Genomic DNA, 139,232 nt, shown 5'->3' with positions numbered 1-139,232 from the left:
TGGATGATCAGCCACAGGCTGGATTAAGGTGGAGTTGAGGTGGATGATCAGCCACAGGCTGGATTAAGGTGGAGTTGAGGTGGATGATCAGCCACAGGCTAGATTAAGGTGGAGTTGAGTTGGATGATCAGCCACAGGCTGGATTAAGGTGGAGTTGAGGGAGAAGATCAGCCACAGGCTGGATTAAGGTGGAGTTGAGGCGGATGATCAGCCACAGGCTGGATTAAGGTGGAGTTGAGGTGGAAGATCAGCCACAGGCTGGATTAAGGTGGAGTTGAGGTGGATGATCAGCCACAGGCTGGATTAAGGTGGAGTTGAGGTGGATGATCAGCCACAGGCTGGATTAAGGTGGAGTTGAGGGAGAAGATCAGCCACAGGCTGGATTAAGGTGGAGTTGAGGGAGAAGATCAGCCACAGGCTGGATTAAGGTGGAGTTGAGGTGGATGATCAGCCACAGGCTGGATTAAGGTGGAGTTGAGGGAGAAGATCAGCCACAGGCTGGATTAAGGTGGAGTTGAGGGAGAAGATCAGCCACAGGCTGGATTAAGGTGGAGTTGAGGTGGATGATCAGCCACAGGCTGGATTAAGGTGGAGTTGAGGTGGATGATCAGCCACAGGCTGGATTAAGGTGGAGTTGAGGTGGATGATCAGCCACAGGCTGGATTAAGGTGGGGTTGAGGTGGATGATCAGCCACAGGCTGGATTAAGGTGGAGTTGAGGGAGAAGATCAGCCACAGGCTGGATTAAGGTGGAGTTGAGGGAGAAGATCAGCCACAGGCTGGATTAAGGTGGAGTTGAGGTGGATGATCAGCCACAGGCTGGATTAAGGTGGAGTTGAGGGAGAAGATCAGCCACAGGCTGGATTAAGGTGGAGTTGAGGGAGAAGATCAGCCACAGGCTGGATTAAGGTGGAGTTGAGGTGGATGATCAGCCACAGGCTGGATTAAGGTGGAGTTGAGGTGGATGATCAGCCACAGGCTGGATTAAGGTGGAGTTGAGGTGGATGATCAGCCACAGGCTGGATTAAGGTGGGGTTGAGGTGGATGATCAGCCACAGGCTGGATTAAGGTGGAGTTGAGGGAGAAGATCAGCCACAGGCTGGATTAAGGTGGAGTTGAGGGAGAAGATCAGCCACAGGCTAGATTAAGGTGGATGATCAGCCACAGGCTGGATTAAGGTGGAGTTGAGAGAGAAGATCGGCCACAGGCTGGATTAAGGTGGAGTTGAGGTGGATGATAGCCACAGGCTGGATTAAGGTGCAGTTGAGGTGGATGATCAGCCACAGGCTGGATTAAGGTGGAGTTGAGGTGGATGATCAGCCACAGGCTGGATTAAGGTGGAGTTGAGGTGGATGATCAGCCACAGGCTGGATTAAGGTGGAGTTGAGGGAGAAGATCAGCCACAGGCTGGATTTAAGGTAGAGCAGGCAGGAGGGGCCAAATGGCCTCCCCCTTGCTCTGTTGGAGAGATGACACACTCACCCTACCACCCTTCCTCCTCAACACTGTCCCACCGACACAGCCGCCAACTCCCCCGCCCCTCAATCACCGCTCTCCCTGACACCCAAGACCCTCGACTCCTGCCTTCCCTCGGTATCCACCTGACTCACTGTGTCTAACTTTTCTCTTTCTTTCTCTCTCTCTCTCCCTCTCTCTCCTTCCCTAGAACGGGACGAGCGACTGTGGGACACGGTGGCAGCGACTCACCTCCTGGTCGATCAGCTGTACCCCCGGCTGCTGTCCGAGGCCCGGGCGGCCGGCTGGCTGACAGAGCGGAATCACCTAGGGGCGGACGAGTGGAGAGCCCAGTGGCCCCTGGAGGGCAAGAAGGGGCAGTGACGGAATGTAGGGTGGGTGGGGGAGGGGGTGGGGTGTGGGTGGGGTGGGGGTTGGGGAGGGGCAGGGTCTCGATCGCCATCGTCCGAGCACCCGGACGAGGGGTGGGAATGGCCCACTGGGACCCTGCTCCTCTGCATCCCGCCCACCCCCCCCCCAATCTCACCTCACTGACCACCTCTACCTTAAAAATATTCAAAGACTCTGCTTCCCCCCCCTCTGCCCCCCCCACCACCCCCTTCTCACGACCCCACCTCCCCAAGTGAAATTGTTTTGCCTCGCTCGCCTCCATTTTAAATGGGCGACCACCCACCTCCCCCCCCTTATTTTTAAACTGCAACCCTGGGGGTGGTGGAAGGGGGCTCGAGACCCGTCCTCCGGTGGTCGGGGGGGGTGGGGGCGGTGGGGGGCTTGAGTGCCGGGGCGTGTTCCTGGGGCAAGCGCTGTCGACCGCAATACCCCACTCCCGCCACCCCGGGGCAGCATTGCAGTCTTAAAGGGACGAGTGTTTAAAAAAAGGAGGAGAGTAGCTAAAGTCCACGTCGATTCGCCGAGAGAGGCCGGAGGCGGGGGAAGTTACAGTGGGGATCGAGGTAATGGCAGACATGCCACCCCGGGGCAGCGTTGCAGTCTTAAAGGGACCTGCGCACGGGGCTCCAGAACCCTCGACCAGTGTTTAAAAAAGGAGGAGAGTAGCTAAAGTCCACGTCAAGCCGCCGAGAGAGGCCGGAGGTGGGGGAGGTTACAGTGGGGATTGAGGTAATGGCGGGCAGGTTGGAGGGGAGGCGGTGCGGCGTTGGCGGGTGTTGTCGCCGGACTCGTAATCCAGAGACCCAGGGTGATGCTCTGGGGACCCGGGATCGAATCCCACCCGGGTGGTCGGTAAAATTTGAATTCAATAAAGATCCGGAACTAGAAGTCCGATGATGACCGCAAAATCCATTGCCGTTTGTTGTTAAAAAAAAACCCTATCTGGTTCGCTTCTGTCCCTTCTTTAGGGAAGGGAAATCTACCATCCTTACCCGTTCTGGCTGGCCTATGTGTGACTCCTGACCCACAGCAAGGTGGGTGACTCTTAAATGCCCCTCTGCACGAGGGCAGTTAGGGATGGGCAACGGATGCTGGCCTGGCCAGTGACGGCACACGTCACACGAGCGAATAGATCAAATGTTCAGGGAGAGGGAGATGGAAGGGCGAACGAGAAGGGAGGGAGAGTGAGTAGGAGAGAGAGATACACACACACACACACACAACAGATCGATACCGAAACCCCTCCCCCCCGCCCCGGCAAAGGAAGGATGGCGTATTTCCACAGCGACTTGGTCACATGATTGTAAGGAACTTGATGCTTGCTGAAAAGAGAGACACAATGATGTTACATTTCAGACAATCACAACAATTTGCACTACAGCAGGAAAAGGGTGCCGATGGGTTGGCAGATCAACTCCTGATAGGCTGAGGCGTTGCCGATGGAGAAATAGAGACTCGATGTGTTGGGGGGGGGTGGTTGGGGGAACTACAGGCTCACCAAGCTCCAGGGTAACCCCAAAATTAAAAGGCACAAGGCTCGAACATACCCCTTGGAATTCTCTACCCCAGAGAGCAGTGGATGCTCTGTTGTTGAGTACGTTCAAAACTGCCAGATCGAGAGATTTTTGCACATCGAGAGAATCGAGGGACATGGGGAGAGGGTGGGAAGGTGGAGTTGAGGGAGAAGATCAGCCACAGGCTGGATTAAGGTGGAGTTGAGGTGGATGATCAGCCACAGGCTGGATTAAGGTGGAGTTGAGGTGGATGATCAGCCACAGGCTGGATTAAGGTGGGGTTGAGGTGGATGATCAGCCACAGGCTGGATTAAGGTGGAGTTGAGTTGGATGATCAGCCACAGGCTGGATTAAGGTGGAGTTGAGGTGGATGATCAGCCACAGGCTGGATTAAGGTGGAGTTGAGGGAGAAGATCAGCCACAGGCTGGATTAAGGTGGAGTTGAGGTGGATGATCAGCCACAGGCTGGATTAAGGTGGAGTTGAGGGAGAAGATCAGCCACAGGCTGGATTAAGGTGGAGTTGAGGGAGAAGATCAGCCACAGGCTGGATTAAGGTGGAGTTGAGGTGGATGATCAGCCACAGGCTGGATTAAGGTGGAGTTGAGGGGGATGATCAACCACAGGCTGGATTAAGGTGACGTTGACTTGGATGATCAGCCACAGGCTGGATTAAGGTGGAGTTGAGGGAGAAGATCAGCCACAGGCTGGATTAAGGTGGAGTTGAGGTGGATGATCAGCCACAGGCTGGATTAAGGTGGAGTTGAGGGAGAAGATCAGCCACAGGCTGGATTAAGGTGGAGTTGAGGGAGAAGATCAGCCACAGGCTGGATTAAGGTGGAGTTGAGGTGGATGATCAGCCACAGGCTGGATTAAGGTTGAGTTGAAGTGGATGATCAGCCACAGGCTGGATTAAGGTGGAGTTGAGGTGGATGATCAGCCACAGGCTGGATTAAGGTGGAGTTGAGGTGGATGATCAGCCACAGGCTGGACTAAGGTGGAGTTGAGGTGGATGATCAGCCACAGGCTGGATTAAGGTGGAGTTGAGGTGGATGATCAGCCACAGGCTGGATTAAGGTGGAGTTGAGGGAGAAGATCAGCCACAGGCTGGATTAAGGTGGAGTTGAGGTGGATGATCAGCCACAGGCTGGATTAAGGTGGAGTTGAGGTGGAAGATCAGCCACAGGCTGGATTAAGGTGGAGTTTAGGTGGATGATCAGCCACAGGCTGGATTAAGGTTGAGTTGAAGTGGATGATCAGCCACAGGCTGGATTAAGGTGGAGTTGAAGTGGATGATCAGCCACAGGCTGGATTAAGGTGGGGTTGAGGTGGATGATCAGCCACAGGCTGGATTAAGGTGGAGTTGAGGGAGAAGATCAGCCACAGGCTGGATTAAGGTGGTGTTGAGGTGGATGATCAGCCACAGGCTGGATTAAGGTGGAGTTGAGGTGGATGATCAGCCACAGGCTGGATTAAGGTGGAGTTGAGGTGGATGATCAGCCACAGGCTGGATTAAGGTGGAGTTGAGGTGGATGATCAGCCACAGGCTGGATTAAGGTGGAGTTGAGGGAGAAGATCAGCCACAGGCTGGATTAAAGTGGAGTTGAGGTGGATGATCAGCCACAGGCTGGATTAAGGGCAGAACAGGCACAAGGTGAAGAAATTACTCTTCATCTCAGGCCTGCCCCCCCCCACCGCTCCCCATCTCACCCGCGAGGCTCTCAGGTTTAACATCCCACCCTCCGAAAGACAGCCCCCTCCGACAGGGGGGGAGTGTTGACAAGGCAGGGTCGACAAGCGGGGGTGGGGGTGGGGTCGGTGTGTATGAGGGAGGGGCAGTGGGAGGGGGTGGGGTCTGTGTCTGGAGGAGGGGCAGTGGGAGGGGGTGGGGTCCGTGTGTGGGGGAGGGGCAGTGGGAGAGGGTGGGGTCTGTGTGCGGTGGAGGGGCAGTGGGAGGGGGTGGTGTCGGTGTGTGGGGGGAGGGGCAGTGGGAGGGGGTGTGGTCTGTATCTGGGGGAGGGGCAGTGGGAGGGGGTGGGGTCTGTGTCTGGAGGAGGGGCAGTGGGAGGGGGTGGGGTCTGTGTGTGGGGGAGGGGCTGTGGGAGGGGGTGGGGTCTGTGTGTGGGTGAGGGGCAGTGGGAGGGGGTGGGGCCTGTGTGTGGGTGAGGGGCAGTGGGAGGGGGTGGGGTCTGTGTGTGGGTGAGGGGCAGTGGGAGGGGGTGGGGTCTGTGTGTGGGTGAGGGGCAGTGGGAGGGGGTGGGGTCTGTGTGTGGGTGAGGGGCAGTGGGATGGGGTGGGTCTGTGTGGGGGAGGGGCAGTGGGAGGGTTTGGGGTCTGTGTGGGGGGAGGGTCAGTGGGAGGTGGTGGTGTCTGTGTGTGGGGGTGGGGCAGTGGGATGGGGTGGGTCTGTGTGGGGGAGGGGCGGTGGGAGGTGGTGTGGTCTGTGTGTGGGGGAGGGGCAGTGGGAGGGGGTGGAGTCTGTGTGTGGGGGGGTGGGACAGTGGGAGTGGGTGGGGTCTGTGTGTGGGGGAGAGGCAGTGGGAGGGGGTGGGGTCTGTGTGCGGGGGAGGGGCAGTGGGAGGGGGTGGGGTCTGTGTTGGGGAGGGGCAGTGGGAGGGGTTGGGGTCTGTGTGTGGGGGAGGGGCAGTGGGAGGGGGTGGGGTCTGTGTGGGGGAGGGGCAGTGGGAGGGGGTGGGCTCTGTCTGGGCGAGGGGCAGTGGGAGGGGGTGGGGTCTGTGTGTGGGGGGGTGGGACAGTGGGAGGGGGTGGGGTCTGTGTGGGGGAGGGGCAGTGGGAGGGGGTGGGCTCTGTCTGGGCGAGGGGCAGTGGGAGGGGGTGGGGTCTGTGTGTGGGGGAGGGGGAGAGGGTGGCGGCTGTGTGGAGGAGGCGCAGTGGGAAGGGGTGGGGTCGGTATGGGGGAGGGGCAGTGGGAAGGGGTGGGGTCGGGGTGGGGGAGGGGCAGTGGGAAGGGGTGGTGGGAGTGGGTGGGGTCTGTGTGCGGGGGAGGGGCAGTGGGAGTGGGTGGGGTCTGTGTGTGGGGGAGGGGCAGTGGGAGGGGGTGGGTCTGTGTGCGGGGGAGGGGCAGTGGGAGGGGGTGGGGTCTGTGTGTTGGGGTTGGGGCAGTGGGAGGGGGTGGGGTCTGTGTGTGGGGGCGTGGCAGTGGGAGGGGGTGGGGTCTGTGTGTGGGGGAGCAGCAGTGGGAGGGGGTGGGGTCTGTGTCTGGGGGAAGGGCAGTGGGAGCAGTTGGGGTCTGTGTGTGGGGGAGGGGCAGTGGGAGGGGGTGGGGTCTGTGTGGGGGAGGGGCAGTGGGAGGGGGTGGGGTCTGTGTGTGGGGGAGGGGCAGTGGGAGGGGTTGGGGTCTGTGTGGGGGTGGGGCAGTGGGAGGGGGTGGGGTCTGTGTGTCAGAGAGCGGCAGTGGGAGTGGGTGGGGTCTGTGTGTGGGGGAGGGGCAGTGGGAGGGGGTGGGGTCCGTGTGTGGGGGAGGGGCAGTGGGAGTGGGTGGGGTCTGTGTGCGGGGGAGGGGCAGTGGGAGGGGGTGGGGCCTGTGTGTGTGGGGGAGGGGCAGCAGGAGGGGGTGTGGCCTGTGTGGGTTGGGGTGGGATGGGGAGGGGGAAGATTTTGGATGGGCGGTAGTTAAGAGGAACCCTCCACCTGGGGAACCCGTTGCAGTCAGGAAGCTTGGCAGGGGACGCACCGGAAGTGTCTTGTAGCCGGAAATGATCTTTTGCCGGCGGCCTAATGGGGACGGACCGGAAGTGCCCTTTCGCCGGAAGGATAACGCGGACGGACCGGAAGCAGCCTGGAGAAGGACCGGAAGTGCCCAGGCGGCTGCCTTCCATGAGGGAGGGAGGCGGTTTTCCTTTTTAATTAATTGAACGATATGATGGAGGAGAGAGAATTGGCGGCGGATCCGTGTCCCCCTGGTGGAGCTGCCCAGTGTCCCCCTGGTGGAGCCGCCCAGTGTCCCCCTGGTGGAGCCGCCCAGTGTCCCCCTGGTGGAGCTGCCCAGTGTCCCCCTGGTGGAGCCGCCCAGTGTCCCCCTGGTGGAGGAGGAGGAGCCCAGTGTCCCCCTGGTGGAGGAGGAGGAGCCCAGTGTCCCCCTGGTGGAGGAGGAGGAGCCCAGTGTCCCCCTGGTGGAGGAGGAGGAGCCCAGTGTCCCCCTGGTGGAGGAGGAGGAGCCCAGTGTCCCCCTGGTGGAGCCGCCCAGTGTCCCCCTGGTGGAGCCACCCAGTGTCCCCCTGGTGGAGGAGGAGGAGCCCAGTGTCCCCCTGGTGGAGGAGGAGGAGCCCAGTGTCCCCCTGGTGGAGCCGCCCAGTGTCCCCCTGGTGGAGCCACCCAGTGTCCCCCTGGTGGAGGAGGAGGAGCCCAGTGTCCCCCTGGTGGAGCCGCCCAGTGTCCCCCTGGTGGAGCCGCCCAGTGTCCCCCTGGTGGAGGAGGAGGAGCCCAGTGTCCCCCTGGTGGAGCCGCCCAGTGTCCCCCTGGTGGAGGAGGAGGATCCCAGTGTCCCCCTGGTGGAGCCGCCCAGTGTCCCCCTGGTGGAGGAGGAGGAGCCCAGTGTCTCCCTGGTGGAGCTGCCCCGTGTCCCCCTGGCGGAGGTGGAGCTGCCCAGTGTCCCCCTGGCGGAGGAGGACCCACGCCGTGTCCCCCCGGTGCAGGGGGTGAGCCCGCAGGCCCCCCGGACCCCGCTCCCGGCCCCGCTGCCCGCCGGCGGGGGCGGCGGCGGCAGCAGGAGCAGCGTCCCTTCGACTTCAGCCTCCACGGCTGCCGCCGGGTGGCGCTGAGGCTCGCCTACCTGGGCTGGGGCTACCAGGGCTTTGCCAGCCAGGAGAACACGGGCAACACCGTGGAGGAGAAGCTCTTCGAGGCCCTGGTCAAGACCCGGCTGGTGGAGAGCCGGCAGACGGCCAATTACCACCGCAGCGGCCGCACCGACAAGGGGGTCAGCGCTTTCGGACAGGTGAGGTGGGGTTGGGGGGAGGGGCGTGTGCGCGCGGAGCCCGGGATCTTCCTGTGCTCTGTGTGCTAGGGGGGAGAGCCGCTCAGCAAAGCCTCGGGGGGGGGGGGGGGGGGGGGGGGGGGGGGGGGGGGGGGGGGGGGGGGGGGGGGGGGGGCGGGGGGGGGAGGCTTCAGCCAGATGGCGACCGGACTGGATAAGGATAGAGGAAGGAAAGCTGTTCCCGTCGGCTGACAGTAAAAGGACCTGGGTTGGGGTTGGGGGGTGGGGGGTGGGTGGGGAGCCACACAGATTTAAGATTTCGGGCAGGGGGAAGAAATGTGAGGAGGAGGTTTTGTGCGCAGCGGGCGGGTAACCATCTGGAACTCGCTCAACGCAACATGGTGGCAGCGGTGAGGTTGACCGATTTCAATTGGAACTTGCAGGTGTACAGGGGGAGGGTGGGGTTTGGTGGGTGGGCGAATGAAACGGGGACTGACCGGATTGTTCGAGCGAGAGCTAGCATGGAGTGTGGGTGGGCCGAATGGACTCTTCTGGCGCTGGAACGGCAACCCCCCCCCCCCCCCCCCCCCCCCCCCCCCCCCCCCCCCCCCCCCCCCCCTTGCCGATCTGATTTGCTGCTCCCTCCCTCTAGGTGATCTCCCTGGACCTACGATCGAAGCGGAAGGGGGAGGAAGGGGACGAGGAGCTGCGCTACACCCACATCCTGAACCGGGTGCTGCCCCCGGACATCCGGGCGCTGGCCTGGGCACCGGCGGGACCGGACTTCAGTGCCCGCTTCAGCTGCCGGCACCGGACCTACCGCTACTACTTCCCGGGCCGGGGGCTGGACCTGGCGCTCATGGACGCGGCGGCCCGCCGGTTCGAGGGCACACACGACTTCCGCAACCTCTGCAAGATGGACGTGGCCAACGGGGTGGTCAACTTCCGCCGGACGGTGCTGCTGGCCAGGGTGGGCCGGGTCCCCGGGGAGAGCGAGGAGGAGCAGGGGGTCTCCTCGCCCTACGGCATGTGCCAGTTCGAGGTCCGTGGCCTGGCCTTCCTCTACCACCAGGTGCGCTGCATGGCCGCGGTCCTGTTCCTGGTCGGGCAGCGCCTGGAGGAGCCGAGCGTTGTCGACGAGCTGCTGGACGTGAGGGAGAATCCCCGCAAGCCGCAGTACAGGTCAGCGTGCCTCCTCCTCCTCCTCCTCCGCACCGAACCCCCCCTGACCCCCCAAACCTGCGGTCTGCCTGGTACTGGGACTCGGCCCCTTTCGAGAAGACCATGTCTGATCCAATTGTGTCCTCAACCTCCCCCCGACGCCGCCCGCCCCCCCCCCCCCCCCCCCCCCCCCCCCCCCCCCCCCCCCCCCCCCCCCCCCCCCCCCCCCCCCCCCCCCCCCCCCCAACCTTTCAATCCCCTCGTCGATCAGAAACCCGCCTCGCTCGGCCTTGAGTATAACCGACACCCCGGCCTCCACTGCTCTCTGGGGTGGGGGGGAGAGAGAATCCCACAGACGGACCACCCTCAGAGAGAAGTAATTCCTCCTCCTCTCCGTCTTCAACCCCTCATTCTGAAACTGTGCCCCCCACTCCCTCCTCGTTCTAGATACCACCCCCCCCCCACCAACGTGGGGGAAACATCCTCCCAGTATCCACCCTGTTGAGCCCCCCACCCCCCCCCCACCTCAGAATCTAATCTGTCTCGATAAGATCGCCTCTCATTCTTCTAAACTCCAACGGGTAACAGGGCCCAACCTGCTCAGCCTCTCCTCACGAGCCAAACCCCCCCCCCTTCGTCCCAGGAATCGGCCGAGTGAAGCTTCTCTGAACGGCCTCCAGTGCGAGTCTGTCCCCTCCTTAAGTAAGGAGACTGAAACTGTCCGCAGGGCCCCAGGAGCGGCCTCACCCAACGCCCCGGACAGTCGGAGCGAGACTCCCCCCAGCTTTTCCTAACTCCGTCCCCCTCACGACGAAGGACAACATTCCTCTCGCCTTCCCCCCCCCGCCACCGATCACTCGCTGCATCTGCACACCAACTCCTTTTTGTGATTCGTTCACCAGGACGCCCAGATCCCTCCGCACCCTCAGAATCCCTCAATCTCTCTCCGTTTAAGTATTAACCTGCTTCCTGATTCTGGCTGCCAAGCAGGGACAGGGGTGGGTAAGACTGAGGCGCAAGGAGGGAGAAAAACCAGGAGGAGAAAGAAACTCCGGAGGGATTGTCAGCACAGAAGAGCAAGGAACGCGAGCGAGATTGTAACCATTTCCGCTCTTCCCCGGAGCTGTGGGGAATTCCTGAATGTCCCCACCCGGATAACGATGGGAATTCTGCTTTGTGTTTGTGACCTGAGGAACTCCCGAAGCGTTCGACCACCAACGAAGTGTAGTCGAACGAATCTTCTCTGAACGACCTCACCGACGAGCCAGTTTTACTCTTGCGCAGCTTGTTAAATGGAACTGCACCTCCCGGACACCTTTCACCACCTCAAGGACGCCCCCAAAGCGCTTCACAGGCGATGGCCGACTTCTGGTTTGAAGTGTGGGCCGCTGTTGAGCAGCCATTTTGAGCGGAGCGGTTTCTGAACCCACCCCCCCCCCCCCCCCCCCCCCCCCCCCCCACCCATGGCCTCGCGAGAGTCAGCCAGCCGACCCTCCCTTTCCCGCTGTTGGCTGAAGAATGAATAACAGGCGCCAGCGCTCCCCGAGAGTGTTGAGGGACTTTACTTAGACAGGGCAGGAGGCATTCGGGACCTTCGGCTTAATGTCCCTCGGCATTGACCCTCCCACAGTGCGGTGCTCCCTCAGCACTGACCCTCCGACAGTGCGGCTCTCCCTCAGCACTGACCCTCCCACAGTGCGGTGCTCCCTCAGCACTGACCCTCTGACAGTGCGGCTCTCCCTCAGTACTGACCCTCCGACAGTGCAGCTCTCCCTCAGCACTGACCCTCCGACAGTGCAGTGCTCCCTCAGCACTGACCCTCCGACAGTGCGGTGCTCCCTCAGCACTGACCCTCCGACAGTGTGGTGCTCCCTCAGCACTGACCCTCCGACAGTGCGGCTCTCCCTCAGCACTGACCCTCCGACAGTGCGGCTCTCCCTCAGCACTGACCCTCCCACAGTGCTGTGCTCCCTCAGCACTGACCCTCTGACAGTGTGGCTCTCCCTCTCTCAGCACTGACCCTCCGACAGTGCGGCTCTCCCTCAGCACTGACCCTCCGACAGTGCGGCTCTCCCTCAGCACTGACCCTCCGACAGTGCGGCTCTCCCTCAGCACTGACCCTCCGACAGTGCGGCGCTCCCTCAGCACTGACCCTCCGACAATGTGGCGCTCACTCAGTACTGACCCTCCGACAGTGCGGCTCTCCCTCAGCACTGACCCTCTGACAGTGCGGCTCTCCCTCAGCACTGACCCTCTGACAGTGCGGCTCTCCCTCAGCACTGACCCTCCGACAGTGCGGCACTCCCTCAGCACTGACCTTCCAACAGTGCGGCGCTCCCTCAGTACTGACCCTCCGACAGTGCGGCTCTCCCTCCTTCCCGTGACATGTTGCTCAGATCTTGTGTCTCTCTCTTCCCCTTCCTCTAACCCTGTAGTATGGCCGTGGATTACCCCCTGGTGCTCTACGACTGCGCCTATGAGAACCTGGAGTGGATCTTTGACCCAGACGTCCAGGCCTTCAACGTGACTCACCTGCAGGGTTTGTGGACTCAAGAAGCCATCAAGAGCCGCATCCTGTACAGCATGCTGCAGGGTCTTGGCCAGGCACCCAGTGAGCGGAGACCAGGTACTGTCACCCCAGGCAGAACGTTCCCAGGGATGAGGGGTGAGGGGGGGGGTCGGGGGGGGTGGTGGGGAAACTTCAGTCCGCGTGGAGAGAGAGAGCGGGAGAAGCTGGGACTGTTCTCTCCGGAGCGGGGAAGGTTAAGGGTGGGGAGATTGAACCGAGGGGCCTTCCCAATCGGGAAGGGGGGGGGTCAGTGGATCGAGTCAGTGGGGGGGGAAACTGTTAGGGGGAAGCAGGTTCAATGGGAACACTGGGAATGGGGAAATCGTGGGAAGCAGGTTCAATGGGAACACTGGGAATGGGGTATCGGGGGGAAGCACGTTCAGCAGGAACACTAGGAATGGGGAATCGGGGGAAGCAGGTTCAATAGGAACACTGGGAATGGGGAATCGGGGGAAGCAGGCTCAGCAGGAACACTGGGAATGGGGAATTGGGGGAAGCAGGTTCAATAGGAACACTGGGAATGGGGAATCGGGGGAAGTGGGTTCAATGGGAACACTGGGAATGGGGAATCGGGGGAAGCAGGTTCAATGGGAACACTGGGAATGGGGAATCGGGGGAAGCAGGTTCAATGGGAACACTGGGAATGGGGAATCGGGGGAAGCAGGTTCAATGGGAACACTGGGAATGGGGAATCGGGGGAAGCAGGTTCAATGGGAACACTGGGAATGGGGAATCGGGGGAAGCGGGTTCAATGGGAACACTGGGAATGGGGAATCGGGGGAAGCGGGTTCAATGGGAACACTGGGAATGGGGAATCGGGGGAAGCAGGTTCAATGGGAACACTGGGAATGGGGAATCGGTGAAACAGTGGAAGGAGATAAATTTGCAGGGATATGGTGGTGGGGGTCGAGGGAGGGAGAGAGAAAGAGAGAGAGAGAGAGTGGGGTGGGGGAGGGGCAGTGGGATTAATAGGATCGTTCTTCCAAAGAGCCAGCAGGTGCAGGAGGGGCTGAATGGCCTCCACCTGCCCCTGTGTAACTGAGTGGGAGGGTCAAAGCGAGTCCGAAATTTCTTGGGGGGGGTGGGTTTGCGGGGAACCTGTGCACAGCAAGATCCCACGGCCGGTCCCAGTGATGGGGGAGGGGAGGGAGGGGGGGGGGGTGTTGTTTGGTCGTTGGTAGCTGGGTGGGTTGGGGGGGGGGGTGGGGCGGGTTGGGGAGGGGAGAGCTGTTGGTTAACAGTGTTTTCTTCCCTCTCCCCCCCCCCCCCCCCCCCCCACCACCCTCTTCCCCCTTGCAGAGGACGAGACAGACCCCCTGACCGTCTGGGCGCGCGCCCAGCCCCCACCGGACCCCCGCCCGGACCCCCTGCTGGAGGGGGTGAGGCCTCGGAGGTACAAGCGGCTGATGGACCGGGAGCGGTGCGAGGGGCTGGAGTCCCGCATCCGCCACTACGCCAAGAGGGGGCGTATCGAGCTGCCCGAGGAGCTGCGGGAGGCGGGGGAGGGGGAGGGGTGGGGGGGTGGGGTGGGGGAGGTGGGGAGGAGGGGGGCCGAGGAGGACCCCAGTGGCCGGGGAGGCCCCTCCGCTCGATCGGACGATGGGCAGGGCAACAGTCTCCGGATGGGGTCCGACATCTCAATAAAGGACATGTCTTTCTAAAACAAAAAAAAACCCGCCGGGGTTTTGTTTCTTTTTACCCCCCTCTCCCCCACCCCGAAACCCCTTGCCCCTCGAGGGGGGGGTCCAAACTCAGCGGCTCCCTCATCCCCCGCGGCGAGGGGGCGGCCTCCCGATGGGGGTTATCGTCGTCTGGAACCTGCGCACACGTCAGCGAAGATCGGGGTTTTTGGCCGGGGGTGGGGTGGGGTGGCGGGGGGGTGGGTTGGGCGCGAGCACAGTGGAATCCGGGACGAGGGGAGAGAGGGAGGGACGAGCGGTTTGCGTCCGGCGCTCTTGAGGACGAACGCGAGAATACCGAATTTCCGAGGGAGGAGTTTGCCCCGCTCGAGGGGAGGGGGAGGGGGGAGTCAGCGCTCGTTGGTTGAGGTGTTGCCACGGAGAAAGGAGGAGGTACTGAGGGGGAGGGTGTGGGTTTGGGGGTGGGAGGATTGGGTTGAGGGGGCGGGTTTTGGTGAGGGGGTAGTGAGGGGACAGGGTTCAGAGTGAGGGGGTAGTGAGGGGATGGCGTTTTGTGAGGAGATGGGGTTTGGAGTGAGCGGATTGTGAGGGGACGGGGTTTGGAGTGAGGAGGTAGTGAGGGGACGGGGTTTGGAGTGAGGAGGTAGTGAGGCGACGGGGTTTGGAGTGAGGAGGTAGTGAGGGGATGGGTTTAGAGTGAGGGGACAGGGTTTAGAGTGAGGGGATAGTGAGGGGACGGGGTTTGGAGTGAGGAGGTAGTGATGGGACGGGGTTTGGAGTGAGGAGGTAGTGAGGGGATGGGGTTTGGAGTGAGGGGATAGTGAGGGGACGGGGGTTTAGAGTGAGGGGGTAGTGAGGGGACGGGGTTTAGAGTGAGGGGATAGTGAGGGGACGGGGTTTAGAGTGAGGGGGTAGTGAGGGGACGGGGTTTAGAGTGAGGGGATAGAGCGGGGACGGGGTCTAGAGTGGGGGGTAGTGAGGGGATTGGGTCTAGAGTGAGGGGGTAGTGAGGGGACGGGGTTTAGAGTGAGGGGGTGTTGAGGGGACGGAGTTTAGAGTGAGGTGGTAGTGAGGGTATGTTTAGTGTGGGGAAGGGGTTTAGAGAGGGGTTAGTGAGGGGAGGGGTTTAGAGTGAGGGAATACTGAGGGGAGGGGTTTAGAGTGAGGGGACGATGTTTTTAGTGAGGGGACGGGGATTAGAATGATGGGGTAGTGAGGGGACGGGGTTTAGAGTGAGGGGGTAGTGAGGGGAGGGGTTTAGAATGAGGGGTTAGTGAGGGGAGGTGTTTAGAGTGAGGGGGCGATGTTTAATGAGGGGAAGGGGTTGAGTAAAGGGCTAGTGAGGGGACGGGGTTTAGAGTGAGGGGGTAGTGAGGGGAGGGGTTTAGAATGAGGGGTTAGTGAGGGGAGGTGTTTAGAGTGAGGGGGCGATGTTTAATGAGGGGAAGGGGTTGAGTAAAGGGCTAGTGAGGGGACGGGGTTTAGAGTGAGGGGGTAGTGAGGGGACGGGGTTTAGAGTGAGGGGGTAGTGAGGGGACGGGGTTTAGAGTGAGGGAGTAGTGAGGGGACGGGGTTTAGAGTGAGGGGGTAGTGAGGGGACGGGGTTTAGAGTGAGGGGGTAGTGAGGGGAGGTGTTTAGAGTGAGGGGGTAGTGAGGGGAGGTGTTTAGAGTGAGGGGGTAGTGAGGGGGCGATGTTTAATGAGGGGAAGGGGTTGAGTAAAGGGCTAGTGAGGGGACGGGGTTTAGAGTGAGGGGGTAGTGAGGGGAGGTGTTTAGAGTGAGGGGGTAGTGAGGGGGCGATGTTTAATGAGGGGAAGGGGTTGAGTAAAGGGCTAGTGAGGGGACGGGGTTTAGAGTGAGGGGGTAGTGAGGGGACGGGGTTTAGAGTGAGGGGGTAGTGAGGGGAGGTGTTTAGAGTGAGGGGGTAGTGAGGGGGCGATGTTTAATGAGGGGAAGGGGTTGAGTAAAGGGCTAGTGAGGGGACGGGGTTTAGAGTGAGGGAGTAGTGAGGGGACGGGATTTAGAGTGAGGGGATAGTGAGGGGACGGGGTTTAGAGTGAGGGAGTAGTGAGGGGACGGGATTTAGAGTGAGGGGGTAGTGAGGGGACGGGGTTTAGAGTGAGGGGGTAGTGAGGGGACGGGGTTTAGAGTGAGGGGGTAGTGAGGGGACGGGGTTTAGAGTGAGGGAGTAGTGAGGGGACGGGATTTAGAGTGAGGGGGTAGTGAGGGGATGGGGTTTAGAGTGAGGGGGTAGTGAGGGGACGGGGTTTAGAGTGAGGGGGGTAGTGAGTGGACAGTGTTTATAGTGAGGGGACGGGATTTAGAGTGAGGGGGTAGTGAAGGGACGGGGTTTAGAGTGAGGGGGTAGTGAGGGGACAGTGTTTAGAGTGAGGGGACGGGATTTAGAGTGAGGGGGTAGTGAAGGGACGGGGTTTAGAGTGAGGGGGTAGTGAGGGGACAGTGTTTAGAGTGAGGGGACGGGATTTAGAGTGAGGGGGTAGTGAGGGGACGGGATTTAGAGTGAGGGGGTAGTGAGGGGACGGGATTTAGAGTGAGGGGGTAGTGAAGGGACGGGGTTTAGAGTGAGGGGGTAGTGAGGGGACAGTGTTTAGAGTGAGGGGACGGGATTAGAGTGAGGGGGTGGTGAGGGGATGGGGTTTAGAGTGAGGGGGAAGTGAGTGGGCGGGGTTTAGAGTGAGTGGGCGGGATTTGCAGTGGGGGTAGTGAGGGGGCGGGGTTTAGAGTGAGGGGGTAGTGAGGGGACAGTGTTTAGAGTGAGGGGACGGGATTTAGAGTGAGGGGGTAGTGAGGGGACGGGGTTTAGAGTGAGGGGGTAGTGAAGGGACGGGGTTTAGAGTGAGGGGGTAGTGAGGGGACGGGGTTTAGAGTGAGGGGGTAGTGAGGGGACAGTGTTTAGAGTGAGGGGACGGGATTTAGAGTGAGGGGGTAGTGAGGGGACGGGATTTAGAGTGAGGGGGTAGTGAGGGGACAGTGTTTAGAGTGAGGGGACGGGGTTTAGAGTGAGGGGGTAGTGAGGGGACGGGGTTTAGAGTGAGGGGGTAGTGAGGGGACAGTGTTTAGAGTGAGGGGACGGGATTTAGAGTGAGGGGGTAGTGAAGGGACGGGGTTTAGAGTGAGGGGGTAGTGAGGGGACAGTGTTTAGAGTGAGGGGACGGGATTTAGAGTGAGGGAGTAGTGAGGGGACGGGATTTAGAGTGAGGGGGTAGTGAAGGGACGGGGTTTAGAGTGAGGGGGTAGTGAAGGGACGGGGTTTAGAGTGAGGGGGTAGTGAGGGGACAGTGTTTAGAGTGAGGGGACGGGATTTAGAGTGAGGGAGTAGTGAGGGGACGGGATTTAGAGTGAGGGGGTAGTGAAGGGACGGGGTTTAGAGTGAGGGGGTAGTGAAGGGACGGGGTTTAGAGTGAGGGGGTAGTGAGGGGACAGTGTTTAGAGTGAGGGGACGGGATTTAGAGTGAGGGGGTAGTGAAGGGACGGGGTTTAGAGTGAGGGGGTAGTGAGGGGACAGTGTTTAGAGTGAGGGGACGGGATTTAGAGTGAGGGAGTAGTGAGGGGACGGGATTTAGAGTGAGGGAGTAGTGAGGGGACGGGATTTAGAGTGAGGGGGTAGTGAAGGGACGGGTTTTAGAGTGAGGGGGTAGTGAGGGGACGGGGTTTAGAGTGAGGGGGTAGTGAGGGGACAGTGTTTAGAGTGAGGGGACGGGATTTAGAGTGAGGGGGTAGTGAAGGGACGGGGTTTAGAGTGAGGGGGTAGTGAGGGGACAGTGTTTAGAGTGAGGGGACGGGATTTAGAGTGAGGGGGTAGTGAAGGGACGGGGTTTAGAGTGAGGGGGTAGTGAGGGGACAGTGTTTAGAGTGAGGGGACGGGATTTAGAGTGAGGGGGTAGTGAGGGGACGGGATTTAGAGTGAGGGGGTAGTGAGGGGACGGGATTTAGAGTGAGGGGGTAGTGAAGGGACGGGGTTTAGAGTGAGGGGGTAGTGAGGGGACAGTGTTTAGAGTGAGGGGACGGGATTTAGAGTGAGGGGGTGGTGAGGGGATGGGGTTTAGAGTGAGGGGGAAGTGAGTGGGCGGGGTTTAGAGTGAGTGGGCGGGATTTGCAGTGGGGGTAGTGAGGGGGCGGGGTTTAGAGTGAGGGGGTAGTGAGGGGACAGTGTTTAGAGTGAGGGGACGGGATTTAGAGTGAGGGGGTAGTGAGGGGACGGGATTTAGAGTGAGGGGGTAGTGAAGCGACGGGGTTTAGAGTGAGGGGGTAGTGAGGGGACGGGGTTTAGAGTGAGGGGGTAGTGAGGGGACAGTGTTTAGAGTGAGGGGACGGGATTTAGAGTGAGGGGGTAGTGAGGGGACGGGATTTAGAGTGAGGGGGTAGTGAGGGGACAGTGTTTAGAGTGAGGGGACGGGGTTTAGAGTGAGGGGGTAGTGAGGGGACGGGGTTTAGAGTGAGGGGGTAGTGAGGGGACAGTGTTTAGAGTGAGGGGACGGGATTTAGAGTGAGGGGGTAGTGAGGGGACGGGGTTTAGAGTGAGGGGGGTAGTGAGCGGACAGTGTTTAGAGTGAGGGGACGGGATTTAGAGTGAGGGGGTAGTGAAGGGTCGGGGTTTAGAGTGAGGGGGTAGTGAAGGGACGGGGTTTAGAGTGAGGGGGTAGTGAGGGGACAGTGTTTAGAGTGAGGGGACGGGATTTAGAGTGAGGGAGTAGTGAGGGGACGGGGTTTAGAGTGAGGGGGTAGTGAGGGGACAGTGTTTAGAGTGAGGGGGTAGTGAGGGGACAGTGTTTAGAGTGAGGGGACGGGATTTAGAGTGAGGGGGTAGTGAAGGGACGGGGTTTAGAGTGAGGGGGTAGTGAGGGGACAGTGTTTAGAGTGAGGGGACGGGATTTAGAGTGAGGGAGTAGTGAGGGGACGGGATTTAGAGTGAGGGGGTAGTGAAGGGACGGGGTTTAGAGTGAGGGGGAAGTGAGTGGGCGGGGTTTAGAGTGAGGGGGTAGTGAGGGGACAGTGTTTAGAGTGAGGGGACGGGATTTAGAGTGAGGGAGTAGTGAGGGGACGGGATTTAGAGTGAGGGGGTAGTGAAGGGACGGGGTTTAGAGTGAGGGGGTAGTGAGGGGACGGGGTTTAGAGTGAGGGGGTAGTGAAGGGACGGGGTTTAGACTGGGGGAAGTGAGGGGGCGGGGTTTAGAGTGAGGGGGAAGTGAGTGGGCGGGGTTTAGAGTGAGGGGGTAGTGAGGGGACAGTGTTTAGAGTGAGGGGACGGGATTTAGAGTGAGGGAGTAGTGAAGGGACGGGGTTTAGAGTGAGGGGGTAGTGAGGGGACGGGGTTTAGAGTGAGGGGGTAGTGAAGGGACGGGGTTTAGAGTGAGGGGGTAGTGAGGGGACAGGGTTTAGAGTGAGGGGGTAGTGAAGGGACAGTGTTTAGAGTGAGGGGGCGGGGTTTAGACTGGGGGAAGTGAGGGGGCGGGGTTTAGAGTGAGGGGGAAGTGAGTGGGCGGGGTTTAGAGTGAGGGGGAAGTGAGTGGGCGGGGTTTAGAGTGAGGGGGAAGTGAGGGGGCGGGGTTTAGAGTGAGGGGGAAGTGAGTGGGCGGGGTTTAGAGTGAGGGGGAAGTGAGTGGGTGGGGTTTAGAGTGAGGGGACGGGATTTGCAGTGGGGGTAGTGAGGGGGCGGGGATTGGAGTGAGAAGGTAGTGAGTGGGCGGGGTTTAGAGTGAGGGGGAAGTGAGGGGGCGGGGTTTAGAGTGAGGGGGAAGTGAGGGGGCGGGGTTTAGAGTGAGGGGGAAGTGAGTGGGCGGGGTTTAGAGTGAGGGGGAAGTGAGTGGGTGGGGTTTAGAGTGAGGGGACGGGATTTGCAGTGGGGGTAGTGAGGGGGCGGGGATTGGAGTGAGAAGGTAGTGAGTGGGCGGGGTTTAGAGTGAGGGGGAAGTGAGGGGGCGGGGTTTAGAGTGAGGGGGAAGTGAGTGGGTGGGGTTTAGAGTGAGTGGGCGGGGTTTGCAGTGGGGGTAGTGAGGGGGCGGGGTTTAGAGTGAGGGGGAAGTGAGTGGGTGGGGTTTAGAGTGAGTGGGCGGGGTTTGCAGTGGGGGTAGTGAGGGGGCGGGGTTTAGAGTGAGCGGGAAGTGAGTGGGTGGGGTTTAGAGTGAGTGGGCGGGGTTTGCAGTGGGGGTAGTGAGGGGGCGGGGTTTAGAGTGAGGGGGAAGTGAGTGGGTGGGGTTTAGAGTGAGTGGGCGGGGTTTGCAGTGGGGGTAGTGAGGGGGCGGGGATTGGAGTGAGGGGGCGGGGATTGGAGTGAAAGGGAAGAGTGGGCGGGGTTTAGAGTGAGGGTAGTGAAGGGTTAGTGAGGGGGCGGGGATTGGAGTGAGGGGGCGGGGTTTGGAGTGAGCGGGCGGGGTTTGCAGTGGGGGTAGTGAGGGGGGCGGGGATTGGAGTGAGGGGGCGGGGATTGGAGTGAAAGGGAAGAGTGGGCGGGGTTTGGAGTGGGGGTAGTGAGGGGGGCAGGATTTGGAGTGAGAGGGTAGAGTGGGCGGGGTTTAGAGTGAGGGGCCAGGGTTTGGAGTGAGTGGGTGGGGTTTGGAGTGAGAGGGTAGTGAGGGGGCGTGGTTTAGAGTGAGGGGGCGTGGTTTAGAGTGAGGGGGTTGAGTGGGCGGGATTTATAGTGAGCGGGCAGGGTTTAGAGTGAGTGGGCGGGGTTTAGAGACAGGTTAGAGAGTAGGCGGTGTTTAGAGTGAGGGGGTACAGAGTGGGCGGGGTTTAGAGAGGGTTGTATTGAAGGGGTGGGGTTTAGAGTGAGGAGGTAGAGAGTGGGCGGGATTTATAGTGAGTGGGCGGGCTTTAGAGTAAGGGGGCGGGGTTTAGAGACAGGGGTTGGAGAGTGGGCGGGGTTTATAGTGAGTGGGCGGGGTTTATAGTGAGTGGGCGGGGTTTAGAGACGGGTTAGAGAGTGGGCGGGGTTTAGAGTGAGGGGGTTAGAGAGTGGGCGGGGTTTAGAGACGGTTTAGAGAGTGGGCGGGGTTTAGAGACACGGGTTAGATAGTGGGCGGGGTTTAGAGTGAGGGGGTAGAGAGTGGGCAGGGTTTATAGTGAGGGGATGGGGTTTAGAGACGTGTTAGAGAGTGGGCGGGGTTTAGAGTGAGGGGGTAGAGAGTGGGCGGGGTTTAGAGTGAGGCGGTAGAGAGTGGGCGGGGTTTAGAGTGAGGGGACGGGGTTTAGAGTGAGGCGGTAGAGTGGGCGGGGTTTAGAGTGAGGCGGTAGAGTGGGTGGGGTTTAGAGTGAGGCAGTAGAGTGGGCGGGGTTTAGAGTGAGGCGGTAGAGTGGGCGGGGTTTAGAGTGAGGCGGTAGAGTGGGTGGGGTTTAGAGTGAGGCGGTAGAGTGGGCGGGGTTTAGAGTGAGGCGGTAGAGTGGGCGGGGTTTAGAGTGAGGCGGTAGAGTGGGTGGGGTTTAGAGTGAGGCAGTAGAGTGGGCGGGGTTTAGAGTGAGGCGGTAGAGTGGGCAGGGTTTATAGTGAGGGGATGGGGTTTAGAGACGTGTTAGAGAGTGGGCGGGGTTTAGAGTGAGGGGGTAGAGAGTGGGTGGGGTTTAGAGTGAGGCGGTAGAGAGTGGGCGGGGTTTAGAGTGAGGGGACGGGGTTTAGAGTGAGGCGGTAGAGTGGGTGGGGTTTAGAGTGAGGCGGTAGAGTGGGTGGGGTTTATAGTGAGGGGTCGGGGTTTAGAGACGGGTTGGAGAGTGGTCGGGGTTTAGAGAGGGGGTAGAGAGTGGGCGGGGTTTATTGTCAGGGCTTGGAGTGGGCGGGGTTTAGAGTGTGGGGGCGGGGTTTGGATTGAGGGGATAGAGAGTGGGCAGAGTTTAGAGTGTGGGGGCGGGGTTTGGATTGAGGGGTTAGAGAGTGGGCGGGGTTTAGAGTGAGGAGGTAGAGAGTGGGCAGGGATTAGAGACAGGGGTTAGAGAGTGGGTGGGGTTTAGAGTGAGGTGGTAGAGAGTGGGCGGGGTTCAGAGTGTGGGCAGGGTTTAGAGTGAGGAGGTAGAGAGTGGGCAGGGATTAGAGACTGGGGTTAGAGAGTGGGTGGGGTTTAGAGTGAGGTGGTAGAGAGTGGGCGGGGTTCAGAGTGGGGACGGGGTTTAGAGACGGGTTAGAGAGTGGGCGGGGTTTGGAGTGAGGGGGTAGAGAGTGGGCGGAGTTTATAGTGAGGGGACAGGGTTTAAAGACGGGTTAGAGAGTGGGCGGGATTCAGAGTGAGGGGGCAGAGAGTGGGCGGGGTTTAGAGACAGGGTTTAGATGGTGGGCGGGGTTCAGAGTGAGGGGGTAGAGAGTGGGTGGGGTTTAGAGTGAGGGGATAGAGAGTGGGCAGGGTTCAGAGTGAGGGGGTAGAGAGTGGGCGGGGTTCAGAGTGAGGGGGTAGAGAGTGGGTGGGGTTCAGAGTGAGGGGGTAGAGAGTGGGTGGGGTTTAGAGTGAGGGGGTAGAGAGTGGGCAGGGTTCAGAGTGAGGGGGTAGAGAGTGGGCAGGGTTCAGAGTGAGGGGGTAGAGAGTGGGCAGGGTTCAGAGTGAGGGGGTAGAGAGTGGGTGGGGTTTAGAGTGAGGGGGTAGAGAGTGGGTGGGGTTTAGAGTGAGGGGGTAGAGAGTGGGCAGGGTTCAGAGTGAGGGGGTAGAGAGTGGGTGGGGTTTAGAGTGAGGGGATAGAGAGTGGGCGGGGTTCAGAGTGAGGGGGTAGAGAGTGGGCGGGGTTTAGAGTGAGTGGGTAGAGAGTGGGCGGGGTTCAGAGTGAGGGGGTAGAGAGTGGGTGGGGTTTAGAGTGGGGGTAGAGAGTGGGCGGGGTTTAGAGTGAGAGGTAGAGAGTGGGCGGGGTTTAGAGTGAGAGGTAGAGAGTGGGCGGGGTTCAGAGTGAGGGGGTAGAGAGTGGGCGGGGTTCAGAGTGAGGGGGTAGAGAGTGGGTGGGGTTTAGAGTGGGGGTAGAGAGTGGGCGGGGTTTAGAGTGAGGGGGTAGAGAATGGGCGGGGTTTGGAGACGGATTAGAGAATGGGCGGGGTTTAGAGTGAGGGGGCGGGGTTTAGAGACGGGTTAGAGAGTGGGCGGGGTTTAGAGTGAGGCGGTAGAGTGGGCGGGGTTTAGAGTGAGGCGGTAGAGTGGGTGGGGTTTATAGTGAGGGGTCGGGGTTTAGAGTGAGGGGGTAGAGAGTGGGCGGGGTTTAGAGTGAGGGGACGGGGTTTAGAGTGAGGGGACGGGGTTTAGAGTGAGGGGACGGGGTTTAGAGTGAGGCGGTAGAGTGGGCGGGGTTTAGAGTGAGGCGGTAGAGTGGGTGGGGTTTATAGTGAGGGGTCGGGGTTTAGAGTGAGGGGGTAGAGAGTGGGCGGGGTTTAGAGTGAGGGGACGGGGTTTAGAGTGAGGGGACGGGGTTTAGAGTGAGGGGACGGGGTTTAGAGTGAGGCGGTAGAGTGGGCGGGGTTTAGAGTGAGGGGGTAGAGAGTGGGCGGGGTTTAGAGTGAGGGGACGGGGTTTAGAGTGAGGCGGTAGAGTGGGTGGGGTTTAGAGTGAGGCGGTAGAGTGGGTGGGGTTTATAGTGAGGGGTCGGGGTTTAGAGTGAGGGGGTAGAGAGTGGGTGGGGTTTAGAGTGAGGGGGTAGAGAGTGGGCGGGGTTTAGAGTGAGGGGACGGGGTTTAGAGTGAGGCGGTAGAGTGGGTGGGGTTTAGAGTGAGGCGGTAGAGTGGGTGGGGTTTATAGTGAGGGGTCGGGTTTTAGAGACGGGTTGGAGAGTGGTCGGGGTTTAGAGAGGGGGTAGAGAGTGGGCGGGGTTTATTGTCAGGGCTTGGAGTGGGCGGGGTTTAGAGTGTGGGGGCGGGGTTTGGATTGAGGGGATAGAGAGTGGGCAGAGTTTAGAGTGTGGGGGCGGGGTTTGGAGTGGGGTTAGAGAGTGGGCGGGGTTTAGAGTGTGGGGGCGGGGTTTGGATTGAGGGGTTAGAGAGTGGGCGGGGTTTAGAGTGAGGAGGTAGAGAGTGGGCAGGGATTAGAGACTGGGGTTAGAGAGTGGGTGGGGTTTAGAGTGGGCGGGGTTTAGAGTGGGCGGGGTTTAGAGTGTGGGGGCGGGGTTTGGATTGAGGGGATAGAGAGTGGGCAGAGTTTAGAGTGTGGGGGCGGGGTTTGGAGTGGGGTTAGAGAGTGGGTGGGGTTTAGAGTGGGGTGGTAGAGAGTGGGCGGGATTTAGAGTGTGGGGGCGGGGTTTGGATTGAGGGGATAGAGAGTGGGCGGGGTTTAGAGTGTGGGGGCGGGGTTTGGATTGAGGGGTTAGAGAGTGGGTGGGGTTTAGAGTGTGGGGGCGGGGTTTGGATTGAGGGGTTAGAGAGTGGGCGGGGTTTAGAGTGTGGGCGGGATTCAGAGTGAGGAGGTAGAGAATGGGCAGGGTTTAGAGAGTGGGCAGGGTTTAGAGTGTGGGGGCGGGGTTTGGATTGAGGGGTTAGAGAGTGGGCGGGGTTTAGAGTGTGGGCGGGATTCAGAGTGAGGAGGTAGAGAATGGGCAGGGTTTAGAGAGTGGGCAGGGTTTAGAGTGAGGGGGCGGGGTTTGGATTGAGGGGATAGAGAGTGGGCAGAGTTTAGAGTGTGGGGGCGGGGTTTGGAGTGGGGTTAGAGAGTGGGCGGGGTTTAGAGTGAGGGGGTAGAGAGTGGGCAGAGTTTAGAGTGTGGGGGCGGGGTTTGGAGTGGGGTTAGAGAGTGGGCGGGGTTTAGAGTGTGGGCAGGGTTTAGAGTGAGGAGGTAGAGAGTGGGCAGGGATTAGAGACTGGGGTTAGAGAGTGGGTGGGGTTTAGAGTGGGGTGGTAGAGAGTGGGCGGGGTTTAGAGTGTGGGGGCGGGGTTTGGATTGAGGGGATAGAGAGTGGGCAGAGTTTAGAGTGTGGGGGCGGGGTTTGGAGTGGGGTTAGAGAGTGGGCGGGGTTTAGAGTGAGGGGGTAGAGAGTGGGCAGAGTTTAGAGTGTGGGGGCGGGGTTTGGAGTGGGGTTAGAGAGTGGGCGGGGTTTAGAGTGTGGGCAGGGTTTAGAGTGAGGAGGTAGAGAGTGGGCAGGGATTAGAGACTGGGGTTAGAGAGTGGGTGGGGTTTAGAGTGTGGGCAGGGTTTAGAGTGAGGAGGTAGAGAGTGGGCAGGGATTAGAGACTGGGGTTAGAGAGTGGGTGGGGTTTAGAGTGGGGTGGTAGAGAGTGGGCGGGGTTTAGAGTGTGGGGGCGGGGTTTGGATTGAGGGGATAGAGAGTGGGCAGAGTTTAGAGTGTGGGGGCGGGGTTTGGAGTGGGGTTAGAGAGTGGGTGGGGTTTAGAGTGTGGGCAGGGTTTAGAGTGAGGAGGTAGAGAGTGGGCAGGGATTAGAGACTGGGGTTAGAGAGTGGGCGGGGTTTAGAGTGTGGGCAGGGTTTAGAGTGAGGAGGTAGAGAGTGGGCAGGGATTAGAGACTGGGGTTAGAGAGTGGGTGGGGTTTAGAGTGGGCGGGGTTTAGAGTGGGTGGGGTTTAGAGTGTGGGGGCGGGGTTTGGATTGAGGGGATAGAGAGTGGGCAGAGTTTAGAGTGTGGGGGCGGGGTTTGGATTGAGGGGTTAGAGAGTGGGCGGGGTTTAGAGTGTGGGGGCGGGGTTTGGATTGAGGGGTTAGAGAGTGGGTGGGGGTTAGAGAGTGGGCGGGATTCAGAGTGAGGAGGTAGAGAGTGGGCGGGATTCAGAGTGAGGGGTTAGAGAGTGGGCAGGGTTTAGAGTGTGGGGGCGGGGTTTGGATTGAGGGGATAGAGAGTGGGCAGGGTTTAGAGTGTGGGGGCGGGGTTTGGATTGAGGGGTTAGAGAGTGGGCGGGGGTTAGAGTGTGGGCGGGATTCAGAGTGAGGAGGTAGAGAGTGGGCAGGGTTTAGAGACAGGGGTTGGAGAGTGGGCAGGGATTAGAGAGTGGGCAGAGTTTAGAGTGAGGGGGCGGGGTTTTGTATTGAGGGGTTAGAGAGTGGGCGGGGTTTAGAGTGTGGGCGGGATTCAGAGTGAGGAGGTAGAGAGTGGGCAGGGTTTAGAGACTGGGGTTGGAGAGTGGGCAGGGATTAGAGAGTGGGCAGAGTTTAGAGTGAGGGGGCGGGGTTTGGATTGAGGGGTTAGAGAGTGGGCGGGGTTTAGAGTGTGGGCGGGATTCAGAGTGAGGAGGTAGAGAGTGGGCAGGGATTAGAGACGGGTTAGAGAGTGGGTGGGGTTTAGAGTGAGGGGGTAGAGAGTGGGCGGGGTTTAGAGTGAGGGGCCGGGGTTGGGAGTGAGTGGGCGGGGTTTGGAGTGAGGGGGTAGAGTGGGCGGGGTTTAGAGTGAGGGGCCGGGGTTGGGAGTGAGTGGGCGGGGTTTGGAGTGAGGGGGTAGAGTGGGCGGGGTTTAGAGTGAGGGGCCGGGGTTGGGAGTGAGTGGGCGGGGTTTGGAGTGAGTTGGTAGTGAGGGGGTGGGGTTTGGAGTGTGGGTAGTGAGGGGGCTGGGTTTAGAGTGAGGGGGCAGAGTTTGGAGTGAGGGAGCGGGGTTTGGAGTGAGGCGGTAGTGAGTGGGTGGGGTTTAGAGTGAGGGGGTGGGGTTTGAAGTGAGGGGGTGGGGTTTAGAGTGAGGGGGTGGGGTTTGGAGTGAGGGGGTGGGGTTTGGAGTGAGGGGGTGGGGTTTAGAGTGAGGGGGTGGGGTTTGAAGTGAGGGGGTGGGGTTTAGAGTGAGGGGGCGGGGTTTGGAGTGAGGGGGTGGGGTTTGGAGTGAGAGGGTAGTGAGTGGGTGGGGTTTAGAGTGAGGGGGCGGGGTTTGGAGTGAGAGGGTAGTGAGTGGGCAGGGTTTAGAGTGAAGGGGCGGGGTTTAGAGTGAGGGTGGTAGAGAGTGGGCAGGGTTTATAGTGAGCTGGCGGAATTTAGAGTGAGGGGGCGGGGTTTAGAGACAGGCGTTAGAGAGTAGGCGGGGTTTAGAGTGAAGGGATACAGTGTGGGCGGGGTTTAGAGTCGGGTTGGAGAGTGGGTGGGGTTTATAGTGAGTGGGCTGGGTTTAGAGTGAGAGGGCGGGGTTTAGAGACGGGTTGGAGAGTGGTCGTTGTTTAGAGACAGGTTAGAGAGTGGGCGGGGTTTAGGGTGAGGGGGTAGAGAGTGGGCGGGGTTTAGAGACTGGGGTTAGAGACAGGGTTTAGAGAGTGGGCGGGGTTTAGAGTGAGGGGGTAGAGAGTGGGCGGGGTTTATAGTGAGGGGGTAGAGAGTGGGCGGGGTTCAGAGTGAGGGGGTAGAGAGTGGGTGGGGTTTAGAGTGAGGCGATGGTTTAGAGACAGGGGTTGGAGAGTGGGCGGGGTTTAGAGACGGGTTAGAGAGTGGGCGGGGTTTAGAGACGGGGCGGGGTTTGGAGTGGGGTTAGAGTGGGTGGGGTTTAGAGTGAGGGGGTGGGGTTTAGAGACAGGGGTTAGAGAGTGGGTGGGGTTTAGAGACAGGGGTTAAGAGAGTGGGCGGGGTTTAGAGTGAGGGGACGGTTTAGAGACGGGTTAGAGAGTGGGCGGGGTTCAGTGAGGGGGTAGAGAGTGGGTGGGGTTTACAGACAGGGGTTAGAGAGTGGGCGGGGTTTAGAGTGAGGGGGTAGAGAGTGGGCGGGGGTTATAGTGAGGGGACGGGGTTTAGAGACGGGTTAGAGAGTGGGCGGGGTTTAGAGAAAGGGGTTAGAGAGTGGGCGGGGTTTAGAGAAAGGGGTTGGAGAGTGGGCGGGGTTTAGAGTGAGGGGTAGAGAGTGAGCGGGGTTTATAGTGAGGGGACGGGGTTTAGAGACAGGGGTTAGAGAGTGGGCGGGGTTTAGAGTGAGGGGGTAGAGAGTGGGCGGGGTTCAGATTGAGGGGACGGTTTAGAGATGGGTTAGAGAGTGGGCGGGGTTCAGAGTGAGGGGGTAGATAGTGCGTGGGGTTTAGAGTGAGGGGGTAGAGAGTGGGCGGGGTTTAGAGTGAGGGGGTAGAGAGTGGGTGGGTTTAGATTGAGGGGGTAGAGAGTGGGCGGGGTTTAGAGTGAGGGGACGGGGTTAGAGAGTGGGCGGAGTTCAGAGTGAGGGGGTAGAGAGTGAGCGGGGTTTAGAGACAGGGGTTAGAGAGTGGGCGGGGTTTAGAGTGACGGGGTAGAGAGTGGGTGGGGTTTAGAGACAGGGGTTAGAGAGTGGGCGGGGTTCAGAGTGAGGGGGTAGAGAGTGGGCGGGGTTTAGAGTGAGGGGGTAGAGGGCGGGGTTTAGAGACGGGTTGGAGAGTGGGCGGGCTTTAGAGTGAAGGGACAGGGGTTAGAAAGTGGGCGGGGTTTAGAGAGGGGGTAGAGAGTGGGCGGGGTTTAGAGTGAGGGGGTAGAGAGTGGGCGGGGTTTATTGTGAGGGGACGGGGTTTAGAGTGAGGCGGTAGAGTGGGCGGGGTTTAGAGTGAGGGGTCGGGGTTTAGAGACGGGTTGGAGAGTGGTCGGGGTTCAGAGTGAGGGGGTAGAGAGTGGGCGGGGTTTAGAGTGAGGGGTTAGAGAGTGGGCGGGGTTTAGAGACAGGGTTTAGAGAGTGGGCGGGGTTCAGAGTGAGGGGGTAGAGAGTGGGTGGGGTTTAGAGTGAGGGGGTAGAGAGTGGGTGGGGTTTAGAGTGAGGGGGTAGAGAGTGGGTGGGGTTTAGAGTGAGGGGACGGGGTTTAGAGACGGGTTAGAGAGTGGGCGGGGTTTAGAGTGAGGGGGTAGAGAGTGGGTGGGGTTTAGAGTGAGGCGGTAGAGAGTGGGCGGGGTTTAGAGTGAGGGGACGGGGTTTAGAGTGAGGCGGTAGAGTGGGCGGGGTTTAGAGTGAGGCGGTAGAGTGGGTGGGGTTTATAGTGAGGGGTCGGGGTTTAGAGACGGGTTAGAGAGTGGGCGAGGTTTAGAGAGGGGGTGGAGAGTGGGCGGGGTTTATTGTCAGGGCTTGGAGTGGGCGGGGTTTAGAGTGTGGGGGCGGGGTTTGGATTGAGGGGATAGAGAGTGGGCAGAGTTTAGAGTGAGGGGGCGGGGTTTGGAGTGGGGTTAGAGAGTGGGCGGGATTCAGAGTGAGGGGGTAGAGAGTGGGCAGGGTTTAGAGTGTGGGGGCGGGGTTTGGAGTGGGGTTAGAGAGTGGGCGGGATTCAGAGTGAGGGGGTAGAGAGTGGGCAGGGTTTAGAGACAGGGGTTGGAGAGTGGGCAGGGATTAGAGACTGGGGTTAGAGAGTGGGTGGGGTTTAGAGTGAGGTGGTAGAGAGTGGGCGGGGTTCAGAGTGGGGACGGGGTTTAGAGACGGGTTAGAGAGTGGGCGGGGTTTGGAGTGAGGGGGTAGAGAGTGGGTGGGGTTTAGAGATGGGTTAGAGAGTGGGCGGGGTTTAGAGACAGGGTTTAGATGGTGGGCGGGGTTCAGAGTGAGGGGGTAGAGAGTGGGTGCGGTTTAGAGTGAGGGGGTAGAGAGTGGGCAGGGTTCAGAGTGAGGGGGTAGAGAGTGGGTGGGGTTTAGAGTGAGGGGGTAGAGAGTGGGCGGGGTTCAGAGTGAGGGGGTAGAGAGTGGGTGGGGTTTAGAGTGGGGGTAGAGAGTGGGCGGGGTTTAGAGTGAGAGGTAGAGAGTGGGCGGGGTTTGGAGTGAGGGGGTAGAGAGTGGGCGGAGTTTATAGTGCGGGGACAGGGTTTAAAGACAGGGGTTAGAGAATGGGCAGGGTTCAGAGTGAGGGGGTAGAGAGTGGGTGGGGTTTAGAGTGAGGGGGTAGAGAGTGGGCGGGGTTCAGAGTGAGGGGGTAGAGAGTGGGTGGGGTTTAGAGTGGGGGTAGAGAGTGGGCGGGGTTTAGAGTGAGAGGTAGAGAGTGGGCGGGGTTCAGAGTGAGGGGGTAGAGAGTGGGTGGGGTTTAGAGTGAGGGGGGTAGAGAGTGGGTGGGGTTTAGAGTGAGGGGGTAGAGAGTGGGCAGGGTTCAGAGTGAGGGGGTAGAGAGTGGGTGGGGTTTAGAGTGAGGGGGTAGAGAGTGGGCAGGGTTCAGAGTGAGGGGGTAGAGAGTGGGCGGGGTTCAGAGTGAGGGGGTAGAGAGTGGGTGGGGTTTAGAGACGGATTAGAGAATGGGCGGGGTTTAGAGTGAGGGGGTAGAGAGTGGGTGGGGTTTAGAGTGAGGGGGTAGAGAATGGGCGGGGTTTGGAGACGGATTAGAGAATGGGCGGGGTTTAGAGTGAGGGGGTAGAGTGGGCGGGGTTTAGAGTGAGGGGGTAGAGAGTGGGTGGGGTTTAGAGTGGGGGTAGAGAGTGGGTGGGGTTTAGAGTGGGGGTAGAGAGTGGGCGGGGTTTAGAGTGAGGGGGTAGAGAATGGGCGGGGTTTGGAGACGGATTAGAGAATGGGCGGGGTTTAGAGTGAGGGGGTAGAGTGGGCGGGGTTTAGAGTGGGGGTAGAGAGTGGGCGGGGTTTAGAGTGAGGGGGTAGAGAATGGGCGGGGTTTGGAGACGGATTAGAGAATGGGCGGGGTTTAGAGTGAGGGGGTAGAGTGGGCGGGGTTTAGAGTGAGGGGGCGGGGTTTAGAGACGGGTTAGAGAGTGGGCGGGGTTCAGAGTGAGGGGGTAGAGAGTGGCCGGGGTTCAGAGTGAGGGGGTAGAGTGGGCGGGGTTTAGAGAGGGGGTAGAGAGTGGGCGGGGTTTATAGTGAGGGGGCGGGGTTTATGGTCAGCGGTTGGAGAGTGGGCGGGGTTTATGGTCAGGGTTTGGAGATTGGGCGGGGTTTAGAGTGAGGGGGCTGGGTTTGGAGTGAGGGGACGGGTTTTGCAGTTAGGGGGCGGGGTTTAGAGTGATAGGGCACGGTTATGAGTGAGGGGGTAGAGTGGGTGGGGTTTATAGTGAGGGGGCGGGGTTTATGGTCAGCGGTTGGAGAGTGGGCGGGGTTTATGGTCAGGGGTTGGAGATTGGGCGGGGTTTAGAGTGAGGGGGCGGGGTTTGGAGTGAGGGGACGGGTTTTGCAGTTAGGGGGCGGGGTTTAGAGTGAGTGAGCGTGCTTGAGGAGGCGGGGTTTGGAGGGAGGGTGCGGGCGGGGTCATTCGGAAACCGGAAGTGATGTGCGGCTGCAACCGGATGTGCACTGATGGCAGTAACGGGCCGATGTTGGTGTCCGGCAGCGGGGTCGGTGTCGGGCTTTCTCTGCCATTTGGGGACCAGCTGGGCGCGGGGGGCGAGCGGCCCCGGGCGCTGGCGGCTCTTCTCGGCCTCTGAGCTTCGCCAGGCTGCGGAGCCGCAATCGAGAGCGGGAACCGGAGGGAAGCAGGTCAGAGCTGCCTGCGTATGACGTCAGCGCGCTGCGGGAAAGGGGCGGGGCTTCCCGTGTCTGCGGGCGTCACTGGAGGGGGTGGAGCGTCGTGTTTGTGACGTCAGGAAGATGACGCTTCTCTATGTACCGTCATAAGAGGGGCGGGGTCTCTTCTCTGACGCCAGCACGGGGGTGGAGTCTCACCTGTGATGTCAAGAGCGGGGCCCCGTCCTTTGGTGCCGCAGGGTGGGGTGGTTAGCGTCAGTGATCCTGCAGGGGGAGGTCATGGGTTGCAGGTCACGTGGCCAAGGTGGTAACACTGAGAGGCCATTCGGCCCCCTAAAAACCTGCTTCTCCCTTAATCCAGCCTGTGGCTGATCATCCACCTCAACTCCACCTTAATCCAGCCTGTGGCTGATCATCCACCTCAACTCCTCCTTAATCCAGCCTGTGGCTGATCTTCTCCCTCAACTCCACCTTAATCCAGCCTGTGGCTGATCTTCTCCCTCAACTCCACCTTAATCCAGCCTGTGGCTGATCTTCTCCCTCAACTCCACCTTAATCCAGCCTGTGGCTGATCTTCTCCCTCAACTCCACCTTAATCCAGCCTGTGGCTGATCTTCTCCCTCAACTCCACCTTAATCCAGCCTGTGGCTGATCTTCTCCCTCAACTCCACCTTAGTCCAGCCTGTGGCTGATCATCCACCTCAACTCCACCTTAATCCAGCCTGTGGCTGATCATCCACCTAAACTCCACCTTAATCCAGCCTGTGGCTGATCATCCACCTCAACTCCACCTTAATCCAGCCTGTGGCTGATCATCCACCTCAACTCCACCTTAATCCAGCCTGTGGCTGATCATCCACCTCAACTCCACCTTAATCCAGCCTGTGGCTGATCATCCACCTAAACTCCACCTTAATCCAGCCTGTGGCTGATCATCCACCTCAACTCCACCTTAATCCAGCCTGTGGCTGATCATCCACCTCAACTCCACCTTAATCCAGCCTGTGGCTGATCTTCTCCCTCAACTCCACCTTAATCCAGCCTGTGGCTGATCATCCACCTCAACTCCACCTTAATCCAGCCTGTGGCTGATCATCCACCTCAACTCCACCTTAATCCAGCCTGTGGCTGATCATCCACCTCAACTCCACCTTAATCCAGCCTGTGGCTGATCATCCACCTCAACTCCACCTTAATCCAGCCTGTGGCTGATCATCCACCTCAACTCCACCTTAATCCAGCCTGTGGCTGATCATCCAGCTCAACTCCACCTTAATCCAGCCTGTGGCTGATCATCCACCTCAACTCCACCTTAATCCAGCCTGTGGCTGATCATCCACCTCAACTCCACCTTAATCCAGCCTGTGGCTGATCTTCTCCCTCAACTCCACCTTAATCCAGCCTGTGGCTGATCATCCACCTCAACTCCACCTTAATCCAGCCTGTGGCTGATCATCCACCTCAACTCCACCTTAATCCAGCCTGTGGCTGATCTTCTCCCTCAACTCCACCTTAATCCAGCCTGTGGCTGATCTTCTCCCTCAACTCCACCTTAATCCAGCCTGTGGCTGATCATCCACCTCAACTCCACCTTAATCCAGCCTGTGGCTGATCATCCACCTCAACTGCACCTTAATCCAGCCTGTGGCTGATCATCCACCTCAACTCCACCTTAATCCAGCCTGTGGCTGATCATCCACCTCAACTCCACCTTAATCCAGCCTGTGGCTGATCATCCACCTCAACTCCACCTTAATCCAGCCTGTGGCTGATCATCCACCTCAACTCCACCTTAATCCAGCCTGTGGCTGATCTTCTCCCTCAACTCCACCTTAATCCAGCCTGTGGCTGATCATCCACCTCAACTCCACCTTAATCCAGCCTGTGGCTGATCATTCACTTCAACTCCACCTTAATCCAGCCTGTGGCTGATCATCCACCTCAACTCCACCTTAATCCAGCCTGTGGCTGATCTTCTCCCTCAACTCCACCTTAATCCAGCCTGTGGCTGATCTTCTCCCTCAACTCCACCTTAATCCAGCCTGTGGCTGATCATCCACCTCAACTCCACCTTAATCCAGCCTGTGGCTGATCTTCTCCCTCAACTCCACATTAATCCAGCCTGTGGCTGATCATCCACCTCAACTCCACCTTAATCCAGCCTGTGGCTGATCATCCCCCTCAACTCCACCTTAATCCAGCCTGTGGCTGATCATCCAGCTCAACTCCACCTTAATCCAGCCTGTGGCTGATCATCCCCCTCAACTCCACCTTAATCCAGCCTGTGGCTGATCATCCCCCTCAACTCCACCTTAATCCAGCCTGTGCCTGATCTTCTCCCTCAACTCCACCTTAATCCAGCCTGTGGCTGATCATCCACCTCAACTCCACCTTAATCCAGCCTGTGGCTGATCATCCACCTCAACTCCACCTTAATCCAGCCTGTGGCTGATCATCCACCTCAACTCCACCTTAATCCAGCCTGTGGCTGATCATCCACCTCAACTCCACCTTAATCCAGCCTGTGGCTGATCATCCACCTCAACTCCACCTTAATCCAGCCTGTGGCTGATCATCCACCTCAATTCCACCTTAATCCAGCCTGTGGCTGATCTTCTCCCTCAACTCCTCCTTCCCGCTCTCTGCCCACATCCCTCGCCCCCCTCAGTGTCCAAAAATCTCTCGATCTCCCGGTCTTGAACCTACTCGATGACGGAGCCCCCACCGCTCTCTGGGGTGGAGAATTCCGAAGATTCACAACCCTCCCGAGTGAAGACATTTCTCCTTCATCTCAGCCCAGAATGGCCGACCCCTTCTCCTGAGACTGGGACCCCCCGTGTTCTAGACTCTCCAGCCCGGGGAGGAGGGAGAGAGAGGGAGGGGAAACAGCCTCTCAGCATCGACCCTGTCAAAGCCCTTCAGAATTTTCTATGTTTCAGTGAGGTGACCTCTCGTTCTCCCAAACTCCAGGGAATAGAGACCCATTCTCCTCAATCTCTCCTCCTGGGACAATCCCTCTCATCCCAGGGACCAGTCTAGTGAACCTTCGTTACCCTCCCTCTAGGGCAGGGATGTTCCTTCCTCAGGTAAGGAGACCTGAACCGGACCCAGAGCTCCGGGTGTGGTCTCACCCAACGCCCTGTATCATTGTAGAAAGAACTCTTCACTCGGAGCCTCGACTGATGCCTCTCTCTCTCTCTCTCTCTCTCTCTCTCTCCCTCCCTCCCTCCCTCCCTCTCTCTCTCTCTCTCTCTCTCTCTCTCTCTCCAGGAGGTGGCAGCCCAGAGCCCTCTCTCCCGACGAGTGCAGGAGTACAGACGCCTGTCCCGGGGTCTGCAAAGGGTCCACCCCAACGTGCTGGCCAAGGTACTGAGGAAGGGCGTTCTCTTTCACAACGAGGAGCTGGTGGCTGTCGACAAGCCCTATGGGGTCCCAATGCAAGGTAGTGGGGAGACCCTGCGTGTGGTAGGCGGTGGGTGATGATGGGTGAGTCTCGGAATGACCCCCCCCCCCCTCTCTCTCTCTCGCCCTCTCTCTCTCCAGCAGCTCCCGGCACGGGCACCAGCGTGCGGGGCGTGCTCCCCATCCTTCCGAAGATGCTCTACGGGATGAAGGCACAGCCGCTGCACCTCTGCCACTGGCTGGACAAGGACGCCAGCGGCGTGATGATCCTGGCCAGGGAGGAGGGCTCAGCGGAGGCGCTGCGACACCACTTCAGGAGCCACCGCGTCACCAAGAAGTACTGGTAAGGGGCAGGGAGAAGGGTGGACCTGGGTTACCTGCATCGTCTCTCAGTCCGTGTGTGTGATATAACTCTGTAAACACCGACCCTCAGTGTGTGTGTGTGTGATATAACTCTGTTAACACCCGTCCCTCAGAGTGTGTGTGTGTGTGTGTGTGATATAACTCTGTTAACACCCGTCCCTCTGTGTGTGTGTGTGTGTGTGTGTGTGTGTGTGTGTGTGTGTGTGTGATATAACTCTGTTAACACCCGTCCCTCAGTGTGTGTGTGTGTGTGTGTGTGTGTGTGTGTGTGTGATATAACTCTGTTAACACCCGTCCCTCAGTGTGTGTGTGTGTGTGTGTTTGTGATATAACTCTGTAAACACCCGACCCTCAGTGTGTGTGTGTGTGTGTGTGTGTGTGATATAACTCTGTTAGCACCCGTCCCTCAGTGTGTGTGTGAGTGTGATATAACTCTGTTAGCACCCGTCCCTCAGTGTGTGTGTGTGTGTGTGTGTGATATGACTCTGTAAACACCCGACCCTCAGTGTGTGTGTATGTGTGTGTGATATAACTCTGTTAGCACCCGTCCCTCAGTGTGTGTGTGTGTGTGATATAACTCTGTTAACACCCGTCCCTCAGTGTGTGTGTGTGTGTGATATAACTCTGTTAACACCCGTCCCTCAGTGTGTGTGTGTGTGTGATATAACTCTGTTAACACCCGTCCCTCAGTGTGTGTGTGTGTGTGTGTGTGTGTGTGTGTGTGATATAACTCTGTTAACACCCGTCCCTCAGTGTGTGTGTGTGTGTGTGATATAACTCCGTTAACACCCGTCCCTCAGTGTGTGTGTGTGTGATATAACTCTGTTAACACCCGTCCCTCAGTGTGTGTGTGTGTGTGATATAACTCTGTTAACACCCGTCCCTCAGTGTGTGTGTGTGTGTGTGTGATATAACTCTGTTAACACCCGTCCCTCAGTGTGTGTGTGTGTGTGTGTGTGATATAACTCTGTTAACACCCGTCCCTCAGTGTGTGTGTGTGTGTGATATAACTCTGTTAACACCCGTCCCTCAGTGTGTGTGTGTGATATAACTCTGTTAACACCCGTCCCTCAGTGTGTGTGTGTGTGATATAACTCTGTTAACACCCGTCCCTCAGTGTGTGTGTGTGTGTGTGTGTGTGATATAACTCTGTTAACACCCGTCCCTCAGTGTGTGTGTGTGTGATATAACTCTATTAACACCCGTCCCTCAGTGTGTGTGTGTGTGATATAACTCTGTTAACACCCGTCCCTCAGTGTGTGTGTGTGTGTGTGTGATATAACTCTGTTAACACCCGTCCCTCAGTGTGTGTGTGTGTGTGATATAACTCTGTTAACACCCGTCCCTCAGTGTGTGTGTGTGTGTGTGTGATATAACTCTGTTAACACCCGTCCCTCAGTGTGTGTGTGTGTGTGTGTGATATAACTCTGTTAACACCCGTCCCTCAGTGTGTGTGTGTGTGATATAACTCTGTTAACACCCGTCCCTCAGTGTGTGTGTGTGTGTGTGTGATATAACTCTGTTAACACCCGTCCCTCAGTGTGTGTGTGTGTGATATAACTCTATTAACACCCGTCCCTCAGTGTGTGTGTGATATAACTCTGTTAACACCTGTCCCTCAGTGTGTGTGTGATATAACTCTGTTAACACCCGTCCCTCAGTGTGTGTGTGTGTGATATAACTCTGTTAACACCCGTCCCTCAGTGTGTGTGTGTGTGATATAACTTTGTTAACACCCGTCCCTCAGTGTGTGTGTGTGTGTGTGTGTGTGTGTGTGATATAACTCTGTTAACACCCGTCCCTCAGTGTGTGTGTGTGTCATATAACTCTGTTAACACCCGTCCCTCAGTGTGTGTGTGTGTGTGTGTGTGATATAACTCTATTAACACCCGTCCCTCAGTGTGTGTGTGTGTGTTTGTGTGTGATATAACTCTGTTAGCTCCCTGTCTCTCAGTCCGTGTGTGTGATATCACTCTGTTAACACTCGTCCCTCAGTCTGTGTGGTGTGTGATATAACTCTGTTTACACCCGTCCCTCAGTGTGTGTGTGTGTGTGTGATACAACTCTGTTAACACTCGTCCCTCAGTCTGTGTGGTGTGTGATATAACTCTGTTAACACCCGTCCCTCAGTGTGTGTGTGTGTGATATAACTCTGTTAACACTCGTCCCTCAGTCTGTGTGTGTGTGTGATATAACTCTATTAACACACGTCCCTCAGTGTGTGTGTGTGTGATATAACTCTGTTAACACCCGTCCCTCAGTGTGTGTGTGTGTGATATTACTCTGTTAACACCCGTCCCTCAGTGTGTGTGTGTGTGTGTGATATAACTGTGTTAACACCCGTCCCTCAGTGTGTGTGTGATATAACTCTGTTAACACCCGTCCCTCAGTGTGTGTGTGTGTGTGTGTGATAAAGCTCTGTTAACACCCGTCCCTCTGTGTGTGTGTGTGTGTGTGTGATATAACTCTGTTAACAACCGTCCCTCAGTGTGTGTGTGTGCGATATAACTCTGTTAACACCCGTCCCTTAGTGTGTGTGTGTGTGTGATATAACTCTGTTAACACCCGTCCCTCAGTGTGTGTGTGTGATATAACTCTGTTAACAACCGTCCCTCAGTGTGTGTGTGTGTGTGTGTGTGATATAACTCTGTTAACACCCGTCCCTCAGTGTGTGTGGTGTGTGATATAACTCTGTTAACACCCGTCCCTCAGTGTGTGTGTGTGTGTGTGTGTGTGTGTGTGTGTGTGTGTGTGTGTGTGTGCGTGTGTGTGTGTGTGAGATATAACTCTGTTAACACCCGTCCCTCAGTGTGTGTGTGTGTGTGTGTGATATAACTCTGTTAACACTCGTCCCTCAGTCTGTGTGGTGTGTGATATAACTCTGTTAACACCCGTCCCTCAGTGTGTGTGTGTGTTTTATAACTCTGTTAACACCCGTCCCTCAGTGTGTGTGTGTGTGTGTGTGTGTGTGTGATATAACTCTGTTAGCACCCGTCCCTCAGTGTGTGTGTGTGTGATATAACTCTGTTAAAACCCGTCCCTCAGTGTGTGTGTGTGTGATATAACTCTGTTAACACCCGTCCCTCAGTGTGTGTGTGTGTGTGATATAACTCTGTTAACACCCGTCCCTCAGTGTGTGTGTGTGTGTGTGTGTGATAAAGCTCTGTTAACACCCGTCCCTCTGTGTGTGTGTGTGTGTGTGTGTGTGTGTGATATAACTCTGTTAACACCCGTCCCTCAGTGTGTGTGTGTGTGTGTGTGTGATATAACTCTGTTAACAACCGTCCCTCAGTGTGTGTGTGTGTGATTTAACTCTGTTAACACCCGTCCCTTAGTGTGTGTGTGTGTGTGATATGACTCTGTTAACACCCGTCCCTCAGTGTGTGTGTGTGTGATATAACTCTGTTAACAACCGTCCCTCAGTGTGTGTGTGTGTGTGTGTGTGATATAACTCTGTTAACACCCGTCCCTCAGTGTGTGTGTGTGTGTGTGTGTGTGTGAGTGTGAGATCTAACTGTTAGCTCCCTGTCTCTCAGTCCGTGTGTGTGATATAACTCTGTTAACACCCGTCCCTCAGTGTGTGTGTGTGTGTGTGTGTGTGTGTGTGATATAACTCTGTTAACACTCGTCCCTCAGTCTGTGTGGTGTGTGATATAACTCTGTTAACACCCGTCCCTCAGTGTGTGTGTGTGTGATATAACTCTGTTAACACCCGTCCCTCAGTGTGTGTGTGTGTGATATAACTCTGTTAACACCCGTCCCTCAGTGTGTGTGTGTGTGTGTGTGATAAAGCTCTGTTAACACCCGTCCCTCAGTGTGTGTGTGTGTGTGTGTGATATAACTCTGTTAACACTCGTCCCTCAGTCTGTGTGGTGTGTGATATAACTCTGTTAACACCCGTCCCTCAGTGTGTGTGTGTGTTTTATAACTCTGTTAACACCCGTCCCTCAGTGTGTGTGTGTGTGTGTGTGTGTGATATAACTCTGTTAGCACCCGTCCCTCAGTGTGTGTGTGTGTGATATAACTCTGTTAAAACCCGTCCCTCAGTGTGTGTGTGTGTGATATAACTCTGTTAACACCCGTCCCTCAGTGTGTGTGTGTGTGTGATATAACTCTGTTAACACCCGTCCCTCAGTGTGTGTGTGTGTGTGTGTGATAAAGCTCTGTTAACACCCGTCCCTCTGTGTGTGTGTGTGTGTGTGTGTGTGTGTGTGATATAACTCTGTTAACACCCGTCCCTCAGTGTGTGTGTGTGTGTGTGTGATATAACTCTGTTAACAACCGTCCCTCAGTGTGTGTGTGTGTGATTTAACTCTGTTAACACCCGTCCCTTAGTGTGTGTGTGTGTGTGATATGACTCTGTTAACACCCGTCCCTCAGTGTGTGTGTGTGTGATATAACTCTGTTAACAACCGTCCCTCAGTGTGTGTGTGTGTGTGTGTGATATAACTCTGTTAACACCTGTCCCTCAGTGTGTGTGTGTGTGTGTGTGTGTGTGAGTGTGAGATCTAACTGTTAGCTCCCTGTCTCTCAGTCCGTGTGTGTGATATAACTCTGTTAACACCCGTCCCTCAGTGTGTGTGTGTGTGTGTGTGTGTGTGTGTGATATAACTCTGTTAACACTCGTCCCTCAGTCTGTGTGGTGTGTGATATAACTCTGTTAACACCCGTCCCTCAGTGTGTGTGTGTGTGATATAACTCTGTTAACACCCGTCCCTCAGTGTGTGTGTGTGTGATATAACTCTGTTAACACCCGTCCCTCAGTGTGTGTGTGTGTGTGTGTGATAAAGCTCTGTTAACACCCGTCCCTCTGTGTGTGTGTGTGTGTGTGTGTGTGATATAACTCTGTTAACACCCGTCCCTCAGTGTGTGTGTGTGTGATATAACTCTGTTAACACCTGTCCCTCAGTGTGTGTGTGTGTGTGATATAACTCTGTTAACACCCGTCCCTCAGTGTGTGTGTGTGTGTGTGTGATATAACTCTGTTAACAACCGTCCCTCAGTGTGTGTGTGTGTGATATAACTCTGTTAACACCCGTCCCTTAGTGTGTGTGTGTGTGTGATATAACTCTGTTAACACCCGTCCCTCAGTGTGTGTGTGTGTGTGTGTGATATAACTCTGTTAACAACCGTCCCTCAGTGTGTGTGTGTGTGTGTGATATAACTCTGTTAACACCCGTCCCTCAGTGTGTGTGTGTGTGTGTGTGTGTGTGTGTGTGTGTGTGTGTGTGTGTGTGATATAACTCTGTTAGCTCCCTGTCTCTCAGTCCGTGTGTGTGATATAACTCTGTTAACACCCGTCCCTCAGTGTGTGTGTGTGTGTGATATAACTCTGTTAACACTCGTCCCTCAGTCTGTGTGGTGTGTGATATAACTCTGTTAACACCCGTCCCTCAGTGTGTGTGTGTGTGTGATATAACTCTGTTAACACCCGTCCCTCAGTGTGTGTGTGTGTGTGTGTGTGTGTGTGTGTGTGTGTGTGTGTGATATAACTCTGTTAACACCCGTCCCTCAGTGTGTGTGTGTGTGATATAACTCTGTTAACACCCGTCCCTCAGTGTGTGTGTGTGTGTGTGTGTGTGTGTGTGTGATATAACTCTGTTAACACCCGTCCCTTAGTGTGTGTGTGTTTGTGTGATATAACTCTGTTAACACCCGTCCCTCAGTGTGTGTGTGATATAACTCTGTTAACACCCGTCCCTCAGTGTATGATATAACTCTGTTAACACCCGTCCCTCAGTGTGTGTGTGTGTGATATAACTCTGTTAACACCCGTCCCTCAGTGTGTGTGTGTGTGTGATATAACTCTGTTAACACCCGTCCCTCAGTGTGTGTGTGTGTGTGTGTGATATAACTCTGTTAACACCCGTCCCTCAGTGTGTGTGTGTGTGATATAACTCTGTTAACACCCGTCCCTCAGTGTGTGTGTGATATAACTCTGTTAGCACCCGTCCCTCAGTGTGTGTGTGTGTGTGTGTGATATACCTCTGTTAACACCCGTCCCTCAGTGTGTGTGTGTGTGATATAACTCTGTTAACACCCGTCCCTCAGTGTGTGTGTGATATAACTCTGTTAGCACCCGTCCCTCAGTGTGTGTGTGCGTGATATAACTCTGTTAACACCCGTCCCTCAGTGTGTGTGTGTGTGATATAACTCTGTTAACACCCGTCCCTCAGTGTGTGTGTGTGTGTGTGTGTGATATAAGTCTGTTAACACCCGTCCCTCAGTGTGTGTGTGATATAACTCTGTTAGCACCCGTCCCTCAGTGTGTGTGTGTGTGTGTGTGATATAACTCTGTTAGCACCCGTCCCTCAGTGTGTGTGTGTGTGATATAACTCTGTTAAGACCCGTCCCTCAGTGTGTGTGTGTGTGTGTGTGTGTGATATAACTCTGTTAACAACCGTCCCTCAGTGTGTGTGTGTGTGATATAACACTGTTAACACCCGTCCCTCAGTGTGTGTGTGTGTGTGTGTGATATAACTCTGTTAACACCCGTCCCTCAGTGTGTGTGTGTGTGATATAACTCTGTTAACACCCGTCCCTCAGTGTGTGTGTGTGTGTGTGTGTGATATAACTCTGTTAACAACCGTCCCTCAGTGTGTGTGTGTGTGATATAACTCTGTTAACACCCGTCCCTCAGTGTGTGTGTGTGTGGGTGTGTGTGTGTGATATAACTCTGTTAGCTCCCTGTCTCTCAGTCCATGTGTGTGATATAACTCTGTTAACACCCGTCCCTCAGTGTGTGTGTGTGTGTGTGTGTGTGTGTGTGTGATATAACTCTGTTAACACCCGTCCCTCAGTGTGTGTGTGTGTGATATAACTCTGTTAACACCCGTCCCTCAGTGTGTGTGTGTGTGATATAACTCTGTTAACACCCGTCCCTCAGTGTGTGTGTGTGTGATATAACTCTGTTAACACCCGTCCCTCAGTGTGTGTGTGTGTGTGTGTGTGTGATATAACTCTGTTAACACCCGTCCCTCAGTGTGTGTGTGTGTGATATAACTCTGTTAACACCCGTCCCTCAGTGTGTGTGTGTGTGATATAACTCTGTTAACACCCGTCCCTCAGTGTGTGTGTGTGTGTGTGTGTGTGTGTGTGTGATATAACTCTGTTAACACCCGTCCCTCAGTGTGTGTGTGTGTGTGTGATATAACTCTGGTAACACCCGTCCCTCAGTGTGTGTGTGTGTGATATAACTCTGTTAACACCGTCCCTCAGTGTGTGTGTGATATAACTCTGTTAACACCTGTCCCTCAGTGTGTGTGTGTGTGTGATATAACTCTGTTAACACCCGTCCCTCAGTGTGTGTGTGTGTGTGTGTGTGTGTGTGATATAACTCTGTTAACAACCGTCCCTCAGTGTGTGTGTGTGTGTGATATAATTCTGTTAACACCCGTCCCTCTGTGTGTGTGTGTGTGTGATATAACTCTGTTAACACCCGTCCCTCAGTGTGTGTGTGTGTGATATAACTCTATTAACACCCGTCCCTCAGTGTGTGTGTGTGTGTTTGTGTGTGATATAACTCTGTTAGCTCCCTGTCTCTCAGTCCGTGTGTGTGATATAACTCTGTTAACACCCGTCCCTCAGTGTGTGTGTGTGTGTGTGTGATATAACTCTGTTAACACTCGTCCCTCAGTCTGTGTGGTGTGTGATATAACTCTGTTAACACCCGTCCCTCAGTGTGTGTGCGTGTGTGTGATATAACTCTGTTAACACTCGTCCCTCAGTCTGTGTGTGTGTGTGATATAACTCTATTAACACCCGTCCCTCAGTGTGTGTGATACAACTCTGTTAACACCCGTCCCTCAGTGTGTGTGTGTGTGTGTGTGTGTGATATAATTCTGTTAACACCCGTCCCTCAGTGTGTGTGTGTGTGTGTGTGTGTGTGTGTGTGTGATATAACTCTGTTAACAACCGTCCCTCAGTGTGTGTGTGTGTGATATAACTCTGTTAACACCCGTCCCTTAGTGTGTGTGTGTGTGTGATATAACTCTGTTAACACCCGTCCCTCAGTGTGTGTGTGTGTGTGATATAACTCTGTTAACAACCGTCTCTCAGTGTGTGTGTGTGTGTGTGATATAACTCTGTTAACACCCGTCCCTCAGTGTGTGTGTGTGTGTGTGTGTGTGTGTGTGTGTGTGTGTGTGTGTGTGATATAACTCTGTTAGCTCCCTGTCTCTCAGTCCGTGTGTGTGATATAACTCTCTTAACACCCGTCCCTCAGTGTGTGTGTGTGTGTGTGTGTGATATAACTCTGTTAACACTCGTCTCTCAGTCTGTGTGGTGTGTGATATAACTCTGTTAACACCCGTCCCTCAGTGTGTGTGTGTGTTTTATAACTCTGTTAACACCCGTCCCTCAGTGTGTGTGTGTGTGTGTGTGTGATATAACTCTGTTAACACCCGTCCCTCAGTGTGTGTGTGTGTGATATAACTCTGTTAACACCCGTCCCTCAGTGTGTGTGTGTGTGTGTGTGTGTGTGATATAACTCTGTTAACCCCGTCCCTCAGTGTGTGTGTGTTTGTGTGATATAACTCTGTTAACACCCGTCCCTCAGTGTGTGTGTGATATAACTCTGTTAACACCCGTCCCTCAGTGTATGATATAACTCTGTTAACACCCGTCCCTCAGTGTGTGTGTGTGTGTGATATAACTCTGTTAACACCCGTCCCTCAGTGTGTGTGTGTGTGTGATATAACTCTGTTAACACCCGTCCCTCAGTGTGTGTGTGTGTGTGATATAACTCTGTTAACACCAGTCCCTCAGTGTGTGTGTGTGTGATATAACTCTGTTAACACCCGTCCCTCAGTGTGTGTGTGATATAAATCTGTTAGCACCCGTCCCTCAGTGTGTGTGTGTGTGTGTGTGATATACCTCTGTTAACACCCGTCCCTCAGTGTGTGTGTGTGTGATATAACTCTGTTAACACCCGTCCCTCAGTGTGTGTGTGATATAACTCTGTTAGCACCCGTCCCTCAGTGTGTGTGTGCGTGATATAACTCTGTTAACACCCGTCCCTCAGTGTGTGTGTGTGTGATATAACTCTGTTAACACCCGTCCCTCAGTGTGTGTGTGTGTGTGTGTGATATAAGTCTGTTAACACCCGTCCCTCAGTGTGTGTGTGATATAACTCTGTTAGCACCCGTCCCTCAGTGTGTGTGTGTGTGTGTGTGATATAACTCTGTTAGCACCCGTCCCTCAGTGTGTGTGTGTGTGTGATATAACTCTGTTAAGACCCGTCCCTCAGTGTGTGTGTGTGTGTGTGTGTGTGATATAACTCTGTTAACAACCGTCCCTCAGTGTGTGTGTGTGTGATATAACACTGTTAACACCCGTCCCTCAGTGTGTGTGTGTGTGTGTGTGATATAACTCTGTTAACACCCGTCCCTCAGTGTGTGTGTGTGTGATATACCTCTGTTAACACCCGTCCCTCAGTGTGTGTGTGTGTGTGTGTGATATAACTCTGTTAACAACCGTCCCTCAGTGTGTGTGTGTGTGATATAACTCTGTTAACACCCGTCCCTCAGTGTGTGTGTGTGTGGGTGTGTGTGTGTGATATAACTCTGTTAGCTCCCTGTCTCTCAGTCCATGTGTGTGATATAACTCTGTTAACACCCGTCCCTCAGAGTGTGTGTGTGTGTGTGACATAACTCTGTTAACACCCGTCCCTCAGTGTGTGTGTGTGTGTGTGTGTGTGTGTGATATAACTCTGTTAACACCCGTCCCTCAGTGTGTGTGTGTGTGATATAACTCTGTTAACACCTGTACCTCAGTGTGTGTGTGTGTGATATAACTCTGTTAACACCCGTCCCTCAGTGTGTGTGTGTGTGATATAACTCTGTTAACACCCGTCCCTCAGTGTGTGTGTGTGTGTGTGTGTGTGTGTGATATAACTCTGTTAACACCCGTCCCTCAGTGTGTGTGTGTGTGATATAACTCTGTTAACACCCGTCCCTCAGTGTGTGTGTGTGTGATATAACTCTGTTAACACCCGTCCCTCAGTGTGTGTGTGTGTGTGTGTGTGTGTGTGTGTGATATAACTCTGTTAACACCCGTCCCTCAGTGTGTGTGTGTGTGTGATATAACTCTGTTAACACCCGTCCCTCAGTGTGTGTGTGTGTGATATAACTCTGTTAACACCGTCCCTCAGTGTGTGTGTGATATAACTCTGTTAACACCCGTCCCTCAGTGTGTGTGTGTGTGATATAACTCTGTTAACACCTGTCCCTCAGTGTGTGTGTGTGTGTGTGATATAACTCTGTTAACACCCGTCCCTCAGTGTGTGTGTGTGTGTGTGTGTGTGTGATATAACTCTGTTAACAACCGTCCCTCAGTGTGTGTGTGTGTGTGATATAACTCTGTTAACACCCGTCCCTCTGTGTGTGTGTGTGTGATATAACTCTGTTAACACCCGTCCCTCTGTGTGTGTGTGTGTGATATAACTCTATTAACACCCGTCCCTCAGTGTGTGTGTGTGTGTTTGTGTGTGATATAACTCTGTTAGCTCCCTGTCTCTCAGTCCGTGTGTGTGATATAACTCTGTTAACACCCGTCCCTCAGTGTGTGTGTGTGTGATATAACTCTGTTAACACCCGTCCCACAGTGTGTGTGTGTGTTTTATAACTCTGTTAACACCCGTCCCTCAGTGTGTGTGTGTGTGTGTGTGTGATATAACTCTGTTAACACCCGTCCCTCAGTGTGTGTGTGTGTGATATAACTCTGTTAACACCCGTCCCTCAGTGTGTGTGTGTGTGTGTGTGTGTGATATAACTCTGTTAACCCCGTCCCTCAGTGTGTGTGTGTTTGTGTGATATAACTCTGTTAACACCCGTCCCTCAGTGTGTGTGTGATATAACTCTGTTAACACCCGTCCCTCAGTGTATGATATAACTCTGTTAACACCCGTCCCTCAGTGTGTGTGTGTGTGTGATATAACTCTGTTAACACCCGTCCCTCAGTGTGTGTGTGTGTGTGATATAACTCTGTTAACACCCGTCCCTCAGTGTGTGTGTGTGTGTGATATAACTCTGTTAACACCCGTCCCTCAGTGTGTGTGTGATATAACTCTGTTAGCACCCGTCCCTCAGTGTGTGTGTGTGTGTGTGTGATATACCTCTGTTAACACCCGTCCCTCAGTGTGTGTGTGTGTGATATAACTCTGTTAACACCCGTCCCTCAGTGTGTGTGTGATATAACTCTGTTAGCACCCGTCCCTCAGTGTGTGTGTGCGTGATATAACTCTGTTAACACCCGTCCCTCAGTGTGTGTGTGTGTGATATAACTCTGTTAACACCCGTCCCTCAGTGTGTGTGTGTGTGTGTGTGATATAAGTCTGTTAACACCCGTCCCTCAGTGTGTGTGTGATATAACTCTGTTAGCACCCGTCCCTCAGTGTGTGTGTGTGTGTGTGTGATATAACTCTGTTAGCACCCGTCCCTCAGTGTGTGTGTGTGTGATATAACTCTGTTAAGACCCGTCCCTCAGTGTGTGTGTGTGTGTGTGTGTGTGATATAACTCTGTTAACAACCGTCCCTCAGTGTGTGTGTGTGTGATATAACACTGTTAACACCCGTCCCTCAGTGTGTGTGTGTGTGTGTGTGATATAACTCTGTTAACACCCGTCCCTCAGTGTGTGTGTGTGTGATATACCTCTGTTAACACCCGTCCCTCAGTGTGTGTGTGTGTGTGTGTGTGTGATATAACTCTGTTAACAACCGTCCCTCAGTGTGTGTGTGTGTGATATAACTCTGTTAACACCCGTCCCTCAGTGTGTGTGTGTGTGGGTGTGTGTGTGTGATATAACTCTGTTAGCTCCCTGTCTCTCAGTCCATGTGTGTGATATAACTCTGTTAACACCCGTCCCTCAGAGTGTGTGTGTGTGTGTGACATAACTCTGTTAACACCCGTCCCTCAGTGTGTGTGTGTGTGTGTGTGTGTGTGTGTGTGTGATATAACTCTGTTAACACCCGTCCCTCAGTGTGTGTGTGTGTGATATAACTCTGTTAACACCTGTACCTCAGTGTGTGTGTGTGTGTGATATAACTCTGTTAACACCCGTCCCTCAGTGTGTGTGTGTGTGATATAACTCTGTTAACACCCGTCCCTCAGTGTGTGTGTGTGTGTGTGTGTGTGTGATATAACTCTGTTAACACCCGTCCCTCAGTGTGTGTGTGTGTGATATAACTCTGTTAACACCCGTCCCTCAGTGTGTGTGTGTGTGATATAACTCTGTTAACACCCGTCCCTCAGTGTGTGTGTGTGTGTGTGTGTGTGTGTGATATAACTCTGTTAACACCCGTCCCTCAGTGTGTGTGTGTGTGTGATATAACTCTGTTAACACCCGTCCCTCAGTGTGTGTGTGTGTGATATAACTCTGTTAACACCGTCCCTCAGTGTGTGTGTGATATAACTCTGTTAACACCCGTCCCTCAGTGTGTGTGTGTGTGATATAACTCTGTTAACACCTGTCCCTCAGTGTGTGTGTGTGTGTGATATAACTCTGTTAACACCCGTCCCTCAGAGTGTGTGTGTGTGTGTGTGTGTGTGTGTGATATAACTCTGTTAACAACCGTCCCTCAGTGTGTGTGTGTGTGTGATATAACTCTGTTAACACCCGTCCCTCTGTGTGTGTGTGTGTGTGATATAACTCTGTTAACACCCGTCCCTCTGTGTGTGTGTGTGTGTGATATAACTCTATTAACACCCGTCCCTCAGTGTGTGTGTGTGTGTGTTTGTGTGTGATATAACTCTGTTAGCTCCCTGTCTCTCAGTCCGTGTGTGTGATATAACTCTGTTAACACCCGTCCCTCAGTGTGTGTGTGTGTGTGTGTGATATAACTCTGTTAACACTCGTCCCTCAGTCTGTGTGGTGTGTGATATAACTCTGTTAACACCCGTCCCTCAGTGTGTGTGTGTGTGTGTGATATAACTCTGTTAACACTCGTCCCTCAGTCTGTGTGGTGTGTGATATAACTCTGTTAACACCCGTCCCTCAGTGTGTGTGTGTGTGTGTGATATAACTCTGTTAACACTCGTCCCTCAGTCTGTGTGTGTGTGTGATATAACTCTATTAACACCCGTCCCTCAGTGTGTGTGATACAACTCTGTTAACACCCGTCCCTCAGTGTGTGTGTGTGATAAAGCTCTGTTAACACCCATCCCTCTGTGTGTGTGTGTGTGTGTGTGTGTGTGTGTGTGATATAATTCTGTTAACACCCGTCCCTCAGTGTGTGTGTGTGTGTGTGTGTGTGTGTGATATAACTCTGTTAACAACCGTCCCTCAGTGTGTGTGTGTGTGATATAACTCTGTTAACACCCGTCCCTTAGTGTGTGTGTGTGTGTGATATAACTCTGTTAACACCCGTCCCTCAGTGTGTGTGTGTGTGTGATATAACTCTGTTAACAACCGTCTCTCAGTGTGTGTGTGTGTGTGTGATATAACTCTGTTAACACCCGTCCCTCAGTGTTTGTGTGTGTATGTGTGTGTGTGTGTGTGTGTGTGTGTGTGTGTGTGTGTGTGTGTGTGTGATATAACTCTGTTAGCTCCCTGTCTCTCAGTCCGTGTGTGTGATATAACTCTCTTAACACCCGTCCCTCAGTGTGTGTGTGTGTGTGTGTGTGATATAACTCTGTTAACACTCGTCCCTCAGTCTGTGTGGTGTGTGATATAACTCTGTTAACACCCGTCCCTCAGTGTGTGTGTGTGTTTTATAACTCTGTTAACACCCGTCCCTCAGTGTGTGTGTGTGTGTGATATAACTCTGTTAACACCCGTCCCTCAGTGTGTGTGTGTGTGATATAACTCTGTTAACACCCGTCCCTCAGTGTGTGTGTGTGTGTGTGTGTGATATAACTCTGTTAACCCCGTCCCTCAGTGTGTGTGTGTTTGTGTGATATAACTCTGTTAACACCCGTCCCTCAGTGTGTGTGTGATATAACTCTGTTAACACCCGTCCCTCAGTGTGTGTATGATATAACTCTGTTAACACCTGTCCCTCAGTGTGTGTGTGTGTGTGTGTGTGTGTGATATAAATCTGTTAACACTCGTCCCTCAGTCTGTGTGGTGTGTGATATAACTCTGTTAACACCCGTCCCTCAGTGTGTGTGTGTGTGTGTGTGATATAACTCTGTTAGCACCCGTCCCTCAGTGTGTGTGTGTGTGTGTGTGTGTGTGATATAACTCTGTTAACACTCGTCCCTCAGTCTGTGTGGTGTGTGATATAACTCTGTTAACACCCGTCCCTCAGTGTGTGTGTGTGTGATATAACTCTATGAACACCCGTCCCTCAGTGTGTGTGATATAACTCTGTTAGCACCCGTCCCTCAGTGTGTGTGTGTGTGATATAACTCTGTTAACACCCGTCCCTCAGTGTGTGTGTGTGTGTGATATAACTCTGTTAACACCCGTCCCTCAGTGTGTGTGTGTGTGATATAACTCTGTTAACATCCGTCCCTCAGTGTGTGTGTGTGTGTTTGATATAACTCTGTTAACACCCGTCCCTCAGTGTGTGTGTGTGTGATATAACTCTGTTAACACCCGTCCCTCAGTGTCTGTGTGTGTGTGATATAACTCTGTTAACACCCGTCCCTCAGTGTGTGTGTGTGTGATATAACTCTGTTAACACCCGTCCCTCAGTGTGTGTGTGTGTGTGATATAACTCTGTTAACACCCGTCCCTCAGTGTGTGTGTGTGTGTGATATAACTCTGTTAACACCCGTCCCTCAGTGTGTGTGTGTGTGTGATATAACTCTGTTAACACCCGTCCCTCAGTGTGTGTGTGTGTGTGATATAACTCTGTTAACACCCGTCCCTCAGTGTGTGTGTGTGTGTGATATAACTCTGTTAACACCCGTCCCTCAGTGTGTGTGTGTGTGATATAACTCTGTTAACACCCGTCCCTCAGTGTGTGTGTGTGTGTGATATAACTCTGTTAACACCCGTCCCTCAGTGTGTGTGTGTGTGATATAACTCTGTTAACACCCGTCCCTCAGTGTGTGTGTGTGTGTGTGTGTGATATAACTCTGTTAACACCCGTCCCTCAGTGTGTGTGTGTGTGATATAACTCGGTTAACACCCGTCCCTCAGTGTGTGTGTGTGTGTGTGTGATAAAGCTCTGTTAACACCCGTCGCTCTGTGTGTGTGCGTGTGTGTGTGATATAACTCTGTTAACACCCGTCCCTCAGTGTGTGTGTGTGTGTGTGTGTGATATAACTCTGTTAACACCTGTCCCTCAGTGTGTGTGTGTGTGTGATATAACTCTGTTAACACCCGTCCCTCAGTGTGTGTGTGTGTGTGTGTGTGATATAACTCTGTTAACAACCGTCCCTCAGTGTGTGTGTGTGTGATATAACTCTGTTAACACCCGTCCCTTAGTGTGTGTGTGTGTGATATAACTCTGTTAACACCCGTCCCTCAGTGTGTGTGTGTGTGTGTGATATAACTCTGTTAACAACCGTCCCTCAGTGTGTGTGTGTGTGTGTGTGATATAACTCTGTTAACACCCGACCCTCAGTGTGTGTGTGTGTGTGTGTGTGTGTGTGTGTGTGTGTGTGTGTGTGATATAACTCTGTTAGCTCCCTGTCTCTCAGTCCGTGTGTGTGATATAACTCTGTTAACACCCGTCCCTCAGTGTGTGTGTGTGATATAACTCTGTTAACACTCGTCCCTCAGTCTGTGTGGTGTGTGATATAACTCTGTTAACACCCGTCCCTCAGTGTGTGTGTGTGTGATATAACTCTGTTAACACCCGTCCCTCAGTGTGTGTGTGTGTGTGTGTGATATAACTCTGTTAACACCCGTCCCTCAGTGTGTGTGTGTGTGATATAACTCTGTTAACACCCGTCCCTCAGTGTGTGTGTGTGTGTGTGTGTGTGATATAACTCTGTTAACACCCGTCCCTCAGTGTGTGTGTGTTTGTGTGATATAACTCTGTTAACACCCGTCCCTCAGTGTGTGTGTGATATAACTCTGTTAACACCAGTCCCTCAGTGTGTGTATGATATAACTCTGTTAACACCCGTCCCTCAGTGTGTGTGTGTGTGATATAACTCGGTTAACACCGGCCCTCAGTGTGTGTGTGTGTGATATAACTCTGTTAACACCCGTCCCTCAGTGTGTGTGTGATATAACTCTGTTAGCACCCGTCCCTCAGTCTGTGTGTGTGTGTGTGTGTGATATAACTCTGTTAACACCCGTCCCTCAGTGTGTGTGTGTGTGATATAACTCTGTTAACACCCGTCCCTCAGTGTGTGTGTGATATAACTCTGTTAGCACCCGTCCCTCAGTGTGTGTGTGCGTGATATAACTCTGTTAACACCCGTCCCTCAGTGTGTGTGTGATATAACTCTGTTAACACCCGTCCCTCAGTGTGTGTGTGTGTGTGTGTGATATAATCCTGTTAACACCCGTCCCTCAGTGTGTGTGTGTGTGATATAACTCTGTTAACACCCGTCCCTCAGTGTGTGTGTGTGTGATATAACTCTGTTAACACCTGTCCCTCAGTGTGTGTGTGTGTGTGTGTATGTGATATAACTCTGTTAACACCCGTCCCTCAGTGTGTGTGTGTGTGTGTGTGATATAACTGTTAACACCCGTCCCTCAGTGTGTGTGTGATATAACTCTGTTAACACCCGTCCCTCTGTGTGTGTGTGTGTGTGTGTGTGTGTGTGTGTGTGACATAACTCTGTTAGCACCCGTCCCTCAGTGTGTGTGTGTGTGTGTGTGTGTGTGTGTTATATAACTCTGTTAGCACCCGTCCCTCAGTGTGTGTGTGTGTGTGTGTGTGTGTGTTATATAACTCTGTTAACACCCGTCCCTCAGTGTGTGTGTGATATAACTCTGTTAGCACCCGTCCCTCAGTGTGTGTGTGCGTGATATAACTCTGTTAACACCCGTCCCTCAGTGTGTGTGTGTGTGTGTGTGATATAAGTCTGTTAACACCCGTCCCTCAGTGTGTGTGTGATATAACTCTGTTAGCACCCGTCCCTCAGTGTGTGTGTGTGTGTGTGTGATATAACTCTGTTAGCACCCGTCCCTCAGTGTGTGTGTGTGTGATATAACTTTGTTAAGACCCGTCCCTCAGTGTGTGTGTGTGTGTGTGTGTGATATAACTCTGTTAACAACCGTCCCTCAGTGTGTGTGTGTGTGATATAACACTGTTAACACCCGTCCCTCAGTGTGTGTGTGTGTGTGTGTGATATAACTCTGTTAACACCCGTCCCTCAGTGTGTGTGTGTGTGATATAACTCTGTTAACACCCGTCCCTCAGTGTGTGTGTGTGTGTGTGTGATATAACTCTGTTAACAACCGTCCCTCAGTGTGTGTGTGTGTGATATAACGCTGTTAACACCCGTCCCTCAGTGTGTGTGTGTGTGGGTGTGTGTGTGTGATATAACTCTGTTAGCTCCCTGTCTCTCAGTCCATGTGTGTGATATAACTCTGTTAACACCCGTCCCTCAGTGTGTGTGTGTGTGTGTGTGTGTGTGTGTGTGTGTGTGTGATATAACTCTGTTAACACCCGTCCCTCAGTGTGTGTGTGTGTGATATAACTCTGTTAACACCCGTCCCTCAGTGTGTGTGTGTGTGATATAACTCTGTTAACACCCGTCCCTCAGTGTGTGTGTGTGTGATATAACTCTGTTAACACCCGTCCCTCAGTGTGTGTGTGTGTGTGTGTGTGTGATATAACTCTGTTAACACCCGTCCCTCAGTGTGTGTGTGTGTGATATAACTCTGTTAACACCCGTCCCTCAGTGTGTGTGTGTGTGATATAACTCTGTTAACACCCGTCCCTCAGTGTGTGTGTGTGTGTGTGTGTGTGTGTGATATAACTCTGTTAACACCCGTCCCTCAGTGTGTGTGTGTGTGTGATATAATTCTGTTAACACCCGTCCCTCAGTGTGTGTGTGTGTGATATAACTCTGTTAACACCGTCCCTCAGTGTGTGTGTGATATAACTCTGTTAACACCCGTCCCTCAGTGTGTGTGTGTGTGATATAACTCTGTTAACACCTGTCCCTCAGTGTGTGTGTGTGTGTGATATAACTCTGTTAACACCCGTCCCTCAGTGTGTGTGTGTGTGTGTGTGTGTGTGTGATATAACTCTGTTAACAACCGTCCCTCAGTGTGTGTGTGTGTGTGTGATATAACTCTGTTAACACCCGTCCCTCTGTGTGTGTGTGTGTGTGATATAACTCTGTTAACACCCGTCCCTCAGTGTGTGTGTGTGTGATATAACTCTATTAACACCCGTCCCTCAGTGTGTGTGTGTGTGTTTGTGTGTGATATAACTCTGTTAGCTCCCTGTCTCTCAGTCCGTGTGTGTGATATAACTCTGTTAACACCCGTCCCTCAGTGTGTGTGTGTGTGTGTGTGATATAACTCTGTTAACACTCGTCCCTCAGTCTGTGTGGTGTGTGATATAACTCTGTTAACACCCGTCCCTCAGTGTGTGTGTGTGTGTGTGATATAACTCTGTTAACACTCGTCCCTCAGTCTGTGTGGTGTGTGATATAACTCTGTTAACACCCGTCCCTCAGTGTGTGTGTGTGTGTGTGATATAACTCTGTTAACACTCGTCCCTCAGTCTGTGTGTGTGTGTGATATAACTCTATTAACACCCGTCCCTCAGTGTGTGTGATACAACTCTGTTAACACCCGTCCCTCAGTGTGTGTGTGTGATAAAGCTCTGTTAACACCCGTCCCTCTGTGTGTGTGTGTGTGTGTGTGTGTGTGTGTGTGATATAATTCTGTTAACACCCGTCCCTCAGTGTGTGTGTGTGTGTGTGTGTGTGTGTGATATAACTCTGTTAACAACCGTCCCTCAGTGTGTGTGTGTGTGATATAACTCTGTTAACACCCGTCCCTTAGTGTGTGTGTGTGTGTGATATAACTCTGTTAACACCCGTCCCTCAGTGTGTGTGTGTGTGTGATATAACTCTGTTAACAACCGTCTCTCAGTGTGTGTGTGTGTGTGTGTGATATAACTCTGTTAACACCCGTCCCTCAGTGTGTGTGTGTGTGTGTGTGTGTGTGTGTGTGTGTGTGTGTGTGTGATATAACTCTGTTAGCTCCCTGTCTCTCAGTCCGTGTGTGTGATATAACTCTCTTAACACCCGTCCCTCAGTGTGTGTGTGTGTGTGTGTGTGATATAACTCTGTTAACACTCGTCCCTCAGTCTGTGTGGTGTGTGATATAACTCTGTTAACACCCGTCCCTCAGTGTGTGTGTGTGTTTTATAACTCTGTTAACACCCGTCCCTCAGTGTGTGTGTGTGTGTGTGTGTGTGATATAACTCTGTTAACACCCGTCCCTCAGTGTGTGTGTGTGTGATATAACTCTGTTAACACCCGTCCCTCAGTGTGTGTGTGTGTGTGTGTGTGTGATATAACTCTGTTAACCCCGTCCCTCAGTGTGTGTGTGTTTGTGTGATATAACTCTGTTAACACCCGTCCCTCAGTGTGTGTGTGATATAACTCTGTTAACACCCGTCCCTCAGTGTATGATATAACTCTGTTAACACCCGTCCCTCAGTGTGTGTGTGTGTGTGATATAACTTTGTTAACACCCGTCCCTCAGTGTGTGTGTGTGTGTGATATAACTCTGTTAACACCCGTCCCTCAGTGTGTGTGTGTGTGTGATATAACTCTGTTAACACCCGTCCCTCAGTGTGTGTGTGATATAACTCTGTTAGCACCCGTCCCTCAGTGTGTGTGTGTGTGTGTGTGATATACCTCTGTTAACACCCGTCCCTCAGTGTGTGTGTGTGTGATATAACTCTGTTAACACCCGTCCCTCAGTGTGTGTGTGATATAACTCTGTTAGCACCCGTCCCTCAGTGTGTGTGTGCGTGATATAACTCTGTTAACACCCGTCCCTCAGTGTGTGTGTGTGTGATATAACTCTGTTAACACCCGTCCCTCAGTGTGTGTGTGTGTGTGTGTGTGATATAAGTCTGTTAACACCCGTCCCTCAGTGTGTGTGTGATATAACTCTGTTAGCACCCGTCCCTCAGTGTGTGTGTGTGTGTGTGTGATATAACTCTGTTAGCACCCGTCCCTCAGTGTGTGTGTGTGTGATATAACTCTGTTAAGACCCGCCCCTCAGTGTGTGTGTGTGTGTGTGTGTGTGTGATATAACTCTGTTAACAACCGTCCCTCAGTGTGTGTGTGTGTGATATAACACTGTTAACACCCGTCCCTCAGTGTGTGTGTGTGTGTGTGTGTGATATAACTCTGTTAACACCCGTCCCTCAGTGTGTGTGTGTGTGATATACCTCTGTTAACACCCGTCCCTCAGTGTGTGTGTGTGTGTGTGTGATATAACTCTGTTAACAACCGTCCCTCAGTGTGTGTGTGTGTGATATAACTCTGTTAACACCCGTCCCTCAGTGTGTGTGTGTGTGGGTGTGTGTGTGTGATATAACTCTGTTAGCTCCCTGTCTCTCAGTCCATGTGTGTGATATAACTCTGTTAACACCCGTCCCTCAGAGTGTGTGTGTGTGTGTGACATAACTCTGTTAACACCCGTCCCTCAGTGTGTGTGTGTGTGTGTGTGTGTGTGTGTGTGACATAACTCTGTTAACACCCGTCCCTCAGTGTGTGTGTGTGTGATATAACTCTGTTAACACCTGTACCTCAGTGTGTGTGTGTGTGATATAACTCTGTTAACACCCGTCCCTCAGTGTGTGTGTGTGTGATATAACTCTGTTAACACCCGTCCCTCAGTGTGTGTGTGTGTGTGTGTGTGTGTGATATAACTCTGTTAACACCCGTCCCTCAGTGTGTGTGTGTGTGATATAACTCTGTTAACACCCGTCCCTCAGTGTGTGTGTGTGTGATATAACTCTGTTAACACCCGTCCCTCAGTGTGTGTGTGTGTGTGTGTGTGTGTGTGTGTGATATAACTCTGTTAACACCCGTCCCTCAGTGTGTGTGTGTGTGTGATATAACTCTGTTAACACCCGTCCCTCAGTGTGTGTGTGTGTGATATAACTCTGTTAACACCGTCCCTCAGTGTGTGTGTGATATAACTCTGTTAACACCCGTCCCTCAGTGTGTGTGTGTGTGATATAACTCTGTTAACACCTGTCCCTCAGTGTGTGTGTGTGTGTGTGATATAACTCTGTTAACACCCGTCCCTCAGTGTGTGTGTGTGTGTGTGTGTGTGTGATATAACTCTGTTAACAACCGTCCCTCAGTGTGTGTGTGTGTGTGATATAACTCTGTTAACACCCGTCCCTCTGTGTGTGTGTGTGTGATATAACTCTGTTAACACCCGTCCCTCTGTGTGTGTGTGTGTGATATAACTCTATTAACACCCGTCCCTCAGTGTGTGTGTGTGTGTTTGTGTGTGATATAACTCTGTTAGCTCCCTGTCTCTCAGTCCGTGTGTGTGATATAACTCTGTTAACACCCGTCCCTCAGTGTGTGTGTGTGTGATATAACTCTGTTAACACCCGTCCCTCAGTGTGTGTGTGTGTTTTATAACTCTGTTAACACCCGTCCCTCAGTGTGTGTGTGTGTGTGTGTGTGATATAACTCTGTTAACACCCGTCCCTCAGTGTGTGTGTGTGTGATATAACTCTGTTAACACCCGTCCCTCAGTGTGTGTGTGTGTGTGTGTGTGTGATATAACTCTGTTAACCCCGTCCCTCAGTGTGTGTGTGTTTGTGTGATATAACTCTGTTAACACCCGTCCCTCAGTGTGTGTGTGATATAACTCTGTTAACACCCGTCCCTCAGTGTATGATATAACTCTGTTAACACCCGTCCCTCAGTGTGTGTGTGTGTGTGATATAACTCTGTTAACACCCGTCCCTCAGTGTGTGTGTGTGTGTGATATAACTCTGTTAACACCCGTCCCTCAGTGTGTGTGTGTGTGTGATATAACTCTGTTAACACCCGTCCCTCAGTGTGTGTGTGTGTGATATAACTCTGTTAACACCCGTCCCTCAGTGTGTGTGTGATATAACTCTGTTAGCACCCGTCCCTCAGTGTGTGTGTGTGTGTGTGTGATATACCTCTGTTAACACCCGTCCCTCAGTGTGTGTGTGTGTGATATAACTCTGTTAACACCCGTCCCTCAGTGTGTGTGTGATATAACTCTGTTAGCACCCGTCCCTCAGTGTGTGTGTGTGCGTGATATAACTCTGTTAACACCCGTCCCTCAGTGTGTGTGTGTGTGATATAACTCTGTTAACACCCGTCCCTCAGTGTGTGTGTGTGTGTGTGTGATATAAGTCTGTTAACACCCGTCCCTCAGTGTGTGTGTGATATAACTCTGTTAGCACCCGTCCCTCAGTGTGTGTGTGTGTGTGTGTGTGATATAACTCTGTTAGCACCCGTCCCTCAGTGTGTGTGTGTGTGATATAACTCTGTTAAGACCCGTCCCTCAGTGTGTGTGTGTGTGTGTGTGTGTGTGATATAACTCTGTTAACAACCGTCCCTCAGTGTGTGTGTGTGTGATATAACACTGTTAACACCCGTCCCTCAGTGTGTGTGTGTGTGTGTGTGATATAACTCTGTTAACACCCGTCCCTCAGTGTGTGTGTGTGTGATATACCTCTGTTAACACCCGTCCCTCAGTGTGTGTGTGTGTGTGTGTGATATAACTCTGTTAACAACCGTCCCTCAGTGTGTGTGTGTGTGATATAACTCTGTTAACACCCGTCCCTCAGTGTGTGTGTGTGTGGGTGTGTGTGTGTGATATAACTCTGTTAGCTCCCTGTCTCTCAGTCCATGTGTGTGATATAACTCTGTTAACACCCGTCCCTCAGAGTGTGTGTGTGTGTGTGTGACATAACTCTGTTAACACCCGTCCCTCAGTGTGTGTGTGTGTGTGTGTGTGTGTGTGTGTGATATAACTCTGTTAACACCCGTCCCTCAGTGTGTGTGTGTGTGATATAACTCTGTTAACACCTGTACCTCAGTGTGTGTGTGTGTGATATAACTCTGTTAACACCCGTCCCTCAGTGTGTGTGTGTGTGATATAACTCTGTTAACACCCGTCCCTCAGTGTGTGTGTGTGTGTGTGTGTGTGTGATATAACTCTGTTAACACCCGTCCCTCAGTGTGTGTGTGTGTGATATAACTCTGTTAACACCCGTCCCTCAGTGTGTGTGTGTGTGATATAACTCTGTTAACACCCGTCCCTCAGTGTGTGTGTGTGTGTGTGTGTGTGTGTGTGTGTGTGATATAACTCTGTTAACACCCGTCCCTCAGTGTGTGTGTGTGTGTGATATAACTCTGTTAACACCCGTCCCTCAGTGTGTGTGTGTGTGATATAACTCTGTTAACACCGTCCCTCAGTGTGTGTGTGATATAACTCTGTTAACACCCGTCCCTCAGTGTGTGTGTGTGTGATATAACTCTGTTAACACCTGTCCCTCAGTGTGTGTGTGTGTGTGATATAACTCTGTTAACACCCGTCCCTCAGTGTGTGTGTGTGTGTGTGTGTGTGTGATATAACTCTGTTAACAACCGTCCCTCAGTGTGTGTGTGTGTGTGTGTGATATAACTCTGTTAACACCCGTCCCTCTGTGTGTGTGTGTGTGATATAACTCTGTTAACACCCGTCCCTCTGTGTGTGTGTGTGTGATATAACTCTATTAACACCCGTCCCTCAGTGTGTGTGTGTGTGTTTGTGTGTGATATAACTCTGTTAGCTCCCTGTCTCTCAGTCCGTGTGTGTGATATAACTCTGTTAACACCCGTCCCTCAGTGTGTGTGTGTGTGTGTGTGATATAACTCTGTTAACACTCGTCCCTCAGTCTGTGTGGTGTGTGATATAACTCTGTTAACACCCGTCCCTCAGTGTGTGTGTGTGTGTGTGATATAACTCTGTTAACACTCGTCCCTCAGTCTGTGTGGTGTGTGATATAACTCTGTTAACACCCGTCCCTCAGTGTGTGTGTGTGTGTGTGATATAACTCTGTTAACACTCGTCCCTCAGTCTGTGTGTGTGTGTGATATAACTCTATTAACACCCGTCCCTCAGTGTGTGTGATACAACTCTGTTAACACCCGTCCCTCAGTGTGTGTGTGTGATAAAGCTCTGTTAACACCCATCCCTCTGTGTGTGTGTGTGTGTGTGTGTGTGTGATATAATTCTGTTAACACCCGTCCCTCAGTGTGTGTGTGTGTGTGTGTGTGTGTGTGATATAACTCTGTTAACAACCGTCCCTCAGTGTGTGTGTGTGTGATATAACTCTGTTAACACCCGTCCCTTAGTGTGTGTGTGTGTGTGATATAACTCTGTTAACACCCGTCCCTCAGTGTGTGTGTGTGTGTGATATAACTCTGTTAACAACCGTCTCTCAGTGTGTGTGTGTGTGTGTGTGATATAACTCTGTTAACACCCGTCCCTCAGTGTTTGTGTGTGTGTGTGTGTGTGTGTGTGTGTGTGTGTGTGTGTGTGTGTGTGTGTGTGTGTGTGATATAACTCTGTTAGCTCCCTGTCTCTCAGTCCGTGTGTGTGATATAACTCTCTTAACACCCGTCCCTCAGTGTGTGTGTGTGTGTGTGTGTGATATAACTCTGTTAACACTCGTCCCTCAGTCTGTGTGGTGTGTGATATAACTCTGTTAACACCCGTCCCTCAGTGTGTGTGTGTGTTTTATAACTCTGTTAACACCCGTCCCTCAGTGTGTGTGTGTGTGTGATATAACTCTGTTAACACCCGTCCCTCAGTGTGTGTGTGTGTGATATAACTCTGTTAACACCCGTCCCTCAGTGTGTGTGTGTGTGTGTGTGTGATATAACTCTGTTAACCCCGTCCCTCAGTGTGTGTGTGTTTGTGTGATATAACTCTGTTAACACCCGTCCCTCAGTGTGTGTGTGATATAACTCTGTTAACACCCGTCCCTCAGTGTGTGTATGATATAACTCTGTTAACACCTGTCCCTCAGTGTGTGTGTGTGTGTGTGTGTGTGTGATATAAATCTGTTAACACTCGTCCCTCAGTCTGTGTGGTGTGTGATATAACTCTGTTAACACCCGTCCCTCAGTGTGTGTGTGTGTGTGTGTGATATAACTCTGTTAGCACCCGTCCCTCAGTGTGTGTGTGTGTGTGTGATATAACTCTGTTAACACTCGTCCCTCAGTCTGTGTGGTGTGTGATATAACTCTGTTAACACCCGTCCCTCAGTGTGTGTGTGTGTGATATAACTCTATTAACACCCGTCCCTCAGTGTGTGTGATATAACTCTGTTAGCACCCGTCCCTCAGTGTGTGTGTGTGTGATATAACTCTGTTAACACCCGTCCCTCAGTGTGTGTGTGTGTGTGATATAACTCTGTTAACACCCGTCCCTCAGTGTGTGTGTGTGTGATATAACTCTGTTAACACCCGTCCCTCAGTGTGTGTGTGTGTGTGTGATATAACTCTGTTAACACCCGTCCCTCAGTGTGTGTGTGTGTGATATAACTCTGTTAACACCCGTCCCTCAGTGTCTGTGTGTGTGTGATATAACTCTGTTAACACCCGTCCCTCAGTGTGTGTGTGTGTGATATAACTCTGTTAACACCCGTCCCTCAGTGTGTGTGTGTGTGTGATATAACTCTGTTAACACCCGTCCCTCAGTGTGTGTGTGTGTGTGATATAACTCTGTTAACACCCGTCCCTCAGTGTGTGTGTGTGTGTGATATAACTCTGTTAACACCCGTCCCTCAGTGTGTGTGTGTGTGTGATATAACTCTGTTAACACCCGTCCCTCAGTGTGTGTGTGTGTGATATAACTCTGTTAACACCCGTCCCTCAGTGTGTGTGTGTGTGTGATATAACTCTGTTAACACCTGTCCCTCAGTGTGTGTGTGTGTGATATAACTCTGTTAACACCCGTCCCTCAGTGTGTGTGTGTGTGTGTGTGTGATATAACTCTGTTAACACCCGTCCCTCAGTGTGTGTGTGTGTGATATAACTCGGTTAACACCCGTCCCTCAGTGTGTGTGTGTGTGTGTGTGATAAAGCTCTGTTAACACCCGTCGCTCTGTGTGTGTGCGTGTGTGTGTGATATAACTCTGTTAACACCCGTCCCTCAGTGTGTGTGTGTGTGTGTGTGTGATATAACTCTGTTAACACCTGTCCCTCAGTGTGTGTGTGTGTGTGATATAACTCTGTTAACACCCGTCCCTCAGTGTGTGTGTTTGTGTGTGTGTGATATAACTCTGTTAACAACCGTCCCTCAGTGTGTGTGTGTGTGATATAACTCTGTTAACACCCGTCCCTTAGTGTGTGTGTGTGTGATATAACTCTGTTAACACCCGTCCCTCAGTGTGTGTGTGTGTGTGTGATATAACTCTGTTAACACCCGTCCCTCAGTGTGTGTGTGTGTGTGTGTGATATAACTCTGTTAACACCCGTCCCTCAGTGTGTGTGTGTGTGATATAACTCTGTTAACACCCGTCCCTCAGTGTGTGTGTGTGTGTGTGTGATATAACTCTGTTAACACCCGTCCCTCAGTGTGTGTGTGTTTGTGTGATATAACTCTGTTAACACCCGTCCCTCAGTGTGTGTGTGATATAACTCTGTTAACACCAGTCCCTCAGTGTGTGTATGATATAACTCTGTTAACACCCGTCCCTCAGTGTGTGTGTGTGTGATATAACTCGGTTAACACCGGCCCTCAGTGTGTGTGTGTGTGATATAACTCTGTTAACACCCGTCCCTCAGTGTGTGTGTGATATAACTCTGTTAGCACCCGTCCCTCAGTCTGTGTGTGTGTGTGTGTGTGATATAACACTGTTAACACCCGTCCCTCAGTGTGTGTGTGTGTGATATAACTCTGTTAACACCCGTCCCTCAGTGTGTGTGTGCGTGATATAACTCTGTTAACACCCGTCCCTCAGTGTGTGTGTGTGTGATATAACTCTGTTAACACCCGTCCCTCAGTGTGTGTGTGTGTGATATAACTCTGTTAACACCCGTCCCTCAGTGTGTGTGTGTGTGTGTGTGATATAATCCTGTTAACACCCGTCCCTCAGTGTGTGTGTGTGTGATATAACTCTGTTAACACCCGTCCCTCAGTGTGTGTGTGTGTGATATAACTCTGTTAACACCCGTCCCTCAGTGTGTGTGTGTGTGTGTGTATGTGATATAACTCTGTTAACACCCGTCCCTCAGTGTGTGTGTGTGTGTGTGTGATATAACTGTTAACACCCGTCCCGCAGTGTGTGTGTGATATAACTCTGTTAACACCCGTCCCTCTGTGTGTGTGTGTGTGTGTGTGTGTGTGTGTGTGTGACATAACTCTGTTAGCACCCGTCCCTCAGTGTGTGTGTGTGTGTGTGTGTGTGTGTGTTATATAACTCTGTTAGCACCCGTCCCTCAGTGTGTGTGTGTGTGTGTGATATAACTCTGTTAACACTCGTCCCTCAGTCTGTGTGGTGTGTGATATAACTCTGTTAACACCCGTCCCTCAGTGTGTGTGTGTGTGATATAACTCTATTAACACCCGTCCCTCAGTGTGTGTGATATAACTCTGTTAGCACCCGTCCCTCAGTGTGTGTGTGTGTGATATAACTCTGTTAACACCCGTCCCTTTGTGTGTGTGTGTGTGATATAACTCTGTTAACACCCGTCCATCAGTGTGTGTGTGTGTGTGTGTGTGATATAACTCTGTTAGCACCCATCCCTCAGTGTGTGTGTGTGTGTGTGTGATATAACTCTGTTAACACCCGTCCCTCAGTGTGTGTGTGTGTGTGATATAACTCTATGAACACCCGTCCCTCAGTGTGTGTGTGTGTGTTTGTGTGTGATATAACTCTGTTAGCTCCCTGTCTCTCAGTCCGTGTGTGTGATATAACTCTGTTAACACCCGTCCCTCAGTGTGTGTGTGTGTGTGTGTGTGTGTGTGTGTGTGTGCGATATAACTCTGTTAACACTCGTCCCTCAGTCTGTGTGGTGTGTGATATAACTCTGTTAACACCCGTCCCTCAGTGTGTGTGTGTGTGTGTGTGATATAACTCTGTTAACACTCGTCCCTCAGTCTGTGTGGTGTGTGATATAACTCTGTTAACACCCGTCCCTCAGTGTGTGTGTGTGTGATATAACTCTATTAACACCCGTCCCTCAGTGTGTGTGATATAACTCTGTTAGCACCCGTCCCTCAGTGTGTGTGTGTGTGATATAACTCTGTTAACACCCGTCCCTCAGTGTGTGTGTGTGTGATATAACTCTGTTAACACCCGTCCCTCAGTGTGTGTGTGTGTGTGATATAACTCTGTTAGCACCCATCCCTCATTGTGTGTGTGTGTGTGTGTGATATAACTCTGTTAACACCCGTCCCTCAGTGTGTGTGTGTGTGTGATATAACTCTGTTAGCACCCGTCCCTCAGTGTGTGTGTGTGTGTGATATAACTCTGTTAACACCCGTCCCTCAGTGTGTGTGTGTGTGATATAACTCTATTAACACCCGTCCCTCAGTGTGTGTGATATAACTCTGTTAGCACCCGTCCCTCAGTGTGTGTGTGTGTGATATAACTCTGTTAACACCCGTCCCTCAGTGTGTGTGTGTGTGATATAACTCTGTTAACACCCGTCCCTCAGTGTGTGTGTGATATAACTCTGTTAGCACCCGTCCCTCAGTCTGTGTGTGTGTGTGTGTGTGATATAACTCTGTTAACACCCGTCCCTCAGTGTGTGTGTGTGTGATATAACTCTGTTAACACCCGTCCCTCAGTGTGTGTGTTATATAACTCTGTTAGCACCCGTCCCTCAGTGTGTGTGTGCGTGATATAACTCTGTTAACACCCGTCCCTCAGTGTGTGTGTGTGTGATATAACTCTGTTAACACCCGTCCCTCAGTGTGTGTGTGTGTGATATAACTCTGTTAACACCCGTCCCTCAGTGTGTGTGTGTGTGTGTGATATAATCCTGTTAACACCCGTCCCTCAGTGTGTGTGTGTGTGATATAACTCTGTTAACACCCGTCCCTCAGTGTGTGTGTGTGTGATATAACTCTGTTAACACCCGTCCCTCAGTGTGTGTGTGTGTGTGTGTATGTGATATAACTCTGTTAACACCCGTCCCTCAGTGTGTGTGTGTGTGTGTGTGATATAACTGTTAACACCCGTCCCTCAGTGTGTGTGTGATATAACTCTGTTAACACCCGTCCCTCTGTGTGTGTGTGTGTGTGTGTGTGTGTGTGTGTGACATAACTCTGTTAGCACCCGTCCCTCAGTGTGTGTGTGTGTGTGTGTGTGTGTGTTATATAACTCTGTTAGCACCCGTCCCTCAGTGTGTGTGTGTGTGTGTGATATAACTCTGTTAACACTCGTCCCTCAGTCTGTGTGGTGTGTGATATAACTCTGTTAACACCCGTCCCTCAGTGTGTGTGTGTGTGATATAACTCTATTAACACCCGTCCCTCAGTGTGTGTGATATAACTCTGTTAGCACCCGTCCCTCAGTGTGTGTGTGTGTGATATAACTCTGTTAACACCCGTCCCTTTGTGTGTGTGTGTGTGATATAACTCTGTTAACACCCGTCCATCAGTGTGTGTGTGTGTGTGTGTGTGATATAACTCTGTTAGCACCCATCCCTCAGTGTGTGTGTGTGTGTGTGTGATATAACTCTGTTAACACCCGTCCCTCAGTGTGTGTGTGTGTGTGATATAACTCTATGAACACCCGTCCCTCAGTGTGTGTGTGTGTGTTTGTGTGTGATATAACTCTGTTAGCTCCCTGTCTCTCAGTCCGTGTGTGTGATGTAACTCTGTTAACACCCGTCCCTCTGCGTGTGTGTGTGTGTGTGTGTGTGTGTGTGTGTGTGCGATATAACTCTGTTAACACTCGTCCCTCAGTCTGTGTGGTGTGTGATATAACTCTGTTAACACCGGTCCCTCAGTGTGTGTGTGTGTGTGTGATATAACTCTGTTAACACTCGTCCCTCAGTCTGTGTGGTGTGTGATATAACTCTGTTAACACCCGTCCCTCAGTGTGTGTGTGTGTGATATAACTCTATTAACACCCGTCCCTCAGTGTGTGTGACATAACTCTGTTAGCACCCGTCCCTCAGTGTGTGTGTGTGTGATATAACTCTGTTAACACCCGTCCCTCAGTGTGTGTGTGTGTGATATAACTCTGTTAACACCCGTCCCTCAGTGTGTGTGTGTGTGTGATATAACTCTGTTAGCACCCATCCCTCATTGTGTGTGTGTGTGTGTGTGATATAACTCTGTTAACACCCGTCCCTCAGTGTGTGTGTGTGTGTGATATAACTCTGTTAGCACCCGTCCCTCAGTGTGTGTGTGTGTGTGATATAACTCTGTTAACACCCGTCCCTCAGTGTGTGTGTGTGTGTGATATAACTCTATTAACACCCGTCCCTCAGTGTGTGTGATATAACTCTGTTAGCACCCGTCCCTCAGTGTGTGTGTGTGTGATATAACTCTGTTAACACCCGTCCCTCAGTGTGTGTGTGTGTGATATAACTCTGTTAACACCCGTCCCTCAGTGTGTGTGTGTGTGTGTGTGATATAACTCTGTTAACACCCGTCCCTCAGTGTGTGTGTGTGTGATATAACTCTGTTAACACCCGTCCCTCAGTGTGTGTGTGTGTGTGTGTGTGATATAACTCTGTTAACCCCGTCCCTCAGTGTGTGTGTGTTTGTGTGATATAACTCTGTTAACACCCGTCCCTCAGTGTGTGTGTGATATAACTCTGTTAACACCCGTCCCTCAGTGTGTGTATGATATAACTCTGTTAACACCCGTCCCTCAGTGTGTGTGTGTGTGTGTGTGTGTGTGATATAAATCTGTTAACACTCGTCCCTCAGTCTGTGTGGTGTGTGATATAACTCTTTTAACACCCGTCCCTCAGTGTGTGTGTGTGTGTGTGATATAACTCTGTTAACACTCGTCCCTCAGTCTGTGTGGTGTGTGATATAACTCTATTAACACCCGTCCCTCAGTGTGTGTGTGTGTGATATAACTCTATTAACACCCGTCCCTCAGTGTGTGTGATATAACTCTGTTAGCACCCGTCCCTCAGTGTGTGTGTGTGTGATATAACTCTGTTAACACCCGTCCCTTTGTGTGTGTGTGTGTGATATAACTCTGTTAACACCCGTCCATCTGTGTGTGTGTGTGTGTGTGTGTGATATAACTCTGTTAGCACCCATCCCTCAGTGTGTGTGTGTGTGTGTGTGATATAACTCTGTTAACACCCGTCCCTCAGTGTGTGTGTGTGTGTGATATAACTCTATGAACACCCGTCCCTCAGTGTGTGTGTGTGTGTTTGTGTGTGATATAACTCTGTTAGCTCCCTGTCTCTCAGTCCGTGTGTGTGATATAACTCTGTTAACACCCGTCCCTCTGTGTGTGTGTGTGTGTGTGTGTGTGTGTGTGTGTGTGCGATATAACTCTGTTAACACTCGTCCCTCAGTCTGTGTGGTGTGTGATATAACTCTGTTAACACCGGTCCCTCAGTGTGTGTGTGTGTGTGTGATATAACTCTGTTAACACTCGTCCCTCAGTCTGTGTGGTGTGTGATATAACTCTGTTAACACCCGTCCCTCAGTGTGTGTGTGTGTGATATAACTCTATTAACACCCGTCCCTCAGTGTGTGTGACATAACTCTGTTAGCACCCGTCCCTCAGTGTGTGTGTGTGTGATATAACTCTGTTAACACCCGTCCCTCAGTGTGTGTGTGTGTGATATAACTCTGTTAACACCCGTCCCTCAGTGTGTGTGTGTGTGTGATATAACTCTGTTAGCACCCATCCCTCATTGTGTGTGTGTGTGTGTGTGATATAACTCTGTTAACACCCGTCCCTCAGTGTGTGTGTGTGTGTGATATAACTCTGTTAGCACCCGTCCCTCAGTGTGTGTGTGTGTGTGATATAACTCTGTTAACACCCGTCCCTCAGTGTGTGTGTGTGTGATATAACTCTATTAACACCCGTCCCTCAGTGTGTGTGATATAACTCTGTTAGCACCCGTCCCTCAGTGTGTGTGTGTGTGATATAACTCTGTTAACACCCGTCCCTCAGTGTGTGTGTGTGTGATATAACTCTGTTAACACCCGTCCCTCAGTGTGTGTGTGTGTGTGTGTGATATAACTCTGTTAACACCCGTCCCTCAGTGTGTGTGTGTGTGATATAACTCTGTTAACACCCGTCCCTCAGTGTGTGTGTGTGTGTGTGTGTGATATAACTCTGTTAACCCCGTCCCTCAGTGTGTGTGTGTTTGTGTGATATAACTCTGTTAACACCCGTCCCTCAGTGTGTGTGTGATATAACTCTGTTAACACCCGTCCCTCAGTGTGTGTATGATATAACTCTGTTAACACCCGTCCCTCAGTGTGTGTGTGTGTGTGTGTGTGTGTGATATAAATCTGTTAACACTCGTCCCTCAGTCTGTGTGGTGTGTGATATAACTCTTTTAACACCCGTCCCTCAGTGTGTGTGTGTGTGTGTGATATAACTCTGTTAACACTCGTCCCTCAGTCTGTGTGGTGTGTGATATAACTCTATTAACACCCGTCCCTCAGTGTGTGTGTGTGTGATATAACTCTATTAACACCCGTCCCTCAGTGTGTGTGATATAATTCTGTTAGCACCCGTCCCTCAGTGTGTGTGTGTGTGATATAACTCTGTTAACACCCGTCCCTCAGTGTGTGTGTGTGTGATATAACTCTGTTAACACCCGTCCCTCAGTGTGTGTGTGTGTGTGTGATATAACTCTGTTAACACCCGTCCCTCAGTGTGTGTGTGTGTGATATAACTCTGTTAACACCCGTCCCTCAGTGTGTGTGTGTGTGTGTGATATAACTCTGTTAACACCCGTCCCTCAGTGTGTGTGTGTGTGTGTGATATAACTCTGTTAACAACCGTCCCTCAGTGTGTGTGTGTGTGTGATATAACTCTGTTAACACCCGTCCCTCTGTGTGTGTGTGTGTGTGTGTGTGTGTGTGTGATATAACTCTGTTAACACCCGTCCCTCAGTGTGTGTGTGTGTGATATAACTCTATTAACACCCGTCCCTCAGTGTGTGTGATATAACTCTGTTAGCACCCGTCCCTCAGTGTGTGTGTGTGTGATATAACTCTGTTAACACCCGTCCCTCAGTGTGTGTGTGTGTGATATAACTCTGTTAACACCCGTCCCTCAGTGTGTGTGTGATATAACTCTGTTAGCACCCGTCCCTCAGTCTGTGTGTGTGTGTGTGTGTGATATAACTCTGTTAACACCCGTCCCTCAGTGTGTGTGTGTGTGATATAACTCTGTTAACACCCGTCCCTCAGTGTGTGTGTGATATAACTCTGTTAGCACCCGTCCCTCAGTGTGTGTGTGCGTGATATAACTCTGTTAACACCCGTCCCTCAGTGTGTGTGTGTGTGATATAACTCTGTTAACACCCGTCCCTCAGTGTGTGTGTGTGTGATATAACTCTGTTAACACCCGTCCCTCAGTGTGTGTGTGTGTGTGTGATATAATCCTGTTAACACCCGTCCCTCAGTGTGTGTGTGTGTGATATAACTCTGTTAACACCCGTCCCTCAGTGTGTGTGTGTGTGATATAACTCTGTTAACACCCGTCCCTCAGTGTGTGTGTGTGTGTGTGTATGTGATATAACTCTGTTAACACCCGTCCCTCAGTGTGTGTGTGTGTGTGTGTGATATAACTGTTAACACCCGTCCCTCAGTGTGTGTGTGATATAACTCTGTTAACACCCGTCCCTCTGTGTGTGTGTGTGTGTGTGTGTGTGTGTGTGTGTGTGACATAACTCTGTTAGCACCCGTCCCTCAGTGTGTGTGTGTGTGTGTGTGTGTGTGTGTGTGTGTGTGATATAACTCTGTTAGCACCCGTCCCTCAGTGTGTGTGTGTGTGTGTGATATAACTCTGTTAACACTCGTCCCTCAGTCTGTGTGGTGTGTGATATAACTCTGTTAACACCCGTCCCTCAGTGTGTGTGTGTGTGATATAACTCTATTAACACCCGTCCCTCAGTGTGTGTGATATAACTCTGTTAGCACCCGTCCCTCAGTGTGTGTGTGTGTGATATAACTCTGTTAACACCCGTCCCTTTGTGTGTGTGTGTGTGATATAACTCTGTTAACACCCGTCCATCAGTGTGTGTGTGTGTGTGTGTGTGATATAACTCTGTTAACACCCGTCCCTCAGTGTGTGTGTGTGTGTGATATAACTCTATGAACACCCGTCCCTCAGTGTGTGTGTGTGTGTTTGTGTGTGATCTAACTCTGTTCGCTCCCTGTCTCTCAGTCCGTGTGTGTGATATAACTCTGTTAACACCCGTCCCTCTGTGTGTGTGTGTGTGTGTGTGTGTGTGTGTGTGTGCGATATAACTCTGTTAACACTCGTCCCTCAGTCTGTGTGGTGTGTGATATAACTCTGTTAACACCCGTCTCTCAGTGTGTGTGTGTGTGTGTGATATAACTCTGTTAACACTCGTCCCTCAGTCTGTGTGGTGTGTGATATAACTCTGTTAACACCCGTCCCTCAGTGTGTGTGTGTGTGATATAACTCTATTAACACCCGTCCCTCAGTGTGTGTGATATAACTCTGTTAGCACCCGTCCCTCAGTGTGTGTGTGTGTGATATAACTCTGTTAACACCCGTCCCTCAGTGTGTGTGTGTGTGATATAACTCTGTTAACACCCGTCCCTCAGTGTGTGTGTGTGTGTGATATAACTCTGTTAGCACCCATCCCTCATTGTGTGTGTGTGTGTGTGTGATATAACTCTGTTAACACCCGTCCCTCAGTGTGTGTGTGTGTGTGATATAACTCTGTTAGCACCCGTCCCTCAGTGTGTGTGTGTGTGTGATATAACTCTGTTAACACCCGTCCCTCAGTGTGTGTGTGTGTGATATAACTCTATTAACACCCGTCCCTCAGTGTGTGTGATATAACTCTGTTAGCACCCGTCCCTCAGTGTGTGTGTGTGTGATATAACTCTGTTAACACCCGTCCCTCAGTGTGTGTGTGTGTGATATAACTCTGTTAACACCCGTCCCTCAGTGTGTGTGTGTGTGTGTGTGTGATATAACTCTGTTAACCCCGTCCCTCAGTGTGTGTGTGTTTGTGTGATATAACTCTGTTAACACCCGTCCCTCAGTGTGTGTGTGATATAACTCTGTTAACACCCGTCCCTCAGTGTGTGTATGATATAACTCTGTTAACACCCGTCCCTCAGTGTGTGTGTGTGTGTGTGTGTGTGTGATATAAATCTGTTAACACTCGTCCCTCAGTCTGTGTGGTGTGTGATATAACTCTTTTAACACCCGTCCCTCAGTGTGTGTGTGTGTGTGATATAACTCTGTTAACACTCGTCCCTCAGTCTGTGTGGTGTGTGATATAACTCTGTTAACACCCGTCCCTCAGTGTGTGTGTGTGTGATATAACTCTATTAACACCCGTCCCTCAGTGTGTGTGATATAATTCTGTTAGCACCCGTCCCTCAGTGTGTGTGTGTGTGATATAACTCTGTTAACACCCGTCCCTCAGTGTGTGTGTGTGTGTGTGATATAACTCTGTTAACACCCGTCCCTCAGTGTGTGTGTGTGTGATATAACTCTGTTAACACCCGTCCCTCAGTGTGTGTGTGTGTGTGTGATATAACTCTGTTAACACCCGTCCCTCAGTGTGTGTGTGTGTGTGTGATATAACTCTGTTAACAACCGTCCCTCAGTGTGTGTGTGTGTGTGATATAACTCTGTTAACACCCGTCCCTCTGTGTGTGTGTGTGTGTGTGTGTGTGTGTGTGTGTGTGTGTGATATAACTCTGTTAGCTCCCTGTCTCTCAGTCCGTGTGTGTGATATAACTCTGTTAACACCCGTCCCTCAGTGTGTGTGTGTGTGTGTGTGTGTGTGTGATATAACTCTGTTAACACTCGTCCCTCAGTCTGTGTGGTGTGTGATATAACTCTGTTAACACCCGTCCCTCAGTGTGTGTGTGTGTGATATAACTCTGTTAACACCCGTCCCTCAGTGTGTGTGTGTGTGTGATATAACTCTGTTAACACCCGTCCCTCAGTGTGTGTGTGTGTGATATAACTCTGTTAACACCCGTCCCTCAGTGTGTGTGTGTGTGTGTGTGTGATATAACTCTGTTAACACCCGTCCCTCAGTGTGTGTGTGTTTGTGTGATATAACTCTGTTAACACCCGTCCCTCAGTGTGTGTGTGACATAACTCTGTTAACACCCGTCCCTCAGTGTGTGTATGATATAACTCTGTTAACACCCGTCCCTCAGTGTGTGTGTGTGTGATATAACTCGGTTAACACCCGTCCCTCAGTGTGTGTGTGTGTGATATAACTCTGTTAACACCCGTCCCTCAGTGTGTGTGTGATATAACTCTGTTAGCACCCGTCCCTCAGTGTGTGTGTGTGTGTGTGTGTGATATAACTCTTAACACCCGTCCCTCAGTGTGTGTGAGTGTGATATAACTCTGTTAACACCCGTCCCTCAGTGTGTGTGTGATATAACTCTGTTAGCACCCGTCCCTCAGTGTGTGTGTGCGTGATATAACTCTGTTAACACCCGTCCCTCAGTGTGTGTGTGTGTGATATAACTCTGTTAACACCCGTCCCTCAGTGTGTGTGTGTGTGTGTGATATAATCCTGTTAACACCCGTCCCTCAGTGTGTGTGTGTGTGTGATATAACTCTGTTAACACCCGTCCCTCAGTGTGTGTGTGTGTGATATAACTCTGTTAACACCCGTCCCTCAGTGTGTGTGTGTGATATAACTCTGTTAACACCCGTCCCTCAGTGTGTGTGTGTGTGTGTGATATAACTGTTAACACCCGTCCCTCAGTGTGTGTGTGATATAACTCTGTTAACACCCGTCCCTCTGTGTGTGTGTGTGTGTGTGTGTGTGATATAACTCTGTTAACACCCGTCCCTCAGTGTGTGTGATATAACTCTGTTAGCAACCGTCCCTCAGTGTGTGTGTGTGTGTGTGTGTGTGTTATATAACTCTGTTAGCACCCGTCCCTCAGTGTGTGTGTGTGTGTGATATAACTCTGTTAACACCCGTCCCTCAGTGTGTGTGTGTGTGTGTGTGTGTGATTTAACTCTATTAACACCCGTCCCTCAGTGTGTGTGTGTGTGTTTGTGTGTGATATAACTCTGTTAGCTCCCTGTCTCTCAGTCCGTGTGTGTGATATAACTCTGTTAACACCCGTCCCTCAGTGTGTGTGTGTGTGTGTGTGATATAACTCTGTTAACACTCGTCCCTCAGTCTGTGTGGTGTGTGATATAACTCTGTTAACACCCGTCCCTCAGTGTGTGTGTGTGTGTGTGTGATATAACTCTGTTAACACTCGTCCCTCAGTCTGTGTGGTGTGTGATATAATTCTGTTAACACCCGTCCCTCAGTGTGTGTGTGTGTGATATAACTCTATTAACACCCGTCCCTCAGTGTGTGTGATATAACTCTGTTAGCACCCGTCCCTCAGTGTGTGTGTGTGTGTGATATAACTCTGTTAACACCCGTCCCTTTGTGTGTGTGTGTGTGATATAACTCTGTTAACACCCGTCCCTCAGTGTGTGTGTGTGTGTGTGATATAACTCTGTTAGCACCCATCCCTCAGTGTGCGTGTGTGTGTGTGTGTGATATAACTCTGTTAACACCCGTCCCTCAGTGTGTGTGTGTGTGTGATATAACTCTATGAACACCCGTCCCTCAGTGTGTGTGTGTGTGTTTGTGTGTGATATAACTCTGTTAGCTCCCTGTCTCTCAGTCCGTGTGTGTGATATAACTCTGTTAACACTCGTCCCTCAGTCTGTGTGGTGTGTGATATAACTCTGTTAACACCCGTCCCTCAGTGTGTGTGTGTGTGTGTGATATAACTCTGTTAACAACCGTCCCTCAGTGTGTGTGTGTGTGTGTGATATAACTCTGTTAACACTCGTCCCTCAGTCTGTGTGGTGTGTGATATAACTCTGTTAACACCCGTCCCTCAGTGTGTGTGTGTGTGATATAACTCTATTAACACCCGTCCCTCAGTGTGTGTGATATAACTCTGTTAGCACCCGTCCCTCAGTGTGTGTGTGTGTGATATAACTCTGTTAACACCCGTCCCTTTGTGTGTGTGTGTGTGATATAACTCTGTTAACACCCGTCCCTCAGTGTGTCTGTGTGTGTGTGATATAACTCTGTTAGCACCCATCCCTCAGTGTGTGTGTGTGTGTGTGTGTGATATAACTCTGTTAACACCCGTCCCTCAGTGTGTGTGTGTGTGTGATATAACTCTATGAACACCCGTCCCTCAGTGTGTGTGTGTGTGTTTGTGTGTGATATAACTCTGTTAGCTCCCTGTCTCTCAGTCCGTGTGTGTGATATAACTCTGTTAACACTCGTCCCTCAGTCTGTGTGGTGTGTGATATAACTCTGTTAACACCCGTCCCTCAGTGTGTGTGTGTGTGTGTGATATAACTCTGTTAACACTCGTCCCTCAGTCTGTGTGGTGTGTGATATAACTCTGTTAACACCCGTCCCTCAGTGTGTGTGTGTGTGATATAACTCTATTAACACCCGTCCCTCAGTGTGTGTGATATAACTCTGTTAGCACCCGTCCCTCAGTGTGTGTGTGTGTGATATAACTCTGTTAACACCCATCCCTCAGTGTGTGTGTGTGTGATATAACTCTGTTAACACCCGTCCCTCAGTGTGTGTGTGTGTGTGATATAACTCTGTTAGCACCCATCCCTCAGTGTGTGTGTGTGTGTGTGTGTGATATAACTCTGTTAACAGCCGTCCCTCAGTGTGTGTGTGTGTGTGTGATATAACTCTGTTAGCACCCGTCCCTCAGTGTGTGTGTGTGTGTGTGATATAACTCTGTTAACACCCGTCCCTCAGTGTGTGTGTGTGTGATATAACTCTGTTAACACCCGTCCCTCAGTGTGTGTGTGTGTGTGTGATATAACTCTATTAACACCCGTCCCTCAGTGTGTGTGTGTGTGTTTGTGTGTGATATAACTCTGTTAGCTCCCTGTCTCTCAGTCCGTGTGTATGATATAACTCTGTTAACACCCGTCCCTCAGTGTGTGTGTGTGTGATATAACTCTGTTAACACCCGTCCCTCAGTGTGTGTGTGTGTGTGTGTGTGTGTGATATAACTCTGTTAACACTCGTCCCTCAGTCTGTGTGGTGTGTGATATAACTCTGTTAACACCCGTCCCTCAGTGTGTGTGTGTGTGATATAACTCTATTAACACCCGTCCCTCAGTGTGTGTGATATAACTCTGTTAGCACCCGTCCCTCAGTGTGTGTGTGTGTGATATAACTCTGTTAACACCCGTCCCTCAGTGTGTGTGTGTGTGATATAACTCTGTTAACACCCGTCCCTCAGTGTGTGTGTGTTTGTGTGTGATATAACTCTGTTAACACCCGTCCCTCAGTGTGTGTGTGTGTGATATAACTCTGTTAACACCCGTCCCTCAGTGTGTGTGTGTGTGTGTGTGTGTGATATAACTCTGTTAACCCCGTCCCTCAGTGTGTGTGTGTTTGTGTGATATAACTCTGTTAACACCCGTCCCTCAGTGTGTGTGTGATATAACTCTGTTAACACCTGTCCCTCAGTGTGTGTATGATATAACTCTGTTAACACCCGTCCCTCAGTGTGTGTGTGTGTGTGTGTGTGTGTGTGATATAAATCTGTTAACACTCGTCCCTCAGTCTGTGTGGTGTGTGATATAACTCTGTTAACACCCGTCCCTCAGTGTGTGTGTGTGTGTGTGTGTGTGTGATATAACTCTGTTAACACTCGTCCCTCAGTCTGTGTGGTGTGTGATATAACTCTGTTAACACCCGTCCCTCAGTGTGTGTGTGTGTGATATAACTCTATTAACACCCGTCCCTCAGTGTGTGTGATATAACTCTGTTAGCACCCGTCCCTCAGTGTGTGTGTGTGTGTGATATAACTCTGTTAACACCCGTCCCTCAGTGTGTGTGTGTGTGATATAACTCTGTTAACACCCGTCCCTCAGTGTGTGTGTGTGTGTGTGATATAACTCTGTTAACACCCGTCCCTCAGTGTGTGTGTGTGTGATATAACTCTGTTAACACCCGTCGCTCAGTGTGTGTGTGTGTGTGTGTGTGTGATAAAGCTCTGTTAACACCCGTCCCTCTGTGTGTGTGTGTGTGTGTGATATAACTCTGTTAACACCCGTCCCTCAGTGTGTGTGTGTGTGTGTGTGTGTGATATAACTCTGTTAACAACCGTCCCTCAGTGTGTGTGTGTGTGATATAACTCTGTTAACACCCGTCCCTTAGTGTGTGTGTGTGTGTGATATAACTCTGTTAACACCCGTCCCTCAGTGTGTGTGTGTGTGTGTGATATAACTCTGTTAACAACCGTCCCTCAGTGTGTGTGTGTTTGTGTGATATAACTCTATTAACACCCGTCCCTCTGTGTGTGTGTGTGTGTGTGTGTGTGTGTGTGTGTGTGTGTGTGTGATATAACTCTGTTAGCTCCCTGTCTCTCAGTCCGTTTGTGTGATATAACTCTGTTAACACCCGTCCCTCAGTGTGTGTGTGTGTGTGTGTGATATAACTCTGTTAACACTCGTCCCTCAGTCTGTGTGGTGTGTGATATAACTCTGTTAACACCCGTCCCTCAGTGTGTGTGTGTGATATAACTCTGTTAACACTCGTCCCTCAGTCTGTGTGGTGTGTGATATAACTCTGTTAACACCCGTCCCTCAGTGTGTGTGTGTGATATAACTCTGTTAACACCCGTCCCTCAGTGTGTGTGTGTGTGTGATATAACTCTGTTAACACCCGTCCCTCAGTCTGTGTGGTGTGTGATATAACTCTGTTAACACCCGTCCCTCAGTGTGTGTGTGTGTGATATAACTCTATTAACACCCGTCCCTCAGTGTGTGTGATATAACTCTGTTAGCACCCGTCCCTCAGTGTGTGTGTGTGTGATATAACTCTGTTAACACCCGTCCCTCAGTGTGTGTGTGTGTGATATAACTCTGTTAACACCCGTCCCTCAGTCTGTGTGGTGTGTGATATAACTCTGTTAACACCCGTCCCTCAGTGTGTGTGTGTGTGATATAACTCTATTAACACCCGTCCCTCAGTGTGTGTGATATAACTCTGTTAGCACCCGTCCCTCAGTGTGTGTGTGTGTGATATAACTCTGTTAACACCCGTCCCTCAGTGTGTGTGTGTGTGATATAACTCTGTTAACACCCGTCCCTCAGTGTGTGTGTGTTTGTGTGTGATATAACTCGGTTAACACCCGTCCCTCAGTGTGTGTGTGTGTGATATAACTCTGTTAACACCCGTCCCTCAGTGTGTGTGTGTGTGTGATATAACTCTGTTAACCCCGTCCCTCAGTGTGTGTGTGTTTGTGTGATATAACTCTGTTAACACCCGTCCCTCAGTGTGTGTGTGATATAACTCTGTTAACACCCGTCCCTCAGTGTGTGTATGATATAACTCTGTTAACACCCGTCCCTCAGTGTGTGTGTGTGTGTGTGTGTGTGTGATATAAATCTGTTAACACTCGTCCCTCAGTCTGTGTGGTGTGTGATATAACTCTGTTAACACCCGTCCCTCAGTGTGTGTGTGTGTGATATAACTCTGTTAACACCCGTCCCTCAGTGTGTGTGTGTGTGTGTGTGTGTGATAAAGCTCTGTTAACACCCGTCCCTCTGTGTGTGTGTGTGTGTGTGTGTGATATAACTCTGTTAACACCCATCCCTCAGTGTGTGTGTGTGTGTGTGTGTGATATAACTCTGTTAACAACCGTCCCTCAGTGTGTGTGTGTGTGATATAACTCTGTTAACACCCGTCCCTTAGTGTGTGTGTGTGTGTGATATAACTCTGTTAACACCCGTCCCTCAGTGTGTGTGTGTGTGTGTGATATAACTCTGTTAACAACCGTCCCTCAGTGTGTGTGTGTTTGTGTGATATAACTCTGTTAACACCCGTCCCTCTGTGTGTGTGTGTGTGTGTGTGTGTGTGTGTGTGTGTGTGTGATATAACTCTGTTAGCTCCCTGTCTCTCAGTCCGTTTGTGTGATATAACTCTGTTAACACCCGTCCCTCAGTGTGTGTGTGTGTGTGTGTGTGATATAACTCTGTTAACACTCGTCCCTCAGTCTGTGTGGTGTGTGATATAACTCTGTTAACACCCGTCCCTCAGTGTGTGTGTGTGATATAACTCTGTTAACACCCGTCCCTCAGTGTGTGTGTGTGTGTGATATAACTCTGTTAACACCCGTCCCTCAGTGTGTGTGTGTGTGATATAACTCTGTTAACACCCGTCCCTCAGTGTGTGTGTGTGTGTGTGTGTGATATAACTCTGTTAACACCCGTCCCTCAGTGTGTGTGTGTGTGTGTGATATAACTCTGTTAACACCCGTCCCTCAGTGTGTGTGTGATATAACTCTGTTAACACCCGTCCCTCAGTGTGTGTATGATATAACTCTGTTAACACCCGTCCCTCAGTGTGTGTGTGTGTGATATAACTCGGTTAACACCCGTCCCTCAGTGTGTGTGTGTGTGATATAACTCTGTTAACATCCGTCCCTCAGTGTGTGTGTGATATAACTCTGTTAGCACCCGTCCCTCAGTGTGTGTGTGTGTGTGTGTGTGATATAACTCTGTTAACACCCGTCCCTCAGTGTGTGTGAGTGTGATATAACTCTGTTAACACCCGTCCCTCAGTGTTTGTGTGATATAACTCTGTTAGCACCCGTCCCTCAGTGTGTGTGTGCGTGATATAACTCTGTTAACACCCGTCCCTCAGTGTGTGTGTGTGTGTGTGTGATATAACTCTGTTAACACCCGTCCCTCAGTGTGTGTGTGTGTGTGTGATATAATCCTGTTAACACCCGTCCCTCAGTGTGTGTGTGTGTGATGTAACTCTGTTAACACCCGTCCCTCAGTGTGTGTGTGTGTGATATAACTCTGTTAACACCCGTCCCTCAGTGTGTGTGTGTGTGTGTATGTGATATAACTCTGTTAACACCCGTCCCTCAGTGTGTGTGTGTGTGTGTGAGATAACTGTTAACACCCGTCCCTCAGTGTGTGTGTGATATAACTCTGTTAACACCCGTCCCTCTGTGTGTGTGTGTGTGTGTGTGTGTGTGTGTGTGTGATATAACTCTGTTAACACCCGTCCCTCAGTGTGTGTGATATAACTCTGTTAGCAACCGTCCCTCAGTGTGTGTGTGTGTGTGTGTGTGTTATATAACTCTGTTAGCACCCGTCCCTCAGTGTGTGTGTGTGTGATATAACTCTGTTAACACCCGTCCCTCAGTGTGTGTGTGTGTGTGTGATTTAACTCTATTAACACCCGTCCCTCAGTGTGTGTGTGTGTGTTTGTGTGTGATATAACTCTGTTAGCTCCCTGTCTCTCAGTCCGTGTGTGTGATATAACTCTGTTAACACTCGTCCCTCAGTCTGTGTGGTGTGTGATATAATTCTGTTAACACCCGTCCCTCAGTGTGTGTGTGTGTGATATAACTCTATTAACACCCGTCCCTCAGTGTGTGTGATATAACTCTGTTAGCACCCGTCCCTCAGTGTGTGTGTGTGTGTGTGTGTGTGATATAACTCTGTTAACAACCATCCCTCAGTGTGTGTGTGTGTGATATAACTCTGTTAACACCCGTCCCTCAGTGTGTGTGATATAATTCTGTTAGCACCCGTCCCTCAGTGTGTGTGTGTGTGATATAACTCTGTTAACACCCGTCCCTCAGTGTGTGTGTGTGTGATATAACTCTGTTAACACCCGTCCCTCAGTGTGTGTGTGTGTGTGTGATATAACTCTGTTAACACCCGTCCCTCAGTGTGTGTGTGTGTGATATAACTCTGTTAACACCCGTCCCTCAGTGTGTGTGTGTGTGTGTGATATAACTCTGTTAACACCCGTCCCTCAGTGTGTGTGTGTGTGTGTGATATAACTCTGTTAACAACCGTCCCTCAGTGTGTGTGTGTGTGTGATATAACTCTGTTAACACCCGTCCCTCTGTGTGTGTGTGTGTGTGTGTGTGTGTGTGTGTGTGTGTGTGATATAACTCTGTTAGCTCCCTGTCTCTCAGTCCGTGTGTGTGATATAACTCTGTTAACACCCGTCCCTCAGTGTGTGTGTGTGTGTGAGTGTGTGTGTGATATAACTCTGTTAACACTCGTCCCTCAGTCTGTGTGGTGTGTGATATAACTCTGTTAACACCCGTCCCTCAGTGTGTGTGTGTGTGATATAACTCTGTTAACACCCGTCCCTCAGTGTGTGTGTGTGTGTGATATAACTCTGTTAACACCCGTCCCTCAGTGTGTGTGTGTGTGATATAACTCTGTTAACACCCGTCCCTCAGTGTGTGTGTGTGTGTGTGTGTGATATAACTCTGTTAACACCCGTCCCTCAGTGTGTGTGTGTTTGTGTGATATAACTCTGTTAACACCCGTCCCTCAGTGTGTGTGTGATATAACTCTGTTAACACCCGTCCCTCAGTGTGTGTATGATATAACTCTGTTAACACCCGTCCCTCAGTGTGTGTGTGTGTGATATAACTCGGTTAACACCCGTCCCTCAGTGTGTGTGTGTGTGATATAACTCTGTTAACACCCGTCCCTCAGTGTGTGTGTGTGTGATATAACTCTGTTAACACCCGTCCCTCAGTGTGTGTGTGTGTGTGTGATATAACTCTGTTAACACCCGTCCCTCAGTGTGTGTGTGTGTGATATAACTCTGTTAACACCCGTCCCTCAGTGTGTGTGTGTGTGTGTGATATAACTCTGTTAACACCCGTCCCTCAGTGTGTGTGTGTGTGTGTGATATAACTCTGTTAACAACCGTCCCTCAGTGTGTGTGTGTGTGTGATATAACTCTGTTAACACCCGTCCCTCTGTGTGTGTGTGTGTGTGTGTGTGTGTGTGATATAACTCTGTTAGCTCCCTGTCTCTCAGTCCGTGTGTGTGATATAACTCTGTTAACACCCGTCCCTCAGTGTGTGTGTGTGTGTGTGTGTGTGTGTGTGTGATATAACTCTGTTAACACTCGTCCCTCAGTCTGTGTGGTGTGTGATATAACTCTGTTAACACCCGTCCCTCAGTGTGTGTGTGTGTGATATAACTCTGTTAACACCCGTCCCTCAGTGTGTGTGTGTGTGTGATATAACTCTGTTAACACCCGTCCCTCAGTGTGTGTGTGTGTGATATAACTCTGTTAACACCCGTCCCTCAGTGTGTGTGTGTGTGTGTGTGTGATATAACTCTGTTAACACCCGTCCCTCAGTGTGTGTGTGTTTGTGTGATATAACTCTGTTAACACCCGTCCCTCAGTGTGTGTGTGATATAACTCTGTTAACACCCGTCCCTCAGTGTGTGTATGATATAACTCTGTTAACACCCGTCCCTCAGTGTGTGTGTGTGTGATATAACTCGGTTAACACCCGTCCCTCAGTGTGTGTGTGTGTGATATAACTCTGTTAACACCCGTCCCTCAGTGTGTGTGTGATATAACTCTGTTAGCACCCGTCCCTCAGTGTGTGTGTGTGTGTGTGTGTGATATAACTCTTAACACCCGTCCCTCAGTGTGTGTGAGTGTGATATAACTCTGTTAACACCCGTCCCTCAGTGTGTGTGTGATATAACTCTGTTAGCACCCGTCCCTCAGTGTGTGTGTGCGTGATATAACTCTGTTAACACCCGTCCCTCAGTGTGTGTGTGTGTGATATAACTCTGTTAACACCCGTCCCTCAGTGTGTGTGTGTGTGTGTGTGATATAATCCTGTTAACACCCGTCCCTCAGTGTGTGTGTGATATAACTCTGTTAACACCCGTCCCTCAGTGTGTGTGTGTGTGATATAACTCTGTTAACACCCGTCCCTCAGTGTGTGTGTGTGTGATATAACTCTGTTAACACCCGTCCCTCAGTGTGTGTGTGTGTGTGTGATATAACTGTTAACACCCGTCCCTCAGTGTGTGTGTGATATAACTCTGTTAACACCCGTCCCTCTGTGTGTGTGTGTGTGTGTGTGTGTGTGATATAACTCTGTTAACACCCGTCCCTCAGTGTGTGTGATATAACTCTGTTAGCAACCGTCCCTCAGTGTGTGTGTGTGTGTGTGTGTTATATAACTCTGTTAGCACCCGTCCCTCAGTGTGTGTGTGTGTGTGTGATATAACTCTGTTAACACCCGTCCCTCAGTGTGTGTGTGTGTGTGTGTGTGATTTAACTCTATTAACACCCGTCCCTCAGTGTGTGTGTGTGTGTTTGTGTGTGATATAACTCTGTTAGCTCCCTGTCTCTCAGTCCGTGTGTGTGATATAACTCTGTTAACACCCGTCCCTCAGTGTGTGTGTGTGTGTGTGTGATATAACTCTGTTAACACTCGTCCCTCAGTCTGTGTGGTGTGTGATATAACTCTGTTAACACCCGTCCCTCAGTGTGTGTGTGTGTGTGTGTGATATAACTCTGTTAACACTCGTCCCTCAGTCTGTGTGGTGTGTGATATAACTCTGTTAACACCCGTCCCTCAGTGTGTGTGTGTGTGATATAACTCTATTAACACCCGTCCCTCAGTGTGTGTGATATAACTCTGTTAGCACCCGTCCCTCAGTGTGTGTGTGTGTGATATAACTCTGTTAACACCCGTCCCTTTGTGTGTGTGTGTGTGATATAACTCTGTTAACACCCGTCCCTCAGTGTGTGTGTGTGTGTGTGATATAACTCTGTTAGCACCCATCCCTCAGTGTGTGTGTGTGTGTGTGTGTGATATAACTCTGTTAACACCCGTCCCTCAGTGTGTGTGTGTGTGTGATATAACTCTATGAACACCCGTCCCTCAGTGTGTGTGTGTGTGTTTGTGTGTGATATAACTCTGTTAGCTCCCTGTCTCTCAGTCCGTGTGTGTGATATAACTCTGTTAACACTCGTCCCTCAGTCTGTGTGGTGTGTGATATAACTCTGTTAATACCCGTCCCTCAGTGTGTGTGTGTGTGTGTGATATAACTCTGTTAACAACCGTCCCTCAGTGTGTGTGTGTGTGTGTGATATAACTCTGTTAACACTCGTCCCTCAGTCTGTGTGGTGTGTGATATAACTCTGTTAACACCCGTCCCTCAGTGTGTGTGTGTGTGATATAACTCTATTAACACCCGTCCCTCAGTGTGTGTGATATAACTCTGTTAGCACCCGTCCCTCAGTGTGTGTGTGTGTGATATAACTCTGTTAACACCCGTCCCTTTGTGTGTGTGTGTGTGATATAACTCTGTTAACACCCGTCCCTCAGTGTGTCTGTGTGTGTGTGATATAACTCTGTTAGCACCCATCCCTCAGTGTGTGTGTGTGTGTGTGTGTGTGTGATATAACTCTGTTAACACCCGTCCCTCAGTGTGTGTGTGTGTGTGATATAACTCTATGAACACCCGTCCCTCAGTGTGTGTGTGTGTGTTTGTGTGTGATATAACTCTGTTAGCTCCCTGTCTCTCAGTCCGTGTGTGTGATATAACTCTGTTAACACTCGTCCCTCAGTCTGTGTGGTGTGTGATATAACTCTGTTAACACCCGTCCCTCAGTGTGTGTGTGTGTGTGTGATATAACTCTGTTAACACTCGTCCCTCAGTCTGTGTGGTGTGTGATATAACTCTGTTAACACCCGTCCCTCAGTGTGTGTGTGTGTGATATAACTCTATTAACACCCGTCCCTCAGTGTGTGTGATATAACTCTGTTAGCACCCGTCCCTCAGTGTGTGTGTGTGTGATATAACTCTGTTAACACCCATCCCTCAGTGTGTGTGTGTGTGATATAACTCTGTTAACACCCGTCCCTCAGTGTGTGTGTGTGTGTGATATAACTCTGTTAGCACCCATCCCTCAGTGTGTGTGTGTGTGTGTGATATAACTCTGTTAACAGCCGTCCCTCAGTGTGTGTGTGTGTGTGTGATATAACTCTGTTAGCACCCGTCCCTCAGTGTGTGTGTGTGTGTGTGATATAACTCTGTTAACACCCGTCCCTCAGTGTGTGTGTGTGTGATATAACTCTGTTAACACCCGTCCCTCAGTGTGTGTGTGTGTGTGTGATATAACTCTATTAACACCCGTCCCTCAGTGTGTGTGTGTGTGTTTGTGTGTGATATAACTCTGTTAGCTCCCTGTCTCTCAGTCCGTGTGTATGATATAACTCTGTTAACACCCGTCCCTCAGTGTGTGTGTGTGTGTGTGTGTGTGTGATATAACTCTGTTAACACTCGTCCCTCAGTCTGTGTGGTGCGTGATATAACTCTGTTAACACCCGTCCCTCAGTGTGTGTGTGTGTGATATAACTCTATTAACACCCGTCCCTCAGTGTGTGTGATATAACTCTGTTAGCACCCGTCCCTCAGTGTGTGTGTGTGTGATATAACTCTGTTAACACCCGTCCCTCAGTGTGTGTGTGTGTGATATAACTCTGTTAACACCCGTCCCTCAGTGTGTGTGTGTTTGTGTGTGATATAACTCTGTTAACACCCGTCCCTCAGTGTGTGTGTGTGTGATATAACTCTGTTAACACCCGTCCCTCAGTGTGTGTGTGTGTGTGTGTGTGTGATATAACTCTGTTAACCCCGTCCCTCAGTGTGTGTGTGTTTGTGTGATATAACTCTGTTAACACCCGTCCCTCAGTGTGTGTGTGATATAACTCTGTTAACACCTGTCCCTCAGTGTGTGTATGATATAACTCTGTTAACACCCGTCCCTCAGTGTGTGTGTGTGTGTGTGTGTGTGATATAAATCTGTTAACACTCGTCCCTCAGTCTGTGTGGTGTGTGATATAACTCTGTTAACACCCGTCCCTCAGTGTGTGTGTGTGTGTGTGATATAACTCTGTTAACACTCGTCCCTCAGTCTGTGTGGTGTGTGATATAACTCTGTTAACACCCGTCCCTCAGTGTGTGTGTGTGTGATATAACTCTATTAACACCCGTCCCTCAGTGTGTGTGATATAACTCTGTTAGCACCCGTCCCTCAGTGTGTGTGTGTGTGTGATATAACTCTGTTAACACCCGTCCCTCAGTGTGTGTGTGTGTGATATAACTCTGTTAACACCCGTCCCTCAGTGTGTGTGTGTGTGTGTGATATAACTCTGTTAACACCCGTCCCTCAGTGTGTGTGTGTGTGTGATATAACTCTGTTAACACCCGTCCCTCAGTGTGTGTGTGTGTGTGTGTGTGTGTGATAAAGCTCTGTTAACACCCGTCCCTCTGTGTGTGTGTGTGTGTGTGATATAACTCTGTTAACACCCGTCCCTCAGTGTGTGTGTGTGTGTGTGTGTGTGATATAACTCTGTTAACAACCGTCCCTCAGTGTGTGTGTGTGTGATATAACTCTGTTAACACCCGTCCCTTAGTGTGTGTGTGTGTGTGATATAACTCTGTTAACACCCGTCCCTCAGTGTGTGTGTGTGTGTGTGATATAACTCTGTTAACAACCGTCCCTCAGTGTGTGTGTGTTTGTGTGATATAACTCTATTAACACCCGTCCCTCTGTGTGTGTGTGTGTGTGTGTGTGTGTGTGTGTGTGATATAACTCTGTTAGCTCCCTGTCTCTCAGTCCGTTTGTGTGATATAACTCTGTTAACACCCGTCCCTCAGTGTGTGTGTGTGTGTGTGTGATATAACTCTGTTAACACTCGTCCCTCAGTCTGTGTGGTGTGTGATATAACTCTGTTAACACCCGTCCCTCAGTGTGTGTGTGTGATATAACTCTGTTAACACTCGTCCCTCAGTCTGTGTGGTGTGTGATATAACTCTGTTAACACCCGTCCCTCAGTGTGTGTGTGTGATATAACTCTGTTAACACCCGTCCCTCAGTGTGTGTGTGTGTGTGTGATATAACTCTGTTAACACCCGTCCCTCAGTCTGTGTGGTGTGTGATATAACTCTGTTAACACCCGTCCCTCAGTGTGTGTGTGTGTGATATAACTCTATTAACACCCGTCCCTCAGTGTGTGTGATATAACTCTGTTAGCACCCGTCCCTCAGTGTGTGTGTGTGTGATATAACTCTGTTAACACCCGTCCCTCAGTGTGTGTGTGTGTGATATAACTCTGTTAACACCCGTCCCTCAGTGTGTGTGTGTTTGTGTGTGATATAACTCGGTTAACACCCGTCCCTCAGTGTGTGTGTGTGTGATATAACTCTGTTAACACCCGTCCCTCAGTGTGTGTGTGTGTGTGATATAACTCTGTTAACCCCGTCCCTCAGTGTGTGTGTGTTTGTGTGATATAACTCTGTTAACACCCGTCCCTCAGTGTGTGTGTGATATAACTCTGTTAACACCCGTCCCTCAGTGTGTGTATGATATAACTCTGTTAACACCCGTCCCTCAGTGTGTGTGTGTGTGTGTGTGTGTGTGATATAAATCTGTTAACACTCGTCCCTCAGTCTGTGTGGTGTGTGATATAACTCTGTTAACACCCGTCCCTCAGTGTGTGTGTGTGTGTGTGTGATATAACTCTGTTAACACTCGTCCCTCAGTCTGTGTGGTGTGTGATATAACTCTGTTAACACCCGTCCCTCAGTGTGTGTGTGTGTGATATAACTCTATTAACACCCGTCCCTCAGTGTGTGTGATATAACTCTGTTAGCACCCGTCCCTCAGTGTGTGTGTGTGTGTGATATAACTCTGTTAACACCCGTCCCTCAGTGTGTGTGTGTGTGTGATATAACTCTGTTAACACCCGTCCCTCAGTGTGTGTGTGTGTGTGTGTGATATAACTCTGTTAACACCCGTCCCTCAGTGTGTGTGTGTGTGATATAACTCTGTTAACACCCGTCCCTCAGTGTGTGTGTGTGTGTGTGTGTGTGATAAAGCTCTGTTAACACCCGTCCCTCTGTGTGTGTGTGTGTGTGTGTGTGATATAACTCTGTTAACACCCGTCCCTCAGTGTGTGTGTGTGTGTGTGTGTGTGATATAACTCTGTTAACAACCGTCCCTCAGTGTGTGTGTGTGTGATATAACTCTGTTAACACCCGTCCCTTAGTGTGTGTGTGTGTGTGATATAACTCTGTTAACACCCGTCCCTCAGTGTGTGTGTGTGTGTGTGATATAACTCTGTTAACAACCGTCCCTCAGTGTGTGTGTGTTTGTGTGATATAACTCTGTTAACACCCGTCCCTCTGTGTGTGTGTGTGTGTGTGTGTGTGTGTGTGTGTGTGTGATATAACTCTGTTAGCTCCCTGTCTCTCAGTCCGTTTGTGTGATATAACTCTGTTAACACCCGTCCCTCAGTGTGTGTGTGTGTGTGTGTGATATAACTCTGTTAACACTCGTCCCTCAGTCTGTGTGGTGTGTGATATAACTCTGTTAACACCCGTCCCTCAGTGTGTGTGTGTGATATAACTCTGTTAACACCCGTCCCTCAGTGTGTGTGTGTGTGTGATATAACTCTGTTAACACCCGTCCCTCAGTGTGTGTGTGTGTGTGATATAACTCTGTTAACACCCGTCCCTCAGTGTGTGTGTGTGTGTGTGTGTGATATAACTCTGTTAACACCCGTCCCTCAGTGTGTGTGTGTGTGTGTGATATAACTCTGTTAACACCCGTCCCTCAGTGTGTGTGTGATATAACTCTGTTAACACCCGTCCCTCAGTGTGTGTATGATATAACTCTGTTAACACCCGTCCCTCAGTGTGTGTGTGTGTGATATAACTCGGTTAACACCCGTCCCTCAGTGTGTGTGTGTGTGATATAACTCTGTTAACATCCGTCCCTCAGTGTGTGTGTGATATAACTCTGTTAGCACCCGTCCCTCAGTGTGTGTGTGTGTGTGTGTGTGTGTGATATAACTCTGTTAACACCCGTCCCTCAGTGTGTGTGAGTGTGATATAACTCTGTTAACACCCGTCCCTCAGTGTTTGTGTGATATAACTCTGTTAGCACCCGTCCCTCAGTGTGTGTGTGCGTGATATAACTCTGTTAACACCCGTCCCTCAGTGTGTGTGTGTGTGTGATAGAACTCTGTTAACACCCGTCCCTCAGTGTGTGTGTGTGTGTGTGATATAATCCTGTTAACACCCGTCCCTCAGTGTGTGTGTGTGTGATATAACTCTGTTAACACCCGTCCCTCAGTGTGTGTGTGTGTGATATAACTCTGTTAACACCCGTCCCTCAGTGTGTGTGTGTGTGTGTATGTGATATAACTCTGTTAACACCCGTCCCTCAGTGTGTGTGTGTGTGTGTGATATAACTGTTAACACCCGTCCCTCAGTGTGTGTGTGATATAACTCTGTTAACACCCGTCCCTCTGTGTGTGTGTGTGTGTGTGTGTGTGTGATATAACTCTGTTAACACCCGTCCCTCAGTGTGTGTGATATAACTCTGTTAGCAACCGTCCCTCAGTGTGTGTGTGTGTGTGTGTGTTATATAACTCTGTTAGCACCCGTCCCTCAGTGTGTGTGTGTGTGTGATATAACTCTGTTAACACCCGTCCCTCAGTGTGTGTGTGTGTGTGTGATTTAACTCTATTAACACCCGTCCCTCAGTGTGTGTGTGTGTGTTTGTGTGTGATATAACTCTGTTAGCTCCCTGTCTCTCAGTCCGTGTGTGTGATATAACTCTGTTAACACCCGTCCCTCAGTGTGTGTGTGTGTGTGTGTGTGTGATATAACTCTGTTAACACTCGTCCCTCAGTCTGTGTGGTGTGTGATATAACTCTGTTAACACCCGTCCCTCAGTGTGTGTGTGTGTGTGTGATATAACTCTGTTAACACTCGTCCCTCAGTCTGTGTGGTGTGTGATATAATTCTGTTAACACCCGTCCCTCAGTGTGTGTGTGTGTGATATAACTCTATTAACACCCGTCCCTCAGTGTGTGTGATATAACTCTGTTAGCACCCGTCCCTCAGTGTGTGTGTGTGTGTGTGTGTGATATAACTCTGTTAACAACCGTCCCTCAGTGTGTGTGTGTGTGATATAACTCTATTAACACCCGTCCCTCAGTGTGTGTGTGTGTGTTTGTGTGTGATATAACTCTGTTAGCTCCCTGTCTCTCAGTCCGTTTGTGTGATATAACTCTGTTAACACCCGTCCCTCAGTGTGTGTGTGTGTGTGTGTGATATAACTCTGTTAACACTCGTCCCTCAGTCTGTGTGGTGTGTGATATAACTCTGTTAACACCCGTCCCTCAGTGTGTGTGTGTGATATAACTCTGTTAACACCCGTCCCTCAGTGTGTGTGTGTGTGTGATATAACTCTGTTAACACCCGTCCCTCAGTGTGTGTGTGTGTGATATAACTCTGTTAACACCCGTCCCTCAGTGTGTGTGTGTGTGTGTGTGATATAACTCTGTTAACACCCGTCCCTCAGTGTGTGTGTGTTTGTGTGATATAACTCTGTTAACACCCGTCCCTCAGTGTGTGTGTGATATAACTCTGTTAACACCCGTCCCTCAGTGTGTGTATGATATAACTCTGTTAACACCCGTCCCTCAGTGTGTGTGTGTGTGATATAACTCGGTTAACACCCGTCCCTCAGTGTGTGTGTGTGTGATATAACTCTGTTAACATCCGTCCCTCAGTGTGTGTGTGATATAACTCTGTTAGCACCCGTCCCTCAGTGTGTGTGTGTGTGTGTGTGATATAACTCGGTTAACACCCGTCCCTCAGTGTGTGTGTGTGTGATATAACTCTGTTAACATCCGTCCCTCAGTGTGTGTGTGATATAACTCTGTTAGCACCCGTCCCTCAGTGTGTGTGTGTGTGTGTGTGATATAACTCTGTTAACACCCGTCCCTCAGTGTTTGTGTGATATAACTCTGTTAGCACCCGTCCCTCAGTGTGTGTGTGCGTGATATAACTCTGTTAACACCCGTCCCTCAGTGTGTGTGTGTGTGTGTGATATAACTCTGTTAACACCCGTCCCTCAGTGTGTGTGTGTGTGTGTGATATAATCCTGTTAACACCCGTCCCTCAGTGTGTGTGTGTGTGATATAACTCTGTTAACACCCGTCCCTCAGTGTGTGTGTGTGTGATATAACTCTGTTAACACCCGTCCCTCAGTGTGTGTGTGTGTGTGTGATATAACTGTTAACACCCGTCCCTCAGTGTGTGTGTGATATAACTCTGTTAACACCCGTCCCTCTGTGTGTGTGTGTGTGTGTGTGTGTGTGATATAACTCTGTTAACACCCGTCCCTCAGTGTGTGTGATATAACTCTGTTAGCAACCGTCCCTCAGTGTGTGTGTGTGTGTGTGTGTGTTATATAACTCTGTTAGCACCCGTCCCTCAGTGTGTGTGTGTGTGTGATATAACTCTGTTAACACCCGTCCCTCAGTGTGTGTGTGTGTGTGTGATTTAACTCTATTAACACCCGTCCCTCAGTGTGTGTGTGTGTGTTTGTGTGTGATATAACTCTGTTAGCTCCCTGTCTCTCAGTCCGTGTGTGTGATATAACTCTGTTAACACCCGTCCCTCAGTGTGTGTGTGTGTGTTTGTGTGTGATATAACTCTGTTAGCTCCCTGTCTCTCAGTCCGTGTGTGTGATATAACTCTATTAACACCCGTCCCTCAGTGTGTGTGATATAACTCTGTTAGCACCCGTCCCTCAGTGTGTGTGTGTGTGATATAACTCTGTTAACACCCGTCCCTTTGTGTGTGTGTGTGTGATATAACTCTGTTAACACCCGTCCCTCAGTGTGTGTGTGTGTGTGTGTGTGATATAACTCTCTTAGCACCCATCCCTCAGTGTGTGTGTGTGTGTGTGTGTGATATAACTCTGTTAACACCCGTCCCTCAGTGTGTGTGTGTGTGTGATATAACTCTGTTAGCTCCCTGTCTCTCAGTCCGTGTGTGTGATATAACTCTGTTAACACCCGTCCCTCAGTATGTGTGTGTGTGTTTGTGTGTGATATAACTCTGTTAGCTCCCTGTCTCTCAGTCCGTGTGTGTGATATAACTCTATTAACACCCGTCCCTCAGTGTGTGTGATATAACTCTGTTAGCACCCGTCCCTCAGTGTGTGTGTGTGTGATATAACTCTGTTAACACCCGTCCCTTTGTGTGTGTGTGTGTGATATAACTCTGTTAACACCCGTCCCTCAGTGTGTGTGTGTGTGTGTGTGATATAACTCTCTTAGCACCCATCCCTCAGTGTGTGTGTGTGTGTGTGTGTGATATAACTCTGTTAACACCCGTCCCTCAGTGTGTGTGTGATATAACTCTGTTAGCACCCGTCCCTCAGTGTGTGTGTGTGTGTGATATAACTCTGTTAACACCCGTCCCTCAGTGTGTGTGTGTGTGTGTGATATAACTCTATTAACACCCGTCCCTCAGTGTGTGTGTGTGTGTTTGTGTGTGATATAACTCTGTTAGCTCCCTGTCTCTCAGTCCGTGTGTGTGATATAACTCTGTTAACACCCGTCCCTCAGTGTGTGTGTGTGTGTGTGTGTGTGATATAACTCTGTTAACACTCGTCCCTCAGTCTGTGTGGTGTGTGATATAACTCTGTTAACACCCGTCCCTCAGTGTGTGTGTGTGTGATATAACTCTATTAACACCCGTCCCTCAGTGTGTGTGATATAACTCTGTTAGCACCCGTCCCTCAGTGTGTGTGTGTGTGATATAACTCTGTTAACACCCGTCCCTCAGTGTGTGTGTGTGTGATATAACTCTGTTAACACCCGTCCCTCAGTGTGTGTGTGTGTGTGTGTGATATAACTCTGTTAACACCCGTCCCTCAGTGTGTGTGTGTGTGTGTGTGTGTGTGATAAAGCTCTGTTAACACCCGTCCCTCTGTGTGCGTGTGTGTGTGTGTGATATAACTCTGTTAACACCCGTCCCTCAGTGTGTGTGTGTGTGATATAACTCTGTTAACACCTGTCCCTCAGTGTGTGTGTGTGTGTGATATAACTCTGTTAACACCCGTCCCTCAGTGTGTGTGTGTGTGTGTGTGATATAACTCTGTTAACAACCGTCCCTCAGTGTGTGTGTGTGTGATATAACTCTGTTAACACCCGTCCCTTAGTGTGTGTGTGTGTGTGATATAACTCTGTTAACACCCGTCCCTCAGTGTGTGTGTGTGTGTGTGTGATATAACTCTGTTAGCACCCGTCCCTCAGTGTGTGTGTGTGTGTGATATAACTCTGTTAACACCCGTCCCTCAGTGTGTGTGTGTGTGATATAACTCTGTTAACACCCGTCCCTCAGTGTGTGTGTGTGTGTGTGTGATATAACTCTATTAACACCCGTCCCTCAGTGTGTGTGTGTGTGTTTGTGTGTGATATAACTCTGTTAACACCCGTCCCTCAGTGTGTGTGTGTGTGTGTGTGATATAACTCTATTAACACCCGTCCCTCAGTGTGTGTGTGTGTGATATAACTCTGTTAACACCCGTCCCTTAGTGTGTGTGATATAACTCTGTTAACACTCGTCCCTCAGTGTGTGTGTGTGTGTGATATAACTCTGTTAACACCTGTCCCTCAGTGTGTGTGTGTGTGTGTGATATAACTCTGTTAACACCCGTCCCTCAGTGTGTGTGTGTGTGTGTGTGTGTGTGTGATATAACTCTGTTAACAACCGTCCCTCAGTGTGTGTGTGTGATATAACTCTGTTAACACCCGTCCCTCAGTGTGTGTGTGTGTGTGTGTGTGTGTGTGTGTGTGTGATATAACTCTGTTAACACCCGTCCCTCAGTGTGTGTGTGTGTGATATAACTCTGTTAACACCCGTCCCTCAGTGTGTGTGTGTGTGTGTGTGATATAACTCTGTTAGCTCCCTGTCTTTCAGTCCGTGTGTGTGATATAACTCTGTTAGCTCCCGGTCTCTCAGTCCTTGTGTGTGATATAACTCTGTTAGCTCCCTGTCTCTCAGTCCGTGTGCGTGATATAACTTTGTTAACACTCGTCCCTCAGTCTGTGTGGTGTGTGATATAACTCTGTTAGCTCCCTGTCTCTCAGCCTGTGTGTGTGTGTGTTTGTGTGATATAACTCTGTTAGCTCCCTGTCTCTCAGCCTGCGTGTGTGCGTGTGTGTGTGTGACATAACTCTGTGAACACCCGTCCCTCAGCGTGCGTGTGTGATATAACTCTGTTAGCTCCCTGTCTCTCAGCTCTCAGTCTGTGTGTGTGTGGTGTGTGATATAACTCTGGTAGCTCCCTGTCTCTCAGTCCGTGTGTGTGATGTAACTCTGTTAGCTCCCTGTCTCTCAGTGTGTGTGTGTGTGTGATATAACTCTGTTAGCTCCCTGTCTCTCAGTCTGTGTGTGTGTGTGAGATATAACTCTGTTAACTCCCTGTCTCTCAGTCTGTGTGTGTGTGTGAGATATAACTCTGTTAGCTCCCTGTCTCTCAGTCTGTGTGTGTGATATAACTTTGTTAATACCCATCCTTTAGTGTGTGTGTGTGTGTGAGATATAACTCTGGTAGCTCCCTGTCTCTCAGTCTGTGTGCGTGTGGTGTGTGATATAACTTTGTTGGCTCCCTGTCTCCCAGTCCGTGTGTGGGACGTAACTCTGTTAACACCGTCTCTCAGTGTGTGTGTGTGTGTGTGTGTGTGTGTGTGATATAACTGTTACACACATACTGAGACACGGGGGTGGGGGGGGTTTAATAATTATATCATACACACACACACACACACACACACACACACACTGAGAGACAAGAGGTTACCACAGTTATATCACACACACAGACACAAACAACCCCCCCACCCACCCTGTCTGTGTGTGGAGATCTAATATAACTGTTACACACACACAGAGATGGGGGTTTCTTTGTGTGTGTCTGTGTGATATAACTGTGTTAACTGGCCTGTGTCTCAGTGTGTGGGTGTGAGAGAGAGAGATATCACTGTGTTAACCACCTTTATTTCTCTCGCTGTCTCAGGGTAATTACTGTTGGGATTCCAGTCCCATCTGAAGGAGTTATCGATATTCCCATCATCGAGAGGGAAGTCAGCAGCCCAAGGAAGCACTTCAAGGTCGGTTGGTGGCTCACTTTCCAATATACAGTCCCTGTCAAACACTCCCAGGACAGGTACAGCACAGGGAATAGATACAGAGTAAAGCTCCCTCTACACTGTCCCCATCAAACACTCCCAGGACAGGTACAGCACGGGGTTAGATACAGAGTAAGGCTCCCTCTACACCGTCCCCATCAAACACTCCCAGGACAGGTACAGCACGGGGTTAGATACAGAGTAAATCTCCCTCTACACCGTCCCCATCAAACACTCCCAGGACAGGTACAGCACGGGGTTAGATACAGAGTAAATCTCCCTCTACACCGTCCCCATCAAACACTCCCAGGACAGGTACAGCACGGGGTTAGATACAGAGTAAATCTCCCTCTACACCGTCCCCATCAAACACTCCCAGGACAGGTACAGCACGGGGTTAGATACAGAGTAAATCTCCCTCTACACCGTCCCCATCAAACACTCCCATGACAGATACAGCACGGGGTTAGATACAGAGTAAAGATCCCTCTACACTGTCCCCATCAAACACTCCCAGGACAGGTACAGCACGGGGTTAGATACAGAGTAAATCTCCCTCTACACCGTCCCCATCAAACACTCCCAGGACAGGTACAGCACGTGGTTAGGTACTGAGTAAATCTCCCTCTACACCGTCCCCATCAAACACTCCCAGGACAGGTACAGCACGGGGTTAGATACAGAGTAAATCTCCCTCTACACTGTCCCCATCAAACACTCCCAGGACAGGTACAGCAAGGGGTTAGATACAGAGTAAATCTCCCTCTACACTGTCCCCATCAAACACTCCCAGGACAGGTACAGCACGGGGTTAGATACAGAGTAAATCTCCCTCTACACTGTCCCCATCAAACACTCCCAGGACAGGTACAGCACGGGGTTAGATTCAGAGTAAAGCTCTCTCTCTCTGCTTCTTCCTCTCTCACTCTCTCTCTCTCTGCTTCTTCCTCTCTCACTCTCTCTCTCTCTGCTTCTTCCTCTCTCACTCTCTCTCTCTCTGCTTCTTCCTCTCTCACTCTCTCTCTCTCTGCTTCTTCCTCTCTCACTCTCTCTCTCTCTGCTTCTTCCTCTCTCACTCTCTCTCTCTCTCTCTCCCACAGATGGCCCTGGCTCCTCTGTATCGTGTTGGCGATGTGGAGGGAACCATGCTGAGGGTGCGTCAGAATCGTGCTGCTAGCAGCGCTGTGACACGCTACCGCGTGCTGGGAAGCTCCGGATGCACCGCCTTGGTGGAGTTGCAGCCAATCACAGGTGAGGAGCGGCGAGGCCCTGAGGCTGGTTGGCTGCTCGGCCTGGAGCGGCAGCCACCCGCTCTGAGGTCCGCCAGCTGGTTACCAAGTGTGGGACATCCTTGGAAGCCCCATCTCCGACCTACCCTTTCCACCGCAAACTCCCTTGAATGTGTTGTCACCTCCCAAATCCTTGTCCTTCTTTGCCCCAGCTCCATTCTTATCCGTCTCATCGGAGCCAGGGAATCACTTGCAATGACTTCTCTCCTGCACTCTTCCCACCGGAGTACCCCTCCAATCCCGCCACCCCCCCACCCCCCCCACCCCACCACTCACACTCTCTCTCTCTCTCTGTCTCTCCCCCAGGTATGAAGCACCAAGCCCGGGTGCACCTTGCTCTGGGGCTGGGCTGCCCCATTCTCGGAGACCACAAGTATTCAAAATGGAACAGCCTCGAGCCTCAGGTACAGGGAGGGGACGGGGGAGAAGTGGGAGAGGGCAGGGGGAGAGGGAGGGAGGGGGGGGGAAAGAGAGGGAGGGAAGGGGGAGGGGAGAGGGAGAAGTGGGAAGAGAGGGAGGGAGGGGGGAAGGGGAGAGAGAGAGAGGGGGGAGGGAAGGGGGGAAGGGGAGAGGGAGAGGGGAGGGGGGAGGGAAGGGGGGAAGGGGAGAGGGAGAGGGGAGGGGAGAGGGAGGGGGAAGGGGAGAGGGAGAGGGGGAGGGAGGGGGGAAGGGGAGAGGGAGGGGGGAAGGGGAGAGGGAGAGGGGGAGGGAGAGGGGGAGGGAGGGGGGGAGGGGAGAGGGAGGGGGGAAGGGGAGAGGGAGGGGAGAGGGAGGGGGAAGGGGAGGGGAGGGGGAAGGGGAGAGGGAGAGGGGGAGGGAGGGGGAAGGGGAGAGGGAGAGGGGGAGGGAGGGGGAAGGGGAGAGGGAGGGGAGAGGGAGGGGGAAGGGGAGGGGAGGGGGAAGGGGAGAGGGAGAGGGGGAGGGAGGGGGAAGGGGAGAGGGAGAGGGGGAGGGAGGGGGAAGGGGAGGGGAGGGGGAAGGGGAGAGGGAGAGGGGGAGGGAGGGGGAAGGGGAGAGGGAGAGGGGGAGGGAGGGGGAAGGGGAGAGGGAGAGGGGGAGGGAGGGGGAAGGGGAGAGGGAGAGGGGGAGGGAGGGGGAAGGGGAGGGGAGGGGGAAGGGGAGAGGGAGAGGGGGAGGGGAGGGGAGAGGGAGGGGGGAAGGGGAGAGGGAGAGGGGGAGGGAGGGGGGAAGGGGAGAGGGAGGGGAGAGGGAGGGGGAAGGGGAGAGGGAGAGGGGGAGGGAGGGGGAAGGGGAGAGGGAGAGGGGGAGGGAGGGGGAAGGGGAGGGGAGGGGGAAGGGGAGAGGGAGAGGGGGAGGGAGGGGAGGGGGAAGGGGAGAGGGAGAGGGGGAGGGAGGGGGAAGGGGAGGGGAGGGGGAAGGGGAGAGGGAGAGGGGGAGGTCGGGGGAAGGGGAGAGGGGGAGGGGAGAGGGAGAGGGGGAGGGAGGGGGAAGGGGAGGGGAGGGGGAAGGGGAGAGGGAGGGGGGAGGGGAGAGGGGGAGGGAGGGGAGGGGGAGGGGGAGGGAGGGGAGAGGGAGAGGGGGAGGGAGGGGAGGGGGAAGGGGAGGGGAGGGGGAAGGGGAGGGGAGGGGGAGGGGGAGGGAGGGGAGAGGGGGAGGGAGGGGAGGGGGAAGGGGAGGGGAGGGGGAAGGGGAGGGGAGGGGGAGGGGGAGGGAGGGGAGAGGGAGAGGGGGAGGGAGGGGAGAGGGAGGGGGGAGGGAGGGGAGAGGGAGGGGGGAGGGGGGAGGGGAGGGGGAAGGGGAGAGGGAGAGGGGGAGGGAGGGGAGAGGGAGGGGGGAGGGGAGGGGGAAGGGGAGGGGAGGGGGAAGGGGAGAGGGAGAGGGAGAGGGGGAGGGAGGGGAGAGGGAGGGGGGAGGGGAGGGGGAAGGGGAGAGGGAGAGGGGGAGGGAGGGGAGAGGGCGAGAGAGAAGGCGGGGGAGAGGGAGGGGAGGGAGCAGGAGGAGAGGGAAAGAGGGAGGGAAGGGGAGAGGGAAAGAGGACATGGTAGCGTGAAGGGGAGCGTAGGCTCCAGTCGGATTGTAGGGAGGTGGGGGGGGGGGGGCGCGGGGGGATGTGTGGTGTGGGCAGGGGGACGGGGGCGGGGGGGGGGGGGCGGGTGGGGTGGGGAAAGTCCTTGGCTGAGACTCGTTTCTTTCTCCCTGTGTCCTTTGCAGAAGTTACCGGAAGGCGTGCTGAGGCGTCTCGGCTTGACCCAGCCCAAGTCCCGGCACCTGCCGCTCCACCTCCACGGCCGGGAGGTGAGCATCCCGGGGTCCACTGGCGAGGAGGAGGGGAGGGAGGAGGAGGGGGAGCCGATGCTCACTGTCACCTGCAGACCCCCCCGGTACTTCCTGCACACCCTGAAGAAGCTGAGGATCCTGTGGCCAGAGACCGAGCGGCTGACCCGCGGACAGGGGCCGAGTGACCCTGGCAGGCGACCCTGTGACCTGCGCCGCCAAGCGCTCGGTTGGGGGAAGAAGAGAGGACTTTTGTTGCAGGACGGTAAAGCTTCAGCGGGAGGGGAGGGGAGGGGAGGGGAGGGGAGCCAAAGCCAAGGGGCTGAAGACGACGACACTGCCCCCAACCTGCGCGTGTGAGTGCTGACCCGAGATTCACTGTTAACCCTCCAGGAGGAAATAAAGGCTTCAGACGGCGGAGCCTGTGTGGTGAATGTGGGGCGGGTAATGCCGCACCGAGGGGGTGAAGGTTACAGGGAGGGAAGGTGAGGGTTTGTGCGAGTGGCCGACGACACCGGGTTCTTGCTGTGCAGGGACAGGGGACGCAGTCTCTCCGGCCCCGCGCGACTCATTTGCGCACCCCAGAAACCAACCTGACACTCCCTGTGGTCCCATAGCAAGGGAGCGCTGCACTGTGGGAGGGTCGGTGCTGAGGGAGAGCCGCACTGTCAGAGGGTCAGTGCTGAGGGAGCGCCGCACTGTCGGAGGGTCAGTGCTGAGGGAGCACCGCACTGTCGGAGGGTCAGTACTGAGGGAGAGCCGCACTGTCGGAGGGTCAGTGCTGAGGGAGCACCGCACTGTCGGAGGGTCAGTACTGAGGGAGAGCCGCACTGTCGGAGGGTCAGTGCTGAGGGAGAGCCGCACTGTCGGAGGGTCAGTGCTGAGGGAGAGCCGCACTGTGGGAGGGTCAGTGCTGAGGGAGCGCCGCACTGTGGGAGGGTCAGTGCTGAGGGAGAGCCGCACTGTGGGAGGGTCAGTGCTGAGGGAGAGCCGCACTGTCGGAGGGTCAGTGCTGAGGGAGCGCCACACTGTCGGAGGGTCAGTACTGAGGGAGCGCCGCACTGTCGGAGGGTCAGTGCTGAGGGAGAGCCGCACTGTCGGAGGGTCAGTGCTGAGGGAGCGCCGCACTGTTGGAGGGTCAGTGCTGAGGGAGCGCCGCACTGTCGGAGGGTCAGTACTGAGGGAGAGCCGCACTGTCGGAGGGTCAGTACTGAGGGAGCGCCGCACTGTCGGAGGGTCAGTGCTGAGGGAGAGCCGCACTGTCGGACGGTCAGTACTGAGGGAGAGCCGCACTGTCGGAGGGTCAGTGCTGAGGGAGCGTCGCACTGTCGGAGGGTCAGTGCTGAGGGAGAGCCGCACTGTTGGAGGGTCAGTGCTGAGGGAGCGCCGCACTGTCGGAGGGTCAGTGCTGAGGGAGAGCCACACTGTCGGAGGGTCAGTGCTGAGGGAGCGCTGCACTGTCGGAGGGTCAGTGCTGAAGGAGCGCCGCACTGTGGGAGGGTCAGTGCTGAGGGAGAGCCGCACTGTGGGAGGGTCAGTGCTGAGGGAGTTCCGCACTGTCGGAGGGTCAGTACTGAGGGAGTGCCGCACTGTCGGAGGGTCAGTGCTGAGGGAGAGCCGCACAGTCGGTGGGTCAGTACTGAGGGAGAGCGCACTGTCGGAGGGTCAGTACTGAGGGAGAGCCGCACTGTCGGAGGGTCAGTGCTGAAGGAGAGCCGCACTGTCGGAGGGTCAGTACTGAGGGAGAGCCGCACTGTCGGAGGGTCAGTGCTGAAGGAGAGCCGCACTGTCGGAGGTTCAGTGCTGAAGGAGAGCCGCACTGTCGGAGGGTCAGTGCTGAGGGAGAGCCACGCTGTCGGAGGGTCAGTGCTGAGGGAGCGCCGCACTGTGGGAGGGTCAGCGCTGAGGGAGTGCCGCACTGTCGGAGGGTCAGTGCTGAGGGAGAGCCGCACTGTCGGAGGGTCAGTGCTGAGGGGGAGCCGCACTGTCGGAGGGTCAGTGCTGAGGGAGAGCCGCACTGTCGGAGGTTCAGTGCTGAAGGAGAGCCGCACTGTCGGAGGGTCAGTACTGAGGGAGAGCCGCACTGTCGGAGGTTCAGTGCTGAAGGAACGCTGTGGGCACTCACACCTGGTGCTGGCACTCAGCACGAATTGCCTGGTTGACATGCGCAGGAGCCTCCAGAGAGGGCAGCGGTGAGCTGGTTTTCACAGCGTTCTGCTCGAGACAGAACAATGCGACAGGAAGAGGCCATTCAGCCCCCGGGGACCTGTTCCCAGCCCGACAGTCACCTCGACAGGGACCTGTACCCAGCCCGACAGTCACCTCGACGAGGACCTGTACCCAGCCCGACAGTCACCTCGACAGGGACCTGTACCCAGCCCGGCAGTCACCCCGACAGGGACCTGTACCCAGCCCGACAGTCACCTCGACAGTGACCTGTTCCCAGTCCGACAGTCACCTCGACAGGGACCTGTAGCCAGCCCGACAGTCACCTCGACTGGGACCTGTACCCAGCCCGACAGTCACCTGTTCCCAGTCCGACAGTCACCTCGACAGGGACCTGTACCCAGCCCGACAGTCACCTCGACAGGGACCTGTTCCCAGTCCGACAGTCACCCTGACAGGGACCTGTACCCAGCCCGACAAGTCACCTCAACGGGGACCTGTTCCCAGTCCAACAGTCACCCTGACAGGGACCTGTACCCAGCCCGACAGTCACCCTGACAGGGACCTGTACCCAGCCCGACAGTCACCCTGACAGGGACCTGTACCCAGCCCGACAGTCACCTCGACTGGGACCTATTCCCAGCCCGACAGTCACCCTGACAGGGACCTGTACCCAGCCCGACAGTCACCTCGACAGTGATCGATTCCCAGCCCGACAGTCACCTCGACAGGGACCTGTTCCCAGTCCGACAGTCACCTCGACAGTGACCGGTTCCCAGCCCGACAGTCACCTCGACAATGACCTGTTCCCAGTCCGACAGTCACCTCAACAGGGACCTGTTCCCAGTCCGACAGTCACCTCGACAGGGACCTGTTCTCGGCCCAACAGGGACCTATACCCAGTCCGACAGTCACCTTGACGAGGACCTGTTCCCAGTCCGACAGTCACCTCGACAGTGACCTGTTCCCGGTCTGACAGTCACCTCAACAGTGACCTGTTCCCAGCCCGACAGTCACCTCGACAGGGACCTATACCCAGTTCGACAGTCACCTCGACGAGGACCTGTTCCCTGTCCAACAGTCACCTCAACGAGGACGTGTTCCCAGTCCGACAGTCACCTCAACAGTGACCTGTTCCCAGTCCGACAGTCACCTCGACAGGGACCTGTTCCCAGTCCGACAGTCACCCTGACAGGGACCTGTTCCCAGCCCGACAGTCACTCCAACAGGGACCTGTTTCCAGCCCGACAGGGACCTGTTCCCAGACCGACAGTCACCTCCACTGGTACCTGTACCCAACCCGACAGTCACCTCGACAGTGACCTGTTCCCAGTCCGACAGTCACCTCGACGAGGACCTGTACCCAGCCCGACTGTCACCTCGACAGGGACCTGTACCCAGCCCGGCAGTCACCCCGACAGGGACCTGTACCCAGCCCGACAGTCACCTCGACAGTGACCTGTTCCCAGTCCGACAGTCACCTCGAAAGTGACCTCGACGGGGACCTGTTCCCAGTCCGACTGTCACCTTGACAGTGACCTGTTCCCAGTCCGACAGTCACCTCGACAGGGACCTGTACCCAGCCCGACAGTCACCTCGACAGTGACCTGTTCCCAGTCCAACAGTCACCCTGACAGGGACCTGTACCCAGCCCGACAGTCACCTCGACAGTGACCTGTTCCCAGTCTGACAGTCACCCTGACAGGGACCTGTACCCAGCCCGACAGTCACCTCAACAGTGACCTGTTCCCAGTCCGACTGTCACCTCGACAGTGACCTGTTCCCAGCCTGACAGTCACCTCGACAGGGAGCTGTTCCCAGTCCGACAGTCACCTCGACAGTGACCTGTTCCCAGTCCGACAGTCACCCTGACAGGGACCTGTACCCAGCCCGACAGTCACCTTGACAGTGACCTGTTCCCAGCCCGACAGTCACCCTGACAGGGACCTGTACCCAGCCCGACAGTCACCTCATTGGGGACCTGTTCCCAGTCCGACAGTCAGCTGAATGGGGTCTCGTGTTTGAGGGAGACAGGATCAGAGATAATGAAGCTTGTTGTGAATCGTTGTTTAATTGGTGAGTAGAGAAATAAATATACAAAAACTCACAATGTGAAGAGGTAGTGAAACATGTACACACAGTATAGTTACATACACACACACAGGGTGGGGGAACTATGTAGATTTAAAAATCTCAGGAGTGTCGGGAAAGGGAGGTTGGCGGAGGGAGGGGTGTGGGGAGAGGGAGGTGGGCGCAGGGATAACTGCTTCCCAATCCGTCCCCTCTCTGTCCCTGCCCCTGCTGTCTACTCACTCTCTCTGTCCCTGTCCCCTGCTGTCCACTCTCTCTCTCTGTCCCTGTCCCCTGCTGTCCACTCTCTCTCTCTGTCTCTGTCCCCTGCTGTCCACTCTCTCTCTCTCTCTCTGTCCCTGTCCCCTGCTGTCCACTCTCTCTCTCTCTCTCTGTCCCTGTCCCCTGCTGTCCACTCTCTCTCTCTCTGTCCCTGTCCCCTGCTGTCTACTCTCACTCTGTCGCTGTCCCCTGCTGTCCACTCTCTCTCTCCCCCTGTCCCCTGCTGTCCACTCTCTCTCTCTGTCCCTGTCCCTGCTGTCCACTCTCTCTCTCTGTCCCTGTCCCCTGCTGCCCACTCTCTCTCTCTGTCCCTGTCCCCTGCTGCCCACTCTCTCTCTCTGTCCCTGCCCCTGCTGTCCACTCTCTCTCTGTCCCTGTCCCCTGCTGCCCACTCTCTCTCTCTGTCCCTGTCCCCTGTTGTCCACTCTCTCTCTGTCCCTGTCCCCTGCTGTCCACTCTCTGTCCCTGTCCCCTGCTGCCCACTCTCTCTCTCTGTCCCTGTCCCCTGCTGTCCACTCTCTCTCTCTGTCCCTGTCCCCTGCTGTCCACTCTCTCTCTGTCCCTGTCCACTGCTGTCTACTCTCTCTCTCTCTCTCTGTCCCCTGCTGTCCACTCTCTCTCTGTCCCTGTCCCCTGCTGTCCACTCTCTCTCTCTGTCCCTGTCCCCTGCTGTCCACTCTCTCTCTGTCCCTGTCCCTGCTGTCCACTCTCTCTCTGTCCCTGTCCCCTGCTGTCCACTCTCTCTCTCTGTCTCTGTCCCCTGCTGTCCACTCTCTCTCTCTGTCCCTGTCCCCTGCTGTCTACTCTCTCTCTCTGTCCCTGTCCCCTGCTGTCCACTCTCTCTCTGTCCCTGTCCCTGCTGTCCACTCTCTCTCTCTGTCCCTGCCCCTGCTGTCCACTCTCTCTCTCTGTCCCTGTCCCCTGCTGTCCACTCTCTCTCTCTGTCCCTGTCCCCTGCTGTCTACTCTCTCTCTGTCCCCTGCTGTCCACTCTCTCTGTCCCTGTCCCCTGCTGCCCACTCTCTCTCTGTCCCTGTCCCCTGCTGCCCACTCTCTCTGTCCCCTGCTGCCCACTCTCTCTCTCTCTCTGTCCCCTGCTGCCCACTCACTCTCTCTGTCCCTGTCCCCTGCTGCCCACTCTCTCTCTGTCCCCTGCTGCCCACTCTCTCTCTGTCCCTGTCCCCTGCTGCCCACTCTCTCTCTGTCCCTGCTGTCCACTCTCTCTCTGTCCCTGTCCCCTGCTGCCCACTCTCTCTCTGTCCCCTGCTGCCCACTCTCTCTCTCCCCCTGTCCCCTGCTGCCCACTTTCTCTCTGTCTCTGTCCCCTGCTGCCCACTCTCTCTCTCTGTCCCTGTCCCCTGCTGCCCACTCTCTCTGTCCCTGTCCCCTGCTGCCCACTCTCTCTCTGTCCCTGTCCCTGCTGTCCACTCTCTCTCTGTCCCCTGCTGCCCACTCTCTCTGTCCCTGTCCCCTGCTGCCCACTCTCTCTCTGTCCCTGTCCCCTGCTGCCCACTCTCTCTGTCTCTGTCCCCTGCTGTCTATTCTCTCTCTGTCCCTGTCCCCTGCTGTCCACTCTCTCTCTCTGTCCCTGTCCCCTGCTGTCTATTCTCTCTCTGTCCCTGTCCCCTGCTGTCCACTCTCTCTCTCTGTCCCTGTCCCCTGCTGTCCACTCTCTCTCTCTGTCCCTGTCCCCTGCTGTCCACTCTCTCTCTGTCCCTGTCCCCTGCTGTCTACTCTCTCTCTCTGTCTCTGTCCCCTGCTGTCCACTCTCTCTCTGTCCCTGTCCCCTGCTGTCCACTCTCTCTCTCTCTGTCCCTGTCCCCTGCTGTCCACTCTCTCTCTGTCCCTGTCCCCTGCTGTCCACTCTCTGTCCCTGCTGTCCACTCTCTGTCTCTGTCCCCTGCTGCCCACTCTCTGTCCCTGTCCCCTGCTGTCCACTCTCTCTCTCTCTCTCTCCCCCTGTCCCCTGCTGCCCACTCTCTCTCTGTCTCTGTCCCCAGTTGCCCACTCACTCTCTGTCCCTGTCCCCTGCTGCCCACTCTCTCTCTGTCCCTGTCCCCTGCTGCCCACTCTCTCTCTCTGTCCCCTGCTGCCCACTCTCTCTCTGTCCCCTGCTGCCCACTCACTCTCTGTCCCTGTCCCCTGCTGTCCACTCTCTCTCTCTGTCCCCTGCTGTCCACTCTCTCTCTCTGTCTCTGTCCCCTGCTGCCCACTCTCTCTCTGTCCCCTGCTGCCCACTCTCTCTCTCTGTCCCCTGCTGCCCACTCTCTCTCTCTGTCCCCTGCTGCCCACTCTCTCTCTCTGTCCCCTGCTGCCCACTCTCTCTCTCTGTCCCCTGCTGCCCACTCTCTCTCTCTGTCCCCTGCTGTCCACTCTCTCTCTCTGTCCCCTGCTGTCCACTCTCTCTCTCTGTCCCTGTCCCCTGCTGTCCACTCTCTCTCTCATTCCACCTGTCCTGTGTTTCTCTTCACACTCACTCCTGACACACACTGTCTGCCTCTCTCTCTCTCTCTCTGACCCAGAGCCTACCCCTTTCTCTCTCTCTCTGATCCCATTCCCTCTAACTCTCTCTCCCCGATCTGTTTTCCCCACACTCTGATCGGTATCCCTTTCCTCCTATCTCTCTCTGACCCCTTTCCCCCTCTCTCTCTCAGATCCCTTTCTCCCTCCTTCTCTCTCATCCCTTGCTCTCTCTGACCACTTTCCCCCCTCTCTCTCTCATCCCTTTCTCTCTCTCTGATCCCTTTCCCTCTCTCTCATCCCTTTTCCCCCTCTCTCTCGAATCCCTTTCTCCCTCCGCGTCTCTCTCTCTGATGCGTTTCCATCGCTCTCTCTCACTGATCCCTTTCCCTCCCTCTCTCTCTGACCTGCTGCCGCTCCCTAGCCTCCACCCATGTATCTGTTGTTGCTCACGCGCTGTGTGTGGGGGTGAGGATTTCCAGCAGCCTGTTACAGTGATGAAGCACGCTTTGGGCGGAGCTCCTGGGACTAACCAGGCCAGCCGATCCTGAGAAGGCTGCTCTCTGCTTTGTGTGCTGACACACCACGGAGAGCTTCTCGCACGATTTCATTGAGATAAGCACCTGAGGGGAAACATTGAAACAGAGCATAGTCAGTCAAAGTGGGAATGTCCACCTAACACTCTCTCTCTCTCATACTCCTGTATCTGGGGAGGTCTCTCTAACCCTCTCTCTCACACACTCCTGTATCTGGGGAGGTCTCTCTAACCCCCTCTCTCTCTCTCACACACTCCTGTATCTGGGGAGATCTCTCTAACCCTCTCTCTCTCTCACACTCCTGTATCTGGGGCGGTCTCTCTAACCCTCTCTCTCTCTCACACTCCTGTATCTGGGGAGGTCTCTCTAACCCTCTCTCTCTCTCACACTCCTGTATCTGGGGAGGTCTCTCTAACCCTCTCTCTCTCACACTCCTGTATCTGGGGAGGTCTCTCTAACCCCCTCTCTCTCACACTCCTGTATCTGGGGAGGTCTCTCTAACCCTCTCTCTCTCACACTCCTGTATCTGGGGAGGTCTCTCTAACCCCCTCTCTCTCTCACACTCCTGTATCTGGGGAGGTCTCTCTAACCCCCTCTCTCTCACACTCCTGTATCTGGGGAGGTCTCTCTAACCCTCTCTCTCTCACACTCCTGTATCTGGGGAGGTCTCTCTAACCCCCTCTCTCTCACACTCCTGTATCTGGGGAGGTCTCTCTAACCCCCTCTCTCTCACACTCCTGTATCTGGGGAGGTCTCTCTAACCCTCTCTCTCTCTCTCTCACACTCCTGTATCTGGGGAGGTCTCTCTAACCCTCTCTCTCTCACACTCCTGTATCTGGGGAGGTCTCTCTAACCCTCTCTCTCTCTCACACACTCCTGTATCTGGGGAGGTCTCTCTAACCCTCTCTCTCTCTCTCACACTCCTGTATCTGGGGAGGTCTCTCTAACCCCCTCTCTCTCTCTCTCTCACACTCCTGTATCTGGGGAGGTCTCTCTAACCCTCTCTCTCTCTCTCACACTCCTGTATCTGGGGAGGTCTCTCTAACCTCCTCTCTCTCTCTCTCACACTCCTGTATCTGGGGAGGTCTCTCTAACCCTCTCTCTCTCTCACACTCCTGTATCTGGAGAGGTCTCTCTAACCCTCTCTCTCTCTCACACACTCCTGTATCTGGGGAGGTCTCTCTAACCCTCTCTCTCTCTCACACACACCTGTATCTGGGGAGGTGTCACTAACCCTCTCTCTCTCACACACTCCTGTATCTGGGGAGGTCTCCCTAACCCTCTCTCTCTCTCACACACTCCTGTATCTGGGGAGGTCTCTCTAACCCTCTCTCTCTCTCACACTCCTGTATCTGGGGAGGTCTCTCTAACCCTCTCTCTCTCTCTCACACACTCCTGTATCTGGGGAGGTCTCTCTAACCCTCTCTCTCTCTCACACTCCTGTATCTGGGGAGGTCTCCCTAACCCTCTCTCTCTCTCACACACTCCTGTATCTGGGGAGGTCTCTCTAACCCCCTCTGTCTCTCTCACACTCCTGTATCTGGGGAGGTCTCTCTAACTCTCTCTCTCACACACTCCTGTATCTGGGGAGGTCTCTCTAACTCTCTCTCTCTCACACTCCTGTATCTGGGGAGGTCTCTCTAACCCCCTCTCTCTCTCTCTCACACTCCTGTATCTGGGGAGGTCTCTCTAACCCTCTCTCTCTCTCACACACTCCTGTATCTGGGGAGGTCTCTCTAACCCTCTCTCTCTCTCTCACACTCCTGTATCTGGGGAGGTCTCTCTAACCCCCTCTCTCTCTCTCACACACTCCTGTATCTGGGGAGGTCTCTCTAACCCTCTCTCTCACTCACACTCCTGTATCTGGGGAGGTCTCTCTAACCCTCTCTCTCTCTCACACTCCTGTATCTGGGGAGGTCTCTCTAACCCTCTCTCTCTCTCACACACTCCTGTATCTGGGGAGGTCTCTCTAACCCTCTCTCTCTCACACTCCTGTATCTGGGGAGGTCTCTCTAACCCTCTCTCTCACTCACACTCCTGTATCTGGGGAGGTCTCTCTAACCCTCTCTCTCTCACACACTCCTGTATCTGGGGAGATCTCTCTAACCCCCTCTCTCTCTCTCACACTCCTGTATCTGGGGAGGTCTCTCTAACCCCCTCTATCTCTCACACTCCTGTATCTGGGGAGGTCTCTCTAAACCCCTCTCTCTCACACTCCTGTATCTGGGGAGGTCTCTCTAACCCTCTCTCTCTCTCTCACACACTCCTGTATCTGGGGAGGTCTCTCTAACCCTCTCTCTCTCTCACACTCCTGTATCTGGGGAGGTCTCTCTAACCCTCTCTCTCTCACACTCCTGTATCTGGGGAGATCTCTCTAACCCTCTGTCTCACACTCCTGTATCTGGGGAGGTCTCTCTAACCCCCCCCCTCTCTCTCTCTCTCACACTCCTGTATCTGGGGAGGTCTCTCTAACCCCCTCTCTCTCACACTCCTGTATCTGGGGAGGTCTCTCTAACCCTCTCTCTCTCTCTCACACACTCCTGTATCTGGGGAGGTCTCTCTAACCCTCTCTCTCTCTCACACACTCCTGTATCTGGGGAGGTCTCTCTAACCCTCTCTCTCTTTCACACTCCTGTATCTGGGGAGGTCTCTCTAACCCTCTCTCTCACTCACACTCCTGTATCTGGGGAGGTCTCTCTAACCCTCTCTCTCTCTCACACACTCCTGTATCTGGGGAGGTCTCTCTAACCCTCTCTCTCTCTCACACACTCCTGTATCCGGGGAGGTCTCTCTAACCCCCTCACTCTCTCTCACACTCCTGTATCTGGGGAGGTCTCTCTAACCCTCTCTGTCACACACACCTGTATCTGGGGAGGTCTCTCTAACCCTCTCTCTCTCACACTCCTGTATCTGGGGAGGTCTCTCTAACCCTCTCTCTCTCTCTCACACTCCTGTATCTGGGGAGATCTCTCTAACCCTCTCTCTCTCTCTCTCACACTCCTGTATCTGGGGAGGTCTCTCTAACCCTCTCTCTCTCTCTCTCACACTCCTGTATCTGGGGAGGTCTCTCTAACCCCCTCTCTCTCACACTCCTGTATCTGGGGAGGTCTCTCTAACCCTCTCTCTCTCTCTCTCACACTCCTGTATCTGGGGAGGTCTCTCTAACCCCCTCTCTCTCACACTCCTGTATCTGGGGAGGTCTCTCTAACCCTCTCTCTCTCTCTCACACACTCCTGTATCTGGGGAGGTCTCTCTAACCCTCTCTCTCTCTCACACTCCTGTATCTGGGGAGGTCTCTCTAACCCTCTCTCTCTCTCACACACTCCTGTATCCGGGGAGGTCTCTCTAACCCTCTCTCTCTCACACTCCTGTATCTGGGGAGGTCTCTCTAACCCTCTCTCTCTCTCTCACACTCCTGTATCTGGGGAGGTCTCTCTAACCCTCTCTCTCTCTCTCACACTCCTGTATCTGGGGAGGTCTCTCTAACCCTCTCTCTCTCTCACACACTCCTGTATCCGGGGAGGTCTCTCTAACCCTCTCTCTCTCACTCACACTCCTGTATCTGGGGAGGTCTCTCTAACTCTCTCTCTCTCACACACTCCTGTATCTGGGGAGGTCTCTCTAACCCTCTCTCTCTCACACTCCTGTATCTGGGGAGGTCTCTCTAACCCTCTCTCTCTCACTCACACTCCTGTATCTGGGGAGGTCTCTCTAACCCTCTCTCTCTCTCTCACACACTCCTGTATCTGGGGAGGTCTCTCTAACCCCCTCTCTCTCTCACACTCCTGTATCTGGGGAGGTCTCTCTAACTCCCTCTCTCTCTCACACTCCTGTATCTGGGGAGGTCTCTCTAACCCTCTCTCTCTCTCACACACTCCTGTATCTGGGGAGGTCTCTCTAACCCCCTCTCTCTCTCACACTCCTGTATCTGGGGAGGTCTCTCTAACTCCCTCTCTCTCTCACACTCCTGTATCTGGGGAGGTCTCTCTAACCCCCTCTCTCTCTCACACACTCCTGTATCTGGGGAGGTCTCTCTAACGCTCTCTCTCACACACACTCCTGTATCTGGGGAGGTCTCTCTAACCCTCTCTCTCTCACTCACACTCCTGTATCTGGGGAGGTCTCTCTAACCCTCTCTCTCTCTCACACACTCCTGTATCTGGGGAGGTCTCTCTAACCCCCTCTCTCTCTCTCACACTCCTGTATCTGGGGAGGTCTCTCTAACCCTCTCTCTCACACACTCCTGTATCTGGGGAGGTCTCTCTAACCCTCTCTCTCTCTCTCACACACTCCTGTATCTGGGGAGGTCTCTCTAACCCTCTCTCTCTCAAACTCCTGTATCTGGGGAGGTCTCTCTAACCCTCTCTCTCTCTCACACTCCTGTATCTGGGGAGGTCTCTCTAACCCTCTCTCTCACACACTCCTGTATCTGGGGAGGTCTCTCTAACCCTCTCTCTCACACACTCCTGTATCTGGGGAGGTCTCTCTAACCCTCTCTCTCACTCACACTCCTGTATCTGGGGAGGTCTCTCTAACCCTCTCTCTCACTCACACTCCTGTATCTGGGGAGGTCTCTCTAACCCTCTCTCTCACACACTCCTGTATCTGGGGAGGTCTCTCTAACCCTCTCTCTCACTCACACTCCTGTATCTGGGGAGGTCTCTCTAACCCCCTCTCTCTCTCTCACACACTCCTGTATCTGGGGAGGTCTCTCTAACCCTCTCTCTCTCACACTCCTGTATCTGGGGAGGTCTCTCTAACCCTCTCTCTCTCTCTCACACACTCCTGTATCTGGGGAGGTCTCTCTAACCCTCTCTCTCACTCACACTCCTGTATCTGGGGAGGTCTCTCTAACCCTCTCTCTCTCTCTCACACTCCTGTATCTGGGGAGGTCTCTCTAACCCTCTCTCTCTCTCTCTCTCTCTCTCACACTCCTGTATCTGGGGAGGTCTCTCTAACCCTCTCTCTCTCTCTCTCTCTCTCTCACACTCCTGTATCTGGGGAGGTCTCTCTAACCCCCTCTCTCTCTCTCTCTCACACTCCTGTATCTGGGGAGGTCTCTCTAACCCTCTCTCTCTCTCTCACACTCCTGTATCTGGGGAGGTCTCTCTAACCTCCTCTCTCTCTCTCTCACACTCCTGTATCTGGGGAGGTCTCTCTAACCCTCTCTCTCTCTCACACTCCTGTATCTGGAGAGGTCTCTCTAACCCTCTCTCTCTCTCACACACTCCTGTATCTGGGGAGGTCTCTCTAACCCTCTCTCTCACTCACACTCCTGTATCTGGGGAGGTCTCTCTAACCCTCTCTCTCTCTCACACTCCTGTATCTGGGGAGGTCTCTCTAACCCTCTCTCTCTCTCACACACTCCTGTATCTGGGGAGGTCTCTCTAACCCTCTCTCTCTCACACTCCTGTATCTGGGGAGGTCTCTCTAACCCTCTCTCTCACTCACACTCCTGTATCTGGGGAGGTCTCTCTAACCCTCTCTCTCTCACACACTCCTGTATCTGGGGAGATCTCTCTAACCCTCTCTCTCACACTCCTGTATCTGGGGAGGTCTCTCTAACCCCCTCTGTCTCTCTCACACTCCTGTATCTGGGGAGGTCTCTCTAACCCCCTCTCTCTCACACTCCTGTATCTGGGGAGGTCTCTCTAACCCTCTCTCTCTCTCTCACACACTCCTGTATCTGGGGAGGTCTCTCTAACCCTCTCTCTCTCTCACACTCCTGTATCTGGGGAGGTCTCTCTAACCCTCTCTCTCTCACACTCCTGTATCTGGGGAGATCTCTCTAACCCTCTCTCTCACACTCCTGTATCTGGGGAGGTCTCTCTAACCCTCTCTCTCTCTCTCTCACACTCCTGTATCTGGGGAGGTCTCTCTAACCCCCTCTCTCTCACACTCCTGTATCTGGGGAGGTCTCTCTAACCCTCTCTCTCTCTCTCACACACTCCTGTATCTGGGGAGGTCTCTCTAACCCTCTCTCTCTCTCACACACTCCTGTATCTGGGGAGGTCTCTCTAACCCTCTCTCTCTTTCACACTCCTGTATCTGGGGAGGTCTCTCTAACCCTCTCTCTCACTCACACTCCTGTATCTGGGGAGGTCTCTCTAACCCTCTCTCTCTCTCACACACTCCTGTATCTGGGGAGGTCTCTCTAACCCTCTCTCTCTCTCACACACTCCTGTATCCGGGGAGGTCTCTCTAACCCCCTCACTCTCTCTCACACTCCTGTATCTGGGGAGGTCTCTCTAACCCTCTCTGTCACACACACCTGTATCTGGGGAGGTCTCTCTAACCCTCTCTCTCTCACACTCCTGTATCTGGGGAGGTCTCTCTAACCCTCTCTCTCTCTCTCACACTCCTGTATCTGGGGAGATCTCTCTAACCCTCTCTCTCTCTCTCTCACACTCCTGTATCTGGGGAGGTCTCTCTAACCCTCTCTCTCTCTCTCTCACACTCCTGTATCTGGGGAGGTCTCTCTAACCCCCTCTCTCTCACACTCCTGTATCTGGGGAGGTCTCTCTAACCCTCTCTCTCTCTCTCTCACACTCCTGTATCTGGGGAGGTCTCTCTAACCCCCTCTCTCTCACACTCCTGTATCTGGGGAGGTCTCTCTAACCCTCTCTCTCTCTCTCACACACTCCTGTATCTGGGGAGGTCTCTCTAACCCTCTCTCTCTCTCACACTCCTGTATCTGGGGAGGTCTCTCTAACCCTCTCTCTCTCTCACACACTCCTGTATCCGGGGAGGTCTCTCTAACCCTCTCTCTCTCACACTCCTGTATCTGGGGAGGTCTCTCTAACCCTCTCTCTCTCTCTCACACTCCTGTATCTGGGGAGGTCTCTCTAACCCTCTCTCTCTCTCTCACACTCCTGTATCTGGGGAGGTCTCTCTAACCCTCTCTCTCTCTCACACACTCCTGTATCCGGGGAGGTCTCTCTAACCCTCTCTCTCTCACTCACACTCCTGTATCTGGGGAGGTCTCTCTAACTCTCTCTCTCTCACACACTCCTGTATCTGGGGAGGTCTCTCTAACCCTCTCTCTCTCACACTCCTGTATCTGGGGAGGTCTCTCTAACCCTCTCTCTCTCACTCACACTCCTGTATCTGGGGAGGTCTCTCTAACCCTCTCTCTCTCTCTCACACACTCCTGTATCTGGGGAGGTCTCTCTAACCCCCTCTCTCTCTCACACTCCTGTATCTGGGGAGGTCTCTCTAACTCCCTCTCTCTCTCACACTCCTGTATCTGGGGAGGTCTCTCTAACCCTCTCTCTCTCTCACACACTCCTGTATCTGGGGAGGTCTCTCTAACCCCCTCTCTCTCTCACACTCCTGTATCTGGGGAGGTCTCTCTAACTCCCTCTCTCTCTCACACTCCTGTATCTGGGGAGGTCTCTCTAACCCCCTCTCTCTCTCACACACTCCTGTATCTGGGGAGGTCTCTCTAACGCTCTCTCTCACACACACTCCTGTATCTGGGGAGGTCTCTCTAACCCTCTCTCTCTCACTCACACTCCTGTATCTGGGGAGGTCTCTCTAACCCTCTCTCTCTCTCACACACTCCTGTATCTGGGGAGGTCTCTCTAACCCCCTCTCTCTCTCTCACACTCCTGTATCTGGGGAGGTCTCTCTAACCCTCTCTCTCACACACTCCTGTATCTGGGGAGGTCTCTCTAACCCTCTCTCTCTCTCTCACACACTCCTGTATCTGGGGAGGTCTCTCTAACCCTCTCTCTCTCAAACTCCTGTATCTGGGGAGGTCTCTCTAACCCTCTCTCTCTCTCACACTCCTGTATCTGGGGAGGTCTCTCTAACCCTCTCTCTCACACACTCCTGTATCTGGGGAGGTCTCTCTAACCCTCTCTCTCACACACTCCTGTATCTGGGGAGGTCTCTCTAACCCTCTCTCTCACTCACACTCCTGTATCTGGGGAGGTCTCTCTAACCCTCTCTCTCACTCACACTCCTGTATCTGGGGAGGTCTCTCTAACCCTCTCTCTCACACACTCCTGTATCTGGGGAGGTCTCTCTAACCCTCTCTCTCTCACACTCCTGTATCTGGGGAGGTCTCTCTAACCCTCTCTCTCTCTCTCACACACTCCTGTATCTGGGGAGGTCTCTCTAACCCTCTCTCTCACTCACACTCCTGTATCTGGGGAGGTCTCTCTAACCCTCTCTCTCTCTCTCTCTCTCTCTCACACTCCTGTATCTGGGGAGGTCTCTCTAACCCTCTCTCTCTCTCTCTCTCTCTCTCACACTCCTGTATCTGGGGAGGTCTCTCTAACCCCCTCTCTCTCTCACACACACCTGTATCTGGGGAGGTCTCTCTAACCCTCTCTCTCTCTCTCTCTCACACTCCTGTATCTGGGGAGGTCTCTCTAACCCTCTCTCTCACTCACACTCCTGTATCTGGGGAGGTCTCTCTAACCCTCTCTCTCTCTCTCTCTCTCTCTCACACTCCTGTATCTGGGGAGGTCTCTCTAACCCCCTCTCTCTCACACTCCTGTATCTGGGGAGGTCTCTCTAACCCTCTCTCTCACTCACACACTCCTGTATCTGGGGAGGTCTCTCTAACCCTCTCTCTCTCTCACACTCCTGTATCTGGGGAGGTCTCTCTAACCCCCTCTCTCTCTCTCACACACTCCTGTATCTGGGGAGGTCTCTCTAACTCTCTCTCTCTCTCTCTCACACTCCTGTATCTGGGGAGGTCTCTCTAACCCTCTCTCTCTCTCTCTCTCACACTCCTGTATCTGGGGAGGTCTCTCTAACCCCTCTGAGAGGTAGGGGACCCTTCCCCATCCCCATCTGCGTGCTCTCTGCCCCCCCCCACCCCCAGCGTGCTCTCTGCCCCCCCCCCCCCCCCAGCGTGCTCTCTGCCCCCCCCCCCCCCCCCCAGCGTGCTCTCTGCCCCTCCCCCTTCCCAGCGTGCTCTCTGCCCCCCCCCCCAGCGTGCTCTCTGCCCCTCCCCCTTCCCAGCGTGCTCTCTGCCCCCCCCCCCAGCGTGCTCTCTGCCCCCCCCTCCACCCCCCAGCGTGCTCTCTGCCCCCCTCCCACCAGCGTGCTCTCTGCCCCTCCCCCTTCCCAGCGTGCTCTCTGCCCCCCTCCCCCTTCCCAGCGTGCTCTCTGCCCCCCTCCCTCCCACCAGCGTGCTCTCTGCCCCTCCCCTCCAGCGTGCTCTCTGCCCCTCCCCCTTCCCAGCGTGCTCTCTGCCCCCCTCCCTCCCACCAGCGTGCTCTCTGCCCCTCCCCCTTCCCAGCGTGCTCTCTGCCCCCCTCCCCTCACCCCAGCGTGCTCTTTGCCCCTCCCCCCAACCAGCGTGCTCTCTGCCCCTCCCCCTTCCCAGCGTGCTCTCTGCCCCTCCCCCTTCCCAGCGTGCTCTCTGCCCCTCCCCCTTCCCAGCGTGCTCTCTGCCCCCCTCCCTCCCACCAGCGTGCTCTCTGCCCCTCCCCCTTCCCAGCGTGCTCTCTGCCCCCCTCCCCTTCCCAGTGTGCTCTCTGCCCCTCCCCCCCAGCGTGCTCTCTGCCCCTCCCCCTTCCCAGCGTGCTCTCTGCCCCCGTCCCCTCACCCCAGCGTGCTCTCTGCCCCTCCCCCTTCCCAGCGTGCTCTCTGCCCCCCTCCCCTCACCCCAGCGTGCTCTCTGCCCCTCCCCCCCAGCGTGCTCTCTGCCCCTCCCCCCCAGCGTGCTCTCTGCCCCTCCCCCTTCCCAGCGTGCTCTCTGCCCCCCTCCCTCCCACCAGCGTGCTCTCTGCCCCTCCCCCTTCCCAGCGTGCTCTCTGCCCCTCCCTTCCCCCCCCCCCCCCCCCCCCCCCCCCCACGCCGGGCACTCACCTCGCGTACCTGGGGCCAGCGAGCGAGAGCCCGCAGCGCGGCCAGCGCCGCCTCCTTGACGCCGGCGCGGCCGTCCCGGCAGGCCAGCTCCAGCAGGCGCTGGGGGGCTGCGGCCCTCAGCAGGGAGCGGCCCAGCCCGGCGGCCGCGGCGGCGGCACCACCACCGTGGGCCAGGTTGTGGAGGGCCCAGGCGGCGTGGCGCCGGGTGCGGGGGCGGGCGTCGCTCAGCAGCCCCACCAGGGCCGGCAGGGCGGCCGCCAGGGCCTGGGCGGAGCCGGGGCCGGGGCCTGGGCCGGGGCCGGCCCGGTAGGCCGCGTTGCCGCTGGCCAGGCTGGCGGCCTCCCTCACCCCGGGGTCCGGGTCCCGCAGCCGCGCCAGCACCTGGTCCAGCAGCGGCCGCCGGCCGCCCTCGCCGCCCGCCTCGCCCAGCAGCCTGCCGGCCAGGCCGCAGGCCTTGCGCCGGACCGCGGCGTCCGGGTGCTGCAGCGCCCGCAGCAGGGCCCGCCCCTCCCCCGCCTCCGCCCCCGCCTCCTCGCCGCTCGCCAGCGCCTCCCTCAGGAACGGCAGGGCGCGGCCGGCCGGCGAGCGGCCCACCTGGGCCAGGAGGGACAGCAGCTCGGACAGGCAGGCGGAGGCGGCGGCGGTCTGGCCGCACTGCAGCAGGCTGGCCAGGTACCGGGAGGAGGGGGGCCAGCTGCTCACAAACTGCTCCACAAAGGCGTCGCCGCTCAGCACCAGGCGGCACAGGAGGCTGAGGGCAATCTCGGCCGAGGGCACCGGCAAACGGTGCAGGATCACCTGGGGGGAGGGAGAGAGGAGAGGGAGGGGGGGAGGGAGAGAGGAGAGGGAGGGGGGGGGGGAGAGGAGAGGGAGGGGGGGGGTAGAGAGGAGAGGGAGGGGGGGGGAGAGAGGAGAGGGAGGGGGGGGGGAGAGAGGAGAGGGAGGGAGGGGGGAGAGACGAGAGGAGAGGGGGGGGGGAGAGAGGAGAGAGGGGGGGGGAGAGGGAGGGAGGGGGGGGAGAGGAGAGAGGAGAGGGAGGGGGGGGAGAGAGGAGAGGGAGGGGGGGGGAGAGAGGAGAGGGAGGGGGGGGGGAGAGAGGAGAGGGAGGGGGGAGGGAGAGAGGAGAGGGAGGGGGGGGAGAGAGGAGAGGGAGGGGGGAGGGAGAGAGGAGAGGGAGGGGGAGGGAGAGAGGAGAGGGAGGGAGGAGGGAGAGAGGAGAGGGAGGGGAGGAGGGAGAGAGGAGAGGGAGGGGGGGAGGGAGAGAGGAGAGGGAGGGGGGGAGGGAGAGAGGAGAGGGAGGGGGGGGGAGAGAGGAGAGGGAGGGGGGGGGAGAGAGGAGAGGGAGGGGGAGAGAGGAGAGGGAGGGGGGGGAGAGAGGAGAGGGAGGGGGGGGGCGGGAGAGGAGAGGGAGGGGGGGGGGGGGAGGGAGAGGAGAGGGAGGGGGGGAGGGAGAGAGGAGAGGGAGGGGGGGAGGGAGAGAGGAGAGGGAGGGGGGGAGGGAGAGAGGAGAGGGAGGGGGGGAGAGAGGAGAGGGAGGAGGGGGGAGAGGGGGGGGAGAGAGGAGAGGGGGGAGGGGGGGAGAGAGGAGAGGGGGGAGGGGGGGAGAGAGGAGAGGGGGGAGGGGGGGAGAGAGGAGAGGGAGGGGGGGAGGGAGGGGGGAGAGAAGAGAGGGAGGGGGGGAGGGAGAGAGGAGAGGGAGGGGGGCGAGGAGAGGAGAGGGAGGGGGGGGAGAGAGGAGAGAGGAGGGGGAGGGAGAGAGGAGAGGGAGGGGGGGAGAGAGGAGAGGGAGGGGGGGGGAAGAGAGGAGAGGGAGGGGGGTGAGAGAGGAGAGGGAGGGGGGAGAGGGGAGGAGGGAGAGAGGGGAGGAAGAAGAGGAGAAAATAGAATTAAAATGTGATAAAAATCTATCTGATCAATATACGCTATAGGTGGAATCAAACCTGAAGAACAACACATTTCAGCTGAGATATTCACAAACTAACTGCCTATCCATGCAGGAGGTGTGCAAACTGTGAGCACACATGAATACTGTGTGTGTGTGTGTGTGTGCGCGCGCGCATAATGTGTGTGCGCGCGCGCATAATGTGTGTGTGCGTGCGCGCATAATGTGTGTACGCGTGCATAATGTGTGTCCGCGCATACTGTGTGTTTGTGCGCATACTGTGTGTTTGTGCGCATACTGTGTGTGTACGCATACTGTGTGTGTGTGCATACTGTGTGTGCGCACGCATACTGTGTGTCTGTGTGTGCACACGCATACTGTGTGTGTGTGCGGGCATACTGTGTGTGCGCGCGCGCGCGCATACTCTGTGTGTGCGTGCGCATACTGTGTGTGTGTGTGAGCATATTGTGTGTGCGCGCATCTTCATACTGTGTGTGTGTGAGCACACCGCGTGTGTGTGTGAGCACACCGCGTGTGTGTGTGAGCATACCGCGCGTGTGTGTGTGTGAGCATACCGCGCGTGTGTGAGCATACCGTGTGTGTGAGCATACCGCGTGTGTGAGCATACCGCGTGTGTGTGAGCATACCGCGTGTGTGTGTGAGCATACCCCGTGTGTGTGTGAGCATACCCCGTGTGTGTGTGTGTGAGCATACCGCGTGTGTGTGTGAGCATACCGCGTGTGTGTGTGTGAGCATACCGCGTGTGTGTGTGAGCATACCGCGTGTGTGTGTGAGCATACCGCGTGTGTGCGTGTGAGCATACCGCGTGTGTGCGTGTGAGCATACCGCGTGTGCGTGTGAGCATACCGCGTGTGCGTGTGAGCATACCGCGTGTGCGTGTGAGCATACCGCGTGTGCGTGTGAGCATACCGCGTGTGTGTGTGTGAGCATATTACGTGTGTGTGGGGTAGCAAACCGTGAGCATGTGTGTGTGTGTGTGTGTGTGTGTATGTGGGGGCACACTGTGAGCATGTTTATGTGTGAGGGTGTGAGCACGAGATGCAGTGTGCACGTGTTAGTGTGTGCGTCAATGCCCCCAGACTCTACCTGTACAAGATGCCGTACGAACTCTCCCTCAAGCAGAGCTAGCAGTATATCACTGAACATTGGCTCCTCTACATCCATTGCAAAGGGAAAGCACAGCAGCTGACAAACTCTCAGGACCACATCGTGCGCAGAATCCACCCAGGCTTCAGCAGAGGGCTCCAACCTGGACATGAGACAGAGGAACACACTGGTCAAGGAAAGACATCTGTATCTAACCCCGTGCTGTACCTGTCCTGGGAGTGTTTGATGTGGACAGTGTAGAGGGAGATTTACTCTGTATCTAACCCCGTGCTGTACCTGTCCTGGGAGTGTTTGATGGGGACGGTGTAGAGGGAGCGTTACTCTGTATCTAACCCCGTGCTGTACCTGTCCTGGGAGTGTTTGATGGGGACGGTGTAGAGGGAGCGTTACTCTGTATCTAACCCCGTGCTGTACCAGTCCTGGGAGTGTTTGATGGGGACGGTGTAGAGGGAGCGTTACTCTGTATCTAACCCCGTGCTGTACCTGTGATACTAACCTTTGAGCCAGATGATCAAGGAAGCCATCAGACAGCAGCTGGCGAAGTGTTGTTGTCACGACGCTGGTTGGGCTGGCCAGGAGTGGGAGGCATTGGTAAGGGACTGCAGTGAAAACCAGAGTAGCCAATCCCAGGAATGCTAGAATACCTGCCAGAGAGAGAAAGAGAGTGAGCGTGGTAGAGAGGGGGAGAGCGGGGGTGTGGGGGTGAGAGAGGGGAGGAGAGAGAGTGTGCGCATGGGGCAGGGGGGGAGAGAGAGAGAGAGAGCGCATGTGGGGCAGGGAGAGAGAGATAGAGAGTGCGCGTGTGGGGCAGGGGGAGAGAGAGAGTGCGCGCGTGGGGCGGGGGAGAGAGAGAGTGCGCGCGTGGGGCAGGGGGAGAGAGAGAGAGTGCGCGCGTGGGGCAGGGGGAGAGAGAGAGTGCGCGCGTGGGGCAGGGGGAGAGAGAGAGAGTGCGCGCGTGGGGCAGGGGGAGAGAGTGCGCGCGTGTGGGGCAGGGGGAGAGAGAGAGTGCGCGCGTGGGGCAGGGGGAGAGAGAGTGCGCGCGTGGGGCAGGGGGAGAGAGAGAGTGCGCGCGTGGGGCAGGGGGAGAGAGTGCGCGCGTGTGGGGCAGGGGGAGAGAGAGAGTGCGCGCGTGGGGCGGGGGAGAGAGAGAGAGTGCGCGCGTGGGCAGGTGGAGAGAGAGAGTGCGCGCGTGGGGGCAGGGGGAGAGAGTGCGCGTGTGTGGGGCAGGGGGAGAGAGAGAGTGCGCGCGTGGGGCGGGGGAGAGAGAGTGCGCGCGTGGGGCAGGGGGAGAGAGAGAGTGCGCGCGTGGGGCAGGGGGAGAGAGTGCGCGCGTGGGGCAGGGGGAGAGAGAGAGCGCGTGTGGGGCAGGGGGAGAGAGAGAGCGCATGTGGGGCAGGGAGAGAGAGATGGAGAGAGAGAGTGCACGCGTGGGGCGGGGGAGAGAGAGTGCGCGTGTGGGGCAGGGGGAGAGAGAGAGTGCGCGCGTGGGGCAGGGGGAGAGAGTGCGCGCGTGGGGCAGGGGGAGAGAGTGCGCGCGTGGGGCAGGGGGAGAGAGTGCGCGCGTGGGGCAGGGGGAGAGAGAGCGCATGTGGGGCAGAGAGATAGAGCGTGTGCGCGTGGGGCAGGGGGAGAGAGAGAGCGTGTGCGTGTGGGGCAGGGGGAGAGAGATAGAGCGTGTGCGCGTGGGGCAGGGGGAGAGAGAGAGTGCGCGTGGGGCAGGGGGAGAGAGAGAGAGCGTATGCGTGTGGGGCAGGGGGAGAGAGAGCGCATGTGGGGTAGGGAGAGAGAGATAGAGAGTGTGCGCGTGGGGCAGGGGGAGAGAGAGAGCGCATGTGGGGTAGGGAGAGAGAGAGCGCGTGGGGCAGGGGGAGAGAGAGAGTGTGCGCGTGGGGCAGGGGGAGAGAGTGTGTGTGCCTGTGGGGCAGAGGGAGAGAGTGCTTGTGGGGCAGGGAGAGAGAGTGAGCGTGGGTGGGGCAGGGAGAGAGAGCATGTCTGTGGGTCAGGCAGAGAGAGAGAAAGATTGCGCGTGGGGCAGGGAGAGAGAGAGCGTGTCTGTGGGTCAGGCAGAGAGAGAGAGAGAAAGAGAGTGTGCGCGTGGTGCAGGGAGAGAGTGTGCGCGTGGTGCAGGGAGAGAGTGTGCGCGTGGTGCAGGGAGAGAGTGTGCGCGTGTGGGGCAGGGAGAGAGGGTGCGGGGGGGGGAGAGGGCGGGGGAGGGAGGCAGAGAGAGGCGGGGACACGGAGAGGCACAGAGAGAGAAAGAGAGAGGAGAGAGAGAGCGGGGGAGGCAGAGAGGCACAGGGACAGAGACAAAGAGTGTTGAAATGCGGAATGAAGACATGGAAGACTGACCTGAGGGAGAGATGGTGTTCCAGTCTGGAATTGGGCTGGGTTGTCCGGGTCGTGGGGTCTCCCCTTCCATGACGGGCCTGTCTCCGGTGAGACGGAGGACCCGGGCCAGATGATGCCATGCCGTGTTCCACAACTCCGAGTCAGCAAAGTCTGCAAGGGCCGCTGGCTCGCCCTGCAAGAGAGGACCGAGTGAGAGAGGAGATCCATCGTCACTCCGAGAACTACAGAGGAAGCGGGGGTGGGGGGGGGCGGAGTTATTCCTGGGACAGAGCTGTGGTGGGGGACGGGTAGGTTCGGTCAATTCGGGGGATCACAGGAGTGTTTTCGGTGTGGGGCTTCAAGTGCGTTCAGCATCCCTCTGGGCGAGAACAGCTGCCGCAGCAATCGGCTGGGGACGGAGCCTAGGAGTGCACATGAGGGAGAGCGGGTGTCAGAGACAGCCTGAGCGCATACGAACGAGGGAGCACCAGTGCGCGCAAGGGAGGGAGGGGGAGTGGGAACGTGAGGGGGCGGGGGGTGGTGTGTGCTCACGAGATGGGGGATGTCTTTGCGAGGGAGAGAGCATGCGTCTGTGTGTGTGTGTGTGTGTGTGTGTGTGTGTCACTGTGAGAGTGGAGCTCAGGTACGATTGGATAAACAGGGACAGGACAAACGAAGCAGACCCTGTACCTCATTCAGAAGCTGCACCAAGAGAGTCAGCAAACCATCAAACGCTCCCAGGTCTAACGGTGGCAAAACCGTGAGCTGCGGAGAGCAAAATAATGCTTACCCAAATGCAACAGGACCTCAAAGAACACTGAGTAAAACACATCTACACCGTCCCCATCAAACACTCCTAGGACAGGTACAGCACGGGGTTAGATACAGAGTAAAGCTCCCTCTACACTGTCCCCATCAAACACTCCCAGGACAGGTACAGCACGGGGTTAGATACAGAGTAAATCTCCCTCTACACCGTCCCCATCAAACACTCCCAGGACAGGTACAGCACGGGGTTAGATACAGAGTAAATCTCCCTCTACACTATCCCCATCAAACACTTCTAGGACAGGTACAGCACGGGGTTAGATACAGAGTAAAACACATCTACACCGTCCCCATCAAACACTCCCAGGACAGGTACAGCACGGGGTTAGATACAGAGTAAAGCTCCCTCTACACTGTCCCCATCAAACACTCCCAGGACAGGTACAGCACGGAGTTAGATACAGAGTAAATCTCCCTCTACACTATCCCCATCAAACACTCCTAGGACAGGTACAGCACGGGGTTAGATACAGAGTAAATCTCCCTCTACACTATCCCCATCAAACACTCCCAGGACAGGTACAGCACGGGGTTAGATACAGAGTAAAACACATCTACACCGTCCCCATCAAACACTCCCAGGACAGGTACAGCACGGGGTTAGATACAGAGTAAATCTCCCTCTACACCGTCCCCATCAAACACTCCCAGGACAGGTACAGCACGGGGTTAGATACAGAGTAAAACACATCTACACCGTCCCCATCAAACACTCCCAGGACAGGTACAGCACGGGGTTAGATACAGAGTAAAGCTCCCTCTACACTGTCCCCATCAAACACTCCCAGGACAGGTACAGCACGGAGTTAGATACAGAGTAAATCTCCCTCTACACTATCCCCATCAAACACTTCTAGGACAGGTACAGCACGGGGTTAGATACAGAGTAAAACACATCTACACCGTCCCCATCAAACACTCCCAGGACAGGTACAGCACGGAGTTAGATACAGAGTAAATCTCCCTCTACACTATCCCCATCAAACACTTCTAGGACAGGTACAGCACGGGGTTAGATACAGAGTAAAACACATCTACACCGTCCCCATCAAACACTCCCAGGACAGGTACAGCACGGGGTTAGATACAGAGTAAATCTCCCTCTACACCGTCCCCATCAAACACGCCCAGGACAGGTATAGCACGGGGTTAGATACAGAGTAAAGCTCCCTCTACACTGTCCCCATCAAACACTCCCAGGGAAGGTACAGCACGGGGTTAGATACAGAGTAAATCTCCCTCTACACTGTCCCCATCAAACACTCCCTGGACAGGTACAGCACGGGGTTAGATACAGAGTAAAACACATCTACACCGTCCCCATCAAACACTCCCAGGACAGGTACAGCACGGGGTTAGATACAGAGTAAATCTCCCTCTACACCGTCCCCATCAAACACTCCCAGGACAGGTACAGCACGGGGTTAGATACAGAGTAAAGCTCCCTCTACACAGTCCCTATCAAACACTCCCAGGACAGGTACAGCACGGGGTTAGATACAGAGTAAAGCTCCCTCTACACTGTCACCATCAAACACTCCCAGGACAGGTACAGCACGGGGTTAGATACAGAGTAAATCTCCCTCTATACCGTCCCCATCAAACACTCCCAGGACAGGTACAGCACGGGGTTAGATACAGAGTAAAACACATCTACACCGTCCCCATCAAACACTCCCAGGACAGGTACAGCACGGGGTTAGATACAGAGTAAATCTCCCTCTACACCGTCCCCATCAAACACTCCCAGGACAGGTACAGCACGGGGTTAGATACAGAGTAAAGCTCCCTCTACACCGTCCCCATCAAACACTCCCAGGACAGGTACAGCACGGGGTTAGATACAGAGTAAATCTCCCTCTACACCGTCCCCATCAAACACTCCCAGGACAGGTACAGCACGGGGTTAGATACAGAGTAAATCTCCCTCTACACCGTCCCCATCAAACACTCCCAGGACAGGTACAGCACGGGGTTAGATACAGAGTAAAGCTCCCTCTGCACTGTCCGCATCAAACACTCCCAGGACAGGTACAGCACGGGGTTAGATACAGAGTAAATCTCCCTCTACACCGTCCCCATCAAACACTCCCAGGACAGGTACAGCACGGGGTTAGATACAGAGTAAATCTCCCTCTACACTGTCCCCATCAAACACTCCCAGGACAGGTACAGCACGGGGTTAGGTACAGAGTAAATCTCCCTCTACACCTGTCCCCATCAAACACTCCCAGGACAGGTACAGCACGGGGTTAGATACAGAGTAAATCTCCCTCTACACCATACCCATCAAACACTCCCAGGACAGGTACAGCACGGGGTTAGGTACAGAGTAAATCGTGCTGGACTCTGTGAACCCTTGCGATCCATTGAACCTACCTGTACGGAGGACAGCAGAGCCATATGGAATGTCTGGAGGGTATCTTCATTCCGAATCTCCACAGGGGATCCTCGACTGCTCAGCTGAATGATCAGGAGGGCGGCAGCACACTGTGCAGAGAGGGAACAGTGTCGGGGAGTGGGCGGGAAATGAGAAAGAGAGTGGAGGAGAGATGGAGGGGGAGAGGTAGAGGGAAGGGGAGAAAAGGGGTGCAGATGGAAGTATGTGGAGAGCGAATGGAGAGAGGGAGTAGCAGAGGCAGCAGAAAAGAGGTGATGAGAGGTGCGGGCCCAGGAGGAGAGAGGGAAGGGGAAAGCAGGAGGGCACAGTGGGGAGTGTGGGAGCGAGGGGAGAGAGAGTGGGAGGGCGCAGGGAGTAAGAGAGAGAGAGGGGGCGTGCATGGAGAGAGATAGGGAGCGGGAGGGATGAGGGGGAAGACGTGATGAGTGAGTGAGGGAATAAGGGATGAGAGAGGTTAGAGCCCGGTTAAATCACTCTGCGTGCCACACATCCAGCACTGACAGCCCTGCTGTTCATAGCCACCAACATTCACTACTGTGCGCAGGAGGGTGCTTCACATTAACATCTCAACTGACAGCTAGCGCCTCCGACAGTGCGGCTCTCCCTCAGCACTGACCCTCCCACAGTGCGGCTCTCCCTCAGCACTGACCCTCCGACAGTGCGGCTCTCCCTCAGCACTGACCCTCCCACAGTGCGGCTCTCCCTCAGCACTGACCCTCCGACAGTGCGGCTCTCCCTCAGCACTGACCCTCCCACAGTGCGGCTCTCCCTCAGCACTGACCCTCCCACAGTGCGGCTCTCCCTCAGCACTGACCCTCCGACAGTGCGGCTCTCCCTCAGCACTGACCCTCCGACAGTGCGGCTCTCCCTCAGCACTGACCCTCCCACAGTGCGGCGCTCCCTCAGCACTGACCCTCCGACAGTGCGGCTCTCCCTCAGCACTGACCCTCCCACAGTGCGGCTCTCCCTCAGCACTGACCCTCCGACAGTGCGGCTCTCCCTCAGCACTGACCCTCCGACAGTGCGGCTCTCCCTCAGCACTGACCCTCCCACAGTGCGGCTCTCCCTCAGCACTGACCCTCCCACAGTGCGGCACTCCCTCAGCACTGACCCTCCCACAGTGCGGCTCTCCCTCAGCACTGACCCTCCCACAGTGCGGCTCTCCCTCAGCACTGACCCTCCCACAGTGCGGCTCTCCCTCAGCACTGACCCTCCGACAGTGCGGCGCTCACTCAGCACTGACCCTCCGACAGTGCGGCGCTCCCTCAGCACTGACCCTCCGACAGTGCGGCTCTCCCTCAGCACTGACCCTCCCACAGTGCGGCTCTCCCTCAGCACTGACCCTCCGACAGTGCGGCTCTCCCTCAGCACTGACCCTCCGACAGTGTGGCTCTCCCTCAGCACTGACCCTCCCACAGTGCGGCTCTCCCTCAGCACTGACCCTCCCACAGTGCGGCTCTCCCTCAGCACTGACCCTCCCACAGTGCGGCTCTCCCTCAGCACTGACCCTCCCACAGTGCGGCTCTCCCTCAGCACTGACCCTCCGACAGTGCGGTGCTCCCTCAGCACTGACCCTCCGACAGTGCGGCACTCCCTCAGCACTGACCCTATGACAGTGCGGCGCTCCCTCAGTACTGACCCTCCCACAGTGCAGCACTCCCTCAGTACTTACCCTCCGACAGTGCGGCGCTCCCTCAGCACTGCCCTCCGACAGTGCGGCGCTCCCTCAGCACTGACCCTCCGACAGTGCGGCGCTCCCTCAGTACTGACCCTCTGACAGTGCGGCACTCCCTCAGCACTGACCCTATGACAGTGCGGCGCTCCCTCAGTACTGACCCTCCCACAGTGCAGCACTCCCTCAGTACTTACCCTCCGACAGTGCGGCGCTCCCTCAGCACTTACCCTCCGACAGTGCGGCGCTCCCTCAGCACTGACCCTCCGACAGTGCAGCACTCCCTCAGCACTGACCCTCCCTCAGCACTGACCCTCCGACAGTGCGGCGCTCCCTCAGCGCACACCCTCCGACAGTGCGGCGCTCCCTCAGCACTGGCCCTGTGACAGTGCGGCGCTCCCTCAGCACTGACCCACCGACATTGCGGCGCTCCCTCAGCACTGACCCTCCGACAGTGCGGCGCTCCCTCAGCACTGACCCACCGACATTGCGGCGCTCCCTCAGCACTGACCCTCCGACAGTGCGGCGCTCCCTCAGCACTGACCCTCCGAAAGCGCGGTGCTCCCTCAGCACTGACCCTCCGACAGTGCGGCGCTCCCTCAGCACTGACCCTCCGACAGTGCGGCGCTCCCTCAGCACTGACCCTTCGACAGTGCGGCGCTCCCTCAGCACTGACCCTCTGACAGTGCAGCACTCCCTCAGCACTGACCCTCCAACAGTGCGGTGCTCCCTCAGCACTGACCCTCCGACAGTGCGGCTCTCCCTCAGCACTGACCCTCTGACAGTGCGGCGCTCCCTCAGCACTGGCCCTGTGACAGTGCGGCTCTCCCTCAGCACTGACCCTCCGACAGTGCGGCGCTCACTCAGCACTGACCCTCTGACAGTGCGGCGCTCCCTCAGCACTGACCCTCTGACAGTGCGGTGCTCCCTCAGCACCGAGAGATTGAAGCTGACACAGTAGTGTTTGGCGGGGCTGGGGCTGGCTGCTCCTTATTGACAGGAGCCTCCAGTGCTCCTCGGGGTTTCCCACCCTTGACCCATCGATTCTCACACCCCCACACCATCCCTCCCACAGAGGACATGAGTGAAGTTTCGACTTACAGTGTGAGCAGGCGTGTGAGACTGCAGCAAGATTGACGTAATGAAACCCACCGAGTGCTCTAGGCTGGAACAAGGAGAGAGAGAGAGAGACAGATACAGTGAGAGCTGGTGGTTCTGGGGGGGGGATCTGCTCCCTCGTTCCTCCCTGGCTGTCCATAGAGGGTACAGAGACTCAGCCACCTTCCAATCTCACAGGCTGCTGACACCTCAGTGTCCCTCACCCTGAAGACTGTCAGTTTTTGTACAATGAATGCCTCTGGATACTGGACCACACACAGGGACCTAAGCGCGTCTGTGGGTGCACACACGCACACATACACACTCACGCACACAAGGGCATGTGGCGCCATGCACGGACATCGAGAAACAGACGGATGCAGCCAGACACATTCATGGATGCACACATAAGCGGACACGACACACACACACGGACACGGAGAGACACTCACTGTCACATCAGTGCACACGCGCACACACACACACACAGACGGACAGAAGGACACAGGCACACAGTGACATGGGGAAACATTGACACGCATGGACACACACGTAGACACACGCTGGTGTGACCGATCGGGCATGCCCGCTCTCCCCTTTGCACATGCTGCCCCTCCGCCATACCCTGTCGGTGCCCTGCCACGTTAAGGTACAAGAAGCTGAATGGCCTCGTCTAGTTGCCAGGCCACAGACAGAGCATCACAATAGGCCACAATCCATTCCGCGGGGAAGACTGCGACTGTCCAGGGACCGCTGCTAACAGTCAGAGTGAGGAACTCACGGCTCAGGCACATGATCCAACTGAATGACCAGGATCGTCAAGAGGTAGAGAGTCAGTTCCACGGTCTGAGACAGAATGGTGTCATCAGGAGACAACTGCAGGAAAGAGAGAGACAAAATGTCACAGGGGGAAAGGACAGTGTACCTAACGCACTGTGACACCCGGTCCCAGATGGGGAAAGGACAGTGTATCTAACGCACTGTGACACCCGGTCCCAGATGGGGAAAGGACAGTGTATCTAACGCACTGTGACACCCGGTCCCAGAGCGAGAAAGGACAGTGTATCTAACGCACTGTGACACCCGGTCCCAGAGAGGGAAAGGACAGTGTATCTAACGCACTGTGACACTTGGTCCCAGAGAGGGAAAGGACAGTGTATCTAAAACACTGACACCCGGTCCCAGAGGGGGAAAGGACAGTGTATCTAACGCACTGTGACACCTGGTCCCAGAGGGGGAAAGGACAGTGTATCTAACGCACTGTGACACCTGGTCCCAGAGGGGGAAAGGACAGTGTATCTAACGCACTGTGACACCCGGTCCCAGAGAGGGAAAGGACAGTGTATCTAACGCACTGTGACACCCGGTCCCAGAGGGGGAAAGGACAGTGTATCTAACGCACTGTGACACGCGGTCCCAGAGGGGAAAAGGCCGTATTTCATAAAGAGGCCTCCAGTATAACATACCTTGCACTGAAGGAGTAGCAGTAAAGTGTTCAGGGCCTCGTCCACCAAGAGCTGACAGGTCGCTTTACTCACTTGACAACAGGAGTACAGTACCTGGAGAGTAACAAAACCCAAATCACTGAACGATGGAGTAACAAAATCTAAGATGGGAGATATCTGTACACTGACTGGTGTCTCTCAGTCCCCTCTCTCTCTCAGGGAGATATCTGTACACTGACTGGTGTCTCTCAGTCCCCTCTCTCTCTCAGGGAGATATCTGTACACTGACTGGTGTCTCTCAGTCCCCTCTCTCTCTCAGGGAGATATCTGTACACTGACTGGTGTCTCTCAGTCACCTCTCTCTCAGAGAGATATCTGTACACTGACTGGTGTCTCTCAGTCCCCTCTCTCTCTCAGGGAGATATCTGTACACTGACTGGTGTCTCTCAGTCCCTCTCTCTCTCAGGGAGATATCTGTACACTGACTGGTGTCTCTCAGTCCCCTCTCTTTCTCAGGGAGATATCTGTACACTGACTGGTGTCTCTCAGTCCCATCTCTCTCTCAGGGAGATATCTGTACACTGACTGGTGTCTCTCAGTCCCCTCTCTCTCTCAGGGAGATATCTGTACACTGGTGTCTCTCAGTCCCTCTCTCTCTCAGGGAGATATCTGTAAACTGACTGGTGTCTCTCAGTCCCCTCTGTCTCTCAAGGAGATATCTGTACACTGACTGGTGTCTCTCAGTCCCCTCTCTCTCAGGGAGATATCTGTACACTGACTGGTGTCTCTCAGTCCCCTCTGTCTCTCAGGGAGATATCTGTACACTGACTGGTGTCTCTCAGTCCCCCCTCTCTCTCAGGGAGATATCTGTACACTGACTGGTGTCTCTCAGTCCCCTCTGTCTCAGGGAGATATCTGTACACTGACTGGTGTCTCTCAGTGCCCTCTCTCTCAGGGAGATATCTGTACACTGACTGGTGTCTCTCAGTCCCCTCTGTCTCTCAGGGAGATATCTGTACACTGACTGGTGTCTCTCAGTCCCCCCTCTCTCTCAGGGAGATATCTGTACACTGACTGGTGTCTCTCAGTCCCCTCTGTCTCTCAGTGAGATATCTGTACACTGACTGGTGTCTCTCAGTGCCCTCTCTCTCAGGGAGATATCTGTACACTGACTGGTGTCTCTCAGTCCCCTCTCTCTCAGGGAGATATCTGTACACTGACTGGTGTCTCTCAGTACCCTCTCTCAGGGAGATATCTGTACACTGACTGGTGACGCTGCTGTTGCAGTCTACCTTCAGAGTGTTGAGACACAATGTGGGCTGTTGGATTCCCTTGATGAATCTTGTCCTTTTTGAGGTGCTCTCTGCTGTGAAGAGTGTGTCACTGATGTATTGAGCTATCTGCATAGAGAGAACAGAACAACGTGATTTTACAGAGCATTGTGGGAGATTTTTCTATGTAAAAATACAAGAAATCTGGAGCAGGAGTTGGGCATTAGGCCCCTCGAACCTGCTCTGCCGTTCACAACAAGATCATGACTGATCTGATTGTGTCCTTGACTGCAGTTTCCTGGCTCTGCCCACCAAATAACCCTCGACTCCCTTGTCCATCAGAAATCTGTCTAACTTAAGCCTTGAATATATTCACTGCCCCTGTGGAGTCAGGGGGAGTGGGGAGAGAACGCAACAGAATGACAACCCTCTGAGAGAAGAAATTTCTCCTCATCTACGTCTTCAAGGCTAGGTTCCTCATTCTGAAAGTGTGCCCCCCTCCCTCCTCGTTCTAGATTCCCCCCCCACCCCCGACGAGAGGGTAAACATCCTCCCAGCATCCACCCTGTCGAGCCCCTACCCCCCCTCAGAATCTTATCTGTCTCGATAAGATCGCCTCTTGTTCTGCTAAACTCCAATGAGTTTGACAGAATCATTCTTTAAACGATAGCCCCCCCACTGTGGAGAGACCCTACCAGCCTGCTCAGACACCCTCTCCCCCCCCGCAAGAAACCCTCTTCCTCTCCGACAGCCCCCTCGCTCCCTCCAACGATCCCTCTTCCCCTCCAAGGTCTCCCTCACCCCTGGATCTGACAGCCCCCTCTCGCCCTTTCTCCCGAGACAGAGCCCTCCCTCCCGCCAATCCCCCTTGACCCGCCTGGCGGTCCCCTCACCCCCACCCCCACCCCCATAGCGCGCAATCCCTCACGTACCTGGTGCTTGGCTTGTCGGCAGACTGTCGCTCCCGGCGAGACAGTGCAGGTGGCGGCCAGGGCAGCTGTGTGCATCCCCAGCAGCCGGTCCCAGCGTTCCCGCGTAGCCTGTCGGTCGCCCGCTGGCCCTGGCCGGAGAACAGAGAGGCTGGTCAGACGGAGGGGTGCGACACTGGGGTGGACAACTGCCGGCTGCTCCGCTGCACGCCCACGCGGAGCAAGGATACTGACAAAACCGTGCGAATAGCCTACGTCTTCAGGGACTGTTGACCTAAAGGCCTTTTTAAGCAGTTTGGTTAGACCACACTTGGAGCACCGTGTACAGTTCTGGTCTGGTTAGACCACACTTGGAGCACCGTGTACAGTTCTGGTTTGGTTAGACCACACTCGGAGCACTGTGTACAGTTCTGGTCTGGTTAGACCACACTTGGAGTGCTGTGTACAGTTCTGGTCTGGTTAGACCACACTCGGAGCACCGTGTACAGTTCTGGTCTGGTTAGACCACACTCGGAGCACTGTGTACAGTTCTGAACTGGTTAGACCTCACTCAGAGCACTGTGTACAGTTCTGGTCTGGTTAGACCACACTCGGAGCACCGTGTACAGTTCTGGTCCGGTTAGACCACACTCGGAGCCCTGTGTACAGTTCAGGTTGCGTTAGATCACACTCGGAGCACTCTGTACAGTTCTGGTCCGGTTAGACCGCACTTGGAGCACTGTGTACAGTTCTGGTCTGGTTAGACCACACTCGGAGCACCGTGTACAGTTCTGGTCCGGTTAGACCACACTTGGAGCACAGTGTACAGTTCTGGTCTGGTTAGACCGCACTTGGAGCACCGTGTACAGTTCTGGTCCGGTTAGACCACACTCGGAGCACCGTGTACAGTTCTGGTCTGGTTAGACCACACTTGGAGCACCGTGCACAGTTCTGGTCTGGTTAGACCACACTCGGAGCACCGTGTACAGTTCTGGTCTGGTTAGACCGCACTCGGAGCACCGTGTACAGTTCTGGTCTGGTTAGACCACACTGGGAGCACCGTGTACAGTTCTGGTCTGGTTAGACCACACTCGGAGCACCGTGTACAGTTCTGGTCTGGTTAGACCACACTCGGAGCACTGTGCACAGTTCTGGTCTGGTTAGACCGCACTCGGAGCACCGTGTACAGTTCTGAACTGGTTAGACCACACTCGGAGCACTGTGTACACTTCTGGTCCGGTTAGACCTCACTCGAAGCACTGTGTACAGTTCTGGTCTGGTTAGACCACACTCGGATCACTGTATACAGTTCTGGTCTGGTTAGACCACACTCGGAGCACCGTGTATAGTTCTGGTCTGGTTAGACCACACTCGGAGCGCTGTGTACAGTTCCTGGTCCGGTTAGACCACATTCTGAGCACCGTGTACAGTTCTGGTCTGGACATTATAAAAAGGATATAGAGGCACTGGAGAAAGTGTAAAAAGGATTCACAAGGAGGATGCCAGAACTGAGAGGTTATAACCAGCAGGAAAGGCTGAACAGGCTGGGGATCTCTTCTCTAGAGGGAAGCCTGAGGGGGTGACCTGATAGAGATCTTTAAGATTATGAAAGGGGTTCGATGGTGTGGACGTAGAGAAGATATTTCTAGTTGCGAGTGAGACCAGAACGAGGGGAAAGGTCAATATATGACAGTCACTGAACATAGGGGAGGCGGTGGGATGGTGGTATTGTCACTGGGCTAGTAATCCAGAGACGCAGCCCTAATGCTCTAGTGACGGGGGTTTCAAATTTGAATTTAATGAAAGAAAAATCTGAAAACATTTGAAGTCATGAAAGCATTGCCGGTTGTCATAAAAACCCATCAGGTTCACTAATGTCCTTTAGGGAAGGAAATCTGCTGTCCTTACCTGGTCTGGCCTACATGTGACTCCAGACCCACAGCGATGTGGTCGACTCTTAAACGCCCCCCTGAACGAGGGAAATTTGGGATGGGCAAAAAAATGGCATCATGCCCAGCCAGCGATGCCCACATCCAATGTATAATAAAAAAGAAATGCAATCGGGGAATTCAGGAGAAAGAGGTTTGGCTCTCATTAGGCCCAGACTCCCTCCAGCCAGCGCAAATAGCTTTACTCTCTCTCTACCCTATCTGAGTGCGGAGAAGGTGGGTAGGCAGGGATTGAGGGAGACGGGGAGAAGGTTGGTAGGTGGGGATTGAGGGAGACGGGGAGAAGGTGGGTAGGTGGGGATTGAGGGAGACGGGGAGAAGGTGGGTAGGTGGGGATTGAGGGAGACGGGGAGAAGGTGGGTAGGTGGGGATTGAGGGAGACGGGGAGAAGGTGGGTAGGTGGGGATTGAGGGAGACGGGGAGAAGGTGGGTAGATGGGGATTGAGGGAGACGGGGAGAAGGTGGGTAGGTGGGGATTGAGGGAGACGGGGAGAAGGTGGGTAGGTGGGGATTGAGGGATACGTGGAGAAGGTGGGTTGGTGGGGATTGAGGGAGACGGGGAGAAGGTGGTTAGGTGGGGATTGAGGGAGACGGGGAGAAGGTGGGTAGGTGGGGATTGAGGGAGACGGGGAGAAGGTGGGTAGGTGGGGATTGAGGGAGACGGGGAGATGGTGGGTAGGTGGGAATTGAGGGAGACGGGGAGAAGGTGGGTGGTGGGGATTGGTGGATCCGGGGAGCAGGTGGGTAGGTGGGGATTGAGGGAGACGGGGATAATGTCGGTGGGTGGGGATTGAGGGAGACGGGGAGAAGGTGGGTAGGTGCGGATTGAGGGAGACGGGGAGAAGGTGGGAGGTGGGGATTGAGGGAGACGAGGAGAAGGTGGGTAGGTGGGGATTGAGGGAGACGAGGAGAAGGTGGGTAGGTGGGGATTGAGGGAGACGGGGAGAAGGTGGGTAGGTGGGGATTGAGGGAGACGGGGAGAAGGTGGGTAGGTGGGGATTGAGGGAGACGGGGAGAAGGTGGGTAGGTGGGGATTGAGGGAGACGGGGAGAAGGTGGGTAGGTGGGGATTGAGGGAGACGGGGAGAAGGTGGGTAGGTGGGGATTGAGGGATACGTGGAGAAGGTGGGTTGGTGGGGATTGAGGGAGACGGGGAGAAGGTGGTTAGGTGGGGATTGAGGGAGACGGGGAGAAGGTGGGTAGGTGGGGATTGAGGGAGACGGGGAGAAGGTGGGTAGGTGGGGATTGAGGGAGACGGGGAGAAGGTGGGTAGGTGGGGATTGAGGGAGACGGGGAGAAGGTGGGTAGGTGCGGATTGAGGGAGACGGGGAGAAGGTGGGTAGGTGGGGATTGAGGGAGACGGGGAGAAGGTGGGTAGGTGGGAATTGAGGGAGACGGGGAGAAGGTGGGTAGGTGCGGATTGAGGGAGACGGGGAGAAGGTGGGAGGTGGGGATTGAGGGAGACGAGGAGAAGGTGGGTAGGTGGGGATTGAGGGAGACGAGGAGAAGGTGGGTAGGTGGGGATTGAGGGATACGGGGAGAAGGTGGGTAGGTGGGGATTGAGGGATACGGGGAGAAGGTGGGTAGGTGGGGATTGAGGGAGACGAGGAGAAAGTGGGTAGGTGGGGATTGAGGGAGACGGGGAGAAGGTGGGTAGGTGGGGATTTCAGGGTAAGGGGAGAAGGTGGGTAGGTGAGGATTGAGGGATACGGGGAGAAGGTGGGTCGGTGGGGATTTCAGGGTAAGGGGAGAAGGTGGGTAGGTGGGAATTGAGGGATACAGGGAGAAGGTGGGTGGGTGAGGATTGAGGCAGAAGGGGAGAAGGTGGGTAGGTGAGGATTGAGGGAGACGGAGAGAAGGTGGGTAGGTGGAGATTGAGGGAGAAGGGGAAAAGGTGGGTAGGTGGGGATTGAGGGAGACGGGGAGAAGGTGGGTAGGTGGGGATTGAGGGAGATGGGGAGAAGGTGGGTAGGTGGAGATTGAGGGAGACGGGGAGAAGGTGAGTAGGTGGGGATTGAGGGATACGGGGAGAAGGTGGGTAGGTGGAGATTGAGGGAGACGGGGAGAAGGTGGGTAGGTGGGGATCGAGGGAGACAGGGAGAAGGTGGGTAGGAGCAGATTGAGGGAGACAGGGAGAAGGTGGGTATGTGGGGATTGAGGGAGACGGGGAGAAGGTGGGTAGGTGGGGATTGAGGGAGACGGGGAGAAGGTGGGTAGGTGAGGATTTCAGGGTACGGGGAGAAGGTGGGGATTTAGGGGTACAGGGGAGAGGGTGGGTGAATCCTCACCTTCAGTCCTCCCACTGTGGGTTCCTCGGAGGACAGCAGCCAAGACAGGCCGGTGTGTAGTCAGCAGGTGTGTATAGAATGGGGTGGACACAGCGGGAGAGCTTTGGTCGACAGTCTCGCAGATAAAGATAAGGCACTGGAGAAGAGGACAGAACTGTCAGGATTCACCTCAATACATCAACAGAAAACACCCCAGCCCAGTTCTGATCGGCACTCTCACCGACACTCCCAAGGGATGTACAGCACGGGGTTAGATACAGAGTAAAGCTCCCTCTACACTGTCCCCATCAAACACTCCCAGGACAGGTACAGCACGGGGTTAGATACAGGGTAAAGCTTCCTCTACACTGTCCCCATCAAACACTCCCAGGACAGGTACAGCACGGGGTTAGATACAGAGTAAATCTCCCTCTACACTGTCCCCATCAAACACTCCCAGGACAGGTACAGCACAGGGTTAGATACAGAGTAATGCTCCCTCTACACTGTCCCCATCAAACACTCCCAGGACAGGTACAGCACGGGGTTAGATACAGAGTAAAGCTCCCTCTACACTGTCCCCATCAAACACTCCCAGGACAGGTACAGCACGGGGTTAGATACAGGGTAAAGCTTCCTCTACACTGTCCATTCAATTACTTGACCCAGAGGGGGAAAGGACAGCGTATCTAACGCACTGTGACTCACGGTCCCAGAGGGGGAAAGGACAGTGTATCTAATGCACTGTGACACCCTGTCCCAGAGGGGGGAAAGGACAGTGTATCTAACGCACTGTGACACCCGGTCCCAGAGGGGGAAAGGACAGTGTATCTAACGCACTGTGACTCCTGGTCCCAGAGGGTGGAAGGGACAGTGTATCTAACGCACTGTGACTCCCGGTCCCAGAGGGGGAAAGGACAGTGTATCTAACGCACTGTGACACCCGGTCCCAGAGAGGGAAAGGTCAGCGTATCTAACGCACTGTGACACCCGGTCCCAGAGAGGGAAAGGACAGTGTATCTAACGCACTGTGACACTCGGTCCCAGAGGGGGAAAGGTCAGCGTATCTAACGCACTGTGACACCCGGTCCCAGAGAGGGAAAGGTCAGCGTATCTAACGCACTGTGACACTCGGTCCCAGAGAGGGAAAGGTCAGTGTATCTAACGCACTGTGACACCCGGTCCCAGAATGTGAAAGGACAGTGTATCTAACGCACTGTAACACCCAGTCCCAGAGGGGGAAAGGACAGTGTATCTAACGCACTGTGACACCCGGTCCCAGAGGTGGAAAGGACAGTGTATCTAACGCACTGTAACACCCAGTCCCAGAGGGGGGAAAGGACAGTGTATCTAACGCACTGTGACACCCGGTCCCAGAGGGGGAAAGGACAGTGTATCTAACGCACTGTGACACCTGATCCCAGAGGGGGAAAGGACAGTGTATCTAACGCACGGTGACACCCGGTCCCAGAGGAGGAAAGGACAGTGTATCTAACGCACTGTGACACCCAGTCCCAGAGGTGGAAAGGACAGTGTATCTAACGCACTGTGACACCTGATCCCAGAGGGGGAAAGGACAGTGTATCTAACGCACGGTGACACCCTGTCCCAGAGGTGGAAAGGACAGTGTATCTAACGCACTGTGATACCCGGTCCCAGAGCGGGGAAAGGACAGTGTATCTAACGCACTGTGACACCCAGTCCCAGAGGTGGAAAGGACAGTGTATCTAACGCACTGTGACACCTGATCCCAGAGGGGGAAAGGACAGTGTATCTAACGCACGGTGACACCCTGTCCCAGAGGTGGAAAGGACAGTGTATCTAACGCACTGTGATACCCGGTCCCAGAGCGGGGAAAGGACAGTGTATCTAACGCACTGTGACACCCAGTCCCAGAGGGGGAAAGGACAGTGTATCTAACGCATTGCGACACCCGGTCCCAGAGGTGGAAAGGACAGTGTATCTAACGCACTGTGACACCCGGTCCCAGAGCGGGGAAAGGACAGTGTATCTAACGCACTGTGACACCCGGTCCCAGAGCGGGGAAAGGACAGTGTATCTAACGCACTGTGACACCCGGTCCCAGAGGTGGAAAGGACAGCCTATCTAATGCACGGTGACAAAGGCTGTCTCATTCCGTTCTGTCCTTACCATGATGCTTTGCTCTCTCAGTCCCATCTCAGCCTGGGCGAGAAGCTGTTCCAGGAGCTGGAGAAACTGGATCGCTGACTGCTCCAAAACTTTGATGCTGGAAAAATACCACAAGCTGTGGATTAATACAGGGAATGAGTATCAGGGGGCAGTGCTTTGGGAGATCTGGGAGTGCTGCTGAGCTCAGCCAGATGGAGTGAGCCCTGGATCAGGTGGTGCGGTGTCAGAGTGGGGGAAACGACAGCTTCCCACAGAGGCTGAAGGTGAACAGGGTAGAAGCAGGGGGAAGTCACTGAGCCCACCCATTTCCTGTCCTTCTGCGACATCAAAGTGGGGATGTTCGCTGATCATTTCACAATGTTCAGCACCATTCGCCACTCCTCAGAAACTGAAGCAGTACCAGGCAATGAGCATCTCCAACAAGAGAGAATCCAACCATCGTCCCCTTGACATTCAATGCCATCACCATCACTGAATCCCCCACTATCAACATCCTGGGGGTTACCATTGACCAGAAACTGAACTGGGACCAGCCATATAAATACCGTGGCTACAAGAGCAGGTCAGAGGCTGGGAATCCTGCGGAGAGTAACTCACCTCCTGACTCCCCCAAAGCCTGTCCACCATCTACAAGGTGCCAGTCAGGAGTGTGATGGGACACTCCCCACTTGACTGGATGAGTGCGGCTCCCACAACACTCAAGAAGCTCGACACCATCCAGGACAAAGCAGCCCCCGCTCGATCGGCACCCCATCCACAAACATTCACTCCCTCCACCACCGACGCACAGTAGCAGCAGTGTGTGTACCATCTACAAGATGCACTGCAGCAACTCGCCAAGGCTCCTTCGACAGCGCCACCCAAACCCACCACCTCTACCATCTAGAAGGACAAGGGCAGCAGACACATGGGCAACACCACCACCTGGAAGTTCCCCTCCGAGCCCCTCACCATCACGACTTGGAAATATATCGGCCGTTCCTTCACTGTCGCTGGGTCCAAATCCTGGAACTCCTTCCCTAACAGCGCCGTGGGTGTACCTACACCACACGGACAAAATCCTGGAACTCCCTCCCTAACAGCGCCGTGGGTGTACCTACACCACACGGACAAAATCCTGGAACTCCCTCCCTAACAGCACCCTGGGTGTACCTACACCACACAGACAAAATCCTGGAACTTCCTCCCTAACAGCGCCTTGGGTGTACCTACATCACAAGGGACAAAATCCTGGAACTCCCTCCCTAACAGCGCCGTGGGTGTACCTACACCACATGGACAAAATCCTGGAACTCCCTCCCTAACAGCACCATGGGTGTACCTACACCACACGGGACAAAATCCTGGAACTCCCTCCCTAACAGCGCCGTGGGTGTACCTACACCACACGGGACAAAATCCTGGAACTCCCTCCCTAACAGCGCCATGGGTGTACCTACACCACACGGGACAAAATCCTGGAACTCCCTCCCTAACAGCGCCGTGGGTGTACCTACACCACACGGACAAAATCCTGGAACTCCCTCCCTAACAGCGCCGTGGGTGTACCTACACCACACAGGGACAAAATCCTGGAACTCCCTCCCTAACAGCGCCGTAGGTGTACCTACACCACACGGGACAAAATCCTGGAATTCCCTCCCTAACAGCGCTGTGGGTGTACCTACACCACACGGGACAAAATCCTGGAACTCCCTCCCTAACAGCGCTGTGGGTGTACCTACACCACATGGGACAAAATCCTGGAACTCCCTCCCTAACAGCGCCGTGGGTGTACCTACACCACACGGACAAAATCCTGGAACTCGCTCCCTAACAGCGCTGTGGGTGTACCTACACCACACGGGACAAAATCCTGGAACTCCCTCCCTAACAGCGCCGTGGGTGTACCTACACCACACGGGACAAAATCCTGGAACTCGCTCCCTAACAGCGCTGTGAGTGTACCTATACCACACAGCGACTCAAGAAGGCAGCTCACCCACTGCCTTCTCAAGGGGCAATTAGGGATGGGCAACAAATGCTGACCTAGCCAGCGATGACTAGGTCCTGGGAAAGAATTAACTTTTAAAACAAAATACGAGGGCACAAATGGGCTGACCAGTGAATCCCGCCATGGCCGAATAGCTCTCAGCGAACGAGAAGGGGATAGTGAACTCTGAGTGGGGATTATCATGAGTGAGGGTTGCCGCAGGAATGCCCGCCCTCTTACCCGCTGCCAGCTCCTGAGGGCTCCACTTCGAAATCGCTGGAGAAATAGGCAGCGAGGACAGCCAGCAGATCAGACAGAACCGTCACACACCACGGCTGCTGCGGGTCAAAGAGAGAGCAGAATCAAGGAGAAGTTACTGAGGGAGAGGGGGAACGACGGGAGGGTGAAGGAGGGAGCAAGGGCAGGAGGAGGGGACAGAGCGAGGGTGGGAGGGGGAGGGGCAGAGCAAGGGAGTGAGGGGGGGACTGAACGGGGGAGGGAGGAGGAGGGAGGGAGTGAGGGCAGGAGGAGGGGACAGAGCAGGGGGGCGGGAGGGAGAGGGGTGGAGCGAGCAGGGGTGGGCCGTGATGGGAAGGGACCGCTCGAAGGTGACAGAGAAAGACGGGGGGCGGGGGCGGAGAGAGAGAGAGGGGGGGCAGAGAGAGAGAGGCGGGCAGAGAGCGGGGGCAGAGGGAGAGAGGGGGGGGCAGAGACAGAGGGGGGGGCAGAGACAGAGGGGGGGGCAGAGACGGAGGGGGGGGCAGAGACGGAGGGGGGGCAGAGACAGAGGCGGGGCAGAGACAGAGGGGGGCAGAGACAGAGGGGGGCAGAGACAGAGGGGGGCAGAGACAGAGGGGGGGGCAGAGACAGAGGGGGGGGCAGAGAGAGAGGGGGGGGCAGAGAGAGAGAGGAGAGAAGGGAGGGGGTGGAGAGAGAGAGAGGGGGGGGCCAGAGAGAGAGAGAGAGAGAGAGAGAGAGAGAGAGAAAACAAGAGAGAGAGAGGGAGAGGGGGAGGGACGAAGCGGTGAATGCTGGCGAGATAGGAAGAAGGCAGGAAAGAGGGAGGGAGGAGGAAAAGGTGTGAAAGAGAGGAGGGGGGGTGGAGAAAGAGATGGAGAGTGGGAGAACGTGAGGGAGAGAAGGAGTGTGAGTGAGGAAGTGGGAGAGAGAGGGAACGGGGGGCGGAGGGAGTGAGAAAAAGGGAGAATGAATGAGGTGAGAGTGGGAGAGAGGCGGATACGGCAGGACAGAGAGATAGAGACGGTGCTCGAAGGTGTGATGGGTCCGGCTGGAGACCTGGAGGGGTGGGGTGGGTGGAGGGAGAGGGGGAGGCGCAAAGCGGGAAGGTCAGATGGAGCTGGAGGGACGGGGGATGGTGGAGGGGGAGATAGTGGTAGAGTGGGGTGGGGGCGGGGGCCATCTCCCACCTGTCTGATTCGCTCGGTGTGCAGCATTTGGCCGGCGAGCTGGAGCAGGAACTCGGGCAGCTCCAGCCGCTGGCAGAAGGAGTGCAGCAGATCCCAGTGGCAGCGAGTGGCGAGCAGGTTTCCGATGACCCTCAGAGCTGGTCGTAGCCTGGACGCACCCTCCAGCATCCCCTCCAGCACCTGTACGAGGAGGAAGGCACAGAGGGAGGGTAGGGCTCAGTAAATGATCATTCAAGATATCAGCTTGTCCCAGTCGGCGTCTCTCCTGTTAGACCACACTCGGAGCACCGTGTACAGTTCTGGTCTGGTTAGACCACACTCGGAGCACCGTGTACAGTTCTGGTCTGGTTAGACCACACTCGGAGCACCGTGTACAGTTCTGGTCTGGTTAGACCACACTCGGAGCACCGTGTACAGTTCTGGTCCTGTTAGACCACACTCGGAGCACCGTGTACAGTTCTGGTCTGGTTAGACCACACTCGGAGCACAGTGTACAGTTCTGGTCTGGTTAGACCGCACTCGGAGCACCGTGTACAGTTCTGGTCTGGTTAGACCGCACTCGGAGCACCGTGTACAGTTCTGGTCTGGTTAGACCACACTCGGAGCACCATGTACAGTTCTGGTCTGGTTAGACCACACTCGGAGCACCGTGTACAGTTCTGGTCTGGTTAGACCACACTCGGAGCACCGTGTATTGTTCTGGTCTCCATATTATAAAATGGATATAGAGACATTGGAGAAGATGTAATAAGGATTCACCAGAACAGAGAGGTTATAACTATCGGGAAAGAGTGAAGAGCCCGGGGATCTTTTCTCTAGAAAAGAGAAGGCTGAGGGGGTGACCTGATTGAGATCTTTCCAAGATTATGAAAGGGGTTCGATGGTGTAGATGTAGAGAAGATGTTTCCACTTGTGAGTGAGACCAGAATGAGGGGGAACATCGATATCAGACGGTCACTGATATATCCAATCGGGGAATTCAGGAGAATCGTCTTTACCCAGAGAGTGGGGAGAATGTGGGACTCGCACCCACGGTGAGTGGGGGAGAATATGTGACTCGCACCCACGGGGAGAATGTGGGACTCGCTC

General features: G+C 53.9%; 4 protein-coding genes across 6 annotated transcripts in view; 3 read left to right on the top strand and 1 right to left on the bottom strand.

The window, feature by feature from the left end:
• rusf1 (RUS family member 1) overlaps positions 1–1,843 on the top strand; it is a 37,598-nt gene extending 35,755 nt beyond the window's left edge. For both annotated transcript variants that reach the window (XM_041180039.1, XM_041180038.1), the window contains one exon: positions 1,666–1,843. In XM_041180039.1, the coding sequence (XP_041035973.1) occupies positions 1,666–1,838 (173 nt within the window). In that variant the 3' untranslated portion in view covers positions 1,839–1,843. The remainder of the gene's footprint in view (positions 1–1,665) is intronic.
• A 5,350-nt stretch (positions 1,844–7,193) lies between these two features.
• pus3 (pseudouridylate synthase 3) lies at positions 7,194–13,704 on the top strand. Its single transcript, XM_041180010.1, has 5 exons — positions 7,194–8,334; positions 8,966–9,495; positions 11,910–12,100; positions 13,343–13,539; positions 13,690–13,704. Exons 1-5 carry the CDS (start codon positions 7,258–7,260, stop codon positions 13,702–13,704), a joined length of 2,010 nt encoding a protein of 669 aa, XP_041035944.1. The 5' UTR covers positions 7,194–7,257.
• Positions 13,705–30,684: 16,980 nt separating this feature from the next.
• Positions 30,685–96,457, top strand: LOC121273077 (mitochondrial RNA pseudouridine synthase RPUSD4-like). Of its 2 annotated transcripts, none has more exons than XM_041180037.1 (7): positions 30,685–30,904; positions 34,163–34,334; positions 34,439–34,637; positions 92,441–92,534; positions 93,653–93,803; positions 94,148–94,245; positions 96,014–96,457. In XM_041180037.1, the coding sequence occupies exons 1-7, from the start codon at positions 30,725–30,727 to the stop codon at positions 96,434–96,436; spliced, it is 1,317 nt and encodes a 438-aa protein (XP_041035971.1). In that variant the 5' UTR covers positions 30,685–30,724; the 3' UTR covers positions 96,437–96,457. The 2 variants fall into 2 exon arrangements, with proteins under 2 accessions (XP_041035971.1, XP_041035970.1); XM_041180036.1 differs by having other exon boundaries at positions 34,436–34,637; positions 96,014–96,451.
• A 6,919-nt stretch (positions 96,458–103,376) lies between these two features.
• LOC121273057 (serine/threonine-protein kinase 36-like) overlaps positions 103,377–139,232 on the bottom strand; it is a 49,552-nt gene continuing 13,696 nt past the window's right edge. Inside the window, exons 4-19 of the mRNA XM_041180009.1 lie at positions 138,144–138,323; positions 136,957–137,054; positions 134,745–134,841; positions 132,615–132,750; positions 128,403–128,530; positions 127,492–127,599; positions 126,221–126,313; positions 125,536–125,630; positions 124,758–124,821; positions 121,963–122,073; positions 119,446–119,520; positions 118,777–118,948; positions 116,924–117,071; positions 116,407–116,569; positions 113,418–114,215; positions 103,377–103,676 (exon numbers count right to left, since the gene is read on the bottom strand). Coding sequence (XP_041035943.1) covers positions 103,503–103,676; positions 113,418–114,215; positions 116,407–116,569; positions 116,924–117,071; positions 118,777–118,948; positions 119,446–119,520; positions 121,963–122,073; positions 124,758–124,821; positions 125,536–125,630; positions 126,221–126,313; positions 127,492–127,599; positions 128,403–128,530; positions 132,615–132,750; positions 134,745–134,841; positions 136,957–137,054; positions 138,144–138,323 — 2,640 coding nt within the window. The 3' untranslated portion in view covers positions 103,377–103,502. The remainder of the gene's footprint in view (positions 103,677–113,417; positions 114,216–116,406; positions 116,570–116,923; positions 117,072–118,776; positions 118,949–119,445; positions 119,521–121,962; positions 122,074–124,757; positions 124,822–125,535; positions 125,631–126,220; positions 126,314–127,491; positions 127,600–128,402; positions 128,531–132,614; positions 132,751–134,744; positions 134,842–136,956; positions 137,055–138,143; positions 138,324–139,232) is intronic.

The sequence above is a fragment of the Carcharodon carcharias genome, chromosome 38 (assembly GCF_017639515.1).
Source record: "Carcharodon carcharias isolate sCarCar2 chromosome 38, sCarCar2.pri, whole genome shotgun sequence".
In the NCBI taxonomy this organism is placed as follows: Eukaryota; Metazoa; Chordata; class Chondrichthyes; order Lamniformes; family Lamnidae; genus Carcharodon; species Carcharodon carcharias.
This window is presented reverse-complemented; position numbering and strand designations above follow the sequence as displayed.

Bases quoted from the DNA above. Each gene is read 5' to 3' on its own strand.
- pus3 (XM_041180010.1), top strand. From the start codon at position 7,258: ATGATGGAGGAGAGAGAATTGGCGGCGGATCCGTGTCCCCCTGGTGGA. The intron at 9,496-11,909 runs GTCAGCGTGCCT...CTAACCCTGTAG, and splicing joins CCCCGCAAGCCGCAGTACAG to TATGGCCGTGGATTACCCCC. The intron at 12,101-13,342 runs GTACTGTCACCC...TCCCCCTTGCAG, and splicing joins ACCCAGTGAGCGGAGACCAG to AGGACGAGACAGACCCCCTG.
- LOC121273077 (XM_041180036.1), top strand. From the start codon at position 30,725: ATGGCAGTAACGGGCCGATGTTGGTGTCCGGCAGCGGGGTCGGTGTCG. The intron at 30,905-34,162 runs GTCAGAGCTGCC...CTCTCTCTCCAG, and splicing joins CGGGAACCGGAGGGAAGCAG to GAGGTGGCAGCCCAGAGCCC. The intron at 92,535-93,652 runs GTCGGTTGGTGG...TCTCTCCCACAG, and splicing joins GCCCAAGGAAGCACTTCAAG to ATGGCCCTGGCTCCTCTGTA.